Here is a 144,179-nt window from a genome sequence, read left to right as displayed (position 1 = left end):
ATCCAACCTGGCCTTGAACACCGCCAAGGATGGAGCATTCACAACTTCCCTGAGCAACCCATTCCAGTGCCTCACCACCAGTAAAGAATTTCTTCCTTATATCCAATCTAAACTTCCCCTGTTGAAGCTTTAAGCCGTTACCCCTTGTCCTATCACTACAGTCCCTGATGAATAGTCCCTCCCCAGCATCCTTGTAGGCCCCCTTCAGATACTGGAAGGCTGCTATGAGGTCTCCACGCAGCCTTCTCTTCTCCAGGCTGAACAGCCCCAACTTTCTCAGCCTGTCTTCATATGGGAGGTGCTCCAGTCCCCTGATCATCCTCGTGGCCCTCCTCTGGACTTGTTCCAACAGTTCCATGTCCTTTTTATGTTGAGGACACCAGAACTGCACACAATACTCCAAGTGAGGTCTCATGAGAGCAGAGTAGAGGGGCAGGATCACCTCCTTCGACCTGCTGGTCACACTCCTTTTGATGCAGCCCAGGATACGGTTGGCTTTCTGGGCTGCGAGCGCACACTGAAGCCGGCTCATGTTCACTTTCTCATCGACCAACACCCCCAAGTCCTTCTCTGCAGGGCTGCTCTGAATCTCTTCTCTGCCAACCTGTAGCCGTGCCTGGGATTGCTCTGACCCAGGTGTAGGACCTTGCACTTGGCATGGTTAAACTTCATCAGGTTGGCATCAGCCCACCTCACAAGCGTGTCGAGGTCCCTCTGGATGGCATCCCTTCCCTCCGGCGTATCAACCGAACCACACAGCTTGGTGTCATCAGCAAACTTGCTGAGGGCGCACTCAATCCCCCTGTCCATGTCACCGACAAAGATGTTGAACAAGACCGATCCCAACACTGATCCCTGAGGGACACCACTCGTTACCGGTCTCCAGCCGGACATTGAGCCATTGACCACAACTCTTTGCAAACAGCCATCCAGCGAGTTCTCTATCCGCCGAGTGATATATGCTGGTTCTCAAGCTGGTTCTTGCTGAGCTCAAGCTAGAGTGTTTGTAGTCATGCACTTACACTTGAACCCAGCCCCCACTACTGCCCATCAAGTTACTCACATAACTTTCATCCATTCCTTTGAAAATGTTGGACAGGCGTACAAGGACAGGCTTTGACTCCATGAGCAGGCACAGTATCTCATTGTGGTCTGGAAAGATCATTCTCAGGGATTCAGTGTTGGGATGACAAATCCATAAACTCCTTGGGGATCTGTTTCTTTGTAAATATGCTGACATGACTCAGATTATGCTAATGTAGTTATGTGTGAAAATTCAGGGGAACAATATAACCCCAAACCACCTTCGTAAGAAAATAAGCTGCAAAGCCAAATGTTGCTGCATGCGTTTTTCGTCTGGCTATCAGCACTTTGCAAGTTCTCTCTTGTTGGCCTTTGGGAAACAACTCATCCTGAGACTATGAGCACCAGGCAGTTCAAGGCAACGCCAGTGTTCTCCAGTGTGATAGAAAAAGCAACCTTGCAAAACTTTATTGGTATTCTCAATTGGCCTAGATGGTCCATTACATCCTCCCTGTATGCCACGCTGCCTTATCCTTGCAGGCTAAGTATTCATTCCCTGGGACGGCTGTAGCTCTTGCACTTGCTAAAGGCTCCCAGGTCTCATCCTGCTCGCCAGCAAGCCTTTGGAGGGTTTTATGTTGCAAGTCCTCTGCTGATGGGCTGTGCACCCGCGCTCATGACCACAGAGCACTGACAACAGGGAGGATGGGTCACTTGCTATTTTCCTAATTAATTCAGGAAACAATGATACAGTAGCATGCTCCAGAAGTCAGCCCATCTAATGACTGAGGTATGAAGTCAACCGAAATCTGTCCCCTCTGCATTCGCCTCTGGGTATCTTTACCTGCCCCTTGTAACTCATTTGAGCAAAAGACAGTACAAAGTCTTGTTCCACCAACTGCTTGTGTTCTCCTTCATGGCAGCTCATCCTGTACATTAGCTTCTTCAGCTATTTTAAATCATCTGACATTCGTTTTGGGCCCACCCATCCTGCATATGCAGAGCTTAAATTCTTGACCTCTACTGGGAGATGACATTAGCTCTCCACTTCACTGCCTCTCCCCTCTTACTCAAAGCTTATCTAAATCCACACTTGCTCATTTCTCCAATTTTTCTTCTTCTCTTGGTCATAACACTGTAATTAGAGCCTTGAAGCATACAGGGATGTGATTTGCATGAAAGGCACTATTCAAAATTAAACTGGATCCCAACTCATGCAGCTTAGCAGCAACATCTGAAAGCAGTAAGTTATTTAGACCCTTCACTTCCGTCATTATGTTCTAAAACACTCAAAGTGCCCTTCATCTTCTTTTTTTCTAAAGGATAAGAGCTAGTTTCTCTAGTTTTTCTGGATGTGTAGTAACCTCATAGCTCGGTACCGTGTTAAATAAACCCTGGAAGAGTTTCCACATTCCTCTTCAGTGTGTATATATTTACTTTAACGTGTATCACCTGTTACCCAGCCCACACAGTGGATGTCTACCTCGTATGTTAAAGGACACAATATAAGGCCATTAGGATAAACATGTGTGCTCACCACTGTCTTACTCCTCCAAAGCCGCTTACTGGAAAAGACAGGAAAAATTTGTCCTATCGGAGTAGTAGGTAACTTTAAATTGGAACACTAATAGAAAAGATGAAAACATCTTCATAACAGTAATATAGTTAATGACCATTATTAAATATCAACTGTAACATTAAATATGGGAAGTTTGTAAATACCCTATTTGCATACCAAAGTGGTTGTCTTACAATCAAAATCCCCCTCAGAGGAAAAGCAGCTGCTGGTGCCATTTGGCACAATGCGGACATAAGTTACAGAAGACCTGACATGAGGAATTTGTGCTGTGGCTATTCATGGTTCTGATGTTTTCCATGTAACTCTCCATTCGTGGCCTGCCTGGGGAATGGGATGTGTCCGAAACACTGGAAAAAAGCCAGAAAAGGGCCATTTCTTGGTAGCACATTCAAAACAACATTTGCAAAACAAATTCAGCACACATGCAACATATTGGTTCGCTCTGCCCCTAGCAATACTGACAAACCAGGTACTGTGGCTGTGCTTTGTGAAAGTCCCACTGCCTCTAAGGATGCTCTCCCCATCCTAAAATCTCCCAGCATGCTGAATGCATGGCTAATCCCATGGGAAGCTTTCTGTATTGTGCTGTTTCAGCAGCCAGCTAGGCAACTGCAAATCAGTTGTGCGGACCCAAGCATTTCCCCGTCCCCCTGCCTTTGAACGGGGAAGGATGGAAAACAAACTTACAATGAACGAACTTCAGTGCCTTGAATGAGCCCCTGGCTGGACTAGTATAGCTCTGCTGGCCTTGGAGAGAAATGATGCAGAGGAACAACATAAGGAGCTCTCATGTTTCAGAGCTGAATTTGGCCCTGTAATTTCGATCTGAGGCAGCACCAGGTTAAGCTGTGCAGCACTACATGCAAAATCGAATGCTGTTACCCCAAGGATCAGGGACAAAAACCAGGCCAAGGCTGAACAGAGTAGCTTGTGCCACAGTAAGGGTTAAAAAAACGATAGGAAGGAGTCTGAATGGAGAGCTGAGATTGCTACATCTGCCCATAGGACAGGAGAGCTGAGCAGAACAACTCCTGCTGCTGGCAAGGGCTGTGCCCCTGTTCATCACTACACCCCAGCCTCTCCTTCAGCAGCATCAGTAGCAATCCCCCTGGTTTCCAGGGCTCTGGCACAGACAAAGTGAAGAGCAGGGTCACAGATCTTGAGCTAGCCCCTTCCCTCCTCCCTCCTTCCGGACAGCCCTGCCTCTTGGGTATCTGATGACTGTGCCTGTGCCTAGAGCTGGTGCTGCACTTATTGTTTTACATAAAAGATATTTCCAAGAAGAGCAAGCAAGAGAACATGTCAGAAGAGGGGAAGAAATGACTTTGTAACTCCAAAGAAGTGCATGCAAATAGGAACAATTGCAAGTGATTACTCCCAGAGCTGTGTCTCCCAGACCCACCACATTCCCATCCCGTGCTGTTTGCTCTTCTCTCCAGGATGACTGCAATCATTATCCAGCAGATATTGTGGAATTTCACTCCCAGCTAGTAAAATTAGGCAATAGGAATGAGCTTCCTTTGTAATTACTTCAGAATTCTCAGAGGAGCAGATGTTGAGGCATGTGGGACGTATCACAGTATCACAGGATGGCTGTGGGTGGAAGGGACCTCTGGAGGTCATCTAGTCCAAGCCCCCTGCTCAGACAGGGTTGGTTGCCCAGGTCCATGTCCAGACTGCAGTCCCAAGCTCCAGCAGTAGGAATAGTTCCTGGGAAGAGCTGGCTTCTCAGAGGGAAAGGGAGAAGACTTCTCAGGAGATGCACCAGCCAAATGGTAAAATAAATGCCTTCGTGGTTTCTGTATAATGAAGAAGAAAGGGGAGGGAGACTGGGGTTAAAGTGGAAATGGGTTTTGGCAACAAAGAAGAAGGTCCCACAGAAGTGAGGCTGCCCCAGGGTAGAACAATAATAGTCTTAACTCCTGTTGGTGCCATTTCATACATACCCATGCAACTGTGTTAAGGGTCATGCTTTACAAGGAAAGAAACCAGTGCAGGGAAGCCAGTCCAGTTGCTGTGGCTGGATGGGGACCCAGCACTCATCAGAGTGTGGGGGAGACCCATGTTCATGTTTCTGCACTGTGTCAGGCTTCCTATAATGTCTTGGGCAAATCTCTCAGCCTGACAGTGCCACAATTCCCCACAGGAACAAGGAGGCAAGAGCTTTTCTCAGGCCCACAGCAGCACACATAGACGGGATAAACCTTAAATACTGGGGTGTGGGTGCCAGGCAAGTGGTGGGTATTTAGGTAGACAAGAAAAACCATAAGCAGGTGCTACAGGGTCACCCTTAATGAAGACACTTCTAGTAGCCTCAGAAAAGAGAAGACTTGAAGGCCTCCCTGAAGTGTTTCGACAAATAAATCCTGATTATTCGGGCTTTGTGCAGACAAAGTGATTGTTACCCTAACTTCTTAAGGCACATAAGCATTTAAGCTGTCTTAAATCTTTAAGGTAGCACAATATAAGCATTAAAGCCAACTTAAATCCTTATTAAGTCTTCTAGGTGCTTAAAGCATTTAAGCCATTTTTAAGTCTTTTGAGAATGACTGCTGATTTCCATGGGAAAGGATGTAATGTCGAAAGACACTTTGTACACAAGGTCCCCTTCCAGTTCCCTCTCTCAGACAAGCCAGTGTCTTGTATGTAACCTTACCAGGGAAGTTTAAAAAAATGTCTAGACTTTCATTTCCTCACCATTTAGATTTGGTTATGGGTTCATAGCGATGCTTGTAAACATGACAGGGATTTGAGAACACATCAACTCATCATGGTGGTTCATATTGTCCCATATTGTGGCTTTACCACATTGGTCTGTGATACGCACTTCAGAAGACAGTAGAGGAAGCTGAAAATGAGTGAATTCCTTGCACATACGGGGAAAATCACAGCTCACAACTAACTGAACGCCTTTTGCTCTGACTTTTCAGCAGTGACCTTTGGATTCCAATCAACTTTGGAATGTCCCATCTAAAAAGGCAACATTTTTGGCATGCCGTGAAAGCAAGGCTTTACAGTAGAAACTACTTTTGCAACTTTTACTGTATGATTTGCACTCAAGAGGATGCCATAACAAACTGCTGAGCATAGTGAATCTTTCTATGAAAAGGGATCCAATCCAGCAATCCCTGTCCTATATGTACAGCTGAAGAAACCGCTTAACCCCTTCAATAAGGGCTATATGTGTGGCACATGCTCTAGATACTGGGTCGTTGGTTGACAGAGTGCTTTTCCATTTACTCCTGCTATAATTCTGACCTTTTCTGGTTCTTAACTTCCCTTGCTGGATCATATCCCTTATGCAGGTTAAGAGTGGCTGATGAAGTTCTTCTGTCTGCTTCATTCTGGACTGCCTCCTCCAGGCCCTTAGCTTGTGCTGATATTGTAGGCACCCACTGAAACTGTTCTCCAAAACCAACAGAGGGAGGAGACCCCCAGCAAGGGCAAGCAGGATAGACATCTCACCTAAGTGTAGACCACTGTGCTGGGACACAGGCTTCTCTGCTGGAATCCTTTGAGGGCTGAGACACTACAGGACTCTCAGGGACTAGGGTACAATTCCTCCTTCTGTCTCCTAGTAGATCTATTTTTACTAGGTGGATCATCTGGCCAGACCTAGTCACCCTTCATAGTCAACAGACATTTTTAGGAAGCCATTCCCCTGACCTGCTTCACACATTTCTGTTAGTAAAAAGGCAGCTGCACTTGAAACAAGCTCATTGCTCTTCTTTATGAATCCAGCCAACTAGTCAGATGTAAGCATCTACAGTGCACATGTGAGCAGACAAAACCATGCACTTTATACCTAGGTACAGGCCAAGTGCTTTAATTGGCCAAGCTGTACCTTCAGTGTACATAGAGAAGGGAATGACTTCCTCACTCACATCTTGACATCAGATTGAAGTTCCCTTGTCCTCTATAAAATGCTATTGAGTCATTGGGTTAGCGGAGTTTTTCCTCCTTTCACTTATTCGCAAACTGCTAGTGTGTGCCATAAAAGGTTTCTGCAGGCGTACCTAAGTGGTTTTGAATGCTTTCCACATCCCTGCATTTGCACGTGAGAAGTTGCTAACTCTCATTTGCAGATTCTCAGCAGATCTGGAGTTTAGGACTGAATGCCTCCAAGCTGGGGTATGCCAATGGATGGCAGTGTTTGGAGTCACTGACCGCACTCTTGCCCATGATAATCATCAGCATGTACAAGCTACAGGGAATTGTTAAAATGAAGACTAATTTGACTATAACAAAAGTCTCAACCGTGTTTTGTTATAAAGTACCTCATTAGTCCTGACATTTTTTGTGACATCCCATTGGTGGTAAACATGAATAGAGGGTTTTTTTCCTGTCTCACACATGAGCAATAGGCACAAATTCCCATGTCAACTGAAAACAGGCCTGCTCGCCACACCAGAGCCATGTATCTGAAGGACCTGAGCCTGTGAGATGCTGAACATCCCTCACTGATGAGAGGAGCCAGGTAATTATTTGCCTCAGCCTCTGGGATAATCTAGCCCAAAAAGGGAATGGAAAGTTCAAGAGCTTATTTAAGAGCTCTGTGCCCAAACTTAGCTCGTGCAAAAGGAATCTGCAGGCTGAGCAAGTGCAGTCTGCTGCACAGCTTGCTCTCATCCTTACCTACCAGCAAGAGTTCAGAAGTATCCCACCTCCAGCAGATACCACACCTGATCAAAGGAAATTGCTACACATGGAGTAGCATCAGGTGGATGGTGTAAACATGTAGTATGTATGCTTGGGTAGGGCAGGGCAGTCCAGCTCATGGATAGTGGGGCTGGAAATCCATCAGGGAGCACAGGCAGCAAAGGGAAGAGGGCTGGCTGCGCTCCTGCTTATGCAGCCCAAGGTGATGCTGATCTCTGCTGCCATGAGGTTCTGCTGGTTCATGGTCACCTTTTGGCCACCAGGACCACCAGGTTCTTCTCTGCAGAGCTGCTTTCCAGCTGGCTGCCCCCAGGATTTGCTGGTGCACAGGGCTATTCCTCCCCAGGGGCAAGGCTTTGCCTTTCCTGTGCTCAACTTCATAATGTTCCTTTTGGACCACCACTCCAGCCTCTCGAGGTCCCTGTTCTAGAGTTTACTGACTGCTCCCCCTGACTCAGTACCACTGGTGACCTCACTAATGAGGCAATCTGTCCTGTTGTCAAGTCATGCTCCTGAATCAAAACCTGACAAACTCCTCCAGCTGGGCTCTGAACCACTGCCCACCATACTTTGACTCTAATGCAGCCAATTTTCCACCCACCTTATACACCAATCACAATAATTAAAGCAGGCCCTACCAAGCATTAACTTCACAGATGAAGCCACCATGGTCAGGAATTCAAAATCTATCTTTATTTCCTTTTGAGCACTGTTATCCCTGTTTGAAAGAGAGTCTTCCCTTTTCTCCCCCACTATCTAGACAAGCAAAATTATTCAAACTGCTGATCCCATGAGAAACAGCAAATGTCATCAGAGACATCACAGAAACTATTCATTTTGCTCTGTAACAATAATTCCCACTAGTGAGGAGCTATAAATTATATTTAATGGATTACAGATCAAAGGCCTTCAGTATCACCTCGCTTATTACTTGGCCAGAGGAAAGACAATATTCCTGGTACAGCACCACATCTCTGTTTATCTGAATGACCTGAAAGAGAGATCTGTAGTTGTTCCAATGAGTTTCATAAAAAATATACTGCTTTGCTATTGCAGAGATGGCAACCATGTGCAGTGCACCACTGTTAAATTGCTGATCACCTGCAGAGACAATGACCTCCATTCTGTAGCACCCTCTTAATAGCTAAGGCTAGTGATCCTTTGCGATTGCAGTCAGGAGCTCATTCTGTTTTCTAAGCCATTACGGTCATTATTCTAATTACCTATCGAGGCCTATTCTTGTGTGGTGCTGCACAAAGACAAAGGGAATATTGTTTTTTGCCTCCCAAAGTTTGCTCTCTCAATCAAAGAAGGAAAGCATTCAGGCACCCAACAAATCCCATAAGTTAGGGAGGGTAGAGAGTACCCTGTGAATTAGCTGGGCAGCATTTGTGAGAAAAATGTCCGGGTGAAAAACTGATGTGTTCCTGTCAATCCCAGCCCCTATATCCTTGTCAAGCAGAGTGTGGGAAGACTGAGCATCTAATAGCCTGGTTCACAGGCAGTAATTCCTCTGGAATATGATGACTGATTTGCTTGACATTTTGTCTGGTGTGGACAGTATTAGAAGAACCATCAGGTAATTTCTGGGAAGCTAATTTGTTCCTTTCTACTATATGCTGATGAGGAACAAAAAGACGTTAACTGCTCAAATCTCTCAAAAATCCAATATGATTTGGATGCAAATCTCAGGAATCTTTTCTACAGTGTAATGTAAGAATTCATATTCATACAATTCCCTTCTCTATTTCATTAGCAAAGTTTCCTGCAGGCAGCATCCAAAATAATTCTGACGTCTGGCATAACATATAGAGACGACTCTACAGAAAATTCTTTTTTTAATTTAATCAATAATATGCCCTTATATGGAAATCTTGTCAGAATATAATTCTATATCCAAGCGAATGCATTGCTTCATGCTTCTTAATAAAACTATAGCAGAGCAAAGCTGGGAATTGAAAAGGAACTGGGAGGCTTCAGTCCCTATGCAGATGAAGCTCCCAGTGCTAGTGTGGCAGGGCTAGGGAGTCACTGCAACTCTCTTGTTTAACATAAGCAGCTATTTGGGAATTCTTTTTTTACTCTTTTTTGGGTTGTGGCTGAGATCATGCCAGTCCCCACCCCTACAGATCAGGTTCACTAAACAGCGGTCTCCTGGCTTGGGTTCAGACAAGGCTGTACTGAATTAGATGGCTTGGCCCAAGAGACTGACCTGTTTACTTCTGTCTATATGCCTAACCTTTCCGTTCCAGTTTCTGTCACCTATAAAGCACTTCAGAGACAATACTTCTCCCATGTTTATGATGGCTACCTAGCAATACTCAGCTTGGCTTTTCTCTGTGCTTCTGCTGCACGGATAGTGACTACTGACAACAACACATTTGAGAGCCCACAGCTGTCTGTCCATGGCAGGACAGCCCTTATCCTGGTCTGTTGGAATCAGCACAAAAGCTGAGATGGGTGCTTACTGTGCGGAAATATCTGGGGGTTTATAACTATGTCCTTTCCCTTTTTCTTCTTCCACCCTCTATTACTACTCCCCATACATCTAGGTCTTGGGCACAGAGTTAATATTTCCTATTGCTTTACCCAAGGTGCATGTTAGACACACAGAGGCACAAGCTCCTTCCTATGTGCAGGAGCCAGTTGGGCTAATTAGCTATGAGAAAATGAGCTGAATGGCTTTCAAGGTCACCTCTGTCTGAGAATTGCTTTTGTGCTACACAGAGCTCAAACCTCCCAGCAGACTTCTCCTGCTCTTTCTGCATTTTCCATTGTTTGGTGAACCCAACACCCTTGTTATCCTGGATCACAGACAGTTGACTTCGCTCGTTCTTCAAGCTCAATGGAACGAAAGATTTGGGCCCGGAGTCCCAAGGCATCACTTAAATGCAGGTAACAGGGGTGATGAGCACACTGCCTGCTTTGCTGTCTGCTTTAGGTTGATGATCAGTGCTCACTGTGTGTGAAATCAGTTCCTTGTGGAAGTCCAGGTAAGAATTCACATTATTCACTTTTTAAAAGCCACTTGTTATTTACCAGTACAAACATTTCACAGCATTTCACCTAAAACATGGTGTTTTTTTTTTCTGTTCAATAATTTAAGGAGAGGAAATATGCTTATAAGAATAAATTAGTGAGAAAAGACTAAGCCCCAGGTGTAACTTGAACTCAGACTCAGACTATGAGTAGATTTACGGCAGTGCAGGCTGCTGCACTGAAAGCACAGGAGTGTGCTGGCACAACTTGGAGGATGTTTAAAGGCATGCACTGAATGATAAGAAAATCAGCAGTTTACTGATGATGGTTCTGCCAATATATTTATGCAAAACTTGTCCTTTGATTCTCCCAAGGCATGAGCAAATGCATGCAAGCAATATTGATGATTAGCCACAGGATGTATTATGACTGTGAGCTCTTATTTTACCAGCAGCGTTGCATGCATAGGTGGGCATAAAGCTTAACAGTCTTATTAGGGAAGGGCAAAGGGCTGGGATCCACATAGGTGTTTAGGCACTTACACTGCACATAGGTGACTCTCCCCACCTAACACCAATCATGTTACTGAGGTGCTCATGCTTGGAGCTTAGTCACTCAGGTCAGTGAGAAAACACAGGTGGTTTTGGGTGTGCTTCAGGCCTGAGACAACTCTCAGAGCCACACATCTCTGTCAAGGGAGCCTACTTGCCACACTGCATTGAGTGCCTGAGAGCAGCAAGAGCAGGTTCGGTGCTTTGCAAACGAAGAAAACCACTCTCCTGGATAGCGTGGTCCATACAGAAGCCCAGAGAGAAATTTTGTGTGAGAGACCGCTTCTGTTAGCAGCGAAACTATGAAAAACAAAAGATGGTGCTTCACTCTGCAGGAGTGGGGGATAGAGACATCAGTGTAACCCAAACCTGGGAGCTGGACGGCTGTTGAACCTTCATTTCTGCCTTTCAGACTATTTCCATCCCCGTGCTTGAGTGTCTTCCTGAGAATGCTGGAGTGGTTTTTTATGCTGTGAAGAAGTTTCAAGCTATGCCCACTTCTTAGAAGAGCACGGACTCCTGTGCATTGCTTGGGCAGTTTTTCTGTCTGTGAACCACCTGGCATGGAGAGGAGGAAAAAGGCACATTACCTGTAGGCAGTGCAAAAGAATACCCAAAAGCTTTAACCCTTGATAGAGTGTGTCTGTCCAGTACCTGGAGTTTAATTAGCTTATTTCTAGAGCTGTGCTAGCCTGTTTCAGAGCATACCAATGCAAAAGTTTATTTGCAGCTGCCTGCAATGAGGTTACAAAGCAACTAATGATACAATGTTTTATCTTGGAATTTATTCTATGAAGATGATTCATGCTGGACAGCTAAATGCCATCAGTGCTGTCTCAGCTTTTACTGACTAAAGTATTTTTCCATATGTGATAGTGGACTGTTCTCATTAACGGCTGAGCTGTAAAATCTTGCTTTCCCTCTTATTTATGATACTGGAAAAGATCCAGTGCAGCACAGTACATGTGCAAGTCATTACCCTCCCTCTAAGCTCCCCCCTAAGTATGGAATGTTACTGTATTTTAACATATTACAGAAATAAACAAATGTTATACATGTGGGGGATAAGTATAAATCAGACATGACTCAAAGGGCAAAGGGGCTAAACAGAGTTTGCTGGGCCTGAAAATCTCTGGAGCACAAGGGCTATCATTGTGGGGATGCTGTGCCACTGCGCTGTGCCCTTCCCTCACCAGTTTAGCCATGTCCAACCCTGGATATTGCCAAGTTTCCAGTTTGTGCAAGTTTTTGGGGCTGGTCTTTAAAGGTCTCAGGATGTCTGATGTGGTTTGGGCCCTGTGGTCTGTGCTACAGGCAATGATGCTCCAGTGATGCTGCCCGGTGCGTGGAGCCTCTCCTTCCCACCAGCTGCCCACATCTCCTTAAAGGGCACCAGAGCTTCTGTCCTTGAAGCCTCCTGAGAGCCAGATCGAGACCCTGAGCACTCCCATCCCTGCGTCAGCCCCTGCCATGGTGTCTGCATTTCTTCTCACCAGGACAAGTAAGGTTTGTTGGAGGTTGAACGTACAAACACCCCTGAGAACAGGCACCTCTGGAGTGCCTATAAATTTTAGCTTTCTTCCCTTCTGGCCCTTCAAATCTTACATTTCCACTTGCATTAGTGGCCCAGTTTGCAGAGGAGAGCTATGGTGATGTCCTTTCCAGAGGAGTTGTGGCTTAAATGCCCTTACCCCAGGGAGTGACTGTCCCTTGTCTGTTGGCACTTGCCATTGACAGTGTCACCACTGAAAGGGCAGGAGCCTTTTGGAGAGGTCTCAGAGCCTCACAGGACTGTAGTCTGTATATCAGCAGGTGCCATCTGTACTGGCAGAGAAAAGGAGACACTGAAAGCTGATGGCACACACAGCTTCCATCCTTCTGCCTGAACTCTTCCATCTCTCACCAAAATAGGGTGGCTTCATCCACCCTACCTGTGGACAATCCCAAGCTGTGGCCTGGGCTCACCAGCCTAGCTGTAGACACCAAATCCACCCCTAAAAATGCGTTGTAGGTAACCTAGCTGCCTAACTTGGGCCATCTGCAATAGCTGGTAGGTGGCCACTCAGTTGCTGGCTATCACAACTCCTATCCTGGAGGTGCCCAGGACCCCATCTGAATCAGGCCTTGACTTTGCTGTGGCAATCTCCCCAGCCCAAGCATTTATGCTTTGATAAATTCTCTGTCACACAGGGAGCAAGGAAAAAAACTATTCCTCCTGCAAGAGCATTTTCTTCCCTCTGGATCAACGTGTACAACTTCATTTGACATCAGCGTGAGCTCTGTCGCAGACCAAGAGCAGTAAATGGCCTAATGGAAAGAATAATAATGTTATCATGAATGCGTATGGCTTCTCATCCATCTTGTGGTTTTAAAGATCTTCCTCTTACTGCGCCTGCTGGTCATAATGCTCACCTTCAGCTAATTCACATCTTTCAATTATCTTTTCAAAGGTGCTATCAAAAATCAGGGGAAAAATGAAAAAGCCCAGAATATGCAGATTGCAAGCTGAAATGAGATGCTCTCAAAGTTGAGGCTTTCATTCTTTGAAATATAATAGACAATATAAGTTAAAAAAACCCAACTGTAACTTTTATTAGAAGCACCATAATTTAAAAACTGTGAGCCTGAGATTTAATTTCATCCATAAGCTGCAGTGTACTGCTTTATTGACCTCAAGTTGTTTTATACTCTATTTGTCTCTGACCTGTCAGTGCTAAAAGGTACATCTTCATAAGCCACGGGATTATTTGCTAATGCAATGCCTTCCTTGCATTTCAAGTGGGAAGAAAGTCTATTTATTGTGGGATTTCATTTTTCATGGTGCTTTTTACATGGATGTTGCATATTTGTGGGTACCTTTCATCTAATACAATATTAGCATTCATGATGGGGCTGACTGCTTCCTTGATATTCGCTTGAAGCTGGATAACAAAGTAGGAAAAAATAAGAGAAAGACAATATAAACAGAAAAGTCTTGCATCTATGTGATGGTTACTTGTGTAGCAGCAGCACCATTACATTCCAAGAAATTGTTTCTGTGTCTGAGATTGTAATCTAGTTTTGATGTTTAGTTACTTAATGGACACTTAAAATAATTACTGTTATTTTTTCCCTTTGCTTGCATAGCAAAAGTGTGCTGCCATTCTCACAGATTTAGTGGTCTCATTCACTTACAATTCCAGAAGTGGAATTACCAGAAAATAATGTTTAGGATATCGTGCAGTGACCCAAATAGCGCACATGGAAGGGATGTGAGTAGAGCTAAATTATTTTTCTATATTTATCTTGGCATCCAGAAAAATATAAATCATTATCTTGTTACTATAAGTGGTCATTAGGAAGAAATGGAGAGTTTCTTGATAGCATAATTGATAAATTCTTAAAAATGAGGACATTGAAAGACTGTTAACAAATTGTAATGAATTGATTTTCAAGAATATTCTATGTCAGGTATCACCGTATATGCGCATTATGGAAGACTTCCTACACAATGAATAAATAATAATAGCCTGTGCACTAGGAATTGCAATAGAAGCATTTGTCTTTTTAGTTTCAAAATGTACTACAGAGCTAAAATTAAACATGTGCTCCCCCTCTCTCAGCCAATTCATCTTAGTCTTCAATGGGGAAGCAGAAGTACATCTGTACGTGACACAATAAAATGCAGAAATTGAGCCTATCGACAGAAAATTATTTTAGGATAATTGCTGTTTGCATTTAGTCTGCTCCTTGGAGAGGAGCAAGCTGTTATTAACCAAATGTTCAAAGCCATGACTCGCAAATCTGCCTTCCTCATGTGGCTTGAGAGATGAGTCTTGGAGAACACGAAGGGTTACTAGGAGGAAAGGGACATTTTACCATGAAACCTGAAGCAATTGCTGTAGTCCTTAAACAAAAGAGACAACCTCCCGCGTGGCAGGGAAGGATTTCATGCAGGAACTCTGAAATTTTAAGGGTGGGCAATTAGTGTTTAATTCACACAAGGAACAGTACCCCAGAAAGTGGGCTCTTCAGCAGAGCCCCATTTTCCACCGGGGGGTTGGAGAAACCTTGGATTGTCCAGCCAAGGTCTCTCCATTTGTCCTCAAGACAACTGAAAACGTTAAAATGTTTGATATTTTCTCCACCAGTACTTGGGTATTAGGGCAAAAAGCAGAAATGCCCATTGTTTGGGATCCTGCCAGCTGCTGAGAGGCAGGGAGAAGCGTGGCTCCGACAGGCTCTTTGTTAAGGGCTGGAAAACAAGCATGCCAGGTAGCAGAGCACCACTTCTTGGCAGGCTGGCACAACTCAGATAACAAGAAGGGTTACGGAGACCATACACTACTTCTTCCTCCATTTTGACTCCTTCAAGCTCCCGTTAACAAGCAAAACCAGCTTGTTTCCAGCTTCCAGAGCACTCCTCACATCAGGCTCTGAAACAATTTCCTCTGCAGAGGTCAGGACTGAACTCCAGAGAGGTTAAGTGCCTTTCCCAGGGCTGGAGGGCAACAGCAATCAGGGCTATGGGGAGTGATGACGAAGATAGGTCACGCAGCAAAACAACTGCAAGTCAGGAAAGGGATCTGGGCCATGGGATGCTCAGACCCCCGCGTAGCTGGACGTACGCTCACCATGGTAGGAGTGAGAAAGAGGACATTGTTTCTTAAAGGGGCTGGGGCCTGAATGTTTATCAACATGGAGCCATCTCCAGATTCTTTCACAACGTGGTTGAGACCAGGGCTTTCCTGGACATCAGGGAACTGCTCCGAAGGAATTCGTAAAGAGCGATGAAGACTAATGAGCCTTTGGTAGGCTTTATGGGAGAGATGTCAGCAAATCAAAATAATATGAGAAAACCACAGGTCCTGCCTTTATCCACAAAATAGAATAATGCAACAAAAAAAAAGAAAAATCACAGAAAACATGTGAAACGTGTGAAAAATCACAAAAAACATATGAAACAGAAAGATACCATTATTCATATTCCTCTAGAAAATCATGGAAAAATACGAGATCAAACGTAAAATCAAAAGATTTAAGGCTAACTGCCTTAAACCATGTTTATACATAATATTTTCCATGCATTCTGCTTTCAAAAGTAGATTAGGATTGGAAATTATTCAAAAATTTGTTTGAAATGAGCAAGAACCCTTTGAACAAGGATATAGCTTTAGGAATACCAACACCAGGATGAGGAAATGCACAGAGAAAGGTTCCAATGCAGATGAAGGGCTGTAAGGGAAGCTGTTTTAAAGCCCTTTCTTCCACGTTAGAGTTATGTTGGAAGATACACAGACATCTGGACACAGGGAGTTGCTTGTGTCACACAAGAACCTCAGCCATGAATAGAGGCAACCAGCAAGGACAGACCAAGGACAAGGAGACTTATGCTGAGCTCCTGGAAAAGAGAAATTAAAAGAATCTCAGTGTAAAATCTCTTATTCCTTTTATATTACATTTTGGTTGCAAGAGAAAGACAGAGTATACATTTAATATATCTTTTAGTATGGCTTTTCCTTTTTTCTCCTAGCACGTCACAAGAATGCTCTTATTTAATGAGCTAAGGTAAGCCTGGGAAATGAGAGTGGAGCCAAGTGCATGGAAGGAAGCAAAGGGAACCTGACAGTAGCTCCTTGAGGCTAGGATTCACTGGAGTTTTCTAACTTATACAGAGTCACAGAGGTTCATCAGTGGCCTGGTTTCACTAGAAGAGTCAGGTGTGTTATATTATCCACAGGGAGTGTATAAGAGCTTCTCTGCAGACACCATGCACATAGTTTGGAGAGAAAGAGGCAACAGAGGAAGATGCCTGCTTACAAGAGGATGATGCTTCCCTGACCATTTTTAACCAGTACACGACTTGAGAAGGATGAAGGGAACGTGCCCCAGCGCAGAACAGATCCTAAGGAATGGTAAGTGTATTTGCATCTAAGATACACTTGAAATACCACATCCCAGTCCTGCTGTTCAAAGAAGCATTGCAGGTCCTGCTTCAGCCCACCTCCTGAGCACGTTTTGCTTTGAGTCTCACTGAAATCAGTTCCCCTCTGATGTGTACTTTCCTACATTTCCAAGAAGCGCAAGGGCAATACTGAAAGGTTAACCTAAGGTAATGGCACTATAAGCTATAAATTTTAAACTTTGATCTATGGTCTTTCCATCAGCATCCGTATAGATGGGTAAATTCCTTTTGATGACTTCAACTGTGTTGCAGCACACCAACATTTAGAAACTGTGCGTTCTGATTTATTGCTTGAATTTCTCTTGTTGCAACACAGGGCACAAAGGAGTTTCTACAGCCCTGGCCAGTTCAAGGACGGGTCTGGTCAAAGCAGTCCTGCTACTACCTGTGTCAGGAGAGAACTTTGTCACCGTGTGGCACAGCAGTGATGGGTGGGTGGGTGGTAAGGCACGTAGGTGCAAACAGGATTACTTGGACTGCTGGAGTGTCAATGTGTAATGCTGAAAACCCTCAGGGGAAAGTAAATGGCAGCAATGGGGATGCCTCATCGCACTGTGCCCTCACCTTTGTGGTCTGGCATCATGCATGAGCAGGTGGGAAGTGGGCTCCAGCACATACCACTGACATCACCCTGTCTGCCCATGGGGTCACGTAACATCAGGTCAAAATCACCCTGAGCATTTCCTTTCGCATTACCCTGCAAAGCACATCCCTCGCTTTCTGTCACTGCAGAGCTCTGACTTTCTAGGCTTGTTGTCCCCTTGAACATCTGCCTTTCAGCTGGTTTTTCCCTAGATGTATTGTGTTTCATTTTCTGAGTGAATGTCACTGTGTTGTATTTCAGCTGGTATGTGCAGGCTCTTTCTATCCCCACTGGTATTTGCCACACTATTGTCTGTGAATCTTAATAAACCTGAGTGCAGGCTATCAAAGACAAGCACTTGGGCTTTTAGGAAATGCTGAGGTGATGAAAGGGGAAGGCGAATGCCCTGCCCGCAGCCCTGGAGGTGGGTTCAGACTCTGGTGGCACATGGAGCATTTGAGCTTAAGCCTCATCTGCAAGGCTAAAGTTTTCATCTGTTTGAAAAGAAAACAGCGGTGACAGTAATCCCCCTGACCCTGACGGTTTGTATAAATGTATGGCAGTAAAGACGAAAAGCAATACAGATGGAAAAGGAAAAACCATCCCTCTTAAAAGCGCCATTGGCATTTGAGAGGCTGCTTTTGCTTTTAATTTGTGGGGTTTGGAAATGAACGCAAGCTGGTTGACATTACAAAAGATGACTTGTGCTGAGTGGGCAAGTTTGGTGGTGTGCAGAGGAGCTGAGTGAAGGACAGGAGCTGCCTGAAGGAGGTAGATGCTCAGCCTGGCGTTGCTCAGGGCACCCACCCAGTGCTGACCTTTAAACCAGACGTGAGCCCAGGGCGCTGCCTGAGGCCACCGGGATTTTCCTGGCACGTGCTAGGATCTGGGGGGATATTTGGAGGCTGGCTTGGGCATATTCACAGGGGCAGGCTCAGACTGCCCCATAATTACCATGTCTATCCATACTTCAGGTTGTTGCCCATTGAGACAGCCTGGGTCTGGCATCTCCTCCACATGGGGAATCCTTTTTTCCCCTTGCAGAGGACTGTTTTACCCAATCCCATTTCAGTGTGCATCTGCATGTCCTGACTGTCCCTTACCCATTATAAACAGTGGGTAAAGGGTGATTTTTAAACCAGCACTGGTGTATCCCTTTTAGAAATACCCATCCTTCGCTTCTCTCTTCACCTTTCCCATCTCTTTCTGTGCTGGCTTCAGGGTGAATGGTCAAGGGCAAACTTGATTTTACAGACTCGGTATTATTTATGGTAGGCTGGAGAGCAACAGCTTTCTGAAGCAAATATATATGGAAAGTCTCATGGGAAAAGAAAGGGGAGCACACATATAGAAAAAAGGAAAGCAAGGGTGAATGAAAAATAAAACACTTGGGGTGATTTCCTTGTGGCTGGTGAGTACTTGTTTAGTTTAGGACAAAAGGTATTATTGTAAAATGCTCTAGCTAGCATGTTCTAACTGCTACCTCTTAACATTCATATTAAAGAATATTTTTAATTTTAATACATTACCCTATATTTAAAGGTATGGCTCAGACAGAAGAAAGGCTAATGAGGAGCTAACATTGCTCTAGCTGGCTAATCTGTGCTAAAATAGTTTTCCTTGTCCGGATTAAGGACATAGGTCCATGACCGCAAGCAGTTGTAGTAGCTGATCAAGTTGCCCCATATCAGCTGATCTGCAGTACTAGTTGAGTGCCTACTCTTAGCTCATGAATACATGGAACTCATGTGATTTCCCAAAGTGGGCCCTCATGGAAAATCTGAGCCACAGTTTATGTTAAGGTGTATAAGACAAGTAGTTGCTGTAGCTCTGGTAGGCACTTTCAGCAGAGGATCTGCCTAATTTTTGTGCCAGAAGTGCATCTCTTGATGCCATGAGGCCTTGGATCTGGATCGCTCATCAGACCTTTGATCTGGATCGCTCATCAGACCTTTGATCCCTTAAGAGTCACATCACCTACTTGAGGTAGTGCTGATAGGCAGTCTGAATAAAGCCCCTTTCTCTATCTAATCTGACTGGACTGATGTAATGCACGATACGAGCCAGCATCTTCTCAAGATAGGAATCTAGGAGCTGCTTATGTGGCTAAGCCTTATACCAGACACTGCCTGGTAATGTTGACTGGATGGAAGAATTAACTAGAGGAACAGTCAAGGCTCTTTGATTAAGGGATTGCATCAATTGTCATAAGATATGTTTGCAATAAAGATCTGTGATTCCTGCTAGTAGGTCGGTATCAGTTGTGGCTAAGAACACTATCTTGCCATCCGTTCTTGGCAGGAATTGTACAATTCTTTCTTCTTTCAAGTCAGAGATATTATTACACTTACTCAGCCTTTGTCAGCTCAGGACTTGACCATTATAATGCTCCCTGCAGGATGCTGCTCGCTGTGACCATCTGGAAAAAGAAGCTAGATGAGTATATAGCTGCTTGCTTATTCAGTAGCATTTCATACTGCAAATGTCTTACACATCTGCCTTATCATCTGCCCCAGCTATTCATTTGCGGGTGTGGTAGGAGGTGTTGCTTTGAATCTACACAATGCTGTGCACGCACACACAAAATTATGCTAAAGGAACATCAGGCTGCAAAGCAGGGTACACCTGGGAAACATTGGCATCAAGGTGGATAGGGAAATTTCTAGTTTAGAGGCTTTGCAATAAGCTTCTGTATGGGGTTATTAACCAATTTATCCTCATACCCTTATCTATGGGAGACAGTGGTTTCATCTTCATCTTGGCTGAATGTGATTGCTAAATTCTCCTAAGGCCTCACCCGCTTTAAGCATGTTTCACCCTTTCATAAGCCCTAACATTCCAAACACACCGCAGAGCCATCATCCCTGCACTCTGGATCCAGCTGAGGGCCAAAGGTCTTTCCTCACTGTCACCATATCTTGTTGCTGGTATCCAGGGTGGCTGTCAGTGCATGAAGGGAGGACATGGTGTCTGTCTCTCCTGGCCTTTTGACATTCCCCTGCCTGGTGTCCAGGTTGCATGGAGAAGGAGGTGCCCACGTCAAAGGCAGAGGAGGCAAGCACAAAGATGGGAGTTGGTGAGGAAAGTACCTGAGAACTGGGAGCCTTGCAAGTAGAGGAAGGGGGAGAGGAACAGAGACTGTGACTGAAGTGAGACCACTGGCTTTTTGGGCTGGGGTGCTGCAGACTGCACCAAGGACTGGGAGAAGATTCTGGGTGAACGATAAGTAGCTCACAGACTGGAAAATAGGAAAGGCTGGAAAAGTTAGGAGACCAGGACAAGAATCCAAGGGATGAGGAAAGAAACAGACTGGGAGAGGCTGGAGCATGTCCTCCACCATGGTCTTGGACAAAGGCCATCCTGGCACTCCTCTGTTGGTAAGAAACAGCCATGAAACTCACCCACAAACTGTGCTATCATCCTCATCTTCTTGCTGGTCCAAGGATTGGACGGCAACCTACTGCTGCTATCAATTACTCCCTCAGATCAAGTGTCTGAGTCACTTCAAGTCTTGGAGGATCAACCTACCACAAACCACATCTAACCTACTGGCTTTTCAAGGCAGATCCTTCCTGTGGAGACAAGGTAGAAGCTAAAATGAAATTCACAGTGGAAAATCTTTGGAGCTACTGCCATACTAAGTGTCGTATTTTCCTGGGTAGCATTCATGTAAGTTGTAGCAGCAATAAACATGTAGCTCTTCTGTACGCAGTTACAACTGTGTGAGGAAATCACACACTCTATTTGCACAGCCTGTTAGCTGCATAACTGGTCTTTTGTACACAAAATCTCTGATTCAGCAAGTTCTTTAATGATGTGTCCCACTTTAAGTATGTCTCTGAAATTCCGGCCTTATGTCTCTGAAAAATTGGGTTTTGTATAGCAAACTGAAGATTTTCCTGCCATTTTAGCTCTCTTGTTCGATTTGTCTGAGATTTTGTGCCTGAAGCAGAACATCAAGCAAACATAAAAGTTCATATAAATGATTATGTTTGTCAAACACAATAATTTATATGAACTTTCTTTTCATGAACATTTATCTGTTTATGGTTTAAAGTGACACCACCATTGTTTTCCATTTTCCTGCTTTATTAGCCCACAAGAAAGGACTACCACTGTACTACTCATGGTTTGGGCGGGGTTTATTACCTCCTTTTGTTTAATTGGAATAAAACTAGACACCAGAAAAAGCCACATTTTATGGGATCTGTCTACCTCTACGTCTTCCCTTAAGCTCCATCACTGTATGGCCATACCATATAGCTTCACAAGTTTGTTTGCACTTCTCAAACGTGCTACATTGGCATGATCCCACAGAGTCTATCATGCACTACATCCAACCACATAGTAAGAATCTGCCCAACTAACAGTTTTATATCTAGTCCATGTGCACACTACAGGGCTCGTGACTCAATGCCATCTGCTGAGAAATGGGAAAAGTTACCTGTATTATTAAAATCTAGCAGTTTTCCTCTGTGTCTAGTGATGATATTTTTGACTGAAGTTATCTAAATTCCATCGTGCTCTCTTACTCCTTGTTGTGTAGGAAGACAGCTTCATTGATGGCTTCCACAGAGATGACTGATTGTACTTGGGTATCAGAGAACACATTCCCAGGTCTCAGGAAGTGTTTGAAGGCAGGCAGTGCTTGGCTCCCCGGTGACTCTTAGAGGATGTATATGCCAGTCATGATGGAAAGAAATTATGACCTCTCTTTTTGTCTTCAGAAACTTTAGAGATCTCTGCATGGAAAGCCAATTTGGGAATCAAATAACCTTTGCGTTTTCTAGGCTGCAGCCTGAATAGGCAGCAAAGGGAGAAACCACTGTCAATAAATGCAAAGCTAAAAATAGGCAGACCAAAAGCCTCAGTAGAGCTCTGGAAAAATTCTGAAGGTGGAAGCAAGAGTTTTTATAAGGTTGGGAGTTGAGAGGGGACAAACAGGTCAGCAGAAGACTATTTACATAGCTTGGGTTCCAGAAATTACTTTCCAGTGCACACAGCCATTAGGAAGTGTTTCTGCTTGAGTAGTGAGTCCTAGCTACATTTGTGCCTGGCCTATGCTGTGCTGTGTCAGGAAGCAGGTTTCTGAACATTCCCGGGATGCAAGAGGGACAGGACTCAGGAGCTGCAAGTCCACTTTCATAGCAGTGCTTCTGACTTGCAGATATATGCTTTGCAAAAGCACTTGTTGGAGTCCAAAAGCAGGTCAAGCTGCCTCCATAGGCACGGTCCTGTAGGTAGATACAATTACAGATAGACGCATGCAGGGTGGAATCATATTCTCCAACCTGAACGGCGAATAAGTGAGTGTTCTAAGTCAGCTAGGGTGTATCCAGACATCTCCATCCATGACAGCGGGTGAGCTTTGAGGATCAGCATTGACTAGGCCATGTACACTTAAGCAAGTAGTACAGTGCAATAGGAGCAGATTGAAAGAGGAAGAAATGCTGCTGAAAACTCAACATATACACTATACACATTGGTCTTGCTCTAGTCTCATCCCATGAGCACATCAGATGTGTCCCTAGGGCACATCTTTTGGTTTAGTTTTATCAGCAAGGGATCCGGCTGGTGCCTCTGAGACCACTCCATGGTGCAAACTACAGCATGGAAAGTGAGGATGCCTGGAGGATGCCTTTCAGAAGCACTCTCCTAGTGCAAAAGAAGACTCTGATGGAGACACATCCTTAGATTAATAAGTTTTATACATCTAAAATAGGTATCATAATACCTATCCTTAGCGTGAGCAGTCCAGTGCAAATGTAAGGTCTGAGAAGAAAACAAGAAGATTGATCTCACACATTTGGAATTCAAAAAATACATAGGTTTTCACCTCCCATTTCCAAAGAGAGGGAAAGTTTATTTCACAAGAGATCATGGGTTTTTTTCTATTTTTATTGTTACAGGTAACTAAAATATTCGGTTATTTTGCTTGAGGCAAATAACCAGCAAGAACAAATTCTGCATTATGACAACTGTTACAATTTTATTTAATGAGAAGTCTTGGGCAATCTTAATAACAGATGGATGGTCCAGCCTAATGCAACGTAATAGAATATAAATGACCAGTAAGTGTCTATTTAAATATCTCCTCTTAGGTGTATTTGAACTTGGCTATTTACATTAATTATGAATTTAATTGCTGGTGAATTTCACAGGGCATTTAATCTAGTTTGCCATATATGAGAACGAAGGACAACAGTTATGCAGGTGCAGTGCCCTGCCTGGTGGTTTGAGTGGACCTCTTGGCAGAGGAAGGACACCTCCGAGAAGCTGCCTGTGCAGAGGAACTTCACAAGAAAATGCAGGGACAACCAGCTTCTTGCCCAGCTCTGGGATGAATTCATCCACAGTGTCCCATGGAGAATAACATTTCAGTGCCCTGATTTACTGCTTGCCCTCACAAAATGGGGCTACTGGTACAAGCGTGGGACAGTCAGCTGCAGTGTGACAGGTGGGAAGGAGCAGCCAGGACAGAAGTCACTTAAATCAGCTTTTCTGCACCAGGAAATGAGTGAGATAACGTGTGATGAGGTGGGAATGTCTCTTGCTGAGACTGGAGCTTAAAAAGCAGTAGTCCTTTGGCAGCTAATTTAACAGTCATCTTGCATATCAAAAGGACCCACTGACTTTTGGAGTGCATGGAATAAATAATTGATACCTCATGAAGACAACTATCAGGTCTCAGCTGTCAAGCTGATGGGAATTAGCCTCATTGGAGGGGATATTTGCAAGGCCAGACCATATGCGGTAGTGATGCTAAGTGATTTGGCTGTGACATAATGCAGAAGTTAACAACATGTCAACATTTTGTTATACCATTTTCTCTCTGCTCTTCATTAAACCTTTTCAGTGCCTGAAACGCCATCTCTTCCCAGTCACCACTGCAGCCTGGTTACAAGGCTTGCTGACGGAGAGGGTCTCCCAGTTTTCCTGCTGGAACAAAGCAGCTCTCTGGAAAGCATGCAGGCAAGAGGGACCCAGCAAAAGCCATTTCCACTGTGAAGCTTCTTGGATGTTACAGCATTAGGGAGTGAAAAGACTGGAATTCTTTTTTAAGTTAAAGGCTCAGGCTTTTAAGGGGTAGGATCATGCAAATAGCACCTCAGAAACAGGATGCCTTCAGTGGCACCAACTGGTTTATGGGCAAGGTCATGTTTCTGGGGGGGAAGACAGGCTGTACAGCCATTGCGCAGGAAAGCCAGTATCACAGAGACTTCATTAGCCTGGGACAAATGCTCCACCGAAAGAAAATCCCATTGTGGACTGTTTGGTCAGTCAGTGCCTTGCTGCTCAGGAAATAATCTGTAAGTACAACATAACCACAGGGAAATGCTGTGAAACCAGTAAGATGGTGAGGGAGGTTCATCTATGAAATGGCTGTGGATCTTGAGCCGAGTCTTCAGTCCCATGCTCTGGACGTACCTGCACGCACCTAAAATTTAGATATGAGATTTTGCCAGACACCTGAGCCAGAAGGAGAACAGAGTCCAGTGGCACTACATCCACAGCCCCGTATTTTTATCAGCCAGCTCTGCATCAGAAAAAGGAGGCGAAGTTTTAATTTGTCAGGGAAATTATCATGTTATTAGACCTGGGAGCTCCTGAGTATCACAGTGATGACTGCTGAGACCAAATCTTTTAGGGATACAGGGCAAAAGTACCCCCCCCCACCAGGTCAGGGGCTGAAAGCTCATAGCACCTCTTGCTCATGCTTGCAGTGCCTTCCGAACACAGCACATTGCTACAGCACCCCATTCCCAGCTCCAGCCTGCAGCTGCTCCTGAAAAATCCAGCCCAGGTCACGGTCTCCACCTGGCACCGGCTGGGAGCATGCCCCAAAGCCTGGCCCTGCATGCCTTGCATACCTCAAGCCCCCTGCAATCAATGGAGGAGGCAGCTGCGGGGAAACAAGGGTCAACCCTGTCCCATTAACTACTAATGAACAAGCTGGCAAGGGAGAGGGTGGTTTTTGGCTTCCTCCTGAGGGGAGCTTAGCATAACTAGATAAGGAGCAAAGGTGACAAGGTCACTCCTGCTTTTGGCAACCCCCTCTTTCCACTGATGCTGGGTCACAGCCTGTGCCAACTGGGGAGCCGGGTGGAGCTGCAGCACTTGCTGGGTGTCAATCAGGGACAGGGCAGGGGAAGGACACATGCTTGCTCACTCTGTCCCTTGAAGACAGGCTGTGCTGCACATCACCTTCAAGTACCACTTGGGTAGTGCCTGAAGCTTGGGGAAGAGTTTGAAGAGGCTGACGTTTTGGAAATAGGGAGGTCTGCTTGAAAAATGGTGAACCCAGATGTGCTCCGCAAGACTTAACCCTGTGGAAATCCCCACCTTGCAGTCTGCACTGCTTTTAAATTCCCGGAGCTGAGGTTGGAGGGGTGTTAGCAGTGATGTAGACTAACTGATGTTTGGTTGAGATAAGCAAATGGTTGGGAAATTGCCACCTTGTTAGTGAGCAAGACCATTTTATCGAAGTTTCTGGGAACCTAAATGCCACCAGTGAATATACCCTCCCAAAACCTGTCTGTATTGTTCTCTTAAAAAACCCAAACACTGGGAGATAAAGTGACTCACTGAGAGTCACACAACAGACCCAGGGCCTTGCTTTTGGCATTTAAGCTAGGTGCCTACACTGGGAGCAGTCTCACTCCACATTCCATTGAACACCCCAAAGGCTGAGCTCTCTGGAGGTGCTTATCTCTCCCCTTTTATAGCACAGGGAGCCTTATGTGGGGACAAGGGAGACAACTGAGCCTCTCCTGAGACACTGTCCAATACCCTTGTAATGATTAATTGCCATTCCCAACTGTGCTATTCTGTCTGGGATCAGGATTTAGCCTGTGATGGAGCATGTTTGCATTTCATAATCTGCCTCTGAATTCTAACAATAATCCACCATAACCACTGTAATAGACTCTTCAAATTAAAATGCTGTTTAACAGGAAAATGAAGTTCTAGAAATATATTGCAAAATTAGAATTACCCACAAAATAAAATAATTTTGACATGACATATCTGGCTGTAAATTTGCCTTGCAACAGAAATATTCATAATTACAGTAATTTGCAGCTCAGCCTCTTACTGTAGTTATATGATCCCCTAATTGCTGAGTTGTCTGCAAAGCGCTGGTTGTGCTAGCTAAACCAGTTTGCTGCTTTAAAGGCCTGTGAGCCAGCTCCAGTGCATCCTGAAGCCATGGAAAACTTCCCAGACTGGAGAGCAGCGGGCTGGATCTTGAGCGGCAAGGGAGGATGTTCAGCCTCCTGCAGAATAGTGTTTCTCTAACATCTGTTCAGAAGTGTGTAGTACTGTGGTGGAGACAGATACTGGTTAAAACTGTAAATCAACCTCTGCTATATATCACTGCGTCTTAACTGAGTATTTCTGGGTTTATACCCAGCTTAAACGAGCATACACCCCCCCCCCCAAAAAAAAAAAAAAAAACCAAAACCAAATATTGACTATTAGCACACTATTGTAATTAATGACCTTGAGAGGATTGTCTGTTTCTGCTGATCACGTATAAAATGGCACAACCCAAGGAGGTTTGTTCTTAATAATGCCAGTGAGCAAAGAACTTGCGTAGGAAAGGGGAGTCAGAGGTTCAGGTACTTGATCCTACAGCAGTATCTGCATTTAATGTTGGGTAAACCACAAAACGAGTCCCAAGATCCTCTGTTCCTAAATCCTGAGACTTCAAAGCCATCCTCAGCCTGTCCTGCCATCTTGCTTCCATGCACCTGTGCTGCAGTGGTTTATATTCAGCAAGAACAGAGACTGTACTACCTATAAAGCTATGGTTTTCTCCTGGGATATGGACAGCATGGGTTTTGAACTCCTCTAGATTGAGGTGCAAAGAGATTTTCCACCTCCTAAGAAAGTCCTCTTACTACGAAGCTGTCAGAGACAAGCTGTGCTGAATAGTCAGTACATAATGCTGGTGGAACCATAAATAACAGTTTGGGGTGTTCTTTATAAAGAATGAGAAACAGGGTGTTCTGAGTTTGTTTGGACCTTTTTGTTTTGTTTTTTAATAATGAATACTACTATTTCAGCCATTTTTCTTCTGGTATGTAAAATGAATATTACACTCCATCTGATATTTTATGACACTTGATAGAAAAAGAGAAACTTGCAACAGATAGGTTTTTATATCTACGCCAATGTTACAGCCATGCTTGTTCAGCTATCTTTATTGATTGCAGTGTTTGAACGATAACTCCTCTATTATTTAATGTATGTTAGTAACGATCACCCACTTACGAAGCACTTACTGCAGCCAGCAGCATGAAATTTCTTCAATAAAATTCTATGACCGAGGCTGGCCAAGTACCAACCTAATTCAGCTAAGAGACATACGCAGTGAGAACTTTCTGCTGTGCCTGGGAAAGAAGCAATAACACTACTTTATCTAGGAGCTTAGGAGAGCAAAAAGGCCCAGTGTCATAATGCCTGTTAGCAGCCTGAATCGTGCTGCTGAGGGGATGACTGCTTTGAAATGCCCCATCCATCCAGGCTCATATGTTACAGCATTTCATTATGTTCACTGTAACTTAATACCTCCTACAGTGAGCAGGCTTCTAGCACATAAAAATGTGAGCAGCTTGCATGGACTCATTGCTATGATGAATCCTGAGTAGCATACCACAGTATTTTATACTACAAGTTTTATGGCAGTTAGTTACAAATGCTAGCATTATTAGAGAAATATATGGCTATTCAGCTTGTCTAAATGCTTTCAAAAGCCTCCTTCAGTACATGACCTCTGGAAGGAGAGCTCAGATGCACGTACTGCACATTTTGCCTTGCGGGCCAAGCAGGGTAGCTGCCAGTCAGGCTTTGCCCAATATGTTTTAGAAGTTTGTTCCTCCTTCTGACCTCATCCCACCAGGCTTCTCTCATCACCTGTGTTTAACTAGGTTTCTGTCACCGTATTATGAATAATGTTGTACATCACTGATCAGGAAGGGGTCCAACTTCAGAAGCCAAAACAGCTGATGTGGGATTTGGTGCTGTTCACCCCCAATCTGCAATGTACCCTCTTCTTCCCTGAAGCTGCTTGTCCTCCTCCCCTCTCATTCCTAGCAAGCCCTCACCTCCTCCTTGCCAGCCCCAAGGGTCAGGACTGGGATGCTGCAGGTGGGAAGGAGAAAGAGGAGATGATATTGTGGTTACTGCCACACAAGCAGAAATGCAAGCTATGTAGACTGCTGCTGTCGGGAAGGCCAGCTCCATCCCAGCCAGTCTGTCCTCTGCAACCCAGTGGCCGCTGCACTAGTCCAGCACATGCAGTTCAGCTACAGCAGGCACTGTGCCACTTTCCTTTTAAGAAACAGGCCAGGGGGAAGGGATCTGCAAGCTCTCTTCAACCTGGAAGCCACCTTCAACCTGCAAGCCCATGGACAAATGTCTGTGAATAAGCCCAGTGTTTCTTCCAAAAGTAAGGGACTGCACTACAGGTTCCTCCATCCTTTGCCCCATCTCTTTCTTATGATTAACACCCACCATGCCTGCAGTTTTTAATTGCACATACTTTTGTCCTACCTGAAGAGTACTGATTCCTGGTGTCTAACACAGTGGTTCCTATACAAGGAGATGCTGGTGTCTGCAGAGATGGAGCCAGAGCCCACAGACAGGCTCTGCAATGGGTCCCACAGTAACCTGCAGGACATGATACCAAGGATCCGCCTTCTCAGAAGTATTTTTAGCTCTGTTCCAAGTCCTGGGTTAAGCTTATGCTTCTCCATGGACAACCAGAAATCACTACATTAAGTTATCATCTTGTATCATCTATTTTATCCCTCTCCAAGAAAAAAAGAAAAGAAAATAAGAAAATCTACATGACAAGAGGGTTGTTACATCAGAAAGAACAGCAATAAAAACAGACTTTGTGGAGTCTCCTGCCCTAGGCTATATGTTTTGTAAAGCACTTTTTCAGTCAGTGCCAGGTTGGGATTACTAAATGTGATAACCAGATGCAGATAACCCGCGTGTACAACAAGCTGAATAACTGGACAGTGCAAATGACATTGATTATTGTCATACTTTGTGAAAGTTATTATTCTGACCTTAACGCTTCCTTAACTTTCAAAGCAGTGCACAGCGGTTTAGCTCAATGGCTTCCTGGCCCCATATTGCTCCCATATTATGGAAGACAATAGGAATTTTATCATTGATTTCAAAGGGAACAAGCTCAGACCAATGGCGTCAACAGCAATTGCACCATAAGGCTATTCTCTGGGAAAAATGAGCTGCCTTATAGGGCTACTTCTGACCACAAAGTACCACAGCACATGTGATGGCACCAAATATTTGCTGTGTGACATCATACGGCTTTGCATGCTTCCTCAGAGTTTTCTCAGGAGTATGGCAGTGAGTAGATGCACAGCTGGGCTCGTTTTCAGGTGCCTGTTTCCTCTAGATTGAAGCCAAAGTCCAGATTTGTTGGCAGTGACTGTAAAATGTCGGTAGAGCTTATGCTTCTGCGGCCAAAGGTAGGTTGAGTCATTCTTTTTAATGAAATGTTCCTTAATTGCCTTTATTCCTTTGAATAGCGCAAGTAAATAGAGTATACATAAAGAGATTATAGAAAAGGAGAGTTGCCAATATAATTATATAATCTTGCAAATCCTAAATCTGAAATCGCCTTTTGTTCACTGTTTTACAGCACATCTTTCCTCCCTTCCCTCAATAGCTGACAGAATAGCGTTTGTTTAAAAATATATGTGACAGAAAATACCATGGGAAAAAAAGTATTGTTACATCTCAGCCAACCCGAGGGAAGGCTCAAGCTGGGACTGTCAACACAAACAATCCCAATTCAATGTCTGTTCTTTGCAGCAAAAGAAGGCAGTGCAGAACTAAGCAGAAATTAATTAGAGGACTGAAAGGAAAGAACAGGGCAAATTTTCTTTCTTTCTGACCCCAACCCAAACCCAGTTGGCAAATACCTGTCTACTGTACAGGCATACGGTTTCATTTTCTAGTCCCTACCTTGTGAGAGCTATAAACTAGTTTACAGTGAAATATATACATATTTTAATCCCAAACAAAACTCCTACTGATTTCAGTGGAACTAAGCTTTCATTTGATAAGCTTATCTTGTTCTATTTCAGCACTTCAAGAACCAATTTTAGTATTCTTTTTCCAAATCATGCATTTCTTGGTCTGTGTGTTTCAAGGCATCATAAATACTGTGAACATACAGCATGATGATATATATTTCTCAGAGCTGTGGGATGTCATTTTACTGTTTGCCCCTCACCAGAGACACTCTAGATAAACCAGGGAAAAGACTTCTGTGTACCTCTCCTGGTGTAAAGCAAGACCATCTCTTAAACTGACCTTTCTGATAGGAGATGCACCTTGGGATGGTGGAGCTGCTGAGCTCCTGAAGGTACCCACAGGCCCTGCCTGCAAATGCCTCTTTGTTTGTCTTGGTTCCACCACAGAATACAAAATCATGCCACACCCCATCAGATTCATTCAAATCCATTTTGGGTGCTTTGGACACTCTCCAGATAAAAGCAGCTACTTTTGCTATGGCTAAGCAAAGGCTTAACACTGTTGATTACGTGTTGGAAACATTGCTATGGAAGCAAAGCATTAAAAAAAACCCACCCAGGAACTTAAACCATGTTTGATAGCTGCATACACTCATGCTGCCGCTTAAACTTTCTTTGAAGCATGATGCAAACCACAGGAGTCTAAACCAGAACTGGTGAGCAGCTGCTTTCTGAGGTGCTGTTCTGTTTGGTACCTCAGTCTTCCCACATTGCCATTGCACCCAAGAGCATCAGGGTTTCACTGCGTGCCAGTGAACTTCAGAGGTCACAGAATCCTTTCTTCTACTAAGCTGCTAAGGAATCCTGCGCTAGTTCTGCATGCCTTTAAAAGTGGTCCGGACATGGGATGTACAGCCAATGCTTCCTGCTCCAGAATGAGACTGCCCTTCCCAGGTGGCATGACTTGCACGGAGAACTTCTGATAGTGTCATAGCAAGGTACACATTGCTTATCACACAGAGAATTACATACAGAGCGTTTCGACAGCCTCCGGATTTGTGGGACTAGTGCGGGCTTTCCATAGAGATGTGATGATGTTACGGTAGGTGTGGGGCTTTGGTGTGTCACCTCCCCACCTACCTTACGTCAGTGGTATAAAGTCATCATCACATATGCTATTGTGTTAGTAATGGCTATACAACCACCCTGCACAGCTGCTGCAGTGCCTGCTTCCCTGCGGCTGTGTGTCTGTGCAATCTGCCAGACCTATGACTATAGGGTTTTTATGCAATGCCCTTAGCTCTTCTCTCTTTGTTACACTTTTCTGTTCATCCTTATGTCACATCAGGATTGAAAGTTGCACTGTAACCTTTCTCCTCTGCTTGCACCAAACTTGTATAAAAGTGTTTGTGACCTCTATCTTTTTGTCAAATATACTAAAAATCTCATATTGCTCAGAAATAAGTGGAATTGCTGGGGTTTGGAGGAAAAAAAATGGTAAAATATGCACTCACAGGTGTTTCAAATCTTCTGGAAACTGGGTTAAAAAAGTAATACATTACACGTAGGGCTTTCACTTTCTACCATGCTGCTGAACTAAAGGAGTAAAATGGTCACAGTATTTTATTTATAGACACAGTGCTAGGACAGTGCTGCTGGGCACCTCACTGGCAAGGGAACTTCTCCATCGTATCCCTACAGAGATGTTTCTAGCTACTGAACACACTGGAAACAAGAGGCACAGGACTAAATGCTGTCTGTGGTATGTTGCCACCAAACTCTGGATATAGTTATAGCCACCTTATTAACTCGCTGAAGGTATTCAAGTGCCTTTCTGAAAGATGGGGTTCTGCACACGACAGAATGGAGTACTGCTAGGACATGATTTCCTTAGGTCATGGGTTGAGGCAGAGGCTCTAAGATGCCTGGTATTCCCACAAAACTGAGTATCCTTGGATTTGTTGCCCACACCCTTCATTTATGCTGTCTTTTCTACTTCCCAGGTTAGCAGGGAGTCTGCATAAAGTCTGCTGCTTTTGAGCAAGCAGAATCCCTCTCATAGCACAGAATAGGGTCTGGTTTTGGGTTTGGGTTTTTTCGCTAAATATGCACTTTTCTTTGCCCACCAGCAATTTAACAACTGATTCTGTGGCTTTCTAACAAATCACTATCTTCAAGAATAAAATAACAGAGCAGAGAGATTCAAGTCCTATAAGACTCTTGTGGAGATCTCTGACAAAGTAGGTCAGCGCGTTTGCACATCAATTTTAGCAAAACTGCTGGAAGATTCCTGAGAGAGGGAGAAATCTGAAATTGCTCGATTTGTTGCTGGCTTTGCAATCTGGTTGGGCTTATTTAAAGAAGTGGTTAAAAATACACTAAAACAATTCTTATGGCAACTGAGACAATAGCAGTCATGGTGAGAAAAGAAGCAACACATAATGATTATATAATTATGCAAAGCTCTAAATGATTCCTTCAGTAGGCTGCAAATGTCTCTGAATTAATCCCAGACATTTTTCATACTTATTGTAATTTTTAGCCTGAAGAATTAACAAATTATGAGAACTTTCAGAAGCCCACATCAACATTCATCATTGTAGAAAAGAAATTAGTTTACCTGGGATTTCCTGAAACAGCAGGAGAGCAAATAGAAACTTTTTGGGAAGTTTAGTGAAAGACATGCCAATCACATCCTGGTCTGTATCTTGGAACCACAACATTTTCAGCATCCTAAATATACATATGACTGGATGTACAGGTCTGGATAAAATATTATTATACTAACATACTGTGCAAATTCTTTGTGTCCTAATATCCTTCTCTCAAACCAGTATGTTTTCTACAAAGATTCACAAATTTCCTCCTCCTTTCCCAGTCTCTTGTAGCTAAATTTAATTCCTGGGCTTTTTCAGCTTTCCTGAACAGCTACATCCGATAGCCAATTCTAATTTTTGAGCTGTGTTTTCAGCCAAAGAGCTGGATTTAGGGCTCCGAAATGTAAAAACTCAACCACGGCATTTGTATCACATGTGATTGCAAGCCTTTTCTATAAATAGCTGGGACAGGAGAGCACCTGTGCTTTTTCCTCCCAGCATTTTGATGGGTAGCTTTGTTAGCATCTCTGCAATAGACACTACACTAAATTCAAAAAAGAGGCTGAGTCAGTCCTAAGTAATGGAAAGCATCCAAATTTTCCTTGGCTTTGATTCTAACAGAGAAAGACATCATTTTCTTGTCTCCTTCCAGATTAAACTCCATTCCATTTTCTGCTGCCCTCAATGCACACTCCTGAAAATCCCACAGATGCATTAACATTTAGTCAATGAGATATTTCTAGCAGCTAGTCTACTATAATGTTTAGGTTCTACTGTAGTTGCAAGGCCTTGATTTTAGCCTGCCTTTGCAATGCATAAACTGTCTTTCACAGCCAGAACAATACTATCTTGACAGCCTGTAATGTCTTGTACCCTTCCTAGCTGCAGCCTCCTATCTTTAAGGCTGCCACTTTGATCTTCTATTGTTTCCTGAGACAGAAAAAAAAAAAAATCATAATCACCACCCAAATCATGAAGAACCTGGATTTTCATGAGTCCTTTTAGAAATTCATGACGAATTTTTCCCATTTCAGTGCAGATTGTTTTGAAATACCTCAGAATGTGGGTGAAAACCCAACGTTCACATGTTCTTTCTTCCCCTGGTGCAGCATAAAAAAACCACTCCCAGCTGGTAGTATATCCACAATTCAATGTTCAGGCACCGGGGGAGCAGGATGAACGGATGGATAGTGTTTCAAGGGAAGCATGAGAAGCAGGTTCAGGCTATGAACATAAACTGTATCTATTGAAAAGACCAGATGTGAAACAGATAACGTTGTCGACCTTTAAACCCTCCTGTTGAAGATTTCATGTACGGAAAGTACAAGGTATTTTCTTGCCACTTGCAATGTTTGGTTCAGTTGCCTGCAGACTCAGGAAGATTTGCTGCCCAAATTTACAGCACATTGTATTTTCAAGGTTTTCTTTGCAACTTCAAAAGGCAGGAGGATACTTCAGGCTGGAAATGGACTGCAAGAACAGCACAAGCTTTAGACTCTGAAGAGTGCTGGCACTGTTCAGGTCATTCTGACCATTCACTGTGCAGGTCATTCTGACATACTGCGATATCTTTAAACCATGTATGAGCCACCTTGCATATGCTAACATATGCAGTAGCTCAGGACAAGCTCACCAACCAAGAATTTACCCATCACTCAAGTGGCTTCTACTAGCTGTGTCAAACTTCAGATTATTCACTGCTGAGAGTCCCAGAGGTGGTTCAATGGTAGCTCTTGTGCATCCCTGCACACCCACATTGCTACACAATGTAGTCAAATGTGTTCGAAAGGCCTATGTTAGCTTTCAGTGGCCATTATTTTTCAGCTTAAAATTCAGTTCAATTGAAGTAATTCAAGGGGGCTGAGCAAATTCAGAGCTTCAGTGGGCCAGGTTCCTCACGAAATTACAGCTCACCTTACTTAAACCCCATCAAAACAGCCAAGATTGGTTACAGAGCACACTCTGCCACATTTAACCAGTCTGTGTTTGTCCGCCACATTTCCAGCCTGATTTCCTTAGGAAAGGTTTGTGATTGCAGCCTTTATGCAAGCACACGTACATGCACAAGTGCAAGTGTACATTTGCATATCTATGAATTCCCCTTCCCATCACTGTCCATCACCTACTAATAACTTTGAAGCTCTTAGCCTCTTCTAGCCAAATCTGACAGCAGAGCAGAGATTTCTAACATGTTTATTTCCTATGGGTCCATATAAATAGGCAGTTAGTTAATGGATAAAAGCTCTATTAGTGTATCGGTAGTCTTGAGGAAAAGGTGCAGTTCCTATTAGATACCAAAGTCTATGTTCACACTCCTATATTAAATTTTCCAGGGCCATCTTCTGCCATTAAGGGAGTAGATAGTGAACAGCCTATGTCAATTACCACTAAATTCTTTTGCCTTCCAAAACAGGGTGGCCGAATGTGAACTACCTGCTGGGAAATGGCCTTGGCGAAAGCTCACTCCCAAACTGTGTTCAGGAGCCATTTGGGCCAGCACTTTGCCAAGCACCATTTGGAAAATTTGATAGTACAGAGGATCAAATTCAAGTAGCCAGAAATGTTCCCTGAGACTATTAATTTAGTACAGCCACTGGCAGTGAAACTCCATAGGAAAGGGGTTAGGAGTGCTCTACCCACACAAGAAAAACTTGAACTAAGGTTGCTACCATATTAAACAATGGAGAATCCAAATATGAAGTGCAAACCCCCAGGAAATAGGCCTTATTAAATCTGTTGCTGACAGAATGACTTGTTTAGCTGATGGCACCTTATTTAGAATTCACTCCTACCAGCAACCCATTTCAGATATGATATAGCAACTCTCAGCCATGGATGCCAGATGCATGAGCTGGTTATTTTAGCATTCATTTAGCTGTTCATATTTTGTTCTCTGTTTGTATTAGCTGCCACTGTGATTGTGGGTTTGTGTTTTGGGTTGGGTTTTTTTTTTTGTATTTTTTTTTTTTTTTTTGAGACACTGTAATTATGTGCACCTTTATCACTTAACATGTGAATGAGATGATTTACCCTACTTGCTATTAGTGGTCACGCCTGAGAATTCAGATCATGATCTCCAATGCTAAATTACGAAGACATTAAAATCTTAGAGTATGAAGTCTGTTAAAAAGCAGTTGTAAAGTCTCATTTTCCACAGCAAAAAGAGAGATAGAGGACAAATACTGAATATCTGGATGCTGGCTATCTGGAGGACAGCTTTCTGCAAGAATAAACAGCTGAATATTGTAGCAATGCTGAGAAGAAGATTAAGACTCTGAGGAGCTGGAAACTTGAATGCCCAGGAGGACTCTGAAAATTGTAAGCTGTAGGCTCCATCTCTTGGGTACCAAAAGATGAAGTCTAACATTCCTGCTGCGATATTATTTTATCTCCTGTTTGTATTTCAGTGGCATCTAGTGACCCAAATCTAAGACTGAGCCACCCAGCTGAAAAATGAACACACATGCATTGTGAGTCTGTGATATGCATACACACTTTCCAAGAAGAGAAGGATTCCTGTGAAGGAAACTTTTGCGCATTTTCTTCATCATAAATACACTTGTTCCACAAACAGCAGCAATAATGAAACTTGGCTGCCTACACACTTTTGTCCCCCATACAGAGCAGGCCTCCTTCCTTCCCATTTCATCAACACTTTTCTTCTCAACAGAACATCCCTCTTCTTCAAGTTCTTTGTCCCCAGGAAGGGACATGGTGTATCTGGCCAGAGCTCACAGGCTGCACTGTGATGCCATAGCCACTGCTGCTGTGGATATGGCCGTGGGGATGCTTCTTGTCCCATGAGAGCAGTGCATTAGGACTTTGTTCTCTCCCAAGCTGTAGAAATGCCTGAACATTAGGGCCAGAATACATTTGCAAACTCTATCCCAGGCTGAAATCAAACAACAGGTTCAAAGTTATTGAAGAGAGCCTGACAGACATGCAGATGGACAGCCAGGCAGAACAGTTGTGTAAGCTTTGTTTCCTTAGGAAAGCAGGCTAAAAAAAGAAACAAAATGCAGTATTCACTCATCATTGTCTACAAAAACACTGAAATCAGCTATTTAACACTTTGTAACAAGTGTAATGGCTCAGCAAAGTTATTTATTCTGCTTGAAAAACCTGTTTCTAGGCCTCAGAGGATTAGCTGAGAAGCAGCATAACCTCTCTGTGACCCTACCTGAGAAGGAGCTGGTCTAACTGGAAGTCTGAAAGCAGTGTTTTGAAATTGGTACCAGCTACACATAGATGTGCTAGAGCTAAGCTTAGGGGAAGTTTTACAGACAAAGAAAATAATCAAAGCATCAGAAAGTAGAAAGAGTGAGAGAAAAAGAGAAGTGAAAAGCAGGCTAGAAGAAAAATTAAGACAAAAACTCCAAAATCAGCAGAGCAACAAATGCATTTCAGTGTGCTGAGGAACATGGTATATAATTTAAATTACAGGCTAAAGGTATGCTAGGACAGTTGACAGAAGCTGAAAAATGAAGAAATTTGTAGAATATAGATTTGGTCTTCTTAAACACTTTTTAAATCCATATCAAGCGTCACCGCCTTCAAATGCAGCAGACACCAGTGCAAAGAGGAGCAGGCAGTGTCTGCAACATAAAAGCCAGGGGTGAAATCAGAAATCTCTTTTCCTCTACCTGCTAGCATTTGGTGAAGGGGGGTCACATTCACACAGGCTGCAGCAAGCTGTCCAGTTTTGTGAGAATGAAGACAAAGAACACGGAAAGCAGCTCTTAGCTGCCCAGGCTAGGCTGAACCTGTCTCAGAGCGTTCTTAGCTAATGGCACCTGACAGCAGGGAATGCAGAAGTGTCAATTACCAGACACTGAAAGCATCACCAAGCTTCAGTTAAGGAAAAAAAAAAATATACTTAAGTCATACAATATATATATTCACATATAAACCCACATATATAAATATTTACATACACATGTATGTTTCTATACATATATTTACCAATATAAATAGCGTGATTTTATTCCCAAGCATAACATTGAGGAATAAAATCACATTCTTTCCTGCACTGGCTAATGACATGTCACTTTAATCCTGGTATCAGGTAAGAGCCTTAAATTATTGATTATTGTCCTTTAACAGAGTATTGTATATATTAATGGTAGGAATAATCTTACAGATTATATAAACCCTCTCTTGATCAGCATAGGATTACTCTCTAAAGGCAATTCTTCAGTATTTTATCCTGGTTAAATTTGAGTGTCCCTATAATTGATTTTACATCCCTTGCTTCAGGCTGCATTTCACTGCTAGTGTTCAATGTATCTTCAAAACTATTTGTTCTGATGTTCAGTCTAAATAATCCTTTTCTTATACCACTGACTCTCATACCTCATTCTCAGTCCTTACTAGAGAGACACGTTACACCTAATTACCCAGGACTCTCCTAGCAGTCAATAGAGAGAAATAAGTAGCTCCAGAGGATGCATAGGTTGTATGTGAAGGTTTGTGTTTTCGACAAGAAATGAGCTGAATCTGGGTCTGAAATAGCATCCCTCTCCTTTAAACACTAAGAGATTATTATCCTGTGATTTAATGCCTCGACCTGCAGACATTTGCAAAACAAACACATACTATGCCTAAAATTCCAGATTTTTTCCAACATCATTTCTGTTGCATTTCTCTGGAGTATTTCCAGTTCTCTAATATACTTTTAGTACCACAACAACCTTAAATTATTACAATTCCTAGGTATGCCAGCAAAAGCATCTTTACAAATGTCACCAAACATGAAAAATGTTACTTTGCTTCCATTTTATATTCCAAAATCATATCTAACTTTGTGTTTTACTAAGTGTGTGAACTAACCAAATGTACTTTTTTGGGAAATATGACGTCCCCATGTTATTTCCTGGACCTGTCTGGTTTCCACACTACCTCTCATCTTCATGTCTGTGAATTTCATTTGTATCCCATTAACTTCTTCCTCTATGCACAAAGTAAAACAGCACCATCTCCTGCAGCCCATGCCAATAGGGAGCTGTTAGAAGTCCTCTTACTGAAGATTCCTATTTGACCACCCTCATTAGCTGCTGAGAAGACACCTGTCAATTCAAGAGCAAGTGCTCTGGATGTTTCTGAGTTACATTTCGCTTGCATGTTGACTCTGATTTGTCTTTAGTTTCCTACAGATGGTTTGAAAGATGACTGAGTCACTGAGGAGACACCAGGCAAGGGGTGTTAGCTGTGGGAAGCAACTCCCTCACTGTATTTTGACTCATGGGACATGCACATTAACACACTGCCCCTTATTCAAGTAGGGCTAGTTGATCAGCATAGTCTGAGGCATGTTTTGACACTATTTCAGCCTTTCCTCATTTATTATCAAAGAATTCACTCGGCAGCAAGATGTGGCAAGTAACCCCAACAGGTTTTAAACTCTCATCAGTGCTTCCATGCCAAACTACAAATAAAGGTATTAAGACTGAGCAGATTAGAAATAAAGCACTTTCTAATCAACAGAAACATGCTTTTTTATTTACTGTCCTATTTTAAATAGCCAACTCTTTAGTCTCTTACTAGCAATCGTTAAAATGCCTTAATGAGTGGTAAAACCGGAAATGAGGCAATGTGGCTTGATCCTAAAGCAGTGAACTACTGCAGGCCTGGCTTTTAAGCTAAGACACAAAGCTCCTATTAGGCAAAAAATCATAATCTTTCAAAAAAACAGTGGACAATACCTGGTCTGGCAGCACAACTTTCTTCTTGATAAGGACTCAACACTGTTACTAACTAAAGGTCAACATAACCTTAAGGGTCCATAAGACCACACCTTAGCACATACCTCATATTTTTGTCTTCTGAGCTTACAAATATTTACACATTTAATGTTAAGTTTTTAGGGGCTTAGTGACCACAAGTTAATAGTCAAAGGGACTGTTCACATGACTGAAGTTAAGCCTCTGATTATGTGTTTGAACTGTCAGGACTTTGCACATCTTTTGTTCTAATGAAATTGATAAAGGCAGTCTTTTCTGGTGCTTGAGTTAGAAATCCTAAACCTGTTTTCCACTGAATTTTGTCACGAGAACATTTGACTTTTCAAGGCTGGTCAGTGAATGTGTGCAGAAGCGGAAGTGTCACATACAGTAATTTAAAATGCTGAGATAATCAAAGTGAAGATGACTGAAAAATTATAAAGTAGGGAAGTAAACCAAAGACCTTATAGAAGTGAAAGAATTAAATTTACTATTACTGTGAATAAGTCTGTATGACCTTCAGCAGAGAAATAATATAATATAGGTGATTTTTATTATCGGAGAAAAACATATCAAGCGACTACTCATAAAAATTGCATTTATTTTGGTGCTCATGACCTGTCTGTGCTTGCTTTCAGTAAGCAGTTCAGTTACACTACAACTAATGCATATAAACCCCATAGTTGCAAGCTTGCTCAAGTACTGTCCAATAGGAAATTCTGGATATGTGCAAAGAAATATTTGCTTCCACAGTGTATGTTTTAGATGAGAAGAAACACTGTTGACACAGCTGAAAGGGTGATGAAAATTAGATACACAAGAGTCAGATAATTAAATGAGTTCAAGAAGGATTTCTCTGTACCCTTCATAACTATGGCAGCCTATCTGCCTCCAGTTGCTATGTGATAATATAATAATAAAAAATGTGTGGCTGTGCTAAATACTAATTACCTACAAATGCTGCTTTTCCAAAGAATTCTTCATTGAACAAAACCGGTGTTTCAGGGGAAAAAAAATATCCAAAAATCTCTTTACTTATCCCTAGCCTGAGATTTTAAAAATTTTTGCCTCCTCACAATAGACGTATCAATCCATGATCATTGAAGGAAATCACATAAAAATTGCAGAACTTTTACACATAACAGAATTGCCAATGCAGTGTCAGGGGACATAAAATGCATTCTTAAACAAAACATTTTCCTAAGTGTTTTTCTCTAGCATAGATAAGTCAAAAGAAAACAATTCCACACAACCTTTGTGACTGAGAACTATAAACTAAGAGCTCACATTGCCAGTTATATTAAACAGTCCCGTGTAAATGCTTGTTATTAATTCATAAAAACTAAAAGTGAGGTAAAAAACCTGGCTGACCTGCTACTTTGCTCATCCATTTTCCAGAGGTAAAAAAACGGAGGGTCTTTAATAACTGGACCATTTTTCAATGATTTGATCATCTCTTTTATTAGATCTTCAGCTTGGTTATACATACCGTTTGGCTGATTAATCGAAGATCAAACAGTTAATCTAAGACCTGTACTGTACAAACAATTAAATAAATGATCTCAGACTACAGTGGAACTGCATTCAATACTTTCCAGAACTGGGTGCTTCTTTAAGATGCAATTTCATCATTTGACCACAAACACAAGTGAGAACAGAGAAGTAAAGGAGAGAAAGATGATAAGTGATAAAATCATGGTGGTCTTTTAGCTAGTAATGCATTAGTCGTGCTGGTGGACGATCCACTTTTAACCCTCGCTTCTACCATACAGTGCACATAAGCCTTTTCACCTATAGTTATACAGTTTAAAGTGATGATAAAGCTTCTGTAAGACTTTCATAAAATCTGAATTTGAATGAAATCCCCATTAAAAAAAAAACAAAAGAAAAAGACTGTCTACTTGGCCACGTTCCCCAAATGCAGGTATACTGAATATTTTAAAACAACTTTTCCAGATGATGTAGACAGATATGATTTCAAGTATATTGGCACTGGAGTAGACCTGACTAGTCTAAAAGAAGCTGATTTTGTTTTTTAAAGCTTGCTAGAACTGTCTATTTCTGCAGGCACTTATTTAATAAAAAGTTGTGAGAAAAAATCCCTTTCCAAAAAGTCCAACATAATTTCATAAGAATTAAAATAAAGACTAAAAAAAGTCTCAGTAGGCGTTCTGGAATCAGTCAGTAAACCCAGTCAACCAACTAACCAGCCAACTAAAAACAAAACAAGAAAGGAAGCTCAAGACTTGACTTGAACTTTCTAAGAAAATGCAGAAGCAGAATTACAACATTTTCAGAGCTGATTACTTCTCTTAAGAAGGAAGAAAAAAATCATATACATCTTTGCAAATCAACGTAGAGACTACAGTCAGCAATATTAATGAACACAGAAAAGCTTCCTGTCTAACAATGGCAGCTTCATATCATAAAAAAAAATCTTTTCATTAAAGCTTTCAAAAAATTATTTATGAAGCAGTCACTCAGGGTTTAAAACACACATCAGTGTTTTGCCGTGATTCTGACAGTCTTGAGTAAAAACCCCACAGTATTCCTGATTGTTTGCTTTTTAATTACTCTGCACAAAGACATAAACTACTGCATACTCCAGGATGAACACATACAACTGTGTCAGATAGAAAAGGAGCCAAAGAAAGAAAATATTAAAGTACTGTTTCTTCTGGTATCCTTGGAGAAGCTGTGGTGGCAACAATGCTTGCTGTTTCCTGTCTGAAGAAATATTACATATATGGGAGCCAGATCTCTAAATATTTACACTGAAAAGACCTTGTTCTTTTGTGTTAATATGAATGGTAAGATTTTAAAGATTTTTAAGAGTTCTTCCAGACACTTACTTTCCCTACCTGGCAGCAAGGGCTGCATCAAGCCCATCTGTGTTTGCTCATTTAGGAGGCATGTATATAGGCTGCGAAATCCAAGGGGATGCCTCCATACTGGCAACCCTCCAGCAATCTTCAGCCTCTGGGACCACCTGCCCTGTAGTCATGAGCAAGGGCATGAGCAAGTCATGGTAACCAAGGTGCTGGATCCATCCAGTGATGACACAAGCACCTCTGGTTCCAGCTCGTCGATGGATACAGTTCATTAGAAAACAGCAGGTGGCCTTGTGTGGACTATTTGGCAATTTCACTTACTGTCCATACCTGAAGGTGGTCAATTGTTTTGTGGCTGAATTTTGAAATATTTAGCGTTTTGTAAATGAGCTATATGATGAAATTTCTTTTCCCACTTTGAACAAAAACTGAATAACACAATTCATAACAATTATCAATTTCAATGGTTTATTTTTAATTTCATAAACCTTAATGGATGTGAAAAGGAATGGAAGTCTTTGAGAATCCCATTTTCACGCTTAGAATAAGGCTTACAAAAAATGAAGAGAAGTGCAAGGATATACCTGATGAAAATGAATATGCAAAGAAAAACAGGTGTAATGGAAATGTGCGTATTTAAAAACAGCATTAAAAAATTATTTTCAAACATGTCACTTCAGATGCGCTTTGTTTAGTCGAGACCATCACTTGGATCATTAACCGAACAGTGACCACACTATGCAGGTAAGTTAAAACTAATTTACGTTTCTTTTCTTTTTTCAGTATCTCTTGTCTAAGAAGAGAACTATATGGGCCCATTTTAAAGAACTGCTTCACATGCTGTAATGAGAAGTTTACACAGTAAAAGACTAGTAACTACTCAAAATGAATATAAGTTAGTGTGGGCAAAAGAAAAACATTTAACCAATGACAGTACTATTGCTTTCTTTTTCAGGCTTGTTCATGTCTATTATGTGCATACAATGTTTATAGCTCAACCCTTTCTGAGTTACTTTTCCACAGATTTTTAAGGTCAGAAACAGATTCATCTGTAGCACAAGGTTTTTAAAGCCTTTGTGCTTTAAAAGTAGTTGAACTTTGTTCAAACATTCAAAAAATCATCTCTGAGCTGCAACTAATCATAGAAGACTTAATTCCTCAAGGAAATTGTTCTGGGAAAGTTATAAGCAGACATGACAAGAATTTATAATGGAAGTTGGCCTGCAACCTCGGGCTCATCTCAAAAATGTTTACACATCTGAGTATCTCATTAAAGACACATATAAAGCCTCAGTGCTGCACCAAGCATCAGGACATAGATTGTGGGCAGCTTTGTGATGCTTTCCTGAAATTTGTGAGAGTTACACAAAGGCTCAGCGAGCTCACGTTCATGTAGCATGGTCTTCAAGCTGTTCTGATTATCAGTTTCAAAAAGTAATAGAGTCTGGCTGTCAGAAAAAGCAGAATCTTATTTCATTACATGTCAATCTTTTCATAGTGTCTGTATACAGGCAGTGTCCTGGAGCCATGGAAGGGGCAAGAGTTGCAAGTCTATCTTTCAGGTACCTGGAGATCTGAGCTGAATGTCTGTGTTCCAGACATAAAAGGAATTAGGCTGCAAAAGGTGTGATTTTCTCAAATCCACCCTGTGCCTACACCAAGTGAGAACTAGATAAGCTAGGTTAACAGGGAGAGGCAAGATGGGAAAGTGAAATTCAGGTATAGGTACCAAAAGCTCCTACTGTGTGCGACCTTGAATCCTCACCCTTTTTACAAAATGGAGCTAGAAAAACAGCTTTTTTATTACCTTAGTGATTAAACACCACACACCAAACATGGGAGACTCAAATCTCTTCTCTGCCTGAAGGAACTAACATTTACATCTCCCATAAGAACTCTCTAATGACTCAGCTAAATGATATAATACCTTGGACTCTCTCAACTCTTCTCCCGTTATAGCTCTAATACTCTTCATGATGTGCTTAAATATTCACTGCAGCAAACACTGAGCCCTGATCTTTTTCTCCTGTGCCTTGCTGACTGTCCTAACCAGTGAGCTTCACAGTTTACAGAATCAGCCTGAGCCAGTCAAGTCCTGTGAGCATTTTATCATTCCATGCAAACTAGACAGTTCAAAGTGGCGATTTGAGACCTCCACCAGCTCAAGGATTTGTGTGTTCGGAGACAAGGGCATGCTGCCAGCAGGTGAGAACATGAGCAGCTTTCTGGGCACTGGTGCACACCAGGCTGCTGGAGAAAAAGGGGGAGAGAGCACAAACCTGTACCCCTCTTTGTAAGAATGTGGGATACCCAATTAATTTCACTCTGAAAGAGCCCCTGGAGAGTGTCTTGTTTATGGGACAGGTGCCATAACACTGATGGTGAGCACATTGGGTTTGTGCAGCCATGAGATACCTCCCTACCTGCTGGGCAGCTGCGTGTGTGCCAACAGCTGCAAGAACACAGCTGCAAGAACATGAAGGAAAGTCTGGCAGACATGCACACATCGAGCATCTTCAGAGATCTCATGGTCATTGCTCCGCAATGAGAAGCATCTCAGTTTGTGACCAGGGAGATCTGAACAGCCCTGCCATGGTGGTGCATCAAGCTTTGCCATTTGGCTCTGGAGAGGCCCAACCGGTCTCTCTTGCCCTATGGGATGCTGGCACTGAAACAGCGTGGGAAGGTCGACAGATTTCACCTCAATTCTATTTAGCAATTTGAAAATACCGTTGAACAGCATCATTTTTAGAGCAGCTCTTCGGTGCCTTTCCTCTCATCTGAAGCTGCTTCTCACGCACACGTGTCCCTTGTGAATGCAGATGAACGATTTCACCTGACCCGCCGGGCGTCGTCGCCCCCGCCACCGCGCCCACAGCTCCTGCCCTGCCAGCGGCCGAGTGGGGACAGAGCCTGGGGGTTGGTGAATGCGCCACGGCCATTTCGGGGCGTGAGGGAAGTCACCCGCCGCGACCCCCGCCGGGGGACGAGGAAACACAAAGGCGAAGGCAGCTTCTGAGCGAGGGACCCCCGCTTTCCCCATGCGCGGGGGGGAAGGAACGGGCAGGAATATTCTGGACCGAGGGAGGAGAGGAAGGAGAAGGTGATGAATAACTTGAATAAATCTGCAACGGAGCTGAAGCGAGGGGGAGGGGGGCGGTAGCAGGTCATGTGAGGCACAGTCATGCTGCGGGCCCGAAGGAGAGGCAGAGAGGGGCGGCCGATGGAAAGGAAGGAAGGACGGAACCAGAGAGGGAGGAAGCCCTGCGCCCACCTAGCGACCCCTACCCATCCCGGATCGCCGCCACGCGGGGACGCCCCCCCCCGCCCTTCCCCCTCCACAGGCTCGGCGCCGCTCGGCAATTTCCGCCACGCGAACCGAACCTATTTCCGCCGGCCTCGGCCAGACGGGCTTTATGTCTGCCAGCGGGGCGCGCATGCGCGGCGGCGGCCGCCATCTTACGTTGTCTCTCGCCCGCCCTCCCCTTTAGCGAGCTTTCCCCTCCCCCCACAGCCCGCGCAGCGCCCTCCTCCAGCGCTCCGTGAGGAGACGGGGCCGGGCGGCGGACAGACCCGGCGGCAGGGCGGCCGCGACCGACCTGCGGGGAAGAAAGGACGGGGCAGGGGCACACGCGGGAGGAGAACCAGGCGCGGTGCTGCCGAGGAAGAGTGGGTGCCGCCTGTTATAAAGGGGGAGGAGACGGAGGGGGAAGGAAGAGCGTGCGGAGCGGAGCCTCCTTCAGAGACAGCCAGACACAGAGGGAGGAGAGAGAGAGGCTGCCTGGCTGGCTCCCCCTTCCTCTCTCCCTCCTTTTGATGGACTCTCTTGTTGGGCTGCTGCTGCTTTTCTTTTCTCCTTATTCCGTCTTTTTAATACCCAAAATGATTCAGCTCCATGGCTGCCACTGACGGGGATGTCCCTGCCCGGCTCAGCCTGTCGCTGCCGCCCTCCTGTGCGCCAGTCCTGTACGTATCTGCGCTCTTCTACTACTACTACTACAGCGGTGATGGCGAGGGGCGCCGTCCGCCCCGTTGGGCTGCCCTGAGGGCCCGGCGGCTGCCCTCACCCCGCCGAGGAGAAAGAGGCGGCGGCCCAGTGGCGCCCGCCGCGGGGAGGGCGGTTCTGCCGGCGAGCCGTGGGGAGGAAGGGGCTCGCCCCCAGGGCCACCGGCATTTCCTCCGGCCCCTGCCCACCCCCGGGAGAGGCGCAGTCGGTGGGCGGGGGGGTGGCGGCCGAGGAGGGGGGTGGTGGTGGCAATCAAAAGGGGGTGGGGGGAGAGAGGGAGAAAGAAAGTGAATGGCGGAGGATTGAAAGTGTCACATTCGGAGGCGCTAATCTATAGGCGGCGGAGGACCGATCCTCGCCCCCTCTCTGTCTCTGAGGGAAGGGGGGTGGTTAGCGACGGTGCCGAGGCGCCTCAGCCCATGCTCTGCGGGAGCCGGGGGGGTTGTGCGTGGTTTCTCTCTGCCCTGCCGTGAGCGCAAAGCTAACCGTGCGTGTGTGTGTGTGTGTGTGTGTGTCTGTCTCTCTCCATACCGGGGGACTGCACTCTTAAAATACACCCGATACAATGCACCAGCCTGACTCAGCCGCAGACATTAGTGCTAGGAAGATGGCGCACCCGGCAATGTTTCCTAGAAGGGGTAGCAGCAGTAGCAGCGGCAGCAGCTGCGTTACTGCTCCCACTGCACCAGGTACCGGCGTTGGGAGCGCTGCCCTCTCTGCCGAGGATTATCAGCCGCCTTTGCTGGTCCAGCCGCCGCCTCCGTCTCCTGCAGCATCTTCATCAGCGGGTCCACAGCCGACACCCCCTCCTCCACAAAGCCTGAACCTCCTTTCGCAGTCTCAGCTCCAGCCACAGCCTCTTGCACAGTCTGGAGCTCAAATGAAAAAGAAAAGTGGCTTCCAAATCACCAGTGTGACCCCTGCTCAAATATCAGCTAGTATGAGCTCTAATAACAGCATAGCTGAGGATACAGAAAGCTATGATGATCTGGATGAATCCCACACTGAAGATCTGTCATCTTCAGAAATCTTGGATGTTTCTTTATCCAGGGCCACTGACTTGGGAGAACCTGAGAGGAGCTCCTCTGAAGAGACTTTAAATAACTTTCAAGAGGCAGAGACTCCTGGGGCTGTTTCTCCAAACCAGCCTCATCTTCCTCAGCAGCATGCTCCTCTGCCTCATCACCCACAGCAGAGTGTTGTGATCAATGGAAGTGTTCACCCCCATCATGTTCATCACCACCACCATCTTCACCACCATCATCATGGACACCACCATCCGTCGCATCCTGGGGTGGGCAGTGCCCCAGTTTCCGGAGGACCACCGCCCAGTCCATCATTTAGAAAACTATCAACAACTGGAAGCTCTGACAATGTTGTATCAACTGCACCAGTTTCTGCTGCATCATCCACTGGTTCCCCGGCATCTGTCGTGTCTAATATCCGCACTACAAGTACTCTTGGCAATTTAGGTGTAAGTCCTGCTACCGGAACTAGTACCTTAAATAATATGGGTAGTGGTAGTTCTAGTGTGGCAAGCGGTGTGATTGGTACTATAAACTTGAGCAACATCACGAGTACTGCTAATGTAAATGCTTTGTCTGGAACTGGCAGCAATGTTAATGTGAATATCTTGAGTGGTGTTGGCAATGGTACGAGTGCTTCCTCTAGTGTCATTAACAATGTTACTAATCCAACTGCAGGAATGGCAGTGGGATCAAGCCAGCAGCAGCCTGCATCTGGCACATCAAGGTTTAGGGTTGTGAAATTAGATTCTAGTTCTGAACCTTTCAAAAAAGGTAGATGGACGTGCACTGAATTCTATGATAAAGAAAACACCGTTGCAGTTTCAGAAGGAGTAGCAGTAAACAAAGCAGTAGAGACAATAAAACAAAACCCGCTTGAAGTGACTTCTGAAAGGGAGAGCACCAGTGGGAGTTCTGTTAGCAGCAATGTAAGCACACTGAGTCACTATACAGAAAGTGTGGGAAGTGGAGAAATGGGAGCACCTCCTGTGGTACAGCAGCAAGCATTTCAAGGTGTGGGTCCGCAGCAGATGGATTTTAGCAGTGCTGCTCCTCCGGCGATTCCAGCATCAAGTATACCGCAGAGTGTTTCTCAATCACAGCTTGCACAAGTCCAGCTGCATTCTCAAGAAGTAAACTATCCACAGCAGAAGCCAGGGGTCCAGCCTCCTGCACAGGCCAGTCTAACCACTGTTACTGGGGTTCAGCCAGCCCCAGTTAATATACTAGGTGTATCCCCATCTATGGGCCACCAGCAACCTGGCATTCAAAGTATGGCTCAACAGCAGCTACCGTATTCTCAGCCGGCGCCGCCTGTGCAGACTTTGTCAGTTGTGCAGCAGCAGCAGTTGCAGTATGGACAACAGCAGCAGCAGCAACAGACAGTTCCTACACAGATGGCTGCAGGTCATGTTAAGTCGATGAACCAAAACTCTGTGACGGGGGCTGTGCCAGACTACATTCAGCATCAGCAGATCCTTCAGACTCCAGCCGCTGCCATGCAGCCTAGTTCTACAGGAGTAGGAGCAGGGCAACCGGTTCCCGTTGCCCAGGCACAGGGCATGCAGCCTTCAGTACAAGCACATCCAGCTGCTGCCCCAGCTCAGCCTGTTGCACATGCTCCAGCAGTAATACCAGGTGTAGGTACCAGTGGTCAAATGCTGAATGTTGGGCAGCAAGGAAGTGTAGCTTCTGTGGTGCAACCACCATCTGCTGCAAACCAAATTCCACCTCCAGTTATGCCGTCAACGGCTGCTCCTCCATCTTCACAAGTAGTGCAGCCTGTGCAGACAGGAATAATGCAGCAGGGATTACAGGCTAGTGCTTCAGGCCTTCCTCAGCAAATGGTCATTGCTCAGCAAAGCACTTTGTTACCTGTACAGCCACAGGCACAAGGAGTGGACTCTGTTGTCCAAGGGATGAGTGGCCAGCAGCTGCCTGCGGTTAGTCCTATACCTTCTGCTAGTACTGTTCCTGCACCAAGTCAAGCTGGTTCAGCTGTGCCTCCTGGCATACCTTCTGCTTCTATAGGTGTGGGACAGCCACAAGCTTCAGCTGTGCAGAATGGGAATTTGTCTCAAAGTATTAGTCAGCCTCCCTTGATATCAACAAGTATAGGTATGCCAGTGGCACAGAGTGTGCCACAGCAGATGCCGCTAAGCTCTACCCAGTTCCCCGCACAATCACTAGCTCAGTCTGTTGTAAGCCAAATTGAAGATGGCAGACGCCCTACAGAACCTTCCTTGGTGGGTTTACCTCAAGCTGCCAGTGGCGAGAGTGGTGTTGGAGCATCAGCTGTTTCAGATGGCGGTAGCAGCAACGTCCCATCCTCCGCTTCCCTCTTTCCACTGAAGGTGCTGCCATTGACGACACCTCTTGTAGATGGTGAGGATGAAAGGTAAGACTGCTTGTAACTTTATTAAAGATAGATTGCCTGATAGTTTGATTTGCACTAACTTGCAGGTCTCGTTGCAGCCATTCTGTGAAATGAAGCAGCGTGATGTTTGTGTCTAATTAGAAATATTATTTCTCAGGTCCCAGCCCATGTAGGTATTATATTAAAAGACTTGTTTTTCTATTGAGGGGGTGGGTTGTATTGATTATGCTCTGAAACTACTGCGTGGGTAAATTGTGTTTAACAATCTGTGACAGTGTGTATATTCCCATTGTATAGAGGAAGACAAAAGAATACTGTGGAATGTGGGTATGCTAGTAGTGATTGTAGTTTAGATTATTTATTATATTGAAATAATATTTATTTTTAGGTGGTTGGTTTTTGTTTTTTTTTTTTTTTTTTTTTTTTTACAAGCCTGGGCTTCATCCTGCTTCAGCTTCTCTTTTTCAAGTATTGCCTTTACTCAGGTTGAACCAGTTGTGAGTCTGTGATGTATGTAGAAACCTTCTCTTTGACAGCTAAGCGATGCTTTAGGCAAATGAGTATGGTGGGAAAAGGGAGGTTCAGCCGCACTGTTGTGGCTCTTTAAATTGAACTTGGGGCACTTTTGGTCTTGGTGGTTTTGCTTCAAAGCATAAATCCATTGTGAGAGCCGCTCAGGCCTGTGGAGGAGTGGTGAGCCTTTGAATCTGATGCACTGATTCTCTGCAGGCATAGTAAGAAACTGCACATGTTCTCCCTCTTGCACCTTTTCAGATAAATGACCATTGGCTGGTCCTAATACTATGTGCGTGTGAATAGTCTTATTTCTTTGATGGCATTTGCAGAGAAACTGTGTCAGCTGTGAAAGGTCCTTGCATGTGCAGGCTGAAGTGATCTGAACAGCGGTTCTAAAGTGCAGTTCTTTGGTATTAATTATGTGTGGAAATTCCTCACTGTATTGAGGATCTCTTGTGACATGCATTTACAAATGGACAGCAATACTGTGGTGGTTCTCCCAGAGAACTTCTTGTCTAAGCAGCAGCAGCTAAGTTAATAGAAGTAGCTTTAAGATAAACAACTTGTCTTGAGAATGTGGGAGAGGACAGAAAAGAAAATCTGAAGGCTTGAGGGCGAGGGGGTTGAAATAAGGCAGTAAACACCTACATGGGGGGGGGAATGCAATAGCAATGGGAGGTGAAGTGCTTCTTAAGTATCATCTTGGTGCCATATCTTACATCAGGGGTAATATCAGTGGCTAGATTTTATTAACCCCCCCCCCCCCCCAAAAAAAAAAAAAAAAAAAAACCAACAACAACAAAAAAACAAACACAAAACCAAAACAAACCAAAACAAAGCAGGTTGCTGGGAGAGGCTTGATTCTTAATGTTGAAAATACTAATTCTATCAGCAGTCTCTGATTATGTTGATCGTGAGGTGTTGACTGCCTTAGTGGCTTTCATCATGTCTTTCTAAGATGCCAGAGAGCTATAATGAGTAGCAGCTTGTCTTCCAGAAGTGCTAGAAGACAAGTCCCAACACTGTTTCATTCTGATTGTTTTTTAGTCAATAAGTACGTGAAGGTGGTAGAAGACAGATTGAGGTGTTAAAGCCCACAGTATCACCAGTATGCTACTAGCAGTGAATTTTCTCAAATGTTTTTTCATTTTCCTTCCTTTGATCTTTCTACAGCAGGACATTGATTCTGCTCTTCGTGGGTCCTGTTTGTGTTTGGTGGTGTTTTGTGTGTTGCTGTTTTTTTCTAGCCAAGCATCCAACCAAAGCTCCTTAAGCTTTCAGGGTTGAGTAAGAGGATCATAAGCTCATTGATACTCATTGTTTTGGAAAATGGCATCTAGCATGTGACTGTACCCTGATTTTAAGAGCATATGTTAGCTGTTTGTCACGATTGGTAGTTTTTGCAGAATACTTAAATCCCTCAGGGTAACAATAGCCAGAAATACCTTCTTCCTCTGTTATTTAGCTAGCCAAAGATCATATCCTTTCTTCTCCCATGCGCGTTGTGTCTTTGTTCAATCTGTCACCTCCAGGTAGACTACACTTTTGTTTAGCTGCTGTTGGAAAATCATTTAGATTCTTTACACAGAGCAGGATATGACTCTATTAAATGGAGACCAAAAATAATTGTGTTTTTTTTTTTGCATGGCAGTAGTGGTCAGGTCACTTGTGTACAATCAGATAATTTACAGCAGCAGTTCTCCCTGTATATGTGTAACATTAAAAACTTAGTGCCATTGCTTCTGTTTCCTGTTGCATGGGATGACAGGGCGAGGTATTAATTGTATTGTGATCTTGACTGGAATTTCTTTTGGTCTGGAGCTTAGACCTCATTACTCGCTAAAGGTAGTGCAAGCTATGCTGTTCTGCTTGGCCTCTCGCTTCTCTGACCACTGGATTCCTCTAACTAGAGTTCTCTAGAAAGTTTTTTGTCTGTTAGATTATTCCCTCTTTTACAGGAGATAAAGGGTAGTGTATTGTAAAAGTACATGAACATTTAAGAAGCAGGTATACTGTAAACATGTATAATCTGCATTTCTCTGTCTCATGTGCATACACATATATACATCACTGAATTATATCAATACATCCCCAGTGATTATAAACCTGGCAAGGGAGAAGATAGAAGAAAGGAGTGATGACATAATTGGGCCAGTGAAGAAGCTGTAAAATTCCATGTAGTGTGCCTTTGAAAAAAGAGCTGACCCATGTAATGCCTTGTTTAGATTAACTCCCAGCTTTCCTTAAACTTGTATATAATTGTGTTTAAAAATGTGCCGGTATCTTTAACACTTTAACCCTGTTCAGTTTTTTTGGACACCATTTGCAGCTCTTTCTATGCCTGTTATCAGGGCATATCAGCCTTTTAAATATAGACAGTGTGGAGTGTATCCTCTTTGAAAACTGCAACCTTTATTTCCCTGGTATGAATAATTCCTTTAATATCTCTTTATTTCAAGTCACAGTGAAGATTAACAAAAAAGGAGCTGCTTGGCAAAATGTTGTATGGAAAATTAATTTACAAACTTTATTAAAGGGAGGATACAAATAATACTGTTAGCTTCTGTGTTTAAAAAACAAAGCAAAGCAACCCAACCAAAAAACAAATGCAAAGAAAACCCCCACCCCTAGTTCTCCTGAGTAGTCTGTTGTCAGCTTGTGGGGTATGCCATAAATATTTGTATGTTTGTAGATTCATCCTCTCTTCTAATATTTCCATCTGCAAAAATGCAGGTCACTTTCTATTTTCTTAGCTTGAATCATGGTATGGACTCATTTTAGTGTGTGTTTCTCATATAGTTTCTTGGTTTTGTATTAGTTACCTTGATTTATTAGTTCAATTATTAAATCCTGTCAGTTTTAGATACGGTCTTTTGAGCTTAGTATTTCATCTCTAGAACTGAGGAAAAGGATTTTTTTATGCTTTTGAAACTTAAGTATGGGGAAATACTTATATTGCAGTGAATTCTTTTGTGTATCTATAATTAATGTTTCAAAATCAGTTTTACATCTCTCCTAGACTAGTTTATTATGCTTTGGATGCTTGTAGTAAGATTTTGTACAGACTTGTATAAGTCTTAAATTACCTGTGAGGTAAAAACTTAAAAAATTAATGTATTTTTCAGCATTTATAAAGGCTGCTCTCTAACTGAATTATTTTAACTTAATCTCAAATGTTGTTTACCATTACTCAAAAGCAGATTTAATGAATGAAGGATAAGAGAGCTAATAACTGCCTCCCTGTCCTTGACAGCATTTTCCATGGAGTTGCTTTCATTTTTTAGTCTGATACAAGATTTTTTTTTTCACCTGTGTATTTCATCCAACAGTGAAGCAAAATAGAAAGGAGGAAAAGGTGATGATAAACACAGAAAACTGTCATAGAGATATTTTTTATTATCTGCCAATCTCACAATTTTATTTTTCAACAGAAATTTTTAGTAGAAGATCCCTTTACAGCTAAATGAAGGAAGAAAAGACTGGAGGGAATGTTTTCTGTATAGGATGTATGTTTTGGCTTGTTACTAAGTCTGTGGAAGGGCTGGAACACTAAAGCTGAATGTGAGAATTGAAAGACTTGTGAACAGCCTTTGAGAATCTCTAGTAGTAGTAACTAGTAGTATTCTAACTTGTAAAGCAAGAATACAGTCAGAAAACTGGATCAATTTTCATCATGTATGTGAGTAGTAGGAAGGGTGAACAGGTGCAGATGAGATTTTTACAGGTGTAACTGGGTACTTTCTGAAGATGTTAATAGGATGTGACAAACGTATTAAAGTAGAATTGGAAATTTCAGTTGAATGTTGTTTTTGGTGTGCTATTTTTTTTTCCTCAAGCTGTTTCAGAGTTTATATGGGCTTTTTGTTTGCTGTAGGTCTTCTGTATATATGATGAAAAAGGGAGGTACTTCTAGAAGATACTTCAAAACAAAGGATTTACGGTGGCTTAGCATAGATGGTGGTGTTTCTGGACTTGCATCCTAAGGGCAGTGTTGCTATTCTCCATTTTTCAGTTTTTAAACTTGCTTCAGAGTTGTGCCACCAATTTGAAAATTGCATAAGTTGAGTTCAGAAGGTCTCTTCCTATCTTCAATTTGGCTATTTATGGAAGTTGAAAACATAGTTACCCTCAGTAATGACAAGTCACATGAATAAAAAGAGAGCGCTTTGACAAAGAAAATGTGGTTGCTGTTGTGTCATGCTGAAAAGTCCAGCTTCTCGTTTCATCTGATGAAATAAAATACCCACTGTTAGTGGAATTGACTTTCAGCTCTCTGCTCCAAGTAAAGAACAATATAGAATTTAGGGCCTGTACCTTGTGTATCTGCTGGCCAAATATAGGTGCCAATAACTGTTTGGATGGCCCTTTTTCTGGTGTCTTTTACAGATGTATTCTTTGCATGCCATGGTGTACCTTGAACTAAGGATTGCTACACTGCTTGGTGTTGTATTGTCTTTTAAAGACAGGAAGAATTCAGATTTCAGAGAGTTATAAAAGCAGTAATTTAGCACTTAAGGCAGATTGTTGGAGATGCTGAGAAATGCATCTCTCCAGCTGATAATGTGATTTTCAGAAAATGTTCCTTAGCACTATAGCTGTGGCTGCTCTTTTGAAACGGTCAGTGCATAAGCAAACTACATCATCTATGTATGTGCATGTAAGAAAAAAAAAAAGTTTAAAAATGTTTCATGTTGAAAAGCAATCTTTGTTGCCATTTTAAGATTCGCATTTAAGATTTGCATCCAGCCTAATCTGGAAATCAGAATTATCTGTTTGCTAGTCTGTGTATTGGTAGTGAAGTGTTCCAGCCTTTAGAAATACTGTGATCTAGATAATGCCACAACAGAGTAATGACTGTAACAGTCAGTGGCAAGCTAGGAAAGGATGGGAGGGGAGAAGAATAATACCACTGCCGTCCCTGATAAAAATTCCAAAACCCAACCCCCCCTGAAATGTTAATGTATCTTGCTTAAGTGTAGGTAGACATATGGGTAGGATACCTGTGATACAAAACCCCACCTATAATAATGCTGTGCACTTCACAGAGGGTAATAAAGTAAATAAGTCTTTTCAGATCTGTCTCTATCAGCTTAGGAAGTAGATCAAGTTGTGAACAATAATATTGCTAGTAAAGTCTTTTAGAAGAAGGGACTACACATACCTGGATATCAGTGTAATAATACCAAGTGTATCCTTGCTATGACCTTTTGGGGAATAATTTGTCATCTGGATTTGCAGATTAGTGTAGGTGAAATGTAAAAAACCAGAAGAGAACGATGTGTCTGTTCTTACTGATTTAATGCACTGGTTCTCTTCTTGATTAATTTATGAGACTAAAATGTGCTGTATACAATATGTATTGTATTTCAACAAATGACTGAAAACATTTTTTTGAAGTGGGCCTATACCTTTCATTTACTGCACTCAGGCCACCAAAGGCAACGCTATTAAGGAAGAGCATGCTTTAACAGCAGACTAAGCAGGGACTAAGGGTAAGATTATTCAGTAAATTATTTCGTGGTAATGATCACCGTAAATAAGGAACTAGTTTATTCTCAATGTGATTGTACCAGAAACCATAGCCTAAAGCTAAGATGGAAGGAACTCTTGAGTGATGAGAGATACCGCTTTATTTTTTTTTAGCCTCTCTTTTAGCAGTCACAGCTAGGAATTGCATGATGAAAGTGCACTGTAATTATGGTATCAAACTGGAGCACCTGATCATCCTTCTGGCTTTAATGTCTTGCAACACTTTAACTCTTGCTGTGCCTTTAGAATTTGTTAACAAAGATAGTAAATGTTCCACAGTCAGCTGTGGTGTAGAAATCCTTATCAGCTCATTTTGTGCAAGCCTCCAAGCACCTATGGTGCATTATTGGTGTCTGGCGCAGGATTTGGTTTGTGGTTGCAGTTATATGGAGAAGTCTTCATTTGCCACTGAAGCTGGATAGACTTTCTCAAGAGAGAGATTTAGAGGTTAGAAGTGTTTGGCAGGCAGGGATTTTAATGATCCCATATGTGCAAATGCTAGAGAATTGCCTGTGATAGTTCAGTTTTGGTTACCTCATGGATTTGTTAGTACCTGCTGAATGAGGACTTCTGTCTTGGGTGCTGTGCAGAGGTCAAGAATGGTGCTAATAATAGTTCAAATGCAATTTTATGCTTTAATAACTAACTGAAATTTAATTAATTTTTTTTGCACTTGCAAAGTAGAATCTTGAACACTTGTTAAGGTAAAAAAGTCACACTAAACTTGTTCACCATTTTTCTTTACTGTTTCTTATTTTGGTGTTATTTTTTGTATGTCAGGAATTACTCCTTTTTTTTTTTTTCTACTCTGCAGTCTTAAGTTACACTTACAGATCTTGACTTCAGCTAAGTTGTTTTAACCTTTTTTTTTTAATAGTTCAGTTAGTAGTTCTCCAGACTTTTTGCTAGTCTTTTTATCATAATATTTTAAGCTAAAATGTACATTCAGCCTAAACTTTACTACTGTATTTTAAAAATAATGCTATACAGATTATTAAAAAAAACCCACCACAACAACAAGAAAATAATTTAAATGGGGCTCTATAAAAGCAGGAATATGTTTTAGTGTGAGTGTTGCTCCATGTGTTGCTCCATATGTGCTTCATATATGAAGCCAAACATTCACCACTGAGCTAAGTGTGAAAAACATGTAGGTATGTCTGTATTTGGGCACTTAGGCCAATGTGTGTTGTCATGTTTTTTCTTTGTATTTATGTTCATAGTACTATTTTTTAGATGTTTAGTGTTGGTGAAGCTTTATATATTAAGTACCTTTGACAGGACAAATGTTTTAAGTATCATAGGCATTCAGGCTTGAAGTCATTGTGTCAGTTGGTTTCTTCTTGCAGTGTGGGGTTAGGGATGGTCCAGAACAGTTTAAGCTCTGTTGTTCAGCAGAGAATGGCTACCTAAACAGACCACTCTACAATTAGCCTTACTGCTGGGGTTGTACAAACTGCAATGGGTACAGAGTAGGAAAAAGCAGTTTGAGGTTTTGTTTATCATCAAGGATTAGAAATTCAACACATTTTTTAAGCTGACTGTAATCTTTGAAGAGCAACAAATGTGGGTACCACTGATGCTTGTGTTTTTGAAAAGGAAACTCAGAAAACTGTGTTTCATATTTAATAAAACTTATGGGGTATCTTAGTCAGCTGTTTATATACTTTTGAATAACCCATTCTTTTGAGTACAGTGGAGGAGTATGGTTTTATAAATTGCTAAAACAGGCAGCAGAAGATCCCATAAGTTTAGACATAACAAAGATATGGAAGGGCCCACAGCCTGTTAAAACAATAATTTATAGATAGTAGTTTTGGTAAGGTATAGATTTGTTAACAGCTGGAAGTTGGTTGTGAAGTGTTTTATAATGTCCTGCTTAAGTGTGATAAACCACTTGGCCAGGCAGATTGTTTGAGCTTGTGTGTGATTTAAGTACTTGTCCAGCCTCCTGTTTGTATGTCTCTTTTGGGTGGGGGGGGTATTGTTTTAATTAGCATGGATATCCAGCAGGAACTTTTCAGGGCTCTAATTTCTTCATGTGTAATCAAGATTCAAACTTCTCCAGCAGTCACTTAAGCAACAGTATCAAAGTACTGTGCTAAGCACTGGGAACAGTACTGAAAGCTTTGGAAAACATGGATACATGTTCAACCATAGTCTTAGTGTCTTAATACATTTAATAGATTTTTTTACCACTACACTGCAGTGTAGTTGTTCAAGACGAGTGATACAGGTAAGGTAGTTTCAGCTCGTGGTGCTGTTAGTGTATGCTTATTTTTGTTACACTTGGTGCATTCCTATTCAGAATGCATTCAGAAGGTGCAAATCAAATGTAAGTTACAGTATTTGTTTGCAGACACTGTTGATCTTTTACTTGACCCATGAGACTATAGATTACAATAATAGTCCTAGTTACTGGTAACCAAGTGTTAATCTTCTTCTGTGCTTGCATATCTAGTCAGTAGTCCTTTTAATTGCATAGTGTTAAGTTTCTGAATTTAGCATCTGTTGAGAGTTGCTTTTGTTTGGCTTAGACATGGTATTTTTCTTTAAATTGTAAACAAATGTATGGTATGGAAATAACTTCTAAGGTTTTTCCAGTAACTTTGACCTCCCTGTGCAATGTAGAGGGATGAAATTCCTGTCAAGATGAGAGAAAACTTAAATGTCTTTTAAGCTTCCTCTGACCTTTGCTTCACCCAACTCTGTCACATTTGTGTATAGAAGACAGAGGTAATGTCTGGCAGACATAACTTACATATAAGAAACTGTAGAAATCAAGTAATTAAAAATGCAACTATACTAAATTTATATTTCTATATATTTAGTGCTGTTACAGCTTGTAAGGAAGATGGTGATTAAAAGTTAACCTGGTAACTCATGTATGGTTGTTTTTACTTCCTATTGTGACTGCAATTTTGAGATTTTTCTCTTTTTAAAGAGGCACAAGCAAAAGCTTCTCAGGCAGAATCTGAATTGTGAGTGACTTGTTTGGCATTATATTGCCACTGAGTTGGGGTAAGCATAGTAATAAAAATAACTTCTCTAGATTTCCTGGAAGATTATTTTCAGCTTGGTAATTTTACTGCATATATATGTCAAAGTATCATAATGTGTTTTTGTACCATGTGAAAAGATTCCATATGTCTTGGAGGAAGCTTGTCTGTGGACTATAAACAGCATTTTAATTCTTACCTCTAGGTTGACTTTGACAGAAGTGGAATGTTTTTGTTTCTTCTAGGGTTTCATGAGGCTTCATGCAGCAATGCCTGCCCTGTAGAAAGGCACGTAAGGGAAGCAGAACAACTTAGAATCATAGAATAGTTAGGGTTGGAAAGGACCTTAAGATCATCTAGTTCCAACCCCCCTGCCATGGGCAGGGACACCTCACACTAAACTTGGGATGTTCATGATTGTTGTGTGTGTAGAAATTTGTGCATGGTGTTAGTTGTTATTGTCCCTTTGCCACTTGCAGTATGGGATTCTCAAACTCTGAGCTTCCCTGAAATCTGGCAAGGATTTTGTAGCAAATTAGTTTATATTCATTATTCTTGTTTGGTTGTTATAGGCTGTTTAGTGAAAATTTTGACCTGGCCTTAACTTGAAATGTCTGCTGAACATCTTGATTAATTTCTTGGTAAATTATTTGGTCTAAAATTCTGAACGCTGCCTATCTATGTACGTGTATATGAGAACATACAAGGCTTAGTTCTTTAAAAAAACAACAAACCCAAAACAACTGAACAAACTTGCCGGTGAGAGAAGGAGCAATTGCTACTCTTATGGTTTCATTTCTTGCATTCAGACAAAATAAGATCAAGTAAAAATAAAATAGAAGGAACCGTGAGTTAATGACTATGTATTTTAAGTACTTGTTAAATAATTTACTGTAGCAGTCAAATGAATTCGAGGTATAAATGTACCTCTTTAATCTATTGAATGAGGTTATTATGTTAAGAATGGATCAGCATATTGCACTGCCAAGTGTTTCTTTAGTAGGCCTAATATCCTAAATTGGGTGAAATGGCAAGTTACTCATAAATGTTCAGGGACTGGTGCAGGATGTGCATATGCCTGCATGTTCTGTTCTTTCTTTCCAAGTTTGTGATGCTCTTTCCAGTTCCATAATTGCTTGTGAAAGGGAGGAGTTCCCGAGCACATACTTGATTGGAGGAAGAGGTGGGAGGAATGAAAGTGTGAAATATTTATGATGGTGATTTTGGTTTTCTTCTTTCTTTTTCTGGTGGGGAAAGGGATTTTAATTTTTGAAATGGTATCAGGCATATGTGTGTTAGAGCCAAGTATATGCAGTTCTTGGCAAGACAGCATCTTCTTATTTATAAGCTGGTAGCTAAAAGGCTTGGTTGTGAACTGGGGCTCTGCTTTTCTGGCTGCTTTATAACAAAGAGCAGAAAAGGCAATCCTAAAGGACTTACTGTTTGATGTCCATATCATTTCTGAATTGATTTTGAGACATTGATGCTTTAAAGCAGGCAAAATCTTAAGTGTTTTTAGTGGTTTCTGAAAAACCGGAGCAGCAAAGCAAGATAGTCTGTCTATTCTTGTAGAGATGTACCCTGTTAATAATGAAGTATACCATCTCTGGAATACTGCTGCATTGAAAATTGAGTCACTGTTCCGTCATGAAAGCATGGGTTAATCTCTTTTGTAAGGTTTCACAGACTCTGTTCTTGGGATGTGTAGATTCTTAGTGCTGCTTGTTTATGCTGGAGCATGGTGAAATAAATGAGCAGTCTTTTTATTTCATTGGAGATTAACATGTAAATGGAAGATGATGGCTTGTATGAAGATACTTTATAGCTTCCAGAGAGTTCTGTGATCTGTGGAAGGGAGAAAATAAGTAATAACAAGTTATAGCAGGCCATTGTGGCTAGCAGTACTTATCTTTACTTTTTGCATTTGCCTGACCAGAATCCAGTCTCTGGAAATGTTTAATATGTATATTTGCTGTCTGAATACTTAAAATATTTAGAACATGCTTTTTAGTGCCTGTGAAGTTACTGGGTAAAAGTGTTTTCTCTTTAAGTATTATAAGCAGTCCTCCAAAGAATTCTGTAAAGGATGTTGAAATTGTGTGAAGCATTGGTAGCTATTTCCAAATAGAGTTTTGTCTTGATATTTACTGATGTAAAAATTAAGAAAGCTGTGCAAACTTCCCTCGTAATACTTCTGAATTGAGATGTTTAAGGAAGCTTGCCTATTCCAATCTCAGACCATGATAGACTAAACCATTCTTAATGTTCCAGGAACATCTATATTTTACAAATATGTAGAATGTCTTACTCATGTTTATGTTGCAAGAACAAAAAAAAAAAAAAAGGAAACCACTGAGATGTCTTCTTAAATAATAGATGTTGTGTTAGATGAATGATCAAGTCAGATCAATGTAACCACGCAGTTATCCAAAATCCTAAATACCCTTTCTTTAGTGCTTCTACATTGGCTTTAAAAATCCTTTTATTTGGTGAATTTACAGGTACTCTTTAGAATTCCTTCCTCAAAGTTGCTCTTTGAGTCAGATAGCTCTGGAACAGAAGTACTTTCTAGGCACTAGACCTGCTGTGTGTGACTTAAGAGAAGGTCGGTATCTTCTGGTTTAAGCCTATGGCCTTTGTGGATGCAGACTAACCTTCCTATGCTTTTGTTGCTGTGATCGCTAGACCAGTCATATAGATTACATTCATCGAGTAATACTTCCATGTGGGTTTGCACAATTTTGTTCAGCAGTTGCATGTTTTCCAGCCACTGATTTATGTTTTCTGCTTCTATTGAAAGAGGCAAGATGTAAAAACAAAGCCCTTACAGAAATCATGAGATTGCCAGAAAGATCTGCATTTTGCCTCAGAAATAGAGTTAAAAGAAGTAGTTACCACTGGTAGTCTTATCTGCCTAAAGTGACCACAAAAGAAATGTATCAAATGTAATTGCTGGGAAAAGCAGGCTTTTTTTTCTTTATAAAAGAAGATCTAGGCATGTCTGAATACTATTTAGTTATAGTGTCTGTCAGTGAATGTGACTAGCTTCTGTAAGATTGTCCTTAAGTGATAAACGAAGGTTGGTTGTAATCTCAAACTGGTAAGAAATGGTTTGAAATGCAGTGTCTGGAAAGAGATTTGCAATCTTTTTCTGGTGACATAAGCAGCTTTTCTCTCTGTAAGTATATTGATGTTAGTGAGTTGAATTAAGATTGCAGAGGCATGAAATTTGAAAATTAAGACTCTCTTCAGTTCTGGCTTTTCTGAAAAATAAAACAAAAGTCATGTATAAAACATGCCAATGAACCTCTAAAAAGCCAGGATGGCTGCTCTTTGACTTGACAGCTTGATCTTTAAGGGATATACTTGTGTTAATTCATCTGCTTAAGTAATGGATAACAATAACAGAGTGAGCTGCTGAAGAAGAAAGCTGAATAGAGCCCTGTGGAGAACTTGAAAATCCTGAATTATTTTTTGGAACAGTTTATTGTGGAGATTCTGAACCTTTATCTTTCTACAAGAAAGGTATTTAGAAGCATATGTGCTACTCTTACCATCTATGCAAATTGTTGGGAAGACATGGAAGTGTTTCTCTCTGTTCCCTCTTGATGGCTTATGGCTAGAGGCCCACTGCCATGGGAAGAAGTGACCAGTGGAGAAGCATTTGACCACCTGGAGTTGGTTTTGCAGAGTGGCTAGTATGACACAGTGTTGTTAGGATGCTGTATATCCTTGGAAATGACTGTTTTTATTTATGCTTAACTGTTGAGGCCAGCACCTTCCAGAAGTATAAGTAATAGAAGCAATTGGTTGATGTTAATTGTAGATTTATGAAGTTAACATTTTATGTGTGTGCAGATAGCATTTTAAGATTTCCTAGTGTGTTTACTTTTCTTGATGTAAACTGTTTGTGTTGTAGCTTCACCATACTACTGTTTCAAAAGTTTGTTCTGCTCCATTCCGGATAATGTTGGCAAAAAGCTGTGCAAGTGTTGCAGGGTTCTGCTGCTTGAATTAATGCGTTGTGTTTCTAAACCTCAGAATGTGTCTTGCAGTATTCCTGCTTTAGCACTGTGGTGTTTGCGTTTTTCATTTTTCTGGTTTGGCTTGGCATCTGCCATTCTTTGTCTAACAACTGTTGATGAATTGTAAATCCTTTGGTTCAGGAAAATGAGGCTGGCTGTTGGTGAGTGAGAAGCAATGAAAGGGGGTAAGAAAAAGGATAGTAATGAGCAATTAAGTTTTTAACTAAGTTTGGGTGCTGCTAATTCCACTTGTCAGACTGTGGGAAGACCTCCATATGTGTTATTTTCCCTTCTTTATTTTCCTGGAGAGTCACTCTTTCTTATCCAGAAGCCCTTTGTGTTTTAGGCTAGGTTTGCTTGCTTCTAGTGTTTGGTGCCAGGAGGAAGTGGAGCCAGTGTTAGGGCCAGTGGCTTTTCTTTTCTCTTACTTCACGCATATCTTCAAGTACTGTGAATTGTCTTTTTCTGGTCACTTTTGCCTTCCTAAGGATTTTCCACTCATACCTGCTATTACTGTGGTGAATTAACATGTTTAAGTTAGAAATCTGTTGCCAAATGTGCCACAATGGTCATTTAATCTTGGTGTGGACAGCAGATACAAAGCCCAGAATGTCCATTTTGTAAATTAAATGAGTACTTTTTAACTCGAGACTTTAAAAACAAAAAGCTAATGAGTTAAGGCCTGCTGTGTTGCTGGAGCCTGTCCGACAACATCTCGGAATTCAATTGTGGTGGTGTTTTGTTTTTTTTTTTTAATAAATGACTAAAGATGATCTGCAGGGATTAGAAGGAATTCAAAGTAATACCTAAATCAAGAAACAAATCTCTAAAGCTGAATGGTAAACCTACATCAGACTTCCAATTGAGACAGTGACTAAGAAGGAGCCTAAAGCTATGATAACACACCCACTTTTTTTGTACTTTAAATTATAAATGAGAACTAGTTCAGAACAAGATCTGGACCTTATGTGCCCTCAAATAATTTGGGAACAGGAGGACATGAGTAAAATTGCCTTGGCTAATTTTAAAGCAGGTTTTGTCTGTGGAATGCCTGTCTGTGGAATTTGTCTGTGGAATTCCACAAGATCCTGTGGAGGCCTAGAAATTAGCAGCACTTAAAAAGAAATGTGTATGTGTGTGTATGATTATGTAGGAAATCACACAGAATTATGATAGTACATGAAAAATTAAATGCCTTTTTTCTTCAGCTTTTGTGACTACTTCTAGTTAAATCAGGGAAAGCAAGTACATCTTTGAGCTAGATATGCTGTAGCTGCTGCTTTCACCTTTTTTCAGTGACTTGTAGAGTACTTGGTGCTGGCAACTGTTGAAGTGAGGATACTGCACTGTACCTTCTTCCAAACAGAAATCAACTACAACTGAAGATTCTTTTTATTTAACTTTACTGAAAATAGCATTGAAGTATGAAGGCAGGAGAGGAAACTGAGTCAAATGGAAAAACAGGTACAGAAGGTGGCCATACATGCCCTTGGGTGTTGCTTGTAGAAATGTGAATGATAGCCATTGATCCATGGCTGCTAAAAGCTAGCAGTGATGCAGTGATGGGTCATGACTTTATGGAGTAGCAAAAGTTTAGAGATTTTTGCATCTTTAAAGTAGGGAAAGGTTTAACAAACTGCCCTACTCTAGCAAAGCACAGGTCAGAAATTAAGATGTCATGTAAACAGAAACAGGATATTTACAGTTTCATTAACAAAGAAACCACTCACAATTGTTATTTTTCAGGAAGCTGTTCTCGTGCTTGAAAAATGTAATGGTCAGCATAGCAGTGGCTGAAAAGAGCATTTTGGATGCTATAGCACTGGCATTAGAGTCCCTTTGGCAAACATCCAGGAAGCCTGTAAAAGAAGAAAAATGCTTTAAATGTTAAACAAAGCTTCAAAAGGCAGCTTCTGGTGGCTACACTTTCTAGAATTCATAAATAGTATGCCTATTTAACAAGATATTGGAGAGTGAGCTAAAAGTCCCATCAAGACACACTAGATAGCAACAATTCTTATTAGCAACACAAAATAAATATAGGAACACATGTAGGGCAGCTAGTTGTGAAGAATAACTGAAGTGGTACAGAGTATAGTGGTAGCTGCACCAGTGAGGTAAAAAGAAATGAACTTCAACAGCTGACTTTTCCTCTTCTCCCTGCTTGTGTATTTTTCAAAAGCTTGGTTGTATGTCAGGATATACTGTAGGCCTTTCTAGGTCAGTTCTTCGTAACAACTAAATATATTTACATGTTTGTGATGGAATTGAAGTATGTTTGTCATTTTGCAGGATACTTCAGGTAGGAGGAGGAGGGATGGACTTTAACAGCTTCTTTGCCTGCTTCTGCCAAGAGTCACTCCTGGTAGTTAACATCCTGCCTCAGGGGAGGAAAGATGCCTTCTGTTGTGATAACCTCTCTTAGAGTGTCTGTGGATAACTCCATTAGCTTTTGCTAATGAATAAATAGGCAAGTAGCAAGCACTTAAAATTGCCACCTTCTTAATTTTGCTGCTGCCTGCAAAGGACTTCGGATAAAAGATCTGAAATGCTTCCTGCGTTTCCCCTTCCAATTTTCAGATAAATGCTGGTATTAAAGTTGCTCTGAACTGTCTGCACAGTAAAAAAAAAAAACAGCAAACCAACCAAAAAATCCCCAACAAAACAAACAAACAAACAAACTCACCAAAAATCAAACAAAAAAACACCAAAAAACAAACAAAAAAACCCCAAGAAGAGAACAGGATATTTCAGCTCAATTCATGCCTGTGTTGGGTACATTTGCAACCAGGGCATTAATAGTTACTGTAAAGAGTGTTGCCAGGACTCCAAGATCTGACGTATTTTCAAAACACTCCCTCATCACAGTACATTAAGTAAGTAACACTGACGAGGAATTTCACTTTATGCTACTACTAAATTCTGAAGCATGTTTTTCAGGACTTTCAGATTTCTGCAGTTGGTGATGTATCTGGTGCTCTGCAGATCAGCAAGCACGTCGGAGGTCACTAAACCCTAACAGAGACAAGTAATCTACTTAGGGTATTTTTTCTGACTTTATTTAGAACTTCTGGTTTGTAATATATTGAAAATAGCTTACTTTGTATTTGTGTTAGTCCATTCAGCAGCAGAATAAAATGTATGTATCTTGTGCAATCTACAAATAAATGTTTTACTTAACGAGCTTTTCCTTATGGGAAGGACTTAAGTCAAAACCTGGAATAAGACAAGCCCGAGGTACCATATAGAGGTATACATATATCTGTCTGTTTCTCTCCTTTTATCATATGGCTGTTGGCTGAACAATAGTGTATTTGATCTACAGCAAATACAGGAATCCTATTTCAGAAGCTGGAGGAGTCTGCAGACTTTTCAGGGGTTATACTTAGTCTTTGGAGAGAATGTTTCATTAGATTTTTAAAGCAGTGTGATACAACAATAATGCAATTATGTTGCAGGTTAGCAGTGGAATGAGTAATAAATCAAATGCAGGAAGCCTGTTGATCTTGTTTTAAACATGAGAAGTTTGGCAAAGCTTACTCTTTAATTCTTAAATTAATCACAGTTACTAAGGCCAATAAATTACTTTTAACGTTTTCAAGCTATCAGATACAAACTGTCTCATATGTTCCCCATTGACTGCAACATCAGGTAGTATTGGAGGGTATTATTATGCTTGGCTTAAAATACAAAATTCAGAAAAGAATGTAGTGCACTCCAAGTCATTGCATAGCATGTCTAGTGTAGAAGACCAGTTAGCAAATGCGGGTTTGCTTAGTGTTAGTGCCTTGGCATGAATTTCTGTATTTAATCCATTTTCTTGTCTGTAACCTGGTTTATGTAGTAAGTTCCTCTAGACTTATCTTTCCTTTGCCTTAATGAAGCGTCTTGAATATGAGATTATAAACTGCTGCTTATAAGTAAAATAGGATTAGCCAAGTGTTCTGTTTGTACTTTGCTACTGTTCAGGAAACTTATTTCTTTCTCATGCTAGATGTGTTTGAAATTTGCATCATGTTGTGTAGGTGATAGTGTAAAATGCTGTGTTCATGGGAACACAAAGGTGATGAATTAATTGTTCAGTTAGTTTTGAGTATCTTGCACTTCTCTGGGAATGGCCGCAACAGTGTTGGAAGTGGAATGAAATACCTATAAAGGAATAAATGTTAGTGCCTGCCATGTGCCATATCGTCCTCATGTATATAAGAAGAGAACAGACATTAGTATCTTACATTCTTGGAAGATAAACCGTATGCTAAAAATTGGGGAGGAGGATGCAACCACATGGAAAAACTACTTACAAGTAGCTTTACTCTTTAAGAAAATGTACCTGACCCTCTCTAATATAACTTTATCTCTGTAAAGCATCCTATCAGACAGCGGTCTGAAGAAGTTAGTGGCTTCATTGATCTGTGGGGGTTGTTTAGTACTTGATCTGTATCATGATAAAAGACAGCTATTTGCATATTGCTGAGCAATGGAGGACAGCAGGGCCTTTAAATATCAGGACTAGAAGCTTAGGTGCAGGGGAAATTTCCTATGCTCATGAACGTGGTTAAGTAGCCAAAATACATGACAAAGAAGGGGTGCTGATAATTAAGTCTAAAAGGAATATATTCTTATGAAAGAAATATTCTGGTGAGGAATGTTTATAAACACTTGTGGGTGAGGAGAGACAGGTAGGAAAATAAAGCCAAATCCACTGACTGTAAATATATCTTCTTCCTCCAGATACTAGTGTGTAATAGTATGTATTGGTTTAGCCCTTTATTTTAAACTGCTGTATTTGGTATGTTCAAGTTTGTCTAGAGTGTCAGGCTCCTTTTTCAGAAGCGTTTTGCACACTGTCATTGGCTAGGGCTTTTTTGCTGATCTTATAAGCATTAATCTTGTCTTTTATCTTCCATATTTATGGTACTGTGCGTGTAAGAATTTTGTACGTATTGTGCTGCTTCCTGCATGCAGCAGTATATGCCTATGATGAACAATTCAACAGTGTAAGAGGCTAAACCGAACAACCCACGTAATTCTGTAGGACACTGACTGCTGGGTTGGATAAGTTTATAAATCTAATTAGTCTAATAACTTAATGCCAGCAATTTTAATAGGTACCTTTTGCAAAACTGTTACACAATCTGTGATTTCAGTGTAAGTGTTTGAAGAATGCAATATTGGTTAATAGGCTGTGGGGACGAATGGAATGATATTGCTGCTGGATCAGGGCTTAAGGTAAGGTGTTCCTGCTATGCTACTTAGTTTTAAGCAATTAATAAAAGGAGTTAACTCTGTTTTGCCTTTGAAAAGAATTGTCACTGCTGTTTGTGTTTTGGAAATGATCATGCTTTTGTAATTATGGGCTTGAGACTAATAGAAGACAGTGATGAAATGGATTGCCAGGTTTCTAGTACTGCTGAGTATTTTTTAGATACTTTGGTTTGGTTGGTTGATTGATGTGGCTTAAATACTTTTTAAAACTGTATACCAAAATGGTATCAAAGTTCTTTTAGGTAAAAAATGAATCATGTAAGCAGAGTGAGGATGAAGACAAAGCTCAGAGGAAAATATAAGGAAGCCAGAAGAGCTTGGTGCATAATTTGTACTGTGTAAATTGCTTTGAAATCAGCGACTCCTGATGTCAGTGCCCTTAAAAAAAGCAAAAGAGAACAGAAACACTTGCATGTAATAGAGATCTCTGAAAAAATCACTATGTTGGTGACGACTTTTAAAATAGAAACTGCTAAAATCCAGAAGCCATGTACTAGATGAAATTCAATGATAGTGTTTACTGATAAATGTATTATTCATTGGAATTAGACTGAAATGCAAGAATATTTAAAAATATATTCAAAAAAAGAATATATGAAAAAGGTGAACTGTTCTAAGGGCAGTAAACGTGATTCAGATACTGTGTAATGCTGTTTTTCTATTTTGGCTTGGATGATCTGATCCCACATGTTTTTTAAGCTTTTCAGTTGCCACACAAAAGAATGTTACATTGCATTCCAACATCAAAACAAGCTCTTAAATGCTTTTGTTTATGCTGATAGTTTTCATTCTCTAAAGGTTAATATAATCAGTTCAAATAATTAGCTGTGTAATAGAAAGCCTACTTAATTAAAAAAGTCCCAACACCTGAGGCTTAATGCATGGAAGTCCCGGCTGTGGAGGGCAATAGACAAACAAATCTTTTCCTTAACTCTTTAATTGATACTTGATCATTCTTGTAATCCTAATTAGACCTAGGAAAAGGATTCTTAAAATATTTAGCATTTATGATGTTAAAGTTACTCTGTTCTGTATCTAGGCGGGATTAATTTCAAAGCCTTTGACAAATGGTCATTGTTTCTAGCTATTTGGAAGCCGTTTCTCCGTGGAGGAAAAGGATGAGTGATGTAGCCAGGGAAGAATTTTCTGTTGGGATTTACTCAGAGTTGTCTAAAAATTCATTGAGATTTTGTACTGCAACTGCTTATTTATGATCTTTTTTTTCTCTGAATGGCTCTCTAAGGGAACATTAGCAAGAGAGGGAGAAATGTGAATGCCATAGTTTGACAGAGTTGACTGTATTAGTTCTTTGAACATGTCATCTAATTCTTGCGCCAGTGAACCCCCAAAACGGGAATCTGGATATCTTCCCCTTGAGAATTTTGATTTTTCACAACTTTGACTTTTGATTAGTTTCTGAAACCTTTTATATCTTTAGGGTTATCAATAATGTAGCTTTAGCTGAAAGCGTACATGTACTTAAGAGTTTTGAAGCCAGTGGGATTATTCAGTGTCATGTTACATCTACTGTTTGCAGTTTAGTGTTTTCTTCATCATTAATGTGGCTATTAGTTTATAAAAACTAGAACAGACATCTTTGCTTTAAAAATCTCAAAACCTTTGATGTTTAAAGCTTTATTCTATAATACATAATATAGAAATGCAATATGAAATTCCCGTGATAATTTCAAAATCTTTGGCCCAGTTTAAATAAATAACTGGTTTTAAAGGGTCCCAAGTGACTGTAGGAGGAGCATTTTTGTCTCCTTAATTCTGCCTGTGGGGCTCAAGTTAATACAGCTCAACATTTAAAACTCAACCAACCTCATGCTAATATTCATGCTTCAAGAGGGTTAAGTTATTTGCTTTCTTGCTCTTTTGGTTTATTTAGTAGTCTTGGCATGGGCTCTCTTCAAATGCAATGTATCCCAAAGCATCCTGATGAAATTCTCTTGAAGTCAATGAAAAAAAGTACCCCTGAATATTACTTACTATCTTTGCTCTTTCTGGAACTGGCTCTTTGAAGCTTCTGTTTCTGTTCACACTTTCCTTTTTCATGTTTCCTGGTGTTTCCTGGGTTAAGTCATACAGAAAGATAAAAGAAAATTAGCACATTTTCTGTAGCTGTCTTTTGGCTCTTCTGTTTCAAAGCGAGTAGTTATAAATTAAATACAGTTATTGCACAGATTCAGGGCCACATCACTTGGAGAAGAATTTGCCATCTTTGCCAAAAGGTTTGCAGTCTTGACACTAAACCTTTAAGCAGTGCAAGCTTTTCATGTGATACTCTAGTTTGTGCATAGATTTTTAGTTAGGAATCAATAACACTGTGCCTGTCAGTGAAGGTATGATATATTGCCTGGAAGAGGCTCTCAATAACTAGAGAAAGGTCTCCCCTAAATTGGGAAATACCAAATGGTGACATGTGTAAACAGGAAAGTTTACCGATTTGATAATGAGGTGTCAGAATGATATGTTAAATATAGTTACATTAATGGCCTTGTGGCACGCTGTGCTTCACTGAATACGTGGTAGTTCCTGTAAAGAAAAAGCCTGCTTTTCCAAAAATTAGCATACGGGTCTCTTACGTGCAGCTTCTCTTGCCCATAATGAAGTACTGTTGCCACCGACCTCTTAAAAAATGGGTAGAAGGAGGGGAAGCTGGTCTGTTAATTCCTATCCCCATTTGCTTCCGAGTCTCAGAAGTTTCAGCTTTGTATTCCATTTGTAGCTTGTTAGTTCTTCCTGCCGGCTTGCCCTGCTTTGAGCAGTGGGGTTGGACTAGGTGGTCTCCAGAGATTCCTTACAACCTCAACTAGCTGGTGATCCTGGGAGAAACTCAATACACTTGTTCTTTTATATTATATTAGTTACGCAGCAAGGAAGCATGGGTTACTTGTTTAGTGATTCTGTTGTTTGGTTTTGGTTTTAAGAAATGAACCTAAAATTGGGACCTTTGGTAAAATAGGAACTGAAGGTGTTGCTTCACTAAAACAGAGATAACATTCTTCCTCCAATGCAGAGCTGAAGCTGAAAACCTTAAATATCTTAGGCTGATACGCAGACTGCAAGCCTGGCTTGTATTAGTCTTAAGCTTGCACTTAAATCTTGCTTCTTTAGAACGCCTTTAGTTTGTTTCTGACACAAACCTGCGTTTTTTTTTTTTTGGATTCCTCCCTCACCCTCGTCCCAGCAACATTTTTCAAGAAACTTAATGTAGATGCTGCTGTGAATTCCAATGGCTGGCTTGTTTCTAACAGCTTACTTACTTCCTGATGTCCCTTTACCTTTCTCTGTTTGCTATCTCCTTCTTTGCTTTCCTCCCTGACCTGTTAGTTTCCTTTATTTGAAAGCTTCAGGTGGGATGTTAGGAAAGGGGAAAAGAAGTGAGGTGAAGCCACTGTAGTATTTCATCTCTAAGCCCGTAGTCCTGGCACTGTTTATTTTCCATATTTATTGTAATGCATTGTATGATTGACAGTTTGACTTAAAAGTAGGGAGTTCTAGGAAGCTATGGATTTTTGTGTACTTTTTTTCTATCTTAAGTGTTGTTATGGTGAATATTTATTTTTAATAAATTTCCAACACTAGTTTGAGAGAGAGAACATGCAGCTTTCTGGAAAGTGATATTTCTAGAAGGGCCACAAGGAAACTTACTGTTTCATCTGTGATATGTAACTAATGCTTGCCCGTTTCACCCTTTGTTGCCTTACAGCCATATCATGTCCCTTTTCATGGCTCCTTCACTCTTAGAATCCACAGTGCAGTCAGCAAAGCTGCCCTGAGCTCGACCTTTTGGGATTGAGGAATTTTATGTCATGAATTCTCTTTTTGTGAAGCTTCTAAGGAAAAAGAAAGTCTTGGTTTTGTTCTTGTGTTCTGAATTCCTTTTCACTGGTGCTTGTGGAAGAAAGCAGAAGCTTGGAGTAAAGACCTATAGAGCTTGCCAGAGTATTGCGGGAGAACCTGCTGACCTGCTGTTGTCTGTTTGCCAACTCTTCCCGTTGCTCTGTGCAGCGGCCTAGAAGCTTCTGGACAGGCTTTGAAATTCCTTCTAGAGGAAGCAGCAGCTGGGCAGGTGTAGGTCATAACACAAGCGGCGAAGCAGTCTGTTGGACTTGTCACATGTATCTTGGTAAGTCTCAAAGGATCGCTAGTCCTAGCAAGGTACTTCAGTGCTATTGTTTCCAGATACTCTAGTTATTGGAGACTTTCAGTTTATCACTTTCCCTTGTTCATTTTGTATCTTCTGAACTAGTAGAGAATGTGGCCTGAGTGCATGATTGGGTGAAAATAACATGCTCGGACTTTGGTTATACTAGTAATTCAGATCTTGTTAGGTTTTTCTGTGGTTTTACTTTGGCCAGTGAGCAGACCAGGGTGGGCGTATTGGAGCCAAGAAAATGGAATGTGCTTTTGAATCCTTGTTCAGATCTATTCAAACTATTTTTTTCCACTGTTTGTTGAGTTGATTTGAATGACTTTGGTAGATAGCTTGATGGAAAAGGTAGGTGGAGGAATTGACAACTGCGTGTTCCTCTTCAAGCACGCTGTCTTGAGCCTGATGGTTACTTTTTCATGAACTTACTTGAATTTTTTCAAAAAGCTGAGATGTTAAATATTAAAGGAGATAGGAGAGGGCAGGTATCTTGGTTTCCCATGATGCAGTTCTGGGATGTGTTATGCCTGAGAAATTGCCAGTGTTTCAGATGACATCCTGAATGTTACCTTGATGAAAATAAAAGCAAGTCCAAGGATAAAGAGCATGAGAAGTAAACTGGTGATTGTAGCCTCTTAATTAAATTACATTACAAATCAGACTCGATGTTTTTGGTTTTTTTTTTTTCTGAGGTTGTGAACTATCTGAAAACTGTAGGGAGGTGCTTTTTTAAATACACAGGGTAGGAACTGGTGACAGCTCACCAAACTGCTTAAAGAATTCTATTGCATTTCTGCTGCAGTCCTGGGTTGGTAACTCCCAAATTCTTCCTTTCAGTTAGCATTTTAGCTCAGCTTTTTTTATGCTGAATTTGTTCTAAGAGAGAATGCACTAGCTTTTATGAATGTTACATAAATGTGGTTTTCTTTTTATGAAAATATTTTATGTTAGGTAAACCAAAAATTGGGTAACACATAGTGAAGGGCACTTGTTCCTCCCGAGCCCCAGCAGATTGGGAAGAGGCATTCCCTCCTCCCCGGCCTCAGTGTAGTTCTCCTATATTCTTGACTCATCTGTTTAATTCCATTTTATTGCAGCTTCATGTTCTAATAAAACCTCTTTTAGTTTTTGTTGATTCTTTATTTCATGCTGTCTCTTGGATGGTGTTTATTCCGGCACTGACTGGTCTCACTTCATATTTTTCTAAAACATGCTTGCATTGGTGGTCTCAAAGGAAGAATGCTTCTGAAACTCAGCCAAAGATACTTCAAACTGGGTACTCAAACCCATTTGCAATTGGAGAACACTTTCAAAACATTTGTCCGTGCTTTGGTTGGTTAAAGAGAAAGGCATTTCTGAAATACTGGGTACTTAAAAACTGGGAACTTAATGTTCTTCTCCTGTAGTGCTGACAATTAAGAAGTGTGGGGAAGAACAATTATATCTATTGCAAAATATTCTTGACAGGGCCTAATTTTTTTCTAAATGCTTGATTGCCAGCTCTGATAAGTGTAATGTGAGCATTGATCATCCAAAATAAAAGTGATTGTTCAGATTTCAAGTTCACATTGCATTGAGATTTGGAGCTGTAAATTCAGCTGATCACGCTCTTTGCAATACAGCACAAATACGAATGTATATTGGTTGTAAGTTCTGAAGCCTGGAAGTTGTCTTTCTGAGAATCCTCCTACTTTGGTTGTTTAAAACTTGATGATGTCATTTTGCAAAATTTCCATTGTAAATTGTCATGCTTTTCATTTGCTCTAATGTGTGCCTCTCTGTTAGAAAAGCTTTGGTTTAGAATCTGTGATGTCTCGTAACTGTTTTGCACAGCGATGCCAAACATTTTGGTACTGTCTTAACAGCCTGAAGTAGTAAATGGAAGTATTAACAATGTTTTTCCAGCTTTGCATGTTTAGAAGGATCAATTTTAGCAGCTCTCTTGCCAAGCATAGCCCTCACTGCTTTTAATAAATATTCACACCAGTAGATGTTGTACAGTCTTAGAATGGCTGTTAAATATTTAGCAAAAAAGGTGGTGCTGAACAAACTGCATTTGAACAGTGTTTAAAACAAAACAAAACCCCATATAGGCTTGCATCAGATTGTGAAAGAAAAGCTGAACTGTACTTAAAAATAGCATGGCTGATGCAATAGTGAGGCTAATGTTGAAGCCTAAGCATTATACCCATAACATTGGCTCCAGTCCTGCCAGTGGCTTCATAAATGAAGGAAGTTAATGCTGCAAGAGCATTCAAGACAGTGGAGTTCACTCTACTAAGTGGTTCTGCTACAGGGGAGTGTAGAATGTAGCAACCAACCACCAAAAGATTTGACTTTCAAGTCTGTTCCCCTTCACTGCCTGGGTATTTTTGTTTATTATTTAAGAAACAACCCAAGGGTTTATGAGTACTGGAGTTACCAAAAATGTTTAAAATGGGGGGGGGACAGGACGACTGTGTGTGGTGTTTCCAGGGATTTTTATCAGAAGTCTCCCTGACTGTAGCATGACAGTTAAGGTTTTCTTACTGCCATACTGCTCTTGCATTTACCCCCTGTAGTTTAAGTTCTTCTCATATGTCTTTTCTCTGCCTTCCCCACTGTAGTTTTCCTTTTGCTTTGTGTCTTTTGGCTTGCTGACTGCCTTCAAAAGCACAGGCTGGGCTTCTGTGCTCTCTGCTTGTGCTACCTGGATCTCTGGTTGTCATCCATCAAGATGAGTAATGATGGGGCTGCCTCTTGTCCTTGCTGTCCCTTGCCTTGTGCTTGTGGTGGGAGAAATAGGACCATGCTCATCTACTCCATTGTTGTTACAACACTCTCCTGTTCCTTGAGGTGTCAAACTGGATTTAAATTGAACAGTGGTTTTGGAAATAGGTTTGTAGGGAACATGCAGCAGAAATATTTGGTTTGTCTTCTTCATTTGAAGACCTGATCAGAATTGAGCTAGAACTATGTGTAGTGGGCGCTAATCTTGTAGAGTCTGAGTTGTTTATCACTGCAAACCATTCAAGCGTAATAAGTAGAAATTTGTGAGTTTATGGAGTTTTAAACTGTGTATGTAAACTAACTAAGCTAGTAACTTTAATCATTGACCGAACAAAATGACTAATTCTAATAAGTCATGGGGATGAGTATTGTTACAATAGCTGTGAGCCGTCTTTTCCTATAACATGTAGTTTTTTGTGTTTAATGTGGGTTACAATTCTGAAATGGATTGTTAAGCTTGTGTGAATTTGGTTTTCTCATAGTAACCTTGGTTTCTCCCATTGCATTGTCTACTTTATGGCTAGGTCATGTGGAGATGGATTACTGATGTCCTTGTCTATAGTGTCATGTTTTTACTTCAGATTAACTTTGTTGACACTATATATTTATGCTGCAAATGAACATGTAGTAGTAGTTTAAACTTGCCTTAAGATTGATGGAAAACAGTGTAGTCAGATGATACTGACTTCTGTGATTGCTAGCTGCCAAGTAGACTTTTTTTTTTTTTTAACATTAACATTTAGGGCACTGCTCAGAATAACCATTTCCTCTGATTTAAGTGGTAAAGAAGAGGGAAGGAATATGTGTGGTGTTAATGCATGCTGAGGAATTGCTGAGGAAAGAAGACATGAAGTGGTTGTCTGTAGTGACAAGAATGTGAAGATTTACATTCTGTCTCCTTTCCTTGTAAAATACTTATGCTTTCTCAATAATGCCTTTTACCACTGTGTATTAAGCTGCAGTTAAAGATTCATCATATGTTTGCACATTTTTTTTTTTAGTCTATACTCAGTATTATTTTGAGCTCTAGATACAGTGGAGCTCAAAAATCTGTATGGGCCAGTTAATGATTCATTTCCTTAGAGGCCAAGGTTATCATGGTTAAATGATTGGCTCTTTGAGAAGGGTTTGCCAATGTACCTGCTCTTAACAGGTACTTAGGTAATTCCACTGGAGTTGTGGAGTGTACACTTCCCCCTCTCCTCCTCCCTCCAGTGTTCTCTGTTCGGACTTTGGAGATAGGAAGCATCTTCCATATAGTTTTGTTAAATGCAGATGTTTCATTGCGTGTTTTTGTAATAAACTGCAGTTAAGTACGAAAGCAAATCATCAGTTGACTGTAGTAATGAGAGACTCCTGATATTTTTAGTGCTTTTGGGTTTTCCTACTGCACCCCTTTTTATTTTTCTGCATATTTTAAATGTACAAGAAAGGAAAACAAATAATTAATGAAAATATTGAAATAAAATGTTAGATACATTGCTGGAAAAGAAAACTTTAGACCAGCATAAACTTGAATATGCTATATTTCTGAAACTTGCATTCAATTCATACAGAGGGGAGAAATGTTTTAATGCTGTATTGCAGTGTGCCATAGTGTTCACCCAAATACTTCCTATAGCTTCTCTCCAACAACTTGCAGTTGCCTATGCAAGTACCATTAGAATGCGTTTTATTGGGTACCAGACATGATTCTGCTGGCATGCAGGCTGCTTAAATATATATGTATGCTTTACTTTATAAAATAGAATGAAAGAACTTGACTGGTAAATGGTTATTCCCTGATGACTTGGAAAAAGAACATTAAAAGATTGGCCAGGCTAGTAATAGCTGACTGTTACAGTAAGTCGCAACTCAGAGCATGAAGTTGGCAGTTCTGTCTGCAGAATATTTCTGTTGGACTGAAGAAATAAAAGAACAGAAAATTATGTGATGTTTACATGTGAAATTATATACATGAAGTAATGCTCAATATAATGCTTGTCCAGCAAAAAAGCAGAAGGAAAAAAAGTTATGCAGTAGTAAACTCTGGTCTAGTCTGCAAAATGCTTATGGGGATTTCAGTTATGCAGGTATTAAACTATGAATTAAGAATAATTTTAAACTTGGGGAAATAGCTATTTGCAAGAATAACCACACTTAAATGCAAGCTTATTCTTGGTTGAATTCTATATAATGTAATTCTTAATTCTATAGCCTCTAGAGAATGGGTTTTGGATATATGTCAACCAGCAATGAAGGACTTTTACTTGATCAGACATTTACATTGAAGTTTTCTTTGTTGGCTGTGTCATGTGTGCTCTGCTTTCCTTGTGCATTTCAGTAAACTGGAAGATGGAGTTTGACTTAAGAGTGTGTAAAGTAGTTTTGTAATGCAGGCTTTTTAGCATGTAGAAGTAATGGCAGCATGGAATGCTTGCGAGAATGTTTTTTTGGGTTTTTTTTTAAATCTTTTTTTATTGGCAGCTAGAAAGCCATTAAGTGGAAAATACGAGTTTGCATATCATATACAGCTAAAGCCTGAGAAACTTTAATGAAGAACAGTCTTGATTCTGATGCAGACTAATTTTAGAGTCTTGCCTTAAAAAGAAAATGTGAAGGAAAGAAAGGAGCATTGCTGGTCTTTTATAGGAGAGCTGATCTGCCAAACTTGCAGGCAGAAGTATTTTATTAAATATAACAAATGTTTTGAGGAAATACTGGCCTTTATGTTTTGGCACAGAACTCTGAGATCAGGTGACTAATTTTGTGCTATAAGAGAATAGTGTCAAGAATATCTCCAGTGTGTGTTACTGCCAGACTTGCTTCAAATTAAACTGTGCATGTTATAGATACTAATCATATACGAAAGTGTTCGGTAGTGGTTCAAATAGTGTTTTTTTTTCAAGCGGGCTCATAGTATCTTGTGTGTTTGCCTGAGTTTGTGGGAAGCTCTTTTTTATCTGCCCTGGATTATGTTTATTTTTGTCAATAAAGTCTTGACTCGAAGGAAAGAGAGTCCTGTGAGGTTCAGTGTATGGTTAAACGCTCGCCAACCCAGATCAGTCAGTGGGGTAAGTTTCTATTTTGGTATGGATGTTTGATGTCTGTCTTTTTCCCTGCTCTGAATAACTTTGTAAAGTGGTAAGCCTAGGCTAGAAATAGAGCTTCACATGTTTGCATATTTTTTTTCCTTTTATTTATTATGTAATTCTGTTTGCTTTCTCTTGCATGCCACCTAAACCAAGTGCTAATATTTCAACAGATACAGAATGACAGTCAAATACTGCACACTGGTATGCCTGTGAAGAGGCACTGCCAAAATTAATAGTGCCTAGTGCAAAAGCTGCAAGTTCTGGCTGATCAGGTAGGTGTGAAGGTGCTTGCATGGTGAGAAGATACAGGGACATCTTGATGCAAGCAGTTCTACCTAAGCAGAGCCAAATGATACATTTCAAATGGCCTTCACCTCACCTGACTTGTGAGAAATTTTATAATAAGACTTGTAGTGATCTTATTCCAAGTTGAATGACACAATTTTAATTTGATACTGTAAAATATGGCTGAATTTGAGGCACTAGTCCAGTAAGAAATTCAAGTCAGGAAATCCTCAGAAAGCATTTAATTAATTAATGAAAGACAGCATGTTGTGTGGTGACAGGAATATGAGATAATCTAGAATGTGTTTTTCCATGTACTGTTAACTCCTAGTAGGTAAAAACAACAACAAAAAAAAGTAATTCTAATCTTAAGCATGATTCTCTTAAAACTTGAATCTGGAACCTTAGAGTCAGACTATATGTTGCAGAGGTATCATGGTTTGCTTGCACGTCATTTGCAGGTTTCAAGTCTGAATTGGTTTCTGTATCCACCGTCACTAGTTTGCGTTAAGACAAAAATAAGCTTTAGTTACATCGCACACTTCCTGGTGCTGGAAAGCTAACAGCTTACAATAGTATTTGGCATCCCTTTGTGTCTTGGCGGTAAGAGTTACTAGAAAACTCAGTCCAGTTTTAGCTGTAGAGTTCTTATTACTACTGAAAACGAGGAAAGAATCAAGCCTTTTGGTCAGGTTGCATGCTAAATTTGTAAGTTCTAGAGTTAGGAAGTTCACTTAGCAAAAGAAATTAGTATTACATATGGAAAATAACGTATTAAGTGCTCAATTCTGAAATGCACATTTTGAGTACTTCCAAAGCAGAACTTAAAACTGCTGACTTTAAAAAGGCAACCAATTTGTTTAGCTCTTATTTTCCAGTTATCCATGTTGCCCTTCACTAAAATTATTCTATTCAATAGATATAAGTAAAATACTGAGTAATATTAAATAGATATAAGTAAAATGAGTAACTATTGCATGAAACAGGCATTTTTACTGTATTTGAGTTCTCCAGAAAAGTCATGAAGGAGATGGTCAAGGGTCAAAACCTGCAGAAAAAAGCTTTGAGCTATTCTCAAATGAAAAGGTGTTTTGGACCATTATGTGACACCTGTAAAACCCCCCAGATCACAGGCATCTAGTCTGGTGCGGCTGCTGAACAGTATGGGAATCGCTCCTCTTAACACTGTTTATGTGCAGTATCTCAGCTTCCAGGTTCTGCAGATAAACTGGTTGAAAGACCTTGACCAGAGAAGTGTAGGAATTACGTGAAGATTGAGAACTCGGTGAGAAAAATGATGCTTTAAAAAAAAAAAATCATAAGAAATTTAGGAAAGCTAATTACATTTTAATGATTGAATTAAATAGGCAAGACATGCATTAAGAGCCAAAAAGGAAAGTATAGACACTACAGATTTTATGTAATTTCTTCAAGTAAGTTCAAGGTATACATAAATACTGTAACCTTTGCTATAGTAGACTTAAGGAGGAAAAAGGCAAACAATGAAAGCAAGCCATTCATATGATGTCTTAAAAACATTGACTTTTTTTTTTTTAAATAAAAAATATTTTTAAATATTAGCTCATGTACTCTGCCCAGAAACACAGAATTTCTCTTAAGGTTAAATGAAGGTCTGTCTTTATGGCAGAATTGTATATTGGTGCCAGTAAAGTCTGTTAATGTGATTTAACATGTGGTTTAGATAGGCCAGAAAAAGGTTTGCTGTCAACTGTACTTAGCATACAAAGCTGACAAGAAACAAAACATGTTAGTAAAGACATCCAGAAATATGCTTGCAACGTGAAGTTTTAAAAATGAAAAAATAATTATAACATTATTTAACAAATATACCCATTTCTCAAGTTTTATAAAATTGATGCATCTATTAATGCAAGGTAGTGTTTTCTATAATTAAGTTAACATTCAGTTTCATACCCCATGTGTTTTCCTGCTGTTGTGTATTTGCCAAGAAACACTGGCTGTGTTTCTCAAGTGTGTGTTGCTGTGACAGCTATATACAGTTTTGGAATTCTCCGTCATGCTGAGTTCAGAAAAGCTGTAGCTTTTTATCACTCCTAGGAAGGGCCTTTCAGGAACTGGTACATATGCCAGTCTGGAGCAGGTATTGTCTGACACCTTGTCTGATAATCCAGATAGTGCCCTGGCCCTCTCTGGTTTTTCATAGGCCTTTAAAGAAGTTGAGCACAAAAAGTCAAGATTCCTACCATTCTGTTTGTCTGCAAGTTTAGCTTTTAATGATGGGTTATATGAAACTTACTCTTTTAACATCAGCACTTTTCATCAATGATTTTGATGCCTTTTCTGCATTTTGGGACTTGATAACATTATCTAGTGTAGCTGTTGTAATCATAGACATGAATGGTTTGGGTTGGAAGGGTCCTTAAAGCTCATCCAGTTCCAACCCCCTGCCACAGGCAGGGGCACTTTCCACTAGACCAGGTTGCTCCAAGCCCCATCAAGCCTGCCTTGAACACTGCTAGGGATGGGGCAGCCACAGCTTCTCTGGGCAACCTGTGCCAGTGCTTCACCACCCTACCAGTGAAGAAATTTTTCCTAATATGAAATGAATGCTCAATGACTTCTTCCCTGCTATCCTATCAAGTCCTCTCTGCCCTTTCACTCCCCCTTCTCCCTGCTCCCCCCTAAACCCCCCTCCAAAAAAAAAACAAACCAAAAAAAACCAACAAACCCGGGAAGTTTTGGGAAACTAATATTTTTTTACAGTGTTGGTAGTGTGGAATTTGAAGTCAGCCTTACATTGCTCCTGTTGATATTGTAATATGCCTGTCATGTTGGTGCTAGTTTGAAGGGAAAAGGTACTTTACTGAAATTTGTTGTTCTTGTGATATTTATTTTGAATAACACTTCAACTGGATGCTGATGCATAGATCCTGCAGTGGGTTTGCAGCCTGCACGTTTCTAGACGTATGACTACTGGCAGCAGGGCAACAATTATTTAACCTAGAACCAGTTTTACTTAGGAATTGCAAGCGTTCCATATTGCTGGTTGCACTTTAAAATAACTGCATGATGCTTTAAATCTTCAGCCTGGGTTGAGAAACAGTTGATCTAGCTGCAGGTAACTTGAATTTGCTGTGGCAGATTGCATTTTGTTTCCATGTTCTTTCACTTGGATCCTGCGGCTGTTGGAGCTGCAGTGTTAGAAATAAGAAAAGTATTGTTGCTTATATTCTATACCACTTACCAATTACATAGATTCAGTTTTTTACTTATTTTGCTGATGGTATTATGTAGAATTTACAGTTATTTAAACTTTTCTTTACTGGCTATTGAGCTTCTGCTTACTGATGCGGAAGAGCAGGGATCACTATTTTCACTGGCTTTTGAATTAGGGGTCATGAAACCTGCTATATAGAAAAGGAAGGCAGAAGAAAGAAGAAGAAGAGTCACTGTGAAAATACATTGCAGAGATTCCTTTATTTGTCCGAAGGAGATGAAAACATCAATCATAGGATTCCTTACTGTCTTCTGTGTGTTCACAAATAGAACTACCAGTGCCTTTCCTGACTTCATCTGTAGCTGAAGATCATCAACATGCGTTGTTCTTGTGTCACCACAGCCATAATTTCTACCTGTTCCAACTAGAAGAATCTCGTCATAGACTGCACTTGAGGTAAATCAGCGAACTCTACAATTCAGTGACTGAGAAGCTGTTGTATATTCAGCTCCTTAAGCTGGCCCAACGTGCTGTCTCAGTAGAGTGAATCGTTTCTGCTGATTAATGTGAGGCACCAAAAAGCTTCTCCTGTAAGAGGGATTTGGGTACTTTAGAAGGTCTATTCTAGACCTCTTTGCTTCTCTAAAGATTTAAAAGAAAGGTAAAGGAGTATTTATTAGCATTGCTCATCTCAGAATGCAGAAAGATGTAGTTGTTTCAGCCTGAAATACATATCTATGTAGGAATCAGGCTAGTATTTTCGATAGCTAGAACACAAAAATTACCAACCTCTTTCTTCAGAGTTCAAAACAAGTCTTTTTAAGGGAAGAAAGATGTATGAAAGGATAGAAGTTAGAAGTAAAGGGTTCTCTCTTTCTTGAAAAAGGAGCAATGCTATGACCTTGACGTAAGGGAAGGAATTTAAAAACACGTTATTCCTAACAGGATGTTTCAGATTGATCTTCCAGAAACTGTTTTGTTGTTCAGCTATTTCCATGAGGAAAATGCCAATAGACAAAGCCATTATGATTTTCTTTTTTTTCCTTACAATTTGACATTGGATCTTAGTCTCTTCTACTGAACTGCTACATGAAAGGAATAAGACCAAATAACCTCTTGTCTACACCCCAGAAACTTCAGTAGGTGATCTGGAGACTTTTTCCAGGATCTTTGCCTGGTAAAAGAAGATTTCTCAAAGGCAGCCTTTGATATCATAGATCATGGTCCTAGATCATGCTGCTTCATCTAGGTTGATTTGCTCTGATACTTCTGTTGCTTTGAGCTGGAAAAGAATATTGACTGGAAGTGTTAGTAGTGTTTATAGGCTTCAACGTATCACCTGAAATGAAGCCTATAATGCTGTACATGGCATTGTAGTTATGAATTGTAAGTAACAAATGTTAGTTCATGAGATTCAAGATATTGCAAGTTATCTGGTAAAAAGAATCTTCCATTCACATGGGAATGTTAAGAAGAAGTGTGCTTTTAATTATACTCTCATTTAATGATAGTTGCTTAGCAAGTACAGAGTAGTAGAAATTTACATTGAACATGTTCTGTTTATTATATTTTCTCTTCTTTTTATCATTTATCCTTTACATTACTAGGAAAAGGGAACATAAAACATCATGCTGGAGACATCTGTTGGCCAAGTACATTTAAATGTGTGTTGGTCAGTTAATTCTCTCCAAACACCTTCCTTCACAAAAATATGCATGTGGGGTGAAGAAACTGAACCTGACTCTTTGACCTTTCTTTAACTGTTGAAAGCTGATCTGAATCAAAAAGGCAGTGTCTCAAATTGAAAGGTCTCATGTTGTTGAAAAGTCATGGAATTCCAGTAAGACAAATAATCCTATTTCTATAAAATAATCTTGCTATTTAGAGCAAAACAACTTCTGCGGCACTGTCACCATATGCGGTGTCCCCAGAGGAGCCAATAAGCAGAGTATATTTCTTCATGTCCAAGCAGTTTCTTTGGAAGAAACTTGCTGATTTTTCTGTTTTAATTACTGTAGGATATCAGGTTCTGTCCTTGAAAGCTTTATCTGTCACCTGTTTGGAAAAAAAAATAAGGAAGTTTTCCTGCCTACTACTCTAACAACAGAAATTAAAAATGTGTTTGAAGAAAACTCTTATTGCTGTGGTTTTAATGATAGAATCTAGCTTTTCCCCCCACAAACATCTCCTTTTGTTATTTGAACCACAATGAAGGAAAGTTGTTTTTGAAGAAGGAGAGGCTGATAATTAAAGGACATGCAAGATACCTAACTGTAAGACTATTTTGTTTAGGTGTGTGCTCTAAAGGAGAGGATGAAGAAACCCCATCAAAATTGCCCCCAAATGAATTGAGTGAAATTGCATAATGAGGAACATACCTTCTTGGTTAACTATTGGATCATACTCTAACTGGTGCCTTCAGAGCAGTGAAGGCAAAATGATAGTGCCTCATACGACACATATAGCTCAGCAGCTACCCTACATGCGGACACTAGCCACTGCTGCTGTTGTGCATAAGGTATTGTAATGGGTAATAATAAGTAAACACATACACGAGAGGCTATGCATATAATTGTGTTTTGGGTCCAGTGACTTGTAGTTCTTTTTTGTTGCATGTTGGCTCTATGCTACTGATACAATTTCACACGAATCTATCAGCTTTCAGGATCTGTGAAGAAAATTTCAGCTCTTGGGCATTATATTTTCATTGTTCAAGTAATGACAATTAACTCCTAGGATCATCTAGGAAAAAGAGGAATATTCCAGAAACTTGATCCAGAAACTTGATCCAGGAACTTGGGTAGGTTCTTCGCTTCCACAGCAATGATAATGTGCCTAGGTTGGGTTAGAGGTTGTCACAAGAGCATTAAACTGCTGTTGGTGTTTAATCAGTCTGGTTTTTCGACTAGAGTAGAAGACCTGAAATTGGAGTAAGGCCTTTACAGAAGAGTTGGGGGTGGGATTAGCAAGTCATTGGTAAGGGAAACATTCAGGTAAGTATGATCATTTCTTCTTAAGGAGATTATGGGGAGATGTTCACTGCATTCCAATAGATGCCATTTTTAATTCACTTGAGAGAAAGTGAACAGAAGAGAGATCTGAAATTTTTTTTTCTCTTTTTTTTTTGTTTTGTTTTAAAGAAATGAGCACTTAATTCCCCCCCACCTACATCTGCTTGTAACAAACAGAGAACTTTCTGGACAAAATATCTTATGATTGCTCTCATTTATTAGTAGATGTCTTAAAAGTTTTGAAAGTTCATAGCTCAACACTTTGTTTTTTATTTCTTTGGCATCAGAGCATGAAAACACTGCATGTCTAGTACTCATCTCTTGTCATCCTCCCCTATTGCAGTGACTATGTGTGTGTCTCTGTGTGGCAGGAAATGAGGGAATGCAGATCACTATTCAAGAAGTTACCAACTAGCACTTTTCCTTCCCCTCCAGTCTTTCTGCCTCCCTATCCTGGAAGTATGGAGTCCCTGCCTCAGCCTACGGCTTCATTCTTTTTCCAGCTGCCCACAAAAGTAAAGAACCAGTGTGAGAGTTTGAAGAAAGAATCCGCTCAGAGGACTGAGTCTCAAGCAAAAGCTCCAGGTTGCAGACTCAGAAAGAAACTTCCTTTGGGGAAGGATCTGCTTCCAGGATTTGCTCGTCTCTTTTTCCTTGGGCAAACAGAGTTCTTGAAGCAAACAACAGGGTTGCAGGTAGGTAGGGCCCCTTTGAACTGCCATCCACTCAGGTGTGAAGGATGGACTTTATGCTGTTTCTCTGTGCTTTTTTTTTCCTGTTTATGTTGTCTTCCACTTCTCTAGGCTGAGAGAGGGAAAGAGTATGAGCAGTTTAATGAGAAAACGTGGGGGAGAGAGAGGAGAAAAACATATCCTGAGCACATGGAAAGAATGTTTCTTATGCTTCTGTATAAACTTACTGTCTGTGGGTCATATTTGTACTTCAGTTCTTTGAAGGACTAATGACATTCTTTGTCTGACCCTTTTCTAAATAGGAAACAAAGTCAAGAGCAGAATATGGTGGCTGGGGCCAAGGTAAGGCCAGTGATCGTACATGGCCCTTAGCCACACAGGTTTCATCTCCTCCCTGTCTCTTCACACCAGTGCTAGGTTTGAATGGGCAAAAAGGGGGAGGCTGCCAAATGGGTTTGAAATCCAGCTTGATTCCCAGCACTGAAAAAGTTCCCCAGTTCTGAACATGTAAATACATTCTTGCTTCAGCGGAGCCTGTGGCTGATGGGTTAAGTCCTGTTTCTTTGTCCGTATGAATAGACTGAAACACCCTGATTAAAGGGGATGTGCTACTAACCCACATGATCAGCAATCCCTCTGGCCCAGAGGAGGGGAATCAGTGAAACCAGCTCAGGTAAATTCTGCCTTTCTTGCTTCATTGCTGTGCAGAGCAACAGCCTCTTCCTTGCAAACATCAGTAGCCTGAAATCAGAACTTTCTTTCTCCAGCTATGTCATTGCTGGCACAGGAAGTTTATTCTAAATTTCCTTTTGATTTTTAGCAAAAGGAATCACTTGAAAACTGGCAGTGGGATTCTAACGAGATTTTGCCAGTTCCTCTTTCATGCTGAGTTGAAGTCATTTGGAACTATGTTACATGCATTATTACTTTGGTGCATCTTGTGACTCTTCTCTCCCTCTTCATTCCCTCCAAATTGCTTCAGGACATCTTCTAACCTTTATACTGCATCACAAGCCTTCAGCAGAAGATTTTGAGAGCCATTTATGTTGCTGGAAGATGACTGGGTTTGGATCTTGGCCTTCCTTAAGCAGGATCTTCTGACAAAAATGGGATTGGGAAAGAAATGACTCCTTTTTCCATCACACAGAGCTGCCCTAGAAATGGAGGCCTAGGCAGAAAATTACTTCTAATGCATCATTCCTTAGGAGATTTGTTTGGCCTTCCATGGTCCTTCTGTTACCATGTCATGAAGATGTCTTTTATAAAACCTAAACCTGACATCTTCCTATCTGAAGATCCAGTCAATAAATCCAAGTTCAAGAGTGTACAGGTCTAATGTGGTCAGAGCATGCTGTCTCCTACATAGGAGATGCCCTATGAATCTGTGAAGCAGGGTTCTTCTGTGGTTCAGAGTGTTATATCTGTAAAGCCTTTTCTACTTAAAGTCCATTTAAATTATTAGAAAAAATAAAAAGCTTCTTGTGAAAATGGTATTTAATTAGGCCTTAAACTCTCAAAGTTTACTTAAAAACAAGTGAACCAAAAACGACATAATGGGCAATATGGGAAGTACTGCATCTTCTGAGGTTTCCTGTGGGTTTGTCAAGAGAAGGTATGTTGAAAGTGTCGAGAGCTGTGAAAGTGGAAAAAACTTAGATTTTGCTTTAAGAGTGAAAAGTTATTTGTTAGAAAGCAGAAAGCTTTTCATTTTCCCCCTCTAAGGGATTCTGTACTCAAATGGTCTTGCAAGATCTCAAATAAAAACCTTATGTTTGGCAGTAGTGAGCAACACACACGCATGCCTGTGTACTTTTTGTTCTTTTTGCCATAGGAAATTAGTTTTTAAGAATAGGACTGACTTTTAATGTTCAGGTTAGGAAAGGGGAAAGCTTTGTTCTGAAGCTGAGTGTGAGAAGAGGTGGCAGGAGGGTGAACTGGACCCACTCCTAGTAGGTAAAGAGGACTTTTGTCTTCCTGTTTTCTGCTTCTGGCAGTTGGAGTAAGCTAGTCAGATGCTTGTGCTTGAATCCAATTAATTTCCTAAATCAGTTACCACAAAATGTTGTTTTTTAACTAATGCCTAGATCTTTCATTAAATGCACAAGCCTATTTAAATTGTTGAGCAGTCTTAACATAGCCCTGAGGCTACTGCTTCATGGTAGTTGTGCCTTCTTACTGTGCTGGAATGGATTGCAGTCTTAGTACATTCTAAAAATAATTGTTCAGATGGTGCCATTTAAGTACATACTTAGGTAGTGAGCCATTTTCACTGGACTTTTAAAAATTTCGGCTCTGTTGGATGGCATTTTAATGCCCTATTTTTATTCCCTGTGAATACCCAACTTCTTTGTCTTGATGCTTCTGTGGTTATCGAGTAAAATGCTAAATTTATAAACTGGTATTTTTAGAAAACTGATAGTCAGATGTATGTGTTAAAGTATGCAACCACGGTAACACTTGTGAACTTTGAAGTTTAAAGAGAAGTCACTTTAATGTATCAAATTCAATACTTTTTTTTTCATATGTGGAAATATGTATGTGATGACCTTAAAACTAAGTAGTTGTTACAGGTATAGACATGAATTGTGTGCTGAACATGAGTGATCTAGAAGTTAGAAGCTGGGGATATGCGAGTCTCGGAAATCAATACTGCTGTCTGTGAGAGAGATCTGTGCCAGCAGTGCTTTTAGTTGAAAATACCTGTTTTTCTAACTTCTCGCCCATTTAAAGTCTGGTATTTTTTTTTGCCTTCCTTAAAAAGTATGCTTGCCTCAACCACAGTTGTTGATCATTTTGTTCTGTAGAATAAGGTAATTTAAGACCATCAAATACTTAATAGGAGCACTGAGAACTGTTTCTAATGTTATTGTCTCAGTTGCTAAGATTACCTTAACTCCCACATCACAATAAGGAAAAGAACCCCAAACAAGCCAAAAAGCCTGTTGCTGTTCTACGTCAGTATTTTGATACTTCTTGTCTATTGCCATTGTGTTAGTGTGTTACTATCATGCTCTTAGTTCTGCAGCTGGAATCCTGGGTTCTGGATACATCTTTAGAGCAATAACTCCTGCCTTTGTGTTATTAAAAAATAAAGATATCTGAAACCATTTTCTTCTTGTTTATATTGTACTTAACATAATTGTATGAATATTGAGTGACTTTTCTGACTGACTCCAGAATGCCAGGAAACACAATGATTTTAGAGGTTTTTAATCCCCAGTACTAACAGAATTTCATAAAACAGACAGCGTTACTATTTTTCCTCTTTCTATTCCTTTTAAGATTCCTTGAGCATTTGAGCTACCTAACTTACTCCACGTAATCCTTTACATCTTCTTGACCAGATGCCAGCTCCTCCTAATTGTTTCATAGCCAGGCAGTGAAATCCTGGCTGTTGACAGCTCCCTTTTTCCTGTCCCAGAAGAGCTATCTTGTTTAACCTGAAAGACTTGCTTTCTTCTTTCCACCTTCTGTCCACCCTCTGTGGCTTATGTTGCAACTCTTTCTCTGTTATGGGATGCCTTGAGAATGAGGAGGTATTCTGATCAGGGAATCTGGGGGAAAATCTTGCTGAGGTTGTTCTTCAGGCAGAGCTAAATTTGTCACTTATGAGAGATGCTTTGTCAATTTAGAACAGTTTAAGGGAGGGAGATGTATCAAAAAATGTGTCCCTTTTGTAAACCAGAAAACAACGTTGATTCTTATAAATGAGAAATGAGAACAAAAAGCATAGGTTCTGGAGTGTTTGTGATCCCTTCCTTTTACAGTGAGGAAGATGGGTAACAATTTTCCATCAGCTTCTGAAAGCCAGACTGGTTCCATCAGCAGTGATGTGTTGTAAGCTGGATTTCATTTCTCCAGTCCTGTTTGCAGGTCATTGGGATTTAACCAGGTAGCAGTGACAAAAAGCCTTTTTCAGCTCTTTTTTTTGTGGTGTTTTTTTTTTTTTTTTTTTTTTTGTTTTTTTTTTTTGTTTTTTTTTTTTTGTTTTTTGTTTTTTGTGATTTGTTTGGGGTTTTTTGTCTGTTTGTTTTGTTTTTGATTGACGAAAGATTTGCCAGACCTCTGTTATTGATCCCTGAAAGAATGAATGGAATTTTAGGTGTTAGTTTAGAAAAGCAGTTTTAATTGAAAACTGGAAAAAGGCATTCTTTTGAAAACAATCAAAATGAACATTTGAAAACAAATGTTCCAGTTTCATTTCTTGTGTGGACTTTATGAAGAATTGGTGCCCAGCTCCTGAGCCAGGTCCATAAGTTGATTATCAGCAACATGAGGTGAGTTGGTGGGTTGTTTCAGGAATTGTTGGGTTTTGCTACTCAAACTGGGTTGTCTCTAAATGGCGTGTACTGATGACAGTGACACTTCCTTGATTAGGTGTGTTTCCTCCCCCCCCCCCCCCCCCAGTTTTTAAGACTATAAAATTACTGTTCTAATACTATTTTGCCCAGAGAAGCTGTGGCTGCCCCATCCCTGGCAGTGTTCAAGGTCAGGTTGAATGGGGCTTGGAGCAACCTGGTCTAGTGGAAGGTGCCCCTGCCTGTGGTAGAGGGTTGGGACTGGATGGGCTTTAAGGTCCCTTCCAACCCAAACCCTTCTGTGATTTTATGGATACAGTCCTGTATTGTTTAGTTTCATTGATCCACTCTTGCACATGGGTGGCATTCCTTTCTTTCTCCCTGCTCGAAACTGATGTTTCTTGCTTTATGGCGGTCAGGAAAATCTGGGGGGTTTAGGCTTCTGTTACAGGACAGTAAGTGAAGAAGTCTTTCACAAATGGGTATTAATTTTATGGGGCAAAAGAATTTTTATCTGTCCTGGTGGATGGTTGTAAGAGATTGCAGAGGTGCATGTGACTTGAGGAGTTTTCTTCTTAGTAGCTACTTCAGCAATTTCAGCCTTACCAGTATGTGACCCCCTCTTGCTGAATTCAGATAAAGATAGCAGTTGTGAAGTAAATAGCATTTGAACAAATAACAAGATGTTTATGATCATAAATATATTTGCGATCAAAATTGACTGTTGAAGATTGAAATGTGATTTGGATAGGTTTGTTTGTTTGTTTGTTCCCCCCCCGCCCCAATTTAGCTTTGTGCTGACTTGGAGCTGAGGTTTATTCATTAAGTGGAATTATCTCTTTTGGAGGTAATAGTAAGTGTGATAATAATAATGCAGACAGATTGCCAGCAAATGTAAACTGCTAATCAGGAGAAGCATTCTTTAGATATTAGTATCACTTCACATAATCTTTTGAATTACTGGTATGGTATTTGGGTGAATTACCTGTCTCATGCTTTGATTTCAGCTTTTTGGTGAAAAATGAAAAGACTCTTCAAACAGTGCTACAGAGAACCTGTAGTCTGAAGGGGAGATACTTTCATAGTCTTAATACTAGTAAAAATATGATGGTGTATTCTTCAGCTTATGCACTCTTTATTACTTTGGTTAAAATTGGTTTAACTGCCTAGGCAGCATGAGCTTGCAAACCTTTTGCTGCTTGTGGTAGGAAACCTTTGTTAAAAGACAAGGTGAAATACATTGCTCTGTACTCTTTGCATGGAGCTACAGGAAGAATGGAAAGACTGGATTAGCAAAGTCGCTTTGCAAAAATTACTGACAAGTAACAGATTTTTACCTGCTTGTCCAAAGCTTCATTCCTGATAGCTAGAGGAAGGTTAAGGCATAGAATCGGGAAATCTCAGCTCCATAAGGTAGAACTTTAATTCTGTTCTCATTTGATATGTTGTCCTATGGTTGTATATCCGGATGTTTATGAGTGAGGGGAGGGTGTTATGGAAGGCTAGGAAATACTGCTTAATGTGGAGTGTAAGTGTAGTAGCATGCGAATGTGAAACATGAATCTCTGGAAAATGTTGGATATTACCTTGAACACATGTAAGCTGTGACTTGAGAAAGTATTGCTATCATGCAAGTGTTCCAGGGGAATTTTCACACGGCTCTTGCTGGCATGTGTTCTGGAACTTTCCAGAACAGTGAAATGTGAAATACTCTAAAACACTCTTCCTGATCTTTGGTAGCACTCGGCATTAGGTGAGACAGCATGAAAAAATAATGCGCGAAATCTGTGAGGAGTGTGTAAGCAATGGAGAGATGAAATCAGGCGGCAGCGTGTATGAGTAAATGAACAGCTGACTTCAGCACAATTGCTGTGTACAAATGGGATGTTCCTGTGTGACTTCAGGACTACAAAGAAATTGTGGTTGAGCTGGATACTGGAACAGCTCTGGACCTGTAGTTAACAAGCAGCCAGCTAATAATAGAAACTCCCTTAACGGGCAGTAGACTTGACAGAAAACCACTTGTAGCAGCTAAGCTTCACTTCCCTCCCACCCCAATTAGCAATGCCACCAGTAAAGTCTGTACTTCAATAGATCTGTAAGCTGGAGCAGTTAGGTGTTCTGGTGTTCAATAAAGTATAAGCGCTGATTTGAAGCTGCTTTGTGCCTTGGTCAGAGGCTATGTTTAGCACCTAATGGTGTCTAATACAGTTGAGTTAATGCTGCAGATTTTTCTAAGGGAAAAGTAGAAAGGAGTTAGAAGGGCTCCTGGACTTGTCCATTTGGTTTTTTTAAGAGATTGTGTATCTTTGGAAGCTATAACCTTCCACTGGATCTAGTTAAAATTAGAAATAGGTTAAAAAGAATTGATAAGGACATCAGAACAGGGACATTTACAGACAGAACTTCTTTCCTAATAAAGGTCGTTGTAAAAACGAGAATATGCTGTAATAAACTTCTTAGATTTTCATGTGTTAATCTCTTCTCAGTTTTACCTCTACAGTATCCTAGAATGCAACTCATGTTTTTCACATGTTGCTTAACTGATCTCTTGATGTTTTTAAAACAGTATTTACAAAGCAGCTGATGAAATGATTAAATTACTTTGCGTATTTTAGGGAACAGTAATGCTTTCTTCTGTTATGTATTATGCTGAAGAGTGTTCCAAGAAGTGATTTCTTTTTTGATGTTTTTGTTCTCTTTTTCGTTGTGTGGGTGATAAATCTTCTAAGTATCTGTTACCTTCTATTAATGCAAAATTTTAATGATTTTTGGTTGGTTGCTTTGGACCCTTTTCCCATCTATTCCTGTTAAAGGAATACGTTAGTGAGGTCTCTGTAATACTACTTTTTAACTAGCTCAGAACTGTTTTTTAAATAAAGCAGTTTTTGCAAATGAGAAAGAGAAACAGTAATACCAGGCTTGTTCAGAGAGTAAATGTTTAAGAAAAAATCAAGGAAACTTTTGTCCCCATATCACTCCTCACATTGCTCTCCAAAAATACATATTACTTGGAAGACTCAAATACAGCAGTCAAACCAGTGCTTCTAATGTGACAGTACTTTGAAAGTTGCAGGGCGTTTTGCTTGTCTCTTCAGGTAATCTTTAACACCCAAATTCCTGCTTGTAATTGAACCTAAGTTACTATTTTGAATTAATTTTCTGCTTCCTTAAAAGACTTAAAAATTGTAGTCTTGGTGACAGTCTAATAAGGATCAAAGGGCTGGGCTATTTGCCTGTTCCTTACAACTTTTTCTAAGGGCTTGAACACCATGTATGAATGGATAAGAGAAATCTCAGATCTCCACTTGCCTTTACACTTCAGTAGTGAATGGTTTATATTGCCATGCTGTGTCACCCAGATCTACCATCTGTTTTGTGTCCTTCTTGGACTGTTTCAAAATCTGGCTACTCTGTGATTCAGTGCATTTTATAGAGAGACTTCTTTCTGCCTTTATGTAAATGCTGAAGTATATGCAAGACACTGTGACTTTACTAGCTGTTCATATCTGTTTCTTTGCGCAGAGTGCAGAATTAGAGATGGGAGCTATGTGAGAACCACACTGCGTAAAGCCTTCTTTCAGTGAATAGTCTCACCAGTTTGATTGGCATGTGGTACTCAGTTATTCCTGGGAAACTTCTTAGAGCATTTTTTTTTTTGTGGATTGCACTGAAGTAAATCATGTTGTGACTGGCTTTCTGCAAGGCAGGTGTTCTTGTTGCCTGAAAGAACTTTTTTTCCTGCTCCAGCTAAAAGCAAGTACAATAAAACTGCCAGGCTCCCATATTTCTTTCTCCCTTCTTCACTCCTGTGTTGCCTCTTTAATTTCTGGCATAATAAAGAGAGTTTATTTACTTAGCAAACTCCCCCCAACCTTCAGAGAATCCTTGCAGGTTAGATGAAAGCAATGAATTTTCTAGGTTAAAGTGATCCATAATCTGATTTATTAAATACACTAATATTGATACTTACAGAAGCCTTGACCTGTATCAAAATACAGGAATTTACTTTTTAACCTAGAAGTATAGTGACTGTAATGTGCTATGAATGCTGTTTCCACCTCCACCCTCAAATCTAAATTTCAGCTTAGTCTGTATGAAATAATGCAGGATGCATTTTCCTTCCCTTTTTCTCTTGATGCTAAGAAGGGGACTTTGCTTATTAAATGAGACCTATGGATGGTATTTCAGCACAAACATTAATTAGCTTGGGTTTTAAGGCTTTTTTAAGGTTTTTATCTACACCCTAGATGAACTAGAATTTCCTCATTTGCACCCAAAGCTGAAAATTACTCCCTCAAACTTCCAACTTAAGCAGAGGCCGTCAGACAAAAGGATTTTAAGACAAAAACCCCACTAAGGCAGAGTTTCCATACCTATAATATGAAGTACAATAGAATAGATGATACAGTGTTTCTTTTTAACATAACACAAAAATAATTACCTTCAAAACCTGGGGATTCTACCCTGTTTTGAGTTAGGGTTGTTTTTACCCCACAGATTTGAGTTGTTTTAAAAAGGAGTAATTCATATTCATGAGTCCTGTGAGGCTTTGCTAGTGAAGACCTTCTGCTTTTAATAAGTACTCTGCCCCTGTTGCCTAGTTGCTGTCCTTAATACACTGACCCTTTTTGGTTTTGGCTGGGTTTGTAGTAGTGCTTTCCTCGTGAAAAGGTAGCAGAAAGATTATTGGTTTTAGCTAAACATTTAGAAGTTTTTATGTTGGGTTTGTTTTTCTCCTGTACTGTGCTGTTAGTGACAACTTCAGCTGTGAGTTTGTGTTAGCCTCTTGCTAAACTTAAGCATTCTTACAGGTAATGGAACTAAATATATAATTTTTTATATAAAATTTTATGCTTTTTCTATAGGAGAAACCAAAATAGTATCTTTCCAACCCATAAGTATTATCTGTAGGGGGGTGTGCATATATATACACAAATATGTGCACATATATACACAAATATGTGTATGTTGGGTTACAAAGGGTTCTGTTGTTAAATAGCACTATGTTGTGTATTTTTTTTGCACAGAAGAAGAGTTTTGGAGGTGGTACTGTGTATTGTATGACATTTATATTGAAGGGTGGAAAAAAAAAAGTTATATATTCTGATATCTTAAAGAGCTTCTTCATGGCACTAGACGCTCATACTGACCTTTAAAATGAAAGCTAAACCCAAAATAAGCTCAAACTAAAGCAATGAATGTGATTGCCTGCAGAAAGCAGACTAAGATAACAAGTTCTGTGAGGATTCCAGGGAAGGCTGTTCCTCTGGTTGTAAGGAGGTTGGGTTAAGGATGCAGATGACTATTTTTGAAGTGAGGGCATTCAGTGAGAGAGGATATTATTTTCTACAGCTTCAAAGCCTTTAATTACTCTTGGTATCTTTTTAAGTGTTTTGTAAGTTAAAAGCATGATTTTGTATGAACTCCAAACTCCCACAGCCTGTAAGAGCCTGTTGGAGTATCAGGTATATTTTTCTGTGGAAGCAAAATTATATGCTTATGTCTGTATAAATACATATATAGATAGGTCTGTGTATTTCTATAGATAGAAGTAGTGTGGTGGTGCAGAATATCACTTTTGCAAACAGCCTTGAAGGCTCAAAACTTGAATATCTTCCTTTTAAGTCCATCAAACCCAGCATCTGAAAACCTGAATTTCTTCTTTTTGACTTGGAAGTCCATCAAACCCACCACCTAATAGTTAAATAGAGAAGAACATTAAAATAACCTTTTCCCAGCCTTCCAAACCAATATTATTATGCTACATTTATGTAGTTATTTATGATTTTGCACTAATGTGTAATTGAATGGTTTTGGCCCCATGAGGAGCAGTGACTGGTCAGTGGTGCTCCTCTGTCACTAGGTAGGGCTGTAGGAAGCTTTTTTTTGCCATCTGTATTTTTTCCAGGCTGTAGGTTGCTTTTTTGACTTGACCTGAATGCTCTTGGCCTGTAAGGGCAGTGGGTTTAAGTGCTGAGCTCAGACTGATTAATAAGGCATTAAGTCAGTTAATTCTTTCGTGTTTAAGTGAAGTATTAACACGGTTTGTAGTGGTCGCTGATTTGCATTTTGAGTAAGAGAGATGGCTTATGTAAGCAGCACGGATTTTTTACAACATTTGTGCTGTTTGGTTGTTTTAGTTCTCAATCTTTAAGTGGGAATTTTAAAGAAATAAGGTGCTGATCTGCTCGTGGTAGCTGTTACAGTGATGAAGAGCAGGTATTTTTTAAAGATGGAGGTTGTAAATTAATATGAAGACTGTGCAATCATGGTGCAGGACAAGTACTTGTGAATGTGGGTTTTTTCAGAAGGGATTTCCTTGTGTCATAAAACAACACTAGATATACTTATCAAGGGGTGGCTTTGCCACTCCCATGGCTTAGTACCTGAGTGCTATCTTGGTGAAACATGTAATAAAGTGAAATAGGGCTTGAGGAAGGTGAGAATTGTGTCCTCTAGAAATGGTAATGAAATACCATGACCTGCAGCTTAATTTTTCAGTACTGTCTGAACTCACATATGGTGGACTTGAGCATTTCTCAGTCATGGCCATAGCAGCATATAAGACCAAAGGTCCCACTGGAAGAAAAAAAAGAGCCCTAGTTAAATCCTTTTGCTTTAAAAACTGATTTGAATGCTGAGGTTGCTATTGTACTTTTATGTTGTATTTACCAGAGTATCAACCACAGACTTCCGTTTTGAGGAGGTGCCATCTATAAAAAGACTTTTCACAAAAATGTCTTTAAGAACTCAAGAGGATTCATTAAGACCACTTTAATTTTGCATTTGTGGGTAAGTCATAAGGAATCTCTGTGGCATTAGCAGGGGAGCTGTTGGTGCATTGTGGCCTCTCTGGGAGGTTTCTTCTGAATTTTCAGATGTGTTGTGGTCCTTATGGACAGACAGATGCTATCTCACTCTGTTACCAGCTCGTGGTATCTTATCTTTGAGGCATCTTTGTCTTGATTCATGCTCTGTGAGCTGATGTGCCCTTGAAGAGTATGTCGGTATTTCTAGTAGATATAGTTGCCTGTTGTATTTGTCTTGCAAATTATGAGGTACCTTCTGTCTCTAAAACATGCATATTTGACATCACTGTTGCTTTGAAGATGACAGTGCATATAGGTCACTGCTTTTTCTCCATACACTGTGTTAAGTAGTCTTTTGAGTGCTGGTAAGAGGGTCTGTTCTGACATCTCACTAGGACATCTAGGGGCTGTGTTCCTAGGGCATATTAACAGCTGTTGGAAACCTATTTGTAACAGCATGCCAGAATAGGTGGTGTAGTTTGGGGCATGTGCAGGGAGAAGCAAGATGTAGGCTTCCCGGAGAGGCTATTCGTGGGAACTCTTTAACAATTGTGTAGGACTTAGTACAGTAAACAGAAGTACACCAGGTTTATCTTGGCACCCCCTCCAGCTGTGTAACTTTTGTGTGAGAGGCCATTATTCACATTCCTGGAGGCCAGAACAAGATAGAGGAGTTTATTGCTTGCAGATGGTGCTTCACATGCAGAAAAAGGTGATTTCTGCTTGTACAGATACACGACTTACAACCAAGCTGTGTAAGATGTTAACTTTTTAACTGTGCTTACATAAATCTGAGGCTGGAATTCTTGCTTTCTACCAATCATTTTTTTAGAGCTTATTTTGATGTTACATAGAACAATTTTTATTTGGTCTTCGCAGATTAGTTGTTACAATAAAGGAACCAAAATTTACTGGCGTAATTTACTGAAGTCTTGTTGCCTGCCTTTTAAAATAGGACTGATAGTGTAAGTGACAATAGGAAATCATCTTCGCTGAGCCATAAAGACTTTTGTTTTCCTTCCGTCATGCGTATACTTTGAACGAAGTACTGCACTCGTGATCTTACATGGAAGGAGGATCTGCACAAAGAACAGTTAAGATAATGTTGATTAAGTTTAACAGACACTTGGTGATGTTAAGTTAGTCATTTCCTCTGTAACCTGAGTCGTGAAGTCATAACAGTTTGGCTGGGGATTTTTAAATTCGTGTTTCTCTGATCAAGAAGATTGAAATTGGTGAAATTCTCTTAAGTCTTTCTGTAATATTTCCTTCTGAGAATTTTAGGCCATATATAGCTGTTAATGTGTATCTAAAGATAACTTCTTGAAAGGCTTCTTTCCATGCCTTCATACTGTTAACACTGCGATATCCACATTCTAGCAGAATTGGATGTGCCAGGACTTAGTGTTAAATTTGGTCCAACTTGTTACTTTGCTAATGGAATTAAACCAGTACAAATTTGACACTATTATATTCTAATACTAAAGTTATCCCAGTATATGAGTACATGAGTAGTTCTTCATTGACACTGATGGGGTTTCCTTTCTCTTATTGTTATAGTGAAAAATAATGTGGCTCTTAGATATGATTTTAAAACCTATGACTGTTCTGAGTAAGCATATGCAATGTATTTAAAAGGATCTGTCTGCCTTGTACTACTTCCTCCTGTATTCCCCAGCTCTCCCTGGAAAAATTCAGGGATGTAATCTCCGGAACACTTTACGTTTTAACATGAAGACAAGAGTTGATACATAGTCGGTCATCTACAGAGAATTCAGACTTGTATGATGCCAGGTACTGTCATTGTATAAATATTAAATGTGTATTGTTTCATAAAACTGTTTACCCTGAGGAAGTGATTATTTAAGTTAATTCTTCAACTGGGAACACGTTTTTACTAATGCAGTGCATGTTAAGTAGACGTAGGGCTGGAGAGGTAGGCTGTTGTGTCCTTTCTTGCCAGCCTTGCTCTTTCTGCTTCTAATACTTGTTGTTAGCCATATGCTTTGAAATTAAGAGTGTTGCCTTGGAAGATTTTGGGATTTTTTTTCTCCTTTTTAAGAGGGTAGCAATATTCTTTTGTTTGGCTCCCCACTTCCACTTGGTGAGTATGACATCGCCTTGGCCACTTCTTCCTCCTGCTGCCCCAGCTGTTGTAATGTTGACTTTACAAGCAAACTGAAGCTTCCGTTTTCATGTTCAACATAGAAAAGATATGTTCTTTGTCCTGGAAACTTCACAGACTATGCTAACAGGTCAGTGTTTGCGCTAAAATGGCTTAAATCCATTGTATATCTACTTGTGTGTAGTTCTTTGTGGTGATGTCTGTGTTGAACTGCAGGGTGCTAACAGTGATGCCACAGCTTCCCCTGTAATAGTACAGATGAGAAATCAATAATGATGAGGGAAGGATCAAACCAAAAAGGCCATTTATGTTGGGAATGTCTGGTATAACCTAAGCATATGGCTGTGTGGGTGCCATAGACTTTCTGAAGCTCCTGCCTAACTAATATTTGGGTTAATCTCTAGCCGGTAGAGCATTCAATTCCACACACTTGATAACCAGAATTTTTGTAGTCTCATCCACCCTTCTGAATTCCTATCATTCATCTGTCTATTTTAAGCATGTCTCTTGTGTAGTACTTCTAAAATTACCCAGTGTTTTGACCTGATGGTAATAGCAATATGTGAGTTCCTCCTGCTGCTGTTCAGCCAGTGTATGGCTGCTTACACCATTCAACTGAGATGGTGCTTCCGAGTGGAAGAATGGGGCATTTAGAATGATCTGCTGACTCTTGCTGTATATTTGACCTTTCCATAGCAGGGACCAGCAGGGTTTCAGTTCACAACTGCAGTGCTGAAAGCACAACTTTTGTTATGTCAGGTTGCATTGCATTGAAATTTTTCACTATGAGGGTGGTGAGACACTGGCACAGGTTGCCCAGAGAAGCTGTGGCTGCCTCATTCCTAGCAGCGTTCAAGGCCAGATTGGACGGGGCTTTGAGCAACCTGATCTGTTGTGAGGTGTCCCTGCCCACGGCAGGGGGGTTGGAACTGGATGATCTTTAAGGTCTCTTCTAGCCCAAACCATTCTATGACTCTGTGAAATTCAGCCATTAATATCTTGCTCCCTGAACAAACCCTGTGAAAACCTGCTTTGCTTGCCCTTTGCTGCCCAGCCATGTCCCCTCACACAGCTTGTCTGGCCCAGCTCACTGCTCTCTTGGAACATGAATTTTTGTAGAATTGTTTGCACAAAGGCATTCCCATTCACCATTTAACAGTGAAACTCAGGAAGGGGGCATTAGAGTGTTATTCAGTAATAGTAGCTGTTTTGCCAGAACGTAAGTTATGTCATTGGGATGAAATAATTTGGAAACACTGAGGTTTTAATTCAAATAAAAATAAACCTCTGCTTTTCAGAGAATACAGAGATCTGAAAGAGCTGTCACCCCACGTGTTAGTAGAGAAAGACACAGTTGTGTTTACTGGGGAAGGTAATACGTGGGAGGCAATGGAAAGGAGCAGGTTTTCAATTGTGACATAAGAAACATAGCCCTGGTTCCTCTTTGTCTGTTCCTCTTCCATTTTCTGACTAATTCTTTTTCATCTGTGTATGAACAGATTTGCATCTTTGCAGTTGCTGTAACAGTTAGGTAAGTAGAGTTCCCTCACCTTCTAGGCATAAAATGGTACTTCACAAATGCCAGATAATGTCTTTAGTTTTACTTCCTCTACCTTACAGAGCTGCTGTATAATTAAAGCTTCAGCTTTCCTATCATGTCCCATACAACCCAAACGTCCCCATTTTTCAGTCTCTCTGTAGTTCCAAGTCTTTTAAATGCTAATGGTGATGAAGTTTTTTGTACAGTGCTTTGGATAATTTATCGGAAGTTTAAAAAAATCTGTTCAGTGTTAGTTAGATGTGTAATTCTGTGAAATGTGAACTAAAAGAGTTCAAAATCAGTTGTTTGCTGATAGACAGTGCTTTGTAAATACTGTATGATAGATAGTCCAGTTGCTTAGCAATAACATTAACAGTCATGAGTGTTTATAAAGCAAATATAATATGATATGGTCAACAAGGTATGTGGTGCTTTTTGTATTGCTTAAGTGTCTTGATAACCATTGGAAAGCGTTTATTAGAATTACACATGAGCAAGCACCTGACACTTAAGAGCAACAACTTGAGTAAGTAAATCTGATAAATGATGTGCTTGTGTTTTTTAATCTTAAACCTCACAACCTAAAACAAGTGGTGAACATGATAACTTTCCAAACATTAGCTTTGAACTTTGAAATGTTATTTCCAAGGCTTTGATAAATACTCTTGGAATTGGCTTTGGATATTCAGCTGGGAAGTATGAAGGGTGATAGGTTGTGTGATGAAAAGACTTGTCTTCATGCGCACAGCAAAGCCCTGAGGCACAGCGGCATGTGGGGGAACCCGAGTAACCTTATCACAGAAACAAGCCCCCTGACCTGGCTCCTGCCAAGGCTGTCACTGGAGATTGTCAGCCTCTGGGGACCTGGGGCCAGGCACTGGATGAGTAAATGGAAAGGCTCTGCTGGGTCAGCCTGCAGGTTGGGTGAGTAGAGTCACTGTGACACACAGGAAAGAGCATTTCAGGATTGTACGCAACTCGGCATGGGATGCCTAGGGGAGGGACCAAGGTTGGGGAAAGGGTGATATTTTGGAAAAAAACAATTGTAGGGAAAACAGAAGGGCAAAGGGATAAAGTGAGCTGGTTGTGTGTAATCAGGTGGCTGAACAGTATGTTTGGCTGGCTGTGCCCTGTCCTTATCCTTGCAGTCTGGCCTGTCTCCTCATTAAACTATGTTTCTAATAGTTTTTTGGGGGAAGGGGCTACCTCCTGTGTGTGCCTATGAGGGCCTTGATGCCATCAACTTGAGTCAGACTGTGGGTGACAAGGGCCCATGTGGCTGGGTCAAGTGCAGGTGCGTGTGTTGGTATGTGACCATTAGGGGCTATGAAGTGGGACCAGCCTGCTTAGATACTTGGGAGTGGCAGAGGTGTCCAGGCAAAATGTGCATACATCTGCATGAGACAGCTGGAGGGGCTGGCTCCTGGGGGAATTGGGAGTCTGGGCTAACTGCTGAGGAGACTCCAGAGCCTGGCCAAGCCCCCATTTTGTGTGTGCCTATGCATGAAGTAACCAGAGGCAAGAGGCTCTTTGGAACCAGCTGGGTAGACCAAGAGCCCAAGGACAGATCATAGAGGGATCTGTAGAGAGAGTGTGTCTACATGTTTCCAAGGTTTTCTGGCTATCCGCAACCCGACTGGGATCACAGGGACTTGTGTGGCAGGTGGGGAGACCGAGAGTCCGGGGACAGCTGCCAGGGAGACTGAGAGTGAGCCCAGGGCAGCCATACTGTCTATGTCAGTGCACATACGTATATATTCTCCTAATGGACTTTCTACCTGATCAAATAGGAGCAGGAGGAGGCTGTTGATGCTGCTCGTGTTTACCAAAGTGCTGAGTTTGTGTTGACGTGTGTGGCCAGCCATGTATGCATGTGCTGTGCATGTGTGTCTGTGTGCGTGCCTGTAGGGAACATGTGCTTAGCCTTGGAACTGGGCTGGATCTTGGGCCAGGGTCTTAGGGCTGTGTCACTGCTGCTGGATTTGGCAGCTACTAATAAAGGGAGGTGGGTCTGAGAAGAGATGCTGAGGCTGTTTGAAAAATCTCTCCTTATTAACATCATCTCAGATGTTCAATTTGAGCTTTAATAAGGAGATCTACTTTGGGAGATAGTAAATCCAGTTTTCAAATGTACTGTGCTGATGAAAAGAGTAAGAAGTAGTATAAGGGAGTAATGGAGAACTATTTAATGTAAAGATCTACAGATGCTGTGGCTTAAATAGAGTCAGAAGTCTGATTGCACAATTTATAACTTTTTATCTTCCAAATTATTTATATTGTTTGGTTTAAAATAAAATGTTAGGTGGGCATACTGTTTGACAGCATTGTTCCCTTGCTAGGCCTCTACTAATGGGGTTTTCAGACTGTTGGTAGCATATTGTCCTTTATTATCGTTACACTTCTTTTTTTAGACTACCTAAGCGAAATTCAAGGTCCTAATGCTGACCTTGGAGCCTTCTCCCTGCATGTGTCCCCCAAAGAACAACCCAGTGTCTCCGGTTTCTGCGATAGTCCTCTGTTTTGATTTAGTGGGGGTTGCAAATCATATTAAACCTGTAACTAGTTTCTCTGTAATGACATAAAACCCCCCTTCACCTGAACAAAAGCCATCATTCATAAAATGTTTTAGATGCTTAAACTGTTATTTAATAGTGATATTGTCTAATCTGCAAGTTGACAGCTTTAAAATGTTTTGCTTTGGTCAATTCTCTCAGCCACCTATTTGGCTGAAGGACAGAACCACCAGACAAAAGAAAAGAAAACAAAACAGGAGAAGAGGAAAGCTACTTGCAGTAAGCCTGTGGGTAAATGATGCTATTGTGCTCTATAGAGCCTTGCTGCAAGGCTGTTTCAAAATGTCACAGGCGCTGCATAAATAGGTTGCTGTTGTATTCAGTCATATTCTTGTACTCGGTAGAAATAACACTTATCAGGTTTTTATTTCATTTTTCAATTATGGTCAGGCCTCTGGAGAAGCTCACATTAGACGCTCAGCATCACTTCAAAGTCTCATCTATTTTAAAGCAACTGATGTAGGGGGAAAATGAGGAATGGTTTGCTTCATGGGTATTTACTGCTAAAAAATCTGAATGACTTGTGCTATTTGAGGAATGGTATGCAGCTTAGTAGCTGAAGACTGATGTAACATGTTAGGAAAGAGAGTTAAAGGTCTCTGATATCTTAATGTGCAATGTGAAATAAATAAGTCAATGCAATATATAAAAGCTGAGGAGGTTTGCAAATCTGGAAAGAACAGATTTCGTTTAAACTCTGTAGGGTGGAATGCCTGCCTCATGAAGATGGGAGAAAGGTCCTCTGCTAAATTTAAGATTAAAAATCTTATTAGGCATGAGTTGTTGAAACTAGAAGAGAAGTGCCTCATCTTTAGGGGAAGAAGAAAGAGATTAATTTCAGCAGAGGAGCCTTTTGGAAAGAATGTGTTATGCAAACCAAGTTTCCAGGGAGTCTGTAGACAAAACAGACTTTAAGTCTTGATAATGCGAAATGACTCGTGTCCTGGTGCAATTATTGGCGTGTGTATGTATTATCAGTAAACTGGTATAAAGGCTTAGGTGAATCTTTGAAAAAATCTTTTTGTGAGTGTTTGGACAGACTGAGTCAGCCTTTTGTGACACTAATGTATTGGAAACAAGGTTTTTGTGGAGGACCTGTAAAGTTCTGGATCTTGTGTTTGAATATGAGTCAGATCTTTGAGAGCTGCAGTGGGAAGATCTCAATTCTGGACAATAACGAACTGATGAAATAATTCTGATACCTGATTTGGGTTTTAACTGTTTGCTGAGGATCTTAGTGGGCATGTGTCCTTTCAGTCTTTGTATGCTCATCCACTATGGATACACAGCGTGCTTTTTATTTCTGTATTGTTTCCTGGCTTGCTTAGCAGGTGACTTGTTGAGATGACTCCTGCTCATCATTGGCAGTTGAACACTGTGGCTCCGTTATAGGATTAAATCTTTGATTCAGAAGTCATTAGCTTCATCCTCTTTGACCACTAAGTACTGAAATAAATGTTTTCCATTTTATATTCTGTTATCTTCTGCAAGATATGACTTGACTTCTAAAGCATGTTAGTATTTAATCATAATAGAAGAAGGGTTGGTTCCTTACCTGAATACTCAGATAAGGATTTTTTTTTTTTTGTCTATGTAGTGTCTGCTTACTGATTACTCACTTTAAAATGCCAAACACTGGAGTATGGGAACAATTGTCTGTGATGATTCTGGATTCAGTTTCATAATAATATTTTCCCTTTTACTTGTTAACATACTTGCATGCCTATTCCTGCCTTCCCTGATCTTATAAAAGCTATTGGTTCTTTCCTATTCTTGCTTGCCAAGAAGTCTTAAGCTAAATTAGTTGATGATGTCTCTATTCTGCTGATGCTGAGTCAGAAGTGTTTATTTAAAGATGATGAATTTAGTAATCATCAAGCCATGTTTAAATCATCAGGAATGCTAATTATAGATAGGCTAACCTATATTTCTGAAATACTTAAATGACTTAAAGCCCAAATCCCTCTTGCTTAAGTTAATAAATGCATTGGTTTCACTTGGAAATAGGTGACACTGTAATTCAAAAAAGACAAAACATGAAACTTGTAACTCATGATATGTGGAGAGAGAAACTGAATGAGATTCTCTTTTATATGCTCTTTAGGGTAAGAAATGGATACAAATCTTGGAGATTCTTTATGCTGCATGCATAATTGACTGTTGTGCTGATGATGCTTTCCTGTGCTTTGGTATATGTTGAGTATTTATTGCTCTGCCTTTCTGACTGCTAACTTTTTTTCTTTAATTCTCATGGTTTTTGTTGGTATTCTTATTAGCTAGTATTTGAGGATCATACTGTTGATTATGACTGTAGTGTATTCGAGAGTCAATCTGAGAGAAAACGAGTCTTTGATTTAGCTTAACAATTTAATCAACGCCGTTTCCAGTCAGTGAAACAGAGCTATAGTGGTAGCAACCATCACTAGCCAGAGTATCTTGCCACTGAAAGCTAATTTGGAGATGCAGCTATTTTGGAGAAGAATGAAAAGTATTCTGTGTGCAGACAGACAGTTACTGAAGTAAAGCTTGGGTCTAAATTGTGATTGTTTTAATTTTTGCCCATTACATGAGGAAATAGGTTGTTGTGTCTGCCCTTTGTTAATCTGGAACTTCCATTTTCTTAATGGTTGTGAAATATAATGGTCTCGCAAACTGGTGTGAAGCAGTGCTGTTACACAGCAAGTAGAACCCTCTTGTATTTTCGGACACCAGAATGCCATTGTTACTGGTTTTGCTTTTGAAATTAATGGGAACCTGTGTACTTCCTCATAAGAAACTATGAAAAGGGAAGAATATTGATGTCTGACTAATTCATGTGAACAATCTGTCCAGTTTGCATAATCTGCTTTCAGAAACAGATCACTAGTTCTAGAGAAAGTCCTGTTTAATTACAGTCAGTTGAAAAATGATTCAGTGCAGCTTTACAGTATGAAAGCATTTGAACTTAATGGATCCTTACATGTTGAGCTAACTGGTGAAAAAATTAATACAGAGCAGGCAGGTACAATTACTCTGAAGTTACTCTTAGTGTGTAAGATGGGTGTTTATGAGCATCTTACATCAAATTTTAAATAGAAATAATGCATCTGTTGTGCTCTACTGGTAGAAACAAGGCCTTAAGTATGCTTTATTTTTTAAAGTTGAATGTAAAATAAAAGTATGCGATTCACTGTAGACAAAATGGATGTGTTTTTGTGGGCTGAGGAAATTGCTGCCATGGCTTTAAATTGTTATTTCAGTAGCTATAAGATTACAGTGGCTTCTGAAGATGTAGTACAGATGGCATGTGAGATCAAATAACGCTGATTTTACAAAATTGGTATTTTCCACAAATTGTATTGGGAAATTTTGTGCTGTTAATGGAGATAACTTCAATGTAGCACTCTTGCTGATGAAAGGCAGGCTTACTCAATTGCCATGGCCAGTGTTGTATGCATTGCCACGCCTCTCCTTTCCCTGCTAACTTGCCCCTTCAAGTTTAGTTTTAATATGGATACATATGACAGTAAGACTGCCTTAAGATGTTTCAAGCTTCTGAGAGCTTTGGGAAAGAAATGATTTTGAATAGTGACTCCTTTGGAAAGAATGGGTTTATCAGAAGTTTTCTTTAAATCCTCCCCAAGAGTCAACTATATCAAATATACACACATTTTCTGATACCAAGTGTAAGCCTTCTCTTTCAATGTTGGGAAAGAAGTACAATTTTTATCTTGAGGATGGGAATAAACCCAACTCCCAGCACCTATTATCTAACTCTTCAGTGAGTTCCTGTTGTGTCAAATCAACCATGGGTTGGTTTTTTTTGCTGTGACCTGAATCTCTCAAAACTCTGTGACAGCAGGGGATTGTCACCTCATTAAACTTTTGTGTGGCTTTGGAGCCAGGACAGTCAGTGTTTGAGAACAAATGAGTCTGAGCATCAGAAGAATGTTTTGTGCCTGTGTAGAGTCCCAGTTTATAACTGCCAAGTTTAGGCAACTGCTTATCTTTGGGCTATTCTTAACCTCAGCAAACATGTATTGCAAACATTTCTAGCATGTGTGTAACCTTGTTGTTAGAGCTCAGTGTGGGCTACAACTTCTATCAGGGGAAAAAGGGGGAAAATTACATCGTAACTTTGTGACCAAGTTGTTGAAACAGTAGAAAATTTAACTAGTAGAAGCTATTGAAAGACACTAGGTACGCATGTGGTTACTGCTGGCAGTCAGTGCAGGCAGGAGCGCTTATGACTTGGGAAGTACCTGGCTCTTAATAGACTCGAGAAATACTTAAAACTGTAGTTGTGTGACACAGCTGTTTTGAGAATGTTAAATAGGATGATATAGCATTAAGATATGTCTCAATTTATATGGGCTTAATGCATTGTGTACCTTGCTGTTTCTGTGGTTTTTCTCGGAACCATAGGCATCTGTAACATTCATTTCTACATCTCTTAAATTCAGTTTTGCATTTCTTAATGTCAAAGTGTCTTTTCTTCTTCTCTGCTTTATTTTGCTTTTGAGTTCTGGGGAATGACTGTAGGGAGCAGTTCCCACCCAGTTGCTAATCAAATATGTATCCTTTCACTTTAACACACTGTTAATGGTAGTTTAATTCCGGCAGCATTCATCTAAGCACTTGGACTGAAACAGTAGCTCAGAGTGATACATTATGAAGGAAATAGTCCCAATGTTACAAGTGTTGAACTTTGTAGAAGTGTCCATTTGAGTGTTCCAGGGCAGCACCAAAGTGTATAAAGCTCATCCAGATTCATAGGCAGATCTTTAACATAAATACCAAGCTATTCTAATTTTTGCCAGCCTTTTTTTAGTATTAGCCATAGCTGTCTGTTAAACAGACTTGGCATTTTTAAAATGGATTCTACTTAGTCTTAAGTCTGCAGTCTTAGGAGCATTAACATTTTGGATCACTCTTAGTGTTGTTTTTTTAGATAGGATCTCTCTTGCCAGTTTAGATACAGCCTTCTTTCAATGCTGTCTGCACCCTAGTTCATGACATCATTCCTCATTACAACACAGTTTGTGACCGTTGCTTTTAAATGCATAATTGAATCTTAGCATGATCTGGTGGTACAGTTACACTGTGTGGAGTTTGTGAGGTTTCTGGGTGCTTCAGAGCTAGAGCCTAGCCATGGTTACCTTTGCAAGGCAAGCGCGCAGGGTTTTGTCTGGGACAGTACTACAAACCCAGTTGCCTTCGGCGTGACTGAGGTATCTAGTCTCTTTTCACTGTCACTTTTTGATTCCCTCCCCACCCACCACCAGTGTTCAAACTTAATTTGGGCATTTCCAAAAAGGTTTCATGTGCTCTCCTCAGCTGTTGCCTTGTTTACACTCGCCAGTGGAAGACTGAGGGAATGTGACTTTCCTCCTTGAAAACATCCAGGAGGGAGAAGAGTTATTTATACTTCATGTTTTTCAGGCTGAACTGATCTCTTAGCTTAAACTGTTGCAAGCAAATGTGTACAACGTACTAAAGGCTGCTGCTATTGGAGAGCTAAGATGCTGGTTTGGCCTCCAGTCCAGAGTGGAGAAGCCAACTATCTGAAGTTATTTTTAAAATACAGCTTAATATAAGGTATGTTCTGAGCAGTTGCCTGCTGGACATTTGTAACAGTGCTTTTGATGAGCCATACGTTTTTTCTGGGTTCTCATATCCTAGGGATGCAGTATTTTGGGACCCAATTGCTGGTTCTTCTGATGCTCTGTGCTTTTCCTTTCTGCTGTTTCAGGAAATAACTTGTGCTGGTTTAGTTGAGAGTGGTGGATGACAGATGCATGGCCTTTGCTGATCTGAATTGCAAAGTCCACATGAAGTCTGCACCATTTTTGTGTACTGCTCCTCAGCATTCCTGAGGCTGAGTCTTCCAGGCAGCATCTTCCAACCTGCAGTGGTCTGTCAGGGTAGTAGTGTTCATGAATGTGGAGCTGTCTGTTCTTGTTGGTCTAGATGAAAGCCAAAGAAAGATCCCTTCTAACCTATTCTATTAGTCTGTGGTTGGTAGCACATGTATCATGCTTCACTAAGTGGTTTCGAAGGCTTCCATTTTTAGCTACTTTTCTTGATGGCTTTTTTTCTTTTTACTGGACCTGCTGTGTTGTTACTTATTCCCATATGTTGAAGGTATAAACTTACGTATCTCTAACTTGTATAACCTGTAGCAAAAGACATTTGGTCAGTTAAGAATACTTGCCCTTCAGTGTTCTTCATGCTGTGCATCTCGGTCAAGGTCAATTTTCAGGGAGTTTTCTCATAATTTCATGCAGAGTAGACAGTAGAAAACTCTGCTGCCTACAAAAGTAACCAGGAAAACTAAGGCAGTTCACTGAAATAATTATATATAACATTATTTTGATAATTAAAAATATAAATATGGTTTTGATCAGATAACTCATGGAGTCTATGTGCAGTATTGAAACTACAGTAGTAGACAAAAGTCTAGCTTGGCACAGTAACAAAAGATTCAGATTCTTGTGTCAAATCCTGTTATGACAGTTGATTCATTACTAAGTTTGGAAGGGTAGACTGCATGAGCAGCCCGTTTTTTCATAGAGTTCACAATCTTGTAGGCACATCTTTCTGCAGAATACCATGTTCCAGTGCATGTGTAGGTAATCAGGAAGGGGGAAGGTGAGGTGGAGGAGTGCAAAAGAAATCAAGGCTTAATCCCTTATTTGTGATGGCCTCTCCCATGTCTTCAGTAACTTGGATTTCTGAGCATGTGGGTCTTTGGAAGGAGCAAGTGGGAGTGATTGTTTGAGGTGATCTCTTGATGAAGTCTTGCCGGAGGAGCATTCACGCTTCTGGGCTAAGTAAACTAACAATGGTTTCCATTAATGCTTGACCTGGCAATGTGTATGTTCTGCCTCTTCAGAGGGAAGGCCAATGTTACTAACAAAACAGTGCTAACATCACTTTTATGCTGGTGATGCTTTTGGCAGTCGAAGAATAGGCCTTTGCCATGTTGGCTGATGCTCTGTTAAAACAAACAAAACCAGAAAAAACCAGGAAGGGAAAAAACAAAAAACAATACCTTCAAGCGTTTGGGTGTTAATAAAAAGGGAAAACACTGAATTACATATTCACCACCACTGACGATGACTGCATGGTGGAGTACACCATATTTTTAATCTTCCTTTTTTTTTTTTTTTTTTTTTTTTTTTTTTTGTAAAGAAGCATTTAAAACAGATTTAATTTTTAAAAGTATATTCTAGCAGTAAAAAGTCCTGGAAATTGACTCTAAAATCTGCGTGTTCTGACCTACCAGGCTCACTTTGTGCACCCATGTGTACACACATACTTGTGTGTGTTCTCTTAAGCTAGGTGCAGCAAGGAATTGTTTCTTCCTTGTAGTATCCCTGGGAATAGTGGCAGCACTCAGGTGCACAGCGTCTTGCTGCTTTAGTGTTTGCCCAAAGGTAAGTGCCAGTGAGCAAACTTGGGCTGGGTTGGGGGTAGAGTGTGATGATCCTTTGGCATCTCTGACTAAAACAACACTTTGTTTTTCCCCTGTTGCATGCAGTGAGGCTGGCACAAAGGATAAGGGTCTTAAAGCTTCAATGTCGTGGACGTGTGTTTGTTGTGGGTAAACTGATGACCTCCTAGTAATGGAAAGTAGTAAATTTAGGGAACCTTTCAGCAAGACACTGGAGGGAATCTAGTAATTCAGGTAATACAAGGATTACTTTAATCTGAGAAGTGACATTAGCTTTGCAGTGGGGAGAGGAAAAGAACTTTTAAATCTATTAGCAATTCAGTGTTTTGAAAGGAGGAAAAAAAAAAATAGGTGTCTCATTATGCCTCCATAAGTTGAAATGTTCTTTTTTCCCTTTCACATCAGGTGTGGATGTTCTGGTGTGACACCAGTGACTTGATCCCCTTGTCTGTGGCTTTGTTGCTGAGGAGAGGGCTGAGGGAAAGGAGGGTGTGGTTTTAGCTTCTCTTGAGTTGGCACGTGTGGTGCCCTGCTGTCTATATGCCATGGAGGGTAACTTTCCCAAGAAAAACATGGTATGCTCCCAGTCTGATTGAGATCACTGCCTGTGTCTGCCCCCACTCTCAAGCAGGCTCCAGCACTCAAAGCAGCGCTGGCTTCCCGTACACAGAGCACGGGGCAGGTTTATCTGGGCTTCTCCTGCACACACACAGCCTTCAATATTTACTCAGAGGGAAAACCAACACAGGTTTTGGCCCTGAGCTGTTCTGGGATCTGAAAGCGTGGCTAGTGACTGAGGGATGCCCTAGGGAGGGGGCTGCTGGTGCGGTTGGTACTGCATACTGGGGGCCATCTTTTCTGAGGCAGGCAGTGAGAGGAGATGCTGGTGGGAACACAGCCCGGGCAAAGGGTTTGTCAAGTTTTCTCTAGGACTCTGTGACATTGCCCTGGGCACATTCTTTGCTCACTGACTCTGTGGTAAAATACAGTTAAAAAGGGGAGAATGCCCCATCCCTGGCAGTGTTCAGAGCCAGGCTGGATGGGGCTTTGAGCAACCTGCTCTAGTGGAAGGTGTCCCTGCCTGTGGCAGGGGGTTGGAGCTGGATGAGCTTTAAGGTCCCTCCCAACCCAAACCATTCTGTTATAAAACCAGGCAGGAGGTGCGTGGCCCAGGTCTGGGGGTCGCACAGCAGCTGGGGACAGCTGCCAGCAGGTCCAAGTTTCCTATCTCTGGGCTGTGCTCTGTTGTCATCTGAAAACCTGCTTTTTGCTGCAACTCGGGTTTGGTTTGCAGCCTCTGTGAGTGCCATTGCTGGGCTGGGGTTGGTCTTATTTACATACCCAGCCTCTGTGTAAGAGTGAGGCACTTCTGTGTCAGTGCTGTGAGCCATTACCTGTGTAAATGCAGGCACAACTGTCCTGTCTGGTTTTCACGCTCTCTTCAGGGAGGTGAATGAGGTGTATCGTGACCTGCTGCATCCCGTGCATGAGGTGTATTTTCCCGGCAGCAGGCGTCGAGCGGCGGTCGGAGCGCTGCGGAGCGCGGGGGGGTCCGTGCCGCGGCACTCTCGCCACGCCGGCCGTGCTGCGGCGGCCGAGCCCGCAGCGACCCCTAGCGGCCGCGGCTGGGCTGCGGGCAGGGCTGCTCTCGGCGGGACCGCCAGGTGGCGCGCTTGCGCCGCGCCGCTGCCGCTCAGCAGCCGGTCCCGGCGACGCGGTTTGGCCTCGGGCTCTCCGGCTTTTGCCCCGTTAATGCGGGCCCGGTGAATATCCCTGTGCGGCAGCTTCGGCGCTGGGGTGGAGGAAGGGGGTAGCGTCCTCGGGGGGCGTGAGAAGCAGTCTGTAACTCGGGGGTTTCCTTAGCGGAGGCTTAATCTCGGGAGTGCAGCTGCAGCCGAATGCGGTATCGGAGAACAGGGGTGGCCAAGGGGAAGGAGGTCAGTCCTTCCTTCCTTGAAAGACAGTGATGCGCTTCAGTGTTGACAGCAAAGAGTGAGCAAAGTGGGCAGAACACGAGATTGGATATCGGGAAATATTTCTTTACCAAAAGGGTGCTCAGCCATTGGAACAGACTGCACAGGGAAGTGGTGGAGTCGCTGTCCCTGGAAGTGTTCACCAACTGCGTAGATGAGGCCCTTAGCGACATGGTTTAGTGGTGGCCTTGGCAGTACTGGGAAACGGTTGGACTTGATGATCTTAAAGATATTTTCCAACCTAGGTGATTCTGTGGTTCTATGAGTTTGCACAGTTCATGGTCTCGGAATTCCCCCATGAGATGTTCACGTTCTGAGCTATTGATGTGGGGGAGTCACTATAAGGAAAGGCAGAAAAAACCTCAAACTGCCAGAGCTGTGTATGTACAGCTGACGCTGTGGTGTCAGTGATGTGCATTGGAACAGAGCTTGCTCAGGTATAGCACTCTCAAGGCATCCTTCATGCGGTTAAATAACTCTCAAATTGTATGTCTCTTGGGAGAAAAACAGTGAGTGGTCTATACCTGTACTTTATATCTTTCCTGCAGCGAGACTGGGTACTTTCTGCTTACACAAGCACCGTGCACTCCTGATTCCCATTTCTGTGTGCAGTGTGCTGTATGGGAAGGTTAAAAATACAGATGACCTTGTTGTTTTCCTCAAACATCATGTACGTGGTCAAAGCATAGTTTTTTGTTCTTTTTTTTAAAGAAGCTGCATTGCTATTTTAGCTGCCTATTTCTAGTGCTGCTATCAGTGGTGTTTCGCCTTCCTGTAAGTCGGTGCAGAAGTAAAACCAGGAAAAGTTGGCTTTTGTGCATTTAGAGGAATGTGTGTATCAAAAGTGGATAATCTATCTTTCAAGCTTGTTGCATGGAGATGTGCGAGTGTTTTATAGGCAGCCCTATATATACAATAGGGGCCTTGAATAAAAAGCAGCCACTTAGTTGGTGAACAGAGTCTGAAGTCAGCATGAGAAACCGCTTGCTTTAAAACACAAATTGTGCTGTGTGTAATAATTGTTAATTCTAGTAAAAACTTGCTCTTATGCCTGAGCAGCAATTTGAGACTGAAAACTATCTAATTTTCTCTTAATTCAGGTGGCAAGAAAATAGAGACGCATGATAAAACACAACTACTATGATAACATTTCAGTTTCTTCCAGTACCTTCTGCTGTGCGATTGAATAAAGGTTCAGGTCTTTAAAAAGCATAACCCAGCTATTCCTCTGGAGAGCAGTGGGAGTCGCTGGATTTTGAGCACTTTTCTCCAGCTGTTGAACTAAATGTAAAAATATCTGAACCTAGAATGTTTTTAGGGTTAGTCTGTGCAGTTTAGGATAATATATAATGGGTTTTTTCTCCTGGTTTTTTCCCCGTGTAACCTTTGGCTTGATTAAAAGTGCCAGGTTGATCTTTTCTTATATGCTGTACATCTCAGCTTTCCTCACAGTGTGGTGTGCTAGAAGAAACATTATAATCTATGTTCTGCAGTAACAGCTGTAGCTCAGATGAATTATGCATGCTTGGTATCTTTTGCCTTCGCCCTCTGCACATCTTACACTTCCCTTATGCTTGGAACTTCATTGCCAACTCTGTCTTCAGGGGGAGAGGAGAATCCCTGGAAGGTTATTATGTGCTAGTTCACTAAACCGAAAGGAAAAGTACCAGGAAGGACAGAGGAAGTAACACAGGAGAGGTGGAGAAGGAGAAGTGATGGGCTCAGAAGCCAGGAGAAGGAAACACAGGAACAGGAAAGTTGATAGTAAATTCCTTGACAGTAAGAGCCTCAGCTTGAGTAATATTATGAAGTCAGAGTTGTATTAGGTGCTGTGCCTAATGGCTTTTAGCTACCAGAATTCTTAGTCCACTGAATTGATTGTTTGTGTGTGTGTGTGTATGTGTGAATGTTTTGTTTATTTGTTATGAGCTTCCCTTTTAGAGGTTGGCTTATGCTTGCCACTGGGAAAGCTGCCTGATAAGAGGGGAGGGTATATATAAAGGCTAACCTTAGTGCAGGAGAGTCATTGTGTTGGGCTGTTTCTGTGATAAGTGGAGATAAAGGCAGGGACAGTAGGCTTTAGGCTGGGTGCTATCCTCTAGACATCTAACCTTGCCTGTGCTAAAGTGAGCTTTGAGCTTGATATCGATATGTGCATTGCTTCCAGTAAGACTGCAAGCAGACTTTAACCATATGCTTATCTGGAAGAGTTCCTTTGAATGGACCAGACACTGTCATAGGTGACAAATCCATGGCTTAACCATAGTTTGTTTGTTTTTTTTTTTTTTCTTTTTTGGTAAAATAATTGAATAGTGCTGTATCTGTGTCAATACCTTGCTCCTAGGTATAAATTATTGTGTCACTTGTGAAGTAACCTTGAAGTAACAGGTTTAATGTTAATTGTACGTGCTCTTGTGTATCTCTTAATGTGATAGTTTTGATTATAATTTAGATTATTTTTTTCTCCCCTCTCTTCTCTGCCATCCTTTCTGCCTGGCTGCTTATCTTCTTTGGAATGTGGTTCTTCAACTGTTCTGATAAACTTCTGACACAGGTAAATATGAGTCTGTTTGTATCTGTATTTACTGAGCATGCCCTCTGCCAGGCAGTTTGCTGTGAGTCTTGAATCAGATGTGCCACACACTTACCTGTGGACTGGGAAAGGGAAATCCTACTGCCACAATGGGCATCATTAGAAAAAATGATTAGCCAGGAAAATGGCCTGAATATTTTCTTCCTTACCTGCTTTTCTTATTCCTTCCCTTTAACAACAACAAAACATCCAGATAGAAAATAACAACAAAATCCCATGTTTGCTCTTTGGTGGTAATGCTTCTGTCTGATGTTTTCTGGAAGATCTTATGCTGATAGTAGAGTTGGCATGTTGTGTGTAAGGAAGGGGAAAGCAGCCTAGAGTGAAAAATGCTTATCTATTCTCAATTTTCCCTCTCTGCCAGTCAATCATTTCTGCCTTTGCTTTTATGTATTGTTCACATGGTGTAGCAGGTAATAGTTTTTCAGTTTCCATCAGATCCTATGCAAAGGAGAAGGCAAGAACATGTGGGCAGGATGAAGTAGGAGAAGCTTTCATGGCAGTTAGTTGGAGCCCATTGTGAAACACAATAGTGGAGTATGAGTAATGGAATGAGAGGATAAGAATGTTATTTAACTTGTCTTGTTAGCTGTGTTTGTGCCTTTTATTAAAACATGGAAAATTCAGCCTTTGTCAACGGAAAGCCTGTTGCCATGAATGCCTGAGTAGATTGCTTACATCTTTGGACTTGGATCAGCATGTATGTACCAGTAGGGATCACTGCAAATGTTTAATGGGTTATTGAAATGTTCACTGAAGGAGAAAGTAATAAAAGTTGAGTTTTTTCCAGGCACTGTGGAAACAAGAACTCTCAGTTCTTATAACATGATAGATTTATATTCAGAAGCCAGAAGTACAGAGACTTTTTGGAATAAACTTAGAACCCATCATCCTTAACACTTCTGATGCATTTTTCAGTGAAAAATATGAAGTGTTAGTCATTATTAACCACAGCTGAAGCGCAGATAGGTCAAGAGACTAGCTTTATGTCCACCTATCTGCCTGCCCTACTAAAATGCCTGCTCATGTGCCCTTCGTCTCTTCCTCTCTGTGCTCTGAAGAGTGGAAATAGCATCGTATTGCATAGGGCTCACTCAGAGTGCTGCTATCTTAAAAAATCGTCTTGCTTGCAGTGACTGAATCAGTTGATTGTAGAAAGACAGGTGTTAGCTGGATTTTGCTTTTAACTGCTGTACCTTTTAACCCACCTCTGCTGAAGGGAGCTGCTGTGCTGGTTGAACCCAGGGCTGCTGGATGTGGAACCGCAGTGCTTGTGGCAGGAGAGAGAGGCTTTTGTGCATGGCTACAGAACATAGGGCAGCTCAAGGCTGTATGAGTTATTTTGGAATGAGCTACCCCTGCATTGTCGCCATGGCCCATTCTCATGGAGTAAGCTGAGCCGCATAAAGATCTTTGCTAACATTACTGTTTTACTTCTGGTACCTTAGGTTAAAGTATTTCTCTAGTACATTGTATTTGGAGCACGAACTAACGAGAGAGTCGTCATAGGCTGGGTGGTTTTGTTCACGTACACAGAGAAGAGAGAGTCTGAAACTTATGATTTTGTTTTCCCCCACTATGCCAAAAGCTGTCATCAAAAGACAGTGATGTGATTGCTTTGGGTTATGAATCGAAGTGTAGGTCTGCCAAGGGAAATTGCAGGGTTTTGGCAACTGCTTGCTATAGATTCAGTTTCTTAAGCTTTCCCTTCCTGTAGTTCTTTTTTTCCAGAGAACTCTGGTATTTCCAGAAATGCTCTTTTTGTTGTTCAGATGTATTAAATGTACCAAAATAACCCTATCTGCTGTTACCTTTCTTTTGGGTATTTTTAGCCCGTAATTCCTTTTATCCTCTTCATTCCCTCACACGGTGCCTGACCCTTCTCTCTTTAATGCCCTGCTCTCTTTGCTACTTTGCTTGTCCTGACTACTTTTTTTGCCCTGTTCCTTCCCTGCTTCCACTTCCCTTTTTATTTCTATTCTTTCCTTCTCATTGTTATATCTTTCTTTAGTTCACTGATGTGTTTTTCTAGTTTCCAAATCTGGAGTTAGGTGGCTTTCCTAGGATTCTGTTAATATTTAATTTAATGATAAATACATTTTTCAGTCTCAGTAATAGCATGTATAAAAATTATCCCTCTTCCTCTGAGATGCAGTAGTACTCTTCCAAACCGCTGTTTTGATCTCCCAAATAACCTCCATTGCTTCAAGTTAAGTGATCAGATCAATTCATGTTCAAGAAAATGACTGATAATTACTGGTTATGGAACTGAAGTCCCGATTTCTGGTTTAAGAGGGGCATTTCAGCACATCCGCAATGTTGTGACATTCTGTGCTCCTTACTGATAAGGGAAAAAATGAAAATATAGTCAGTAGGTCTCAGAAGAAAATGCTTTGTCAGAAGTAGCTAATTCCAGAATTGCTTGCGGTTTTTACATAGCCAGGTAAGAAAATTGAAGGTTGTGACTTTCAGTCTTTTCTGAAATAGACACTGCCAAATGCACTCAATTGGGGAGAATACCAAAATAGATCCAGGTAAGAGCTGTGCAACAGTTGAACGTTAATAATAAAAATACTAAAGTATGGGATTAGTGCTCTCTTCCAGTGGCTGCTCAAGGAACTAGCCGCTTAAAATTTAGGGTATTGTTGATACTTTAACTACTTGAACTAATGTGCCTGAATCATTTCTGGTGGGCCACTGATAGGATTCATTACAGGAAAAACCCTGTAGTATCAGTGGCCCAAAATGGTAAAGTATTCAGTTTGCTGCCTGGAGTTGCTACTCTTTGCCTCTCAAATCTCTAAGTACTTCTGTATATTCACAGAAATCAGTACATTTGAGCAGGTTTCACAGCAAACAAAAATTATTTGTATGAAAACAGTGCACAGAGTACTTGTCAGACCCCAAAGATTCAGTTTCAGTGGCAAGTTACCCCCTTCTTCCTTCTGCATGCACAATGCCTGCCTTGTGAGAGGTCCTGCTGCAACACCCCTAGTCCGGGTGGCCCAGGAGCTGAATGCTTGGGCCTGGTGGAGTGGCCTTCCCATTTGTAGCAGTGGGTTCCTGGGGGGCTTTGTTCTGGTTTAGACATCAGAGAATTGCTTTTTAGCTAGATCTCTCCTTGCAGAGTGTATGGCCTAATTGAAGAAGAGAATCAGGATGGCAAAGTTGGAAGAAATGTTGGGCATGGCAGAGACACCCAGTCTCTGCTCTCTGTAGCTTGTTTTAGAGCATTGAAGGTTACATTACAACTTCTGCGCTCATGGTACTGGAAGGGGTTAGTTACTCCTGTATGAATTTGTGCTTGTATGGCATCTCAGATGTGATGCTGCATTGTTCTACTTGCCTCCTTTTTGAAACAACATGAAGAGTAAGCCTCACACAGCCCAAAGACTTTTCAGCCTGAACTGCTGCTTGAGTGCAGGATGCTGTCTGGAATCTGAAAGAAAGGAAAAAATGTGGGGGAAGAGAGTTGTGGAGTTACAAATCCTGCCTATCTTGATAATGGTTTATAACTACACTGTTGTAAATTTCTAACTTACTTCTCTAGTATGGATGCCGCCAAATGCCCAAGGAATGTCAGCTGCAGTTTAGTCTCATATATTTCCTGTATTACTGAGGAGTTTCAGGTATCCGAGAAGAGCTGGGCTCCTGTTAGCCCACACCTAGTGATGAGTCTCAGTTTGGAGGTTGGGCAGGACATGGTTTTGTTTTGGAATTGGCCTGTGAAGGTTTTGGATGGCCCTCCTCAATAGGAAGGCTTGTGAGTCCTGCTTTGTGTTTCAGTTGTCTGTTGGAATTCTTTTACCCTTAACTGTGAAGCTCAATTTCATGGACTGTATGACTGACGACTTCATAGTACTCAAGTATTCTCTTGCATGCATAGGTTTAAAAAAACCCAACACAACTGAACACGTGCGTGTGTGTAGGTTCATTCCCCTCCATTCTAGCTTAATGCCTGTAAATCCTTCATTATTAATTTTGTATTCAGCTGCTGTAACATGTAAAATAAATTGACAGTCGCTTGCAGCAAAAAATGCTGAGCTGCTGTTACTGTGCTGTGTCAGGCCATGGTAATCAGGCTCCTTGTTAATCAGAGGTTCTGCTGGCTTGGGTTTCACAGTTCCTACAGTGAAGGAAAGGAGCACATGCTTTAAGCTAGCATAGAACAGCCAGGGTACAGAGATGCCTTATGTGTAGAAGAGGTACTAGGCTTGCTTCTGTAAGCTTCACCTGATCTTATTTATCTCCACAGTACAAAAAGCAGCAACCAGTAAACATTGTAATTGGCTATTCATACCTGTGCCCAAAATTACTTCTCTACTTCTCCTCCCTCCCCCCCCCCAAGACATTTTACTGAATTTTTAACATTTCTTTGTCCTGATACTAACATAGTTCCATGTCTTGAAAACATTTATTCTCCTTTATGATTAAATGATAGAAGTTCAGTGACTTCCAGTTAGTGGAATGTAAAGCACTTGCTTGCAGATGGGTCACTGTGGTTCTTGGAGAAGATTGACTCCCTGGAGCTGCACTTCCATGCGTGTGGTGGGTTCCAGGTGTTCCTAACATATTCTTATATTGGGTCTGCTCTTGAGATTTAGATTCATATCTGTTTAGCAGCCAGGATGGTTGATGCTTCATATTTGATTGTTTGGAAACTTTATCTTCCCTGGGTAATTAACCTGGAATTAAAACACCCAGTTTTACAGAGTCTCAGAACAATGTGAGGTGATTTCTTTAAAAGAAAAGTAGGCCAGTTCTCGGAAGAAAAGTCTCTTGAGTTACTAAATACTAAGTTGTTCCTTGTGCAGGAACTCCTCAGCTGCTGCCGGTTGCTCACAGGTAGGAGGCTACTGTAGGGAAGTTGCATTTATCAGCCTGCCTTTTTGAGTTCTCCTTCCAGCCTCTGCCTCTGGCCATGCCTAGAGGTGGCTCCTGAGCTAAATGGCTGTTTCAGACCCAGTAAAATCTCTCCTGTATGCGGTTTGTTGATCTTTCACACAGGGAGGATGTGCTTTTTGGCAGTATTAGGTTGTGGTACTGAGATGAAAATCAAAATTAAGTGTAAAATAGGCTTATTCCGTGCAGCTGTAATGCTGCTCTTTGTGTAACTGGAACACCTTACTTATTGCTTAGTGATGACTATGAAGAATGCATGAGAATATTCCTCAGATGTTCAATTAGGATGTTTATAGCTAAAGACGCATTTTGTTTGGCTTTTTTAGTTGCTTAATGATGGACTGGAATAAAGCTATCTTCTCTAACTGCACCTCATTACAGCTGCTCAAAATACGAGGATAGCAAAGGTACAACAGTGATTTCTCTGCAGCTAGCATTTGGGAATGAGATACTTCCCAACCTGGCATCCACACACTTGTCTTTCACTTCAGTGCTTTGGTTTTCATTATGGTGCAGATGTCTTTGTACAGCTTTTTGTCCTTTTTATCTTTCCTCATTGTCAGTTTTATTTCCTTTGGTAATCCAGTGTGCATTGCTTCACTGAGGAGTTCTAGTAAGTATTTTCTGAAGTCAGAGTTGGGTTTTGTGTGCTGCTGTTGCTGACTCACAGCCTTGCAAAACACTTTGTGCCAAAGTGCTCCATAAATATTGATTTAAGATGGGACTGTGGGGTGGGACCAAAGCATTAAAAACCCCATAAGTTGTTATGCAAATGGTATATGGGGCATCTCCCATAACAGTAAGCCCTGCAACTCCACATAAATGTTTGCTGATTTTGAGCCCCTAAAGCAATAGTCTTGAAGTCTGTGCTGTAATCTCAACCAAGCTTTGGAAATCGTGGATACCACTGTCTTACACAAATCTATGATCACTATTGTAGTAATTTTTTTAGCTCTTAAATCATACAATCACAGAATAGTTTGGGTTGGAAGGGACCTTAAAGATCATCCAGTTCCAACCCCCTGCCATGGGCAGGGACACCTTCCACTAGACCAGGTTGCTCAAAGCCCTGTCCAACCTGGCTTAAATATCTAAGGATTGCATGTTTGTAACTGTGAAGCTTCTAGAAGAGCTTGAATATTTGTTGAGTATATTTTCAGCTTTATCAAGCACTCACATGCACATCAGAATTTTAAATTTATTCTTAGTTCGTTACACCACATCAAGATTGACACTGTTACCACAGGGCTGCTTATGTCATCTGAAAATTGGCTTGTGCTTTATTTTCTGCCTTTTTTTATGGTAAAGTCTGGATTACTCAAGCTGTTTCTTAAGTCCTCTATAGCATGTGGAAAGCGAACCTGCTAAATGTTTACCCTGTGAAGGTATGGCAGTGATGTGTGACATGCTGAGGAATTTGGGCTTGAGTGCTGCACTTCATTCAGGCTGACATAAACAGTAAATTCTGCTGGCTGAATGCCAGAGTCATTCACTTACCAGGTTAAATCTAAACTTGGGCCGATGTATTCTATGTTTTTTTTCAAAGCAAAACTGTCAAGGAGTACTACAAATATATTGAAATACGCTCCCCCCTCCTGTTTGGGCATAAGAGCTTGGGGCAAGGGAGAACCTAGGTACCCTGATGCTCTCATGCGTGAAATCCTGTTATTTTTTGTTTCATTAAATGCTAGAACTTACCCATATCTGACACTCTAGTGTGCCCACAGTGATAATTCGTCTGTGCACAATCTGTCACTTTATATAAGAGCCAGAATGGTTCAGGACAAAGGAAGAAAAGAATAGCTTGGTGCTGAATTCTTGAATGTGACAGAAGAAAGAGGATCTGGTACTCCAGGCATTTTTCAGTTGCAGCTAGAGGCTGTTTTTCAAAGCAGTAAAAATGTTTGATGGCTTAGTTAATCCGGTTGACTTACAATTTCTTTGTGGTTTCTGTTACCTGAGTAATACTTTTAATTACTTGGTTGCACTGTAACCAGAGTTGTCAAGTTTATGGGAATGCTTATGAGAAGTACGATGTAGTTCTTGGAATACCTGTCTCTGGAGCAGTTAGGTTTTAACATTTAATTTGGTTTCAGTCTGGTAACTGCCGAAGCAAATCCTTTGCTGTTTTTCATGAAGATGATAAATGAAACTGATAAGATTCCTCTGAGGCACAGACAACCCCCCCCACCCCCCCAAATAAAAAGGTGATGAATTGGAGTTGGGAGCTTTTAGATCAGTGACACTGAAACCAGTTTTATGTGTTATAACTGGAGAATTAGCATCAAATGAAGCCTGTGAGTGCTGCATTACTGTAAAGTCATCCCCAGAACTGGAACTGAAGCATCAGGAAGCGTGATTAGTGTCACTAGAGGTGGAGCTAGGGCTTTTCTTTGTGGGCCCAGCATTGTACTTGCTTCTCTAAAGAATGAAGCAGCTGAATATATTCAGTAGTCCTGCGTCATACATATATATATATATATATATATATAAAATATATAAAAATATATGGAGATAAGATATATATATATAGCATTTAATGATTGTTCTGGCTGTAAAGGAAACCCAGTATTGAGTCAGAGTAGTGCTGGAGCTGAGCGATGTATTGGTCAGATGTGCATAACTTCCTGAACTTCTTAACTGTCTTGACACAGCTTTAGTGTGATGGAGCTCCTGTTCAGAGGTCTTGGAATAGGAAAGGAGAAAGTGAAGACTGTTCATGGGAAAGTTTAACGTCATTGCTTTCATCCCTTTCCCACTCCTCTGTGTACTCACTATTCTAGGTATCCTGGGAAACATGCCAGTGCATGTACTGTATGCATAACAGTTATAGAGAAAGATTGTCTTCCTAGCTGATGTCAACCTTGCAGCTTTACAGAGGGTGATACAGGCAAGAGGGAAGGCAAGAAGGACATTAGAGGGTTAGGAGAAGAGCAGTTTACAATCTGAAGCCATAAGCTCTGTTGGTGCAGTTTTGTGGGATACAGGCTCAGCTAAGCTTGGCTGCCGTGAGTCAGCAGTGTAGTTTGTAGAACAGCCTAAGGGAGGCTGTAGGAGATACACTATGTAAGATACTGTAACCAGTGGGATTCATTAGGGATTATTATTGTGCTAAGTCTCCGACTATGAAAGGGTATGTAAGGATGCAACTTGAATTATAATTTCTACTTTCTGGAATTGAGCATTTCTCCAGTCAGCTTGACGTTTCAGCTCTTTAGAGTTAGTAAGATTCCTTGCTATAAGCAATATTTCATCTTGAATATTTAAGTTATTTAGTAATACTGGGTCAGACTTCATCTTAATAATTGTTGATTGTTATTACTGTTAATCATTTTGTTCCTAGGTTATTGTTCCTTGAAAGTCTGCTTCCTTCCACAAGTCATTCCTCTCCCTCTTTTATATGTGGTTGTACCACCTTAGTCTCCCTTTGAAGCTTTCAAGAGTAGCTTTGCTTTCAAAGCAAGCACCCATCTCACAGGGCTGCTAGACCTGTCTGCCCCTTCTCCAAGTTCCAAGATCCTGGAGCACATCTGAGTGGTCCCATGTCCATGGCTTTTCAGTGAGAGTGAGAGGAGGGCACTCGAATGAGCCATGGCTGTTACCTGTTTCCATGCTGTGCTGAGGAAGGTAGACGTGAGGTAATGAGAGAAACACTTACTGTAAAGTGTAACTTGTGTGCTTCAGTCTCCCTGGTGTGCTTTAAAAGGAACAGTCCTGCAAGCCAAGTGTACCAGGCTCTGGGAAACCCATGTAGTAATACTGGGCACTGCTTCACAGTTAGTAAAGTCTGATGCCCAGCTTAAACTGAGTTCCCTTTTTGCTCTGGGAATGGGAAACTAATCCCGTTCTGGTATTAGTGATCTAAGATATCTGAGATTAGTCATATCTGGGGTGCACCCATCACCCCAGAAAGAAAAGAAACAAACAAAGAATTAATGCTTTTTTTTTTTTTTTTTTTTTTGTTTATTTCTTCCTTTCTACCTCCTAACCAAAATGCTTACTCCCTTTGCTGGTTCTAATAAGTAGGGTTGGGTTTATCCCTCTCTCACACCAGACTGTTTTCTTGTTATCATGTAGTACCTGCTTCTGTTGCCATTAGTCACCTCTCTGATGCCTTGTCAAAGGCAAGGTACAATAAACGCAGCTAAATAGTAGATAGCCATGCTCTGAGCCAACTTTCTTGGCCCTTCCATTTGTCAAGTTTCCTATATAGTCTTATGAGGCAAATCAGCTTGAGGAAACACATCTGATACTGATTTAGCAGTCAGAAGTAAGGCTGAGTGGCATTTGCTAGGTTTGATGTCTGGTTTTGTCTCTGTATTTCTGTGGTCAGTCTGATGGAAGAGTGTAACATCAATACCCGTGCACTCTTGGGTTTGTTGCGGGGGTTCCTGTACAAATGCTGCAAGTAGTCTGCAATTTCCATGGTGAGGGGATGTCTCCAGCTTGCATGTAGACTAAGGAAGTGTACTGTGGGCACTGTAGACAGAGTGTACTGTGGGCAGTCACCTTTTCTTCGCACTGAAAAGCATTCACCATGATAGAGGAAGGAACATGTTTACATTGAAGCAACTCTGGATAATGATACCTATGCAAGTAGGCTCCTAGTTATATCATATGTATGGATCTACTACAAGGCCCCAAAAATTCCTTATGGTGATCTGTGTTTCTTTGAGGAAGGATAAGCAATATTTGTTTGAATTTTGGCTTGATACATGAGAATATATCTGATCTGCAAAAGACTGACCAGATGCATGTCTATCTTATCACTGGTTCTTGTTATAATAGCAGTCAGGGATAGGATTTGCCTCTGTAAAATGTTTCTTGGCAAACTGGGTATGGTTGATTTTGTGTCTAATTACAGTTGCCATTAAGCACTAGAACTTTGATTTGAGAAACAGTACAGCTCAGCTGCCTTTCCTCTAAGCAGAATTAGCTATCTGTAGCAATTACTGTGTGCTTTACAAAAAGCGGGAGCAGGCTAAATCAGCTCAAAAGTTGGTGAATTTGGCACTGCTGAAAGAAGATGCATTTGTCTGAGATCTGAGAACCTAATCGTGAAGACTTTAATCTCTCTTGATGCTTTATGTAACAGCACACCATGTGATCGCAGGATCTGTAGTGTCGTCACCCTTCGCCCTTCTTGTTTTTGTTGATCATGACCAACCACTATTAAACTTGTCAAACTTTGAATAGAAGCAAGTGGGTAATCTTTAACGGGTGAGGCTTTGTGATTCTTGAATGTGCTGCAGAGTTCAGGACCCGTGGTTAAGAGTGGAATGCTAATGCTAATCTCACTGCTGCCGAGGATCGAGAGGTATTTCTTCTGACCCTCCATCTCAGGGGATCTAATCAGCAGGTACTAAATAGATACATCAATGAAAGTGACACTTCTCCAGAAATAAGGCTCTGACCGAATAGCCATGAAAGTGTTATTCTTGGAACTGGAGCAACATCTAAAGAGGTATTTATAAAGGTTTTAGTTTTTAGATGCTTGATTTACTTGCCTTCTTTTTTTTAATGGTTTCTTAAACTATTTAGTTTGAGCAAGTCTTTAAAAATACTTCTCCTAAACCAAGGTGCTTGGCACTTGTTAAAGCTATTTCAAACTGTTTCAAGCTGGGAGTATCACGCTGGTTGAGAGTACTGTGTTATATGGAGTGGTTTACTTATTCACTGAAAAAACTTCATGTCTTGAAATAAGTTTACTACAATATTTAATCCATATTATAAAATGGTTACTGCTACAGTACTTTTCTTTTTTCAGTAAGATGTTACTCCTAATATTCCAAGTCTGAGATGACAATGCTAAACAAGAGAATTTTAACATGGATTGAAACCTATCAAACAAGTTTGTATCCAGTCAAATATTCTTCCTCCATAATATACACTATCTTCTGTCTTGTCAGGTGCATAAAGAGAACCTTGGTAAATCAGTCTTGCTAAATGTTGGCAGAGGCATTGAAATACACCTTAGTCTTTTGCAAGTTACATTTATTAACCTCCTTTTCCATAGAAACAGTGAAATACAAAATGCATGGGTTTGAGCTGGTTCCTTTCTAGTGTTTCAAAGAAATACTGAGTAGCTCGGTGAATGGGAAGAATTACTTTACTGAGTTAAAATATATGACAGTGAGGGGGAAAATGCCTTGACTCTTCATGTTGCAGAGTTGCTGTTTTTCTATGTAATGAAGGCAAATACCCTTCTGTGGGAGGAGCACGGAATGTGCTCTTCAGAACTTCGGATCTCTGAACTGGTGCTTTTGTTATGCCACACCCTTAAAATCCCCAAACCTTGCTCTTACATATAAGTTCTGACAAATACCAGTTAATGCATTCCGCTGACTACTCTTGTCATGTTGTATTTGTGGTATTGCCTGTGGAGGATAGCTTTCCTCTCTGAGTGGTGCCTCTTTAACGAATATGAACTTACACATTGAAAAGCTTTAAAAGTTTAAAACCCCTGTTTTTTAATTCTGAAAACATGCTTGAACTTTCAGATCAATGTTAAAAATTACACTAAATTAATTCATCTGAATGCCTGAGGAACCAGTGTAATGGAAGCCTTTTATAATACCAGTTGAAATATAATGACAAAAGGTATGTTATGCTTGAGCAGTGTGTGTATACAGTAATAACTTGTGTCATTCTATATTACTGAACAAGAAAGGTAACATTGAGAAGATTGTTTCTTACCACAAACCAGTCTGTTCTACAAAATGTATAATGAAAAAAGTGTGATGGAGTAGATACGTAATTTTCCTTAACCTTTCTGCATTATGAAGAGGTTTTGCTGTAGTGGATTTTTACTGATGCACATAGCAGCGTGTTGTAGCACCTCTAGTCATAAACCACAATCTTCATCTGTTTACGTTACACAGAAAATTGGGGTGATTTCTCCTGTATTCCTACTCACCAAGCTGCTTCCTGTTTGCTTCTCATTTCCTTTGGTTTTCTTCTAGTTTCTCTTGCAGAGGTGCTGGTTTTGTCCTGGTTGTTTTTCTGTGAATTAAGGCTTACTATCATGTCACCATACATTGCATACAAAGGACAGACTTTAACCTCTCTTGCAGCTGTTCTTGGCTAGTTGCATGTGGTTGCATTTTCTTTCCTGAATCAATGCTACTGAACGTGTGGGCCAAATCCAGTGAAGCATTTGGCTGTCTCTGGGTTAGACACAATCTCTTTTGAGAGCGTGTGCAGTTGTGTGCTGCATTCTGAAGGAAATAAGAGTGATTCCCAGGTTAGGCATCTGATTTAAATCTGTTGGGATACTGACACAGTTGGTGGATCTTTTTCCACTTGCAGCCTTGGTCAAGGGCAGTTGACAGTACACTGAGAAGAGTTGTTTCTCTTAATAAAATAAAACACTTTGTACTTTTTCCATTTTAAGTTTGGCTGCCAGAATGAAGTCCAAGATCTGGAGTTTAGGCTCTGGAGCTCTGCCAGGGTGCTCTGGAAAAGTGATCCCTAATGCTTTGTGCTATGGGGAGCTGTCTAGCACCAAGGAGCTGGAAATGGTGATCATATGGGTGTCCAGGAGCATCTACTTCTCTTGTAGGGTGGACCACAGGCAGGTGGCTGTGTCTGCTTGAGACCTGGTGTGTATCAGCACCTCTCCATATTCTTACTGAATATCCAGTTTTATGGCAACATCCTTATTTCTTTTTGAAACTTACTTGGAAACGCAGGAGATGTAAGCCTGGAGAGGAAAAAGAAACCAAGTCAGAAGGTGCTTGGTTATGGCATCAGTTGCAAGAAAGCAGCAGTGGGTGCACCTGCTAACTCTTGGAATGGTTACGGTGGGCTATACTTAGTTAAAATATGTGAACAATACTGAAGGTAGTGAACAATACTGAACAACACTGTCTTGTGCTATTATATCTAGGTCATCCCTATCTGAACTTCAGTAACTTCAGTTTAAAGTATACCTTAGTGAAGGGCATCCAGTCTCTACCTGAATAGAAAACTCCCTATATTTGAGCTAGTTCTTCTTACTGTTTTTGAAAGGCTTTAGTTCATCATTGTACAAATGCTAAATAAAGGTACTCTAATATGAACAAATAAATGAAAATCTGTCAGCCCCTGACACCTGATATTTTCCTATTTAAGGGTATTTTTTTACCTAAGTCATGTCTCAGTGCTTCCAAGGATTTCAAAGATACTGTCAAGTACCTTGACATCTTTCATTCTATCAGTATCCAAGTAAATTCCCCCATCCCCAATCTCTGAATTGGTTCAGTGGTTCTTTTCTACCCAGTTCAGTTTATCAACAGCGTGTTTTAAATTGCTGAGTTCTTCACAAATAGGGCTGAAAAACTGGTTTGGGCAAACTAATTAAAGGCAGGAGCCTATCTGAGTTGCAGCAGTGCTACCCTGTGACTCAAACATTCACTGACAAATATTTTTGTTTATAGCTGTCATGATTGCTTGTTCTTGAACTGCTGATTGATGTTGCTGTCTGCCTGCCCAGGGCCTCTAGCAATTAGCAGTAGTAGCTGGGAAAAGACAGAGAGGAATTCCCCTGTTCTGTACCTTGTGTGGGAGTGGGTGATGCCTTCCTTGATGGGAGGCTGCCTAGCGTGGTTTTTGGAAGAGGTGATTTGTACTCTGTGCTAGATGGGGCTGGCAGCAAATGGTTCCCTAGCTCCACTGGAGGAACTGCAAGAGGGGCTTTCTATCCTGTCCTGCTTGCAGCAGGTGTTTTCTCCCCTTCCTATCACTTGACAGCAGTGCGGCAGCTCATGGTGTTGACGCTGTAGAAGAGTGGTCACTGGGCATCTGTGCTAACACCCTATGTGAGAATGAGGAAATATACCTGGGAGATGTTTTTGACTCTCATGTGTTACTAAGTAAGTTACTCATCTCAGACTTCTGATACTGGAGTTGGTTGGGTTTTGTTTTTGTGGGGGTTTTGTTTTGTTTTGAGGCTTTTTTTTTTAGCCACAAAGGTTCAAGGAGTCATCTTAATGACAGATGTTTTGGAGGATGAGGTAATTGTTTTCAAGATGTGTTAGGTGCCTGACACAGTGCATACATGAGATCAGACCTTGTTTTGTATAAAAGACTCTTGGAACAGTTAATGAAACCTATTTTAGGTGGATATCCACCAGAAAACAGGCATCAGCAGTATTAGGGAGTGGACAGGACTGCTTCATAAACAGAATGCCGCTCATAAATTTAACCAACTGTGCATGAAGACGATTAGATACTGGATAGGTATGAAATAATATGCTGTAATCTTTCCTTCGCATGTTGTGCATTAAAAGATTAAGTGTATACGTTCTGCTGTTTGCAGAATGCCTGGCTCAAGAGTGGCTAAACGTCAGTGGTGTCTGCCCCATGTGGCCACCATGGAGCTAACAGTCTCAAGATCTCTGTAAGCCAGAAGATGAAGCCCTGTGAAGCATGAGGGCTTCCTGCTGCCTGGGGTTCCTTTAGAGGAGCAACAGAATACTGAGGAAGGCTGAATGCCACCTGAAGGAGAACTAGGACTTCAGGATAGATGTGCCTTCTGTAGATGATGTGGACCTGTGCCAGCCATTTGCAGTCTCTGATCCAGAAGGTGCTCCAGGGACACATTCAAAATACGCTGAGCTGGCACACATCTGCGTTCTGACTGTTCTCTTTGGTTTGCAGTGTGGCAGGACTGCAGGAACAAGGTGTTGTGCTACAGTGGGCAATACCTCTTTAAAGCCATAAAGCACAGTCAGGTCAGATTAAAACATCTATTTATCTGTCTCTAGGTAATGTTAAAGTCATTTTTAAGCACACCTCATTTCATAGTATTAGGTAGTTTCCCAGGTACTTTGCATTCTATTTGAAATCAGTATTTCTCTACAAGTGCTTCCTTCAGCATGAGAGTGTGAATGCTTTGGGTGGGGATAATTCTGTTGGGATTTCTGCATTTGTGAGTCAGCAGGATTTGTGTCTCTTAAGTAACTGACTCTGTCCCTGGATTAAGAAGCCTAGGAGTACTTTCCTACTCCAGAGTCTCGCTATACCTGCTTCTCAGCACTGTACTGAGTTAAAACATGAGCACACATCAAATTCCTCTCATATCCTCAGGAAGTGAAGGGGAAGCACAGGCTGGGCAGGAAGCAGTCCAGCAAATGCCCAACTTGGTGACAAAGGGGAGCAAGACTTTGGGATACTGACTGTACAATAAATCTGGTAAATCAGGTCACATTCTTAAGGGGTTTCTGGATATTGCCCCCATGCTTCCTGAATAGGTGGAGGTGATTTCTGTAATTCCTATAAATGCAAGTCTCCATTCAGAATGGAATGACTTTAAATATATTGGAGTGAATTCTGCCTATTAAAGTACACTTCTGCTTGGCTAGGACAGCAGGTCTTGAATTTTCTCTTAATTTTTTGGGAAGTCACCAAATGATGATAAGCTGTGAGTTGAGGACAACTGCAGTGGAGTGTTTGACCACTTAGAAATTAGGAAATAGGGTATTACAGATTTGTGTAATATACACACATTAGAGTCAGGGGAGTTAATCTACGAGTCATTCATCTACTTATTCATTGATACTGCTAATACCTTTGAAGCCGTTTGCCAGTGGTTGCAAAGGGGCTGAAATTGTAGGAGTTTCAATGGATAACTGGGTAGAGAGGTCTTAGTGTATTTGCTGAGGAAGAAAAGTGGCACTGAGCTCTCACCTTATTGTGTCTTTTCTACTACAGTTGTAAAGTAGCTGCAGTGTTGGAAGGTTGTTATTATATAACAGAATGGCCCTAAAAATGGCTCTGCACAACAGGGTAGTAATGAGTGATCTGCCACGTCAGAAGCTGAGCAGTGGTGGATCTTCATCCTCATTCATGCCAGATTGGATTCCACTTCCCAGGTGCTCTATTCCCATGCTGTGGTCTTAACCTTACCTTTTGTCTCTGTACTTTTTTCCTTTGATCATAGTTGACTGTTTTTATTATTATCTATAGTAGCTGGAGTAAGAAACTTCATTTCAGACTTCCTGAAGACCATATGACAACGTTGGTTAATTGCAGGGATTTTGGCTTTGTGCCTAGCGACTCCGAGTTGGCTTCCTAGTGTGATATACTGCTTTGGGAAATACAGGCTTAATTTCAAGTGTTGCATCAAAAAATGGACGTCAAAGGGAAAATGATATTCTGTGAGAAGTGTAGGCCAGCTGTTACACCATATAAATGATTTCTTAGTAAGTGTGACTAAATTATTAACTGATCCAAGATTTTCAAGTATAGTTTCAAGGGGAACAATTAGAAAAAGGGGAGGAGGTGGGAAAAGAGAAAAGAAAAGATTAAGTAGTTAAAGTGTAAGGGGTGTAGGCTTTGCAGGGGGCTGGAGACAGGGGAAATGGAGGGATGTACCGTCCTCCACCTCCCACTTCCACAGGCATCACTGGTCAGTAAGACGATATTCCCATTTCGTGTGACTTGGTGTGACTTTTCTGCAGCCTTAAGGAAATACAAGATACTAAAAGTTAAAAAAAAACAAAACAAAAACAAAAAACAAAAACAGTCAAAGATGACCCTTCTCAGTTCCAGGTTAAACTGGGTGGGTTTTAATTTGATGACTAAATTGCACTGTGTGCCATCAAGGCACGGTGGGGTGGATGGGTGTCAGCCGTTGTCCCAGAGAACCTCCTGGGTCAGAGATGCTGTTTAATATAGAGAACTTCAGCTTTCCAAACATGTCACTGTGCCAAACCACTTCCTGTATTTGCTGTGTCTCTTTTGTTATGTTAGGTGCAACTTGAAATGCTCCAGTGACTTTCTTTCCTCCCCTCTTCTTCTTTTGGAGTATGTGGTTGGAAAGTCTGTTGTACAATTAGAACAAGTGGGATTAAATGCTGGTGTAAGTGGGTTTTACCTCAGTGTGTTCTCCTTGGCTTTAAGAAAAGCACTGCATGTGAAAGCTACGCTTAAGACCAGGGAATTCAACCTCTTTTCATGAGTTAAATCTAAAATTGTTTAAACCAAATTTCACATAAAGGAAGAATTACTTTCAGCTCCATGCTACGGGTAGTGAAACTTAGATTGTAACATTTTATTCCTTTTCTACATATGCTGCTTTATGGCACTAAACGTTTCTTTTCTCCCCTTTCATCCTGCGGATGGTGTCAGCATGCAGAGTGACGTTGTGGGCAGTTTTCTGGAGGAAAGAAAATCAATTCCTGGCTCAGATGTCTCACTTAAAACTTTCAGGATGCTAACACGGTTGGTGGATCTTTTCCCACTTGCAGACCTTGGTCAAAGGCAGTTTATGGGATACTGAGGAGGACTTTGACTTCCAATAATGTTAAATTTTTCACTCACTTTAATCTTGGATATGAACTTAGCAATGCCTGTGATTTCCAAACTAGATGTCATTGCAAATTTATAGCTCCTTAAATTTAGGTGGTGTAGCATCTGGATGCAATTTCAGGTTTTCAGTTAAGATAGACCTCACCTGAGTCTGAGGAGACTTTGAAACTTGATGGATGTGCACAAAATGGGGTACTGCATCCCAGGTGCATTGCTAGATGGTGAACTACGGGTAGTCTCAGGAAAGGAGGTGTCACATGCCCCTCTCCAAGCATCAAAACATCTGTAAGATGTCTCATGCTTGCTTGCAGAGTTCTCTTTGGTAGAGAATGGGTTATCTCTGTCTGTATTGAGGTACTTGATGTTATGTAAACCTTATGTTTTATTCTGTCAACATTAAAACTGGTAGAATCATTATAAATCTCATTAAATTGTTTTTAATGGGGTTGTCTTAGAAATTAGTTACCTGTAAAAGAGAGAGGATATCCTCAGAGGAGCTAGTGAGAACTGCTCCTTGTTTGTCTTTTGATCTTACATGGTTATTTCTTGCTTTAAAATGCAGCCTTCTGTCTTCTTTGCAGAACGCACAGCATGATACTTCTTGTGATCAGAGATACTGTCAGGTTATTTCCAGAGCCCCAGTAGGGTGTATGTATTCTTTCCACTGAATGTTTGTTTAGTTATGCTTGCACATCTGGGAAAAAAAACCCAAACACATTTACAAATATCGCACTTCATTTCACTAGCATCTTCTATAGCTTCTATAGCCTTTTATCTGCTTTTCATATAACTGAAACCCAATTCCTAGCAGAGCAAATTATAGATGCAAATAACTTCACTGTGGGGGAGGAAAAGTGCACATTTAGGGAAACTGATAGAGTAATATCTGGTAGCAAGAGGTTCTTCAATTTAGCAGAGGTATGTAAATTGAAATCTGCAGAATTCAAACTAGAAATGAAATACATGTCAGCATTTGGAGCTGAGCAATGAGTTCTCAATTGTTTCTTTAAATCAAGATCCCAGCTACAGGTTTGGGGCTGGAAAAGGAAGTTGGCTGAGATTCTGTGGTCTTTATTTAGACTATCTGAATGTGAATTTTCAGTCCTTAATCTGTTAAAAAACAAAATTATTATTACTTACTGTAGGGAAAAATATTCATTGGGCAGCTTCTCCAGCCTATCTTGTACCTTTACTGAGATAAAGAAATTAAAGCCTATTGAAATAAATAATCCTTTAGTCCTTGATGTCAGCTGCATCCAGTTTCCTCTTGAGGTTGTTAGTTTGGAGCAATTTTGCATGAGTTTGATACTGGGGGGAGACGTTGCTGTCAACACACAAACAGTTTTGCATTTATTAATTTTAAGGCATTTTTAGATGCCAAGTGAAATGTAAAGTCAGATGTCATGTATGATCTTAATTACTGTAATCTTGAGTAAATAACAGATGATTATCTGTTAACCTCTTGATTACTCTTATTTTGTAGTTGAAATCTGCAGTTGGAGTTCACAGGATCTGAGCATGTCTGTAGTGTCAGATGAAACCGTGCTGTGACAGAAATTGCCATTTCTGATACAGCTTCTGGTGTGGTCTCTTTGCAACATAGTCAAAAGATGAGATGTATTTTAAGTTCAGCAGATGCTTGTCTACGGCTTCTAATGCTGACACTTAAAGGGCACGTATATTGACAAGGTACTTGAAAGATTAGTTTTTTAAGTGAAATAATTTAGCAGGCATACAGAAATGTGCTGATCCAGACTTGAGTAGAGATAAAATGATTCTGTGCTGCAGCTTACCTCATTATGTGCTTCAGATAAAAGGCACTTTTTTCAAGTGCTTAGCATAATTAAATTGAGACAAGAGGAAAATACTTAGTGGGAGAAACAGTGTTTAAGAACTGAAGCACTACAAAAGGTGAAGGCTTCTAAAGAGTCTTTGACTTCAGCAGTTAATTTATGAGGATCAAAGATGATGGTGGGCTGCTTGTTCAGCAGTACATTGTATTCTGCCTTGCATGTTTCTCAGTAACGCATCTTGAGTCTTTCTTTGTTACTTCATGCGGTTTGTGAACACCTGCGGTGCTCCATAGATGTGTGTGATCCGGGAATTCTCAACCGATGTCCCTCATGTTCTATCCAGGGCTGATAGGGGTATGAAGTGATCCAGGCTAGTGCAGAGCCAGAAGGCTTTACAGAAGTGAAGAATTCTGCAGTCTTTCTCACCTCTTCTACTAGGAATGCAAAACTGTAAGCTTTTGCAGGAGTCTAATATAGAATCATAGAATAGTTAGGGTTGGAAAGGACCTTGAGATCATCAAGTTCCAACCCCCCTGCCATGAGCAGGGACACCCCACACTAAACCATGTCACCCAAGGCCTCATCCAACCTGGCCTTGAACACCACCAAGGATGGAGCATTCACAACCTCCCTGGGCAACCCATTCCAGTGCCTCACCACCCTCTCAGTAAAGAATTTCTTCCTTATATCCAATCTAAACTTCCCCTGTTTAAGTTTTAACCCGTTACCCCTTGTCCTGTCCCTACAGTCCCTGATGAAGAGTCCATCCCCAGCATCCTTGTAGGCCCCCTTCAGATACTGGAAGGCTGCTATGAGGTCTCCACGCAGCCTTCTCTTCTCCAGGCTGAACAGCTCCAACTTTCTCAGCCTGTCTTCATACGGGAGGTGCTCCAGTCCCCTGATCATCCTCGTGGCCCTCCTCTGGACTTGTTCCAACAGTTCCATGTCCTTTTTTATGTTGAGGACACCAGAACTGCACACAATACTCCAAGTGAGGTCTCCTGAGAGCAGAGTAGAGGGGCAGGATCACCTCCTTTGACCTGCTGGTCACGCTCCTTTTGATGCAGCCCAGGATACGGTTGGCTTTCTGGGCTGCGAGCGCACACTGAAGCCGGCTCATGTTCATTTTCTCATCGACCAACACCCCCAAGTCCTTCTCTGCAGGGCTGCTCTGAATCTCTTCTCTGCCCAACCTGTAGCTGTGCCTGGGATTGCTTGGACCCAGGTGTAGGACCTTGCACTTGGCATGGTTAAACTTCATAAGGTTGGCATCAGCCCACCTCACAAGCATGTCCCTCTGGATGGCATCCCTTCATATCGTGTAGTACCTGTTAATGAGATGTTAAGAGAGATGGTTAGAAGGTTTTGAGTAACACAGTAGTCATCCTGAGTCCCTTCTGGTGCTGTAAGGGACTAGGTATAATCTGAGTGAAGTGCTTGTGGAATGTCTTGGTGGAGGAGGCAGGAGGAAAGACAAATCGATGAGCAAGCAAGGGGAAAGGGACTTTGGAGGGTTATTTTCTTTGTATCTTCCATAGCTTGTTTGATTTCACAAATAATACATATTTTTAAAAGCAACAGCAAAACCCCAACCTTTAAATGTGGAGTTCAGTCTCTGTCCTTATCAGGCAGAGGATGGTGTGTGGAGGTGAGAAACACCAGAGATTATTGGTGCTTTCCCCCCAGTTTTAGGGATGAAAAACATGGGGTTTATTTGCTAGATTGGAAAGCTCAGAGCTGTCTCAGCCATAAAGGGACACTTTTGGTTTGCTTTTTTATGGGGTGGGCAAAGCAGCATGCACATTAACATGCAGTCCTACTTACGCAGCTGACAGCTTTCTGTTGAATCACAACTCTGCTTGTAGGCATCTAAAAATAAATGCAGGAATTTGCTGAAAGCTCACTGAAGCTAATGGAGGATGGTTGGAGAGTTTAGTGGGAATTGGATTTAGGATGATACCTGTATCTCTTAATGAAGATACATTAATATAGATTAAAGAGGGCAGTGTTATTTACTGTTAATTTTGTCTGAGAATCATACCATTTTTGTCATAAGTGGAATGATGGCATTTAATAATTACCAGTCGTTATGGCAGCAGCAACAGTCATCTTGGAATGCATCCATGACTTTATTTTTACATGTACCAATGAAAATATGTACAAATATCTGTCCTGCAACAGCAGAGCAGGCGTTCCAGTCCCTGTCAGGCATGTGAGTGTGCTATATCTTCAAGGGAGTTACTTTATAAGGACTTGATTAGCAAGGATAGGACTTGGTTTTCACACCTACACTGCCCTGTTCTGTCCTAAAAGCTTCAAGGGATGGAGGTTGCCCCTGAGCTTATGTCCAGCTGCAGTTTTGTTAATTGTCCTGAGTAACTGCCACGGGGAGAAGTCATTTGAGACATTGCTGATTTTCCAGCCCAACCCTTCACAAAACATTAATTTAGATCAAGTCTAGGGCAAGAGTTGATACAGATTCCAGTACAGATGATGTGCTTTTGGGGCTGTTTTAACAGCTCACTTAGTCACTGAGTACAATGTCTTCTCTATAACTATGTGGAAGGAGGATGGGAGTGAGGAGGTCACTGGTCTCTTCTCCCTAGTAACAAGTGATAGGTAATGGCTGCAAGCTCTGTCAGGGGAGGTTTAGATTGAGTATTGGGAAAAATCTCTTCACTGAGAGGGTGCTCAGGCATTGGAACAGGCTACACAGGGCAGTGGTGGAATCACTGTCCCTCAAAGTGTTCAAAAACTGTGTAGATGAGGCCTTTAGTGACATGGTTTGGTGGTGGACTTGGCAGTGCTGGGGCAATGGTTGGACTTGATGATCTTAAAGGTCTTTCCCAATCCAACTGATTCTGTGAGTACCATTGTGTGTATTAAGTAACTCCTGCAAAGAAAGGGGTTAGTTGTAGCATATGGTTGGTGTTGGTCTGTTGAGATGCAGGAAGCTGGAGCCTGATGTGTATACTTTATTGCTTCTAGTTTACTTGCTATTAAGTTTTCAAGTCAATACAGGCAAGGGTTTTGTTTTAAAAACTGGCTCTCATTTTCAGCCTGTGAGGTGCTGTCTTGTGCAACTTCCCCAGGTACCATCATCCCAAGGATGAGAGCTGTGCCCTTGTGGGATGTGCATTGTATGTGGTGTCAGGAGAGCGGCTGGGAGGAGCTCAGTTCTTAAATGTGACCTCTCTTGTGAATAGGATTAGTTTGTACTACTCTGCTGGCATTACTGAATGAAGGAATAGTGGGCTAGGACAACATAAATAAACTAAGAAGGATGATGCAGATACGCAAATGGTAAATTTAGCTTTAAGATGATTATCCTGTGCCTCCTGGCTTTCCTGCTTCACTGGGAGCAGCACCTGTGACACGTCTGCTGCTGGTAGTTCTGGAGAAGTTTGCTATACAGAACGAGTTGGTTTTTTACTTTATTTTCGTACTGTTAAGTCACATAATGCCTCATAAAGTGCAGATCTAGAAATAGCGTTCTTTCTTGTGGCAGTGTTTTGTGGTGGTCTAATTCAGCCCTGGGTTGTATCCTAACCTGTTACTGGTAGGGAGGATTGCTGGGACAGGCTGTGACCATAGTGTCTATGTTCAGGACACATGAGAGTGTACGTCTATTGAGAAATACACCACAGCTGAAGTGGCAGAAGTATGTTTCCTAAATTAAGTGCCATAGGGTGCAATCTACAAATGAGTGAATAGGCCTTTTCCGTATTATTGTAGGGGAATATCAGCTGGGTTATTAGAAATCTGCAGGTTTGTGCCGTATGCCCTTTTTGTGGATGAGCTGATGGATGAATGTTGTTTTCATAAATGGTTTTACGGCCTAATAAGACCCGTGTAAGGGATAAAGAGGGATTGTTGCTGCTGCTTGATCAGGTCTGTAGGAGTTCAGAGCAGTTAGCTACAGCGCGCATCAGTGTGCGCATCCTTGTGCTCATCCCGCTGTTGCTGCCGAAGCGGGCAAGGCTTTAGGCTGTGGGTTTATTCCGCGGGGCTGCCATTTGCGGTGGCAGAGACCGGTATCCCGGCCTGCCGTGTCTCTCGGCAGCCGGTACCAATAGGTGGCGGTGTCGGCGCGGCGACGGGCGGCCCCTCGGCGGCGCGGCCCGCGCTCCCGGTGGCGGCGGCTGGCAGCCTGCCGGGCCGTGCTGGGTTTCCCCGCCGCTCGGAGCCCCTGCAGTGGCAGTGGTTGTGTTATATCGCCTGATCCCTGCCCGTCCCCGCGGGCGGAGATCGGCTCGGTGAGCACTCGGAACCCGTGGGTCGGGGCGGGCGGGGTGCTGCCGGCCCGGGGGGCTGCGCGGCGGGGGGGGTGGGGGTGGGGGGGTGGGGGCAGGCTCCTAATAAGATGCAGCGGAGCGGGGGGACGGGGCGTGGCCACGGCGGCGGCGCAGCCAATGGCCGGCGTCGGCGGCGCATAAATTATGGGGGGGCCGGGATGTCCAGGTTTTGTGCGGCGCGGCGGAGCGCTGACCTCGGAGCTGGCCGCGCGCAGCCCCGCGCCCTGCAGGGTCCTGTCGCCCGCCGCCCGCGTACGGACACGGGGAGACCGCATTTCTCCGGGGAGCGTTTCTGGCCGCGGTTGCATGAATGCCCAATGTTGTAGACCAGTGGCAATGGATCTAGGAGTTTATCAACTAAGACACTTCTCAATTTCTTTCTTATCGTCCTTGCTGGGTACCGACAACTCGTCCCTGAGGCTCGACAGTAGGTAAATAAGTGTTGTGTCCGAGGGGCTCTGCCGGTGGATGCCGGGCGGCCTCCTTTGTCCGGAGGAGCCGCAGCAGTGGCGGGAGCACCGAGCGTCCGCCCGCCTCCCTTCGGCTCCCCGGCGGGGCTGCCCTCCCCGGCGCGGAGCGCTTCTGCTGCAGCTCGCGGTTAACCTCCATCTTTGTGGTCTGCTGGGGCAGGGGGAAATGTCGGGATATGTGACCCGGCTGCGGGCGGGGGGCTCGGGGCGGCTTCACAGGTTGCTTTGCTGCATTGGAGCATCCCATCCCGTTGGGGCAGCGTGAGGATGGCTTTCCCAGCCAGCTGGCTGCCAATGCCCGCGTCTCTCGGCTCGTAAATAATTCAGCCGCTGCTAATGTTGATTTTTTTTTTTTTTTTTTCCTCTTTCTTTCTCTCTTGCAGCTCCTCTGGTGCAAGCGTGGTAGCGATCGACAACAAAATTGAGCAGGCGATGGTACGTACCGACTGAGGCATAACGCCTTGTTCGTGTCCAAAGCAGTAAACAATATGGGGATGCGGCGGGCGCTGGGGGTTAACCCGTGCGTGGACGCCGTTTTATAACGGGGCCGGGCAGGGAGTAGGAGGCACGGGTTTGGTTTGGTGAGGGGGGGCTTTGGGGGGGTTTTGTTGGCTGTGGTGGCTGTTTTATTGATGAAAGGCTTCCCGCGGGGAGGAAGGCGCACGTTCCCCATCGATGCCGGGAGCAGTGACGGCACCGCTTCTGGCTGCTGCCTCCCGAAGCGATCGATCCCGGCCCCGTGCGGTGTCGGGGGCGGGGAGCTGCCGGGCAGAACGCGGCAGCTGTTTGGGGGTTAATCCCCCCATCCCCGTTCCCAAGAAGGGATGCTTTTTTGGGCTTCTCATTTGATTTTCTAACTCCCCTGCAGGCACACACCGCCGCGCGGGGCACCCGCTGCCAGCGCGGGCACCGCGGCTGCCGGGACCGGGGTCTGCTCCTCCGCGCCTGGGGCCCGTCCGCCCTTTGTTAGCGGCGCGGAGCCGGGAGCCGCTCTCACGGGAGCCTCTGCCCGCTGTTGCTAGGCAAACTCCGAGCCTTTAACTCCCGGCTATAAATAACTCGGGAGCTCATTGGCCGTGGCGTGCTCTGACGTCACCCGCGGCCGCGCGCGGCCGGCGGGAGGGAGGGAAATGCGGCAACCTGCGCTGAGAACTGGCTGCAGCCGGTGCGCGGGGGGCGGGGCTCTGCCCGCGCGGCGCCGCACGTGTGCGGGGTCTCTCTCTCACACACACACACACACACACACCACTCCCCACCATCCCGCCTTTCCCTCGCTTGTGGTGCCCGGTCCCGGCCCGGGCCTGTGCGCAGAAGGGATGCTGGCCCTGGGGCTGGCCCCGCGGCGTGAGCGGGGCGCTTGTGGCTATCAGCGGGATGCTCTCCTCTGCCCGGGCAGAGCTGAGACCACACCACTGCTCTGCGATGGTGGATCCGCTGGGTGCGAGCCCGGGCCTGGCGCGGCGCTGCTTTCCTAACGCACAGTCTCCTCTGCGTTTCAGGATCTGGTAAAGAGTCACTTGATGTATGCCGTGAGGGAGGAAGTGGAGGTCCTCAAAGAGCAAATCAAAGAGCTGATAGAGAAGAACTCCCAGCTGGAGCAAGAAAACACTCTGCTAAAAACACTCGCCAGCCCAGAGCAGCTTGCCCAGTTCCAAGCGCAGCTGCAGACTGGTTCCCCGCCTTCCTCTTCCCAGTCACAAGGGACAACACAGCAGCCTGCTCAGCCGGCATCACAGGGGTCAGGGCCTTCAGCGTAGTTCAGGATGTCATTGCCATCGTGATCGCTGGCCTCTGGACTGCCCAGAGCAAGAAGGACTAGCGGGAATCTGCCACAGCCGCCCTTCATCCATTTCAATGCACATTGCAACCCAGACTGAGGACTCCATGCCCTGCACACATCAGGAGAGGCTTCTCTCCCCCCCCCCCCCCCCGTATTACGCACTCATCTGTCTCTCTCTTCCCTCCCTTCCCCCTTTGGCTTGAAGGAGTCTTTGTTCTTAGGTTGATTGAATAACATAAACTTTTTCCAGAGAATTAGCACAAGTACACTGGGGACTTGAGCAGCTTCTGCAAATGGCTGAGAAATGAAGCTGCATGCCTGATTTTTTTTTTTTTGGTTTGTTTTAAAATCTTCTGCTCATCCAGTGACATAACTGATACAAGTGCTTTTCCAGCTTGGAAATATGAAGAAATAGACTGGAGTAAAAAGAGATGGCTCAATCCCCCATAGTGCCCTGGGGTTCCAAAGTGAGGACTGGTGCATAGGATCTAAGAGGAAGAGGGAGAAAGGTAAATTCGGTGTTTTAACACTTAAATTGTCACCTGAAACCTTAAGTGCAAATACTTGCACCGTTTTCTGAAGCAGTGGACAGGTGCATAAAGCTGTATTATATATAGAAAGCAGTTAGGTGACGTACAGTTGGGTCATAGGGTAATTACAATGAAGGTTATTTGCCTACTGTATATTTGTGTATTTAGTGTAATTACTTTGTAAAATAGAAAACTGTAACTATTTAGGTTGTACAGATTGAAGTTTAGTTGTTTCGTTGGCTGATCTGAAGAAGTTTGGAAAGTCTCTTTTTTTTATGCTACAGAAATAAGAATGCACCTACGCAACTGTTCAGAATTTGGCAGATTTATGCTGTTTGTGTAACTTCTGAAGTTCCCTGGCTGCTGATTATCTTGAAGTAAATCTTTGTTCATTGTAGTTTGGTTCAGGACAGGAAAAACCACTCCAAAAATACCAAACCCTGCTAGCAAAGAATTTAAAAGAAAATATATATATATATAAAAAAACCCAAACAACCCCCCAAAAAAGGAATTGGGTTTCCCAGTATGGATTTTTTGCATATGATCTGTATAGTAGTATGCATATGTTTTTGTGCATGTTCTCTAAACAGTTGTAACACGTCATTGTATTTAACTGTTGCACTTGTCGACTTTCAATAAAGCATACAATGTTGATAAATCACTGTTTGTATATTGTACTAACGTTAACTGCAGTAACTTCCAGCATGTTGCAGTGCAGTTTTTACATGAGCAGTGAGGTCAGGAAGCAGAGTGAGACCCTGCCCGTCGGCTTTAGTGCCAGCTGAAAATGCAGCCCCTGCTTTCCAGTTTCATAAAATGATAGTGAGTGTGAAGGCAAATGGAGGAGGCGGGAATAGGGGGCTTGACTAAGCAAAGCTTCTTGTTCTGGTCCTATCCTGCATCATCAGAACTGTTGGATGCCTTCTGTATACTAGCACATCAGCAGAAGCACAGACATCTGCTGTAGAATGAGGCATGAAGGTATAAATCTCATGCAGCAGTTGTTTCCTAGCGGCAACCTTGCTTGGGCATGGGTCACTCCACGCGGGCAGCAGCTCCAGCACCCTCAGTTTGGGGTGATGCAGGCAGGGAGCACTGCAGCTTCCCCAGCAGGTCAGTCTCAGAAACTTCCAGTGGTGAGATCAGACTGCAGTCTTGGTATCCTAAGACTCACCCCCACAGCTCTTGCTTTGATCATTCCATACTTATTTTGTGAGTTGGAATCATGTGAACTTGGCATGTAGTATTAATGCTGCTTTCTGAAACTGTGAGGAAGGTTGCCAGTTCTGATTGAAGACAAAACCGTCCCTTCAGTTTGAAAACCAGTACTTCTTTCCTCCTTAGTAAAGATGATTAAAATACAGCTGAATCTAAACCTACAACTTTCTGGGTAAATTACTAGATTTTCTAGTGTGATTGACAGGGTACAACCAGGGGAGTGAAGGAATTTGCAGTTTTACAGTGGGCTGTGTTTGTGTTGATGATGTGACTCTTCGATGCTCAGAGAATTGGCAATAAGATGCAATGGTTAGTACTCTGAGTAGTGGGACAACAGTACTTTGACCGTGAAAGCTGTCTCCTAAAATTTGAATACAAGGAATTGATTTGACTTAAATTGTAAGGGTTAATTACAAAGTTTTCCATCGGGTTTTACATGACCACTCGCTCCATATGAGGATCAGGAGGTAGCAATTTTGTGCAGCTTCATAGCATGATGCAGTCACAGAATGGTTTGGGTTGGATGGGACCTTTAAGTACATCCAGTTCTAACCCCCTACCCACAGGCAGGGACACCTTACACTAGACCAGGTTGCTCAAAGGCCCATCCAACCTGGCCTTGAATCTTTGTGACTGAGAGTAATCAGGTGTAACAGAGGAAAGGCAAGGCTGAGGGTTCAAAGGCAGAACAGATCACCTTCTTGTGGGATTTAGGGCTAGCTTCTTGCTCTTGAGTACTCATGACGCAGCCATTCAGGCACTGCTTGGCTGAATCGCAGCACAAGTAGCTGCGTTACTGTTACTGTGATTAGTATATCAAAGTGCATGCGTGCGTGTCTCTGTGGGAGTGTGAACTTTAATTTGTAGTTTGTGTTCTTGAGATTTCAGTATATAATTTAAGAGGATTCTTAATGAGGAAACGCCAGGGAGAAATGTGACATGTTTTTTTGGTTGTTTTTTTTTTTTTTTTTTTGTGGATTAAGCTAAAATTAGAAATTGATGATAGCCTTTGTGGCAGAACAGCACTTGAATTATTGGGATCTGACAAAAGGAATGCTAATTTTGGTGCTTTTTAAATGGCTTGATTGTCTCCAGTTGCCTTTATGTTCTGAATGTCTCTTTAGCACTTCCAGGCCATAACACTGAGTATATAAAAAAGTCAATCTTAACATGCAGATTGGCTTTTCACCCGCTTCCTTACCAAAATTCACAAAGAATTATTTTTATTTAAAGGAGCAGATTGCCCTCTGGGTTTATTCCTTTTGTTTTGATTGAAGAACAGTCTGAGCATGTTCTAAATCTAAGATTTACTTATTTTTAACTGTTATTTAGCAGAGTATCTGAAGTCTGAAGGTTTTTGGATAGGTAACACATGAATAATTTCAGTACACTGCTTCAATGTTGGCAAATTCAATCATTTAGGTAGTAAATAGTTTTATAACCATGGAGCTGGGTTTTGGAGCCGTTCATTAATTCCCAAAGTCAGTCAGGGCAATGTTTTGTTGCTGAGATGATTTTAGCAATAGATCTGTCAAAACTGCGCCCTCTTCTCCATGAAACTGATTCAAATTGACTAAAATTGCACTTGAGACCCAACCAAAGAGTAGATGTTCCAGTCAGTTGTGTTGTAACACTTCTGGAATGAATTGTTTTGATTTTTGCTTTTGTTCTAGAACAAATCATTTTTCAGAGCACTTTTAAATCAAATGTTATCAATAGTCAGGAGTGAGTGTTGCCTTTTTCCAACGGAGTTTTTCTTTGTGCAAACTCTGAGATGCTCAGGTTTTCATCCACAATGAGAATTGATTTAAATGTCATCTGCCTTCTATATGTCAGGCTTTTTATCCTTTGGATATCTCCAGTAACTCTTCGGGTTATATTCAAAAGGGGTTTTGTTTAACCTACAATTTTTGGCAAATAATTCTAAGGTAGGTTCAGATTGTGCAGTTTCTGGGGGCTCTGTAAATACTTAGGTGTGCTGGTTTTGGCTGCTGTAGAGTTAATTTTCCTCACAGTAGCTGGTATGAGGCTGTGTTTTGGATTTCTGCTGAAAACAGTGTTGATAACACAGGGATGTTTTTGTTATTGCTGAGCAGCACTTACACAGAGCCAAGGCCTTTTCTACTCCTCACAACACCC

At 41.5% G+C, this 144,179-nt stretch overlaps 1 protein-coding gene across 9 annotated transcripts; it reads left to right on the top strand.

Annotated features, from left to right (window-relative positions):
• Positions 1–46,041: 46,041 nt before the first annotated feature.
• On the top strand, positions 46,042–141,474 carry TSC22D1 (TSC22 domain family member 1; the record flags this gene model as incomplete). 9 transcript variants are annotated; one of them, XM_080613665.1, is made up of 4 exons in its annotated part: positions 46,042–46,447; positions 47,177–49,910; positions 138,896–138,947; positions 140,012–141,474. In XM_080613665.1, the coding sequence occupies 4 exons, from the start codon at positions 46,396–46,398 to the stop codon at positions 140,267–140,269; spliced, it is 3,096 nt and encodes a 1,031-aa protein (XP_080469791.1). In that variant the 3' UTR covers positions 140,270–141,474. The 9 variants fall into 9 exon arrangements, 6 of the variants coding, with proteins under 6 accessions (XP_080469791.1, XP_080469790.1, XP_080469792.1 ...); XM_080613664.1 differs by having other exon boundaries at positions 47,062–49,910; XR_013956453.1 differs by lacking the exons at positions 46,042–46,447; positions 138,896–138,947; positions 140,012–141,474 and adding exons at positions 82,039–82,165; positions 85,224–85,415; positions 86,395–88,509 and having other exon boundaries at positions 47,053–49,910.
• Positions 141,475–144,179: the final 2,705 nt, after the last annotated feature.

Source organism: Psittacula echo (genome assembly GCF_963264785.1).
Source record: "Psittacula echo genome assembly, chromosome: 3".
NCBI classification, from domain to species: Eukaryota; Metazoa; Chordata; class Aves; order Psittaciformes; family Psittacidae; genus Psittacula; species Psittacula echo.
This window is presented reverse-complemented; position numbering and strand designations above follow the sequence as displayed.